The sequence below is a fragment of the Lepisosteus oculatus genome, chromosome 15 (assembly GCF_040954835.1).
Source record: "Lepisosteus oculatus isolate fLepOcu1 chromosome 15, fLepOcu1.hap2, whole genome shotgun sequence".
In the NCBI taxonomy this organism is placed as follows: domain Eukaryota; kingdom Metazoa; phylum Chordata; class Actinopteri; order Semionotiformes; family Lepisosteidae; genus Lepisosteus; species Lepisosteus oculatus.
The window spans coordinates 11,511,951-11,656,129 of record NC_090710.1 but is presented as its reverse complement, the minus strand read 5'-3'; the positions used below and the strand labels follow the sequence as shown (position 1 = coordinate 11,656,129).

The window sequence follows — 144,179 nt, the reverse complement described above, 5'->3', positions numbered from 1 at the left end:
ATTACTGATGTTTCTCTTTAATGTTAGCAGAGTAGTTGCTTTTGATTTGTTCTTCTTACACATAACTTATAGCTTTTCATTCCTCCTAAAAAATGTAAATTTTACATAAAAAGTTTTACAAATATTTTCATGGTCTTGAATCTTGTATTTTGAGCTTTCACACCTTCCATGCATTTATCTGTAGTGGCCTCTGTAGCATTCATCTAATGGGACAAGCAAGAGCAAGTTTTTAAAATGCTAAACAGAGCAAGGACATCAAAAGAAGATCTAAATATTGCCAATGGAAGCAGCATGCATGTTTCCAATCGATCTCTTTGATTTCAAGCTTTAATGATGATCAATAAAAGCCATCAAACACGACAGCTTTTCAATCTTAAGACATTCTTTTTATGGTTTGGTTCTGACTCTATTCTTATACCTACAAATGTTTGTACCCTCCCAGATGCAAACTTGCCACTATGTTATGTTGAAATACCACATTCTGCTATAAGTCATTATTTTCCATTAACTTTCTGTGTAAGGTGGCATTCTCAACATGAAAGGTTTCAGTCTTTACTTATGCCGGTCTCACATCTGACTTATAGTATTTAAGCAAGTGCATCTGTTACCTTATTTCATATATTGTACATTTAGGTTACACTAAGCCTTAATTTCAAAGATTTTTTTCATTTCATTGGTACAGGCAGCCAAACTTTGGAATAGTTAAAGAATATAAAAGAAGTTTGTTCAGATTGGGTTTTGTGGTTTATAGTAGATAGTATATCTAAAATGGCATTTATAAGACTGATATTTTAATACTTTAACCTTTAAACTGTTATTCATTGAAACTGTATTTAGACAGAATAAATTACCCTTTTTGCTGACACTTGAAACTTGAGAAAACAAGAAATTCCTATTTTCCCTAAGATAATAATTCCAACTCATGGTGAACTTCTCAACAGCCCCATTGGTTAAACAAAGTTAAAAAACAAGAATGTTGTTCAGATGTTATGTATTATTTTGATGTGCAATATGGGATATTTTATAATTTAATAAGCATCATACAATTCTTACTAATTTCCTCATGCATCAGTTTGTGCACTGAAAGCTTTGAAATACAGTAATTGTCTGTGTTTAATAAATTGATTTCAGAGTAGCTGAAAAAAATGGAAAGCACTTGTAAATAACCTTCAAGTCCTATTCTTTACAGAAATGAAGGGAGAAAATGTAAATTCAGGAAATTTTTAAGACATTTTAATTTATTTGGAAATACATGAACCACAGCTGTGAATACATGTATTTAACATATGATTACCTTCTCTATATATGGTTATACCATTTTATACAATTTCTTTCTGCTGAATGAACTAAATAAATGTTTTTCCCAGTGGTGTGATATAGTTTTTGTTTTCACCTTTTTTAAATTGCTATCATATGGTTATTTAATTTTTATTGTTATTTTTTTAATAAATGTATATTCTTCAATGTTTTGTAACATATTAATGAATTTAATATACTGTTAAATCAACTGATATTTTTTTTATTTTGCTGAATATTTTAATTTGAATAGGCATCCTTTAGTCCAACAGCTTGCGTCCTAGGAGTGTTAGTTTAAATAAAATGGAAATAGAATTTTTTAACATACTGTTCAACATCAATGCCTCTTTTTGCTTTATTTTAACTTCTAATTTTTAGACCTTTTCTGAGTGAGGCCTAAAGCTCTATTAAGATTTTAAAAAGCTGACCACTGGCAAATTCTATTAGAACAAGCAAATGGCAAACAAAAAGCTAGAGGTGTTGTTTGCAAATTGTGGGAGGGCTGAACTGTTTATTTAATTTAGCCTTAAGCTACAGTAAGTAGATGCAATATATTCAGTCATTATGACCAGTACTTTACATTAAAAGCAAAAGGCACTGCAATTATATTGAATTAAATCTAAACAATTAAAACACTCATTTAAAAGCAGTTATAAACCAGGAAACATAATCTAAAATATCTATTAAAAAGGTACAGTTATTACCTTTAAGAAACTATTTTTTTAATTAGTCAGTGGTAGCACAGACAGTAGTTAGTCTTACACTTATTTCAGCACCACAGGGCAAAATAACTGAGGTTCTTCCTGTCCTCATTTTCCACATTTAGTATTTTTAGTGTAAAAATGAATGAGATCTAATGGAATATTATGTACAGGCAGTAACACAGGGAAAGAATCTTTCCTAAATTGGAAAAACATATTAGCCCCATCCATAACATGCAGATGGTGTATAGAAGTGATTAGTATGCTTTGTAAGAGTTGTAATATGCATTAAATGTGTATATTATTGAAAAATAAGTGATACTTTCTACTATTATGCAATGGTCAATATACTATACACATAGTAAACTATACTGACATTTATATTTGCTATATACGGTACAGTATTGTATGCACTTTAAAATAATGACATAATATTTCCCTATGGGATTAATAAAGTATTATCTATCTATCTAATAGTTAAGGCGCAATATGAGTATCTTTCTGTCCATCTATCTGTCTATTAATCTGTCTTTTTATATTTAGAGAAACATTTTTAGAAGGAAATATAAAATGTTGTTCTTAAACAAGTTAGGTATAGATCTAGGGAGGGTGTGTGTGTGAAGGTATGGCTTGACATTGTTGGTGAATTAATTATGAGTCTGTAACAATTCCTTTGGCTGGAAGTTGGTAAATGGAGTAGGTTTGGGGGTTAGTCTTATGTTTTTTTTTAGGATTTACTCTGTCATACTTTCATCTCTGATTGTTTTTAATGAATGTTTGATTGATAATTTCAATAATGCAAGTTTCTTTGCATTAAAACTTTGTTTATGAGCATTTATTTTGTTATAAAATAAGTCATAAATGGGGAATTGATAGGAGATGGGTAGGAAGAGGATTGTGGTATAAAAAATGAAGGTGTCTACAAAATTATAAATGTGCCTGTTACACTAAGACAAAATCCATATGTAGTTTTATTCAATCTGAACAATTAATAAATTTAATTTGCAGCGAATAGGCTGACTAATTTGAAAAAAAAATAGATATGGGCTTTGAGGCATGGTTCTCTTCAATTTACTACTTATAAAAGCTATTATGTGACCATTCAGTTTCTTACAAATGGTTTACAAGAAAGGTTCCATTTTCCCCAACTTGTTAAGTGGCTAATTACAAAGGCTCACAAAACATTTCACACAAGAGAGAAGATGACTGTTCTGCTACTTGCTGTCCCATGAGGCTTGTACAAGTGTCACTGCACACAAATTAAGAAGCAGTGGTAATAAGGTGTTAAAATTCACCTCATAATGAAAGATACTTCCTGTAATTTCAATAGATGGACAAGATAGAGTGGTTTTATGTGCATCCTATAACAAAACCATCAAATACTCAGCTTTCAATTAAATTTAGATGTCGCTTTTGGAATTCAGAGGTGGATATTGTATTGTTTGGGAGAAATAACAGTCAGAATGATCTATTCTGGAATTCTACATCCTAGGTTTTATATTTATTTTTTTTATTTTCGGATGTGATAAAGATATATTATTTTTCATATTTTTCCCCATACAATGAAAATTACTATAAATTAAGTATTTACATATTCAAACAAATTGCAAAGCTGCTAATAGCCAATATGTCATATCAAAATTTAACATTGAAACTTACCATTCAGAAAATGAGGTTTTCACTCTAATGGAGAAAGCATTATATGACTGTCTTACATTTTCAGCTCCATGGGTTTGAAGGATAAGTGAGGGCATTGACTTAAGAAGTTCTATAATGCAGGAGATAGCTCAACAATTTCCTGACATTATCAGTATCACCAAACGTTATCTTTTTGTACACAAATATACTCTATACATTAAAAATACCTCCAAACGTTTGTGTGTTTTTAAAATAAATTAACCCCCTATATGTGCTATCAATTGCTATACAACAAGAGACCAAAATCCTGTGAAAAGCATTTGAATAAAACATAACTGAAAAACATTTTATAATCTATTTGCACTCTAGCCCAAAGAAATCTGCTAGTATTGTAAATTTAAAGTTTGCTAGTGAAAAGAATCAAGTCAGCCCCTCTTTTCATGACAAAGTTGTGTAATTAGAAAAGGGGCAAATTTAATGGGGAATCAGGCAGAAATATTCAAACCATGATAAATGACTTTAATAATGGTGCTTGTAACCCTTTAACAGAGACAAATTTTCCTTACAAAAACCTCTCTTCTTCATGCCTGGAAGATAAAACTGTCCAGGCAGTCTTTTGTACTCTCTTTGTGTAAGCTATTCTATCTTAGAAATATACAATACACAAATGTATACAAATTGTTTGTCAATGTTGTGAAATATTCCTTTATAGAAACAATAATAACTAGTATTGGTTCAATTAAGTTTGTGTTAAATGCAGGAGATTTGGAGGAGAACAGAAAAACATTGCATTGGAAGCAGATTTGACTGCACAAAATCTGGTATATTTAAGATTTAGTCACTTAAATATGCTCTAACCTTATTTGTGACACAAACATAATAGGTGCAAATTAAGTAATGCAGATATTTGCATAGACATTCGAGTGTTTTGAACATGAAGCCGCCTAAGATAATATCTCTCAATTATTCCACAATACCTTTCCAGTATTGCATGTTTCCCAATATGTATTGTGATTTAATGCCAAATAACTAACCATATCAGCACAGAACATGATGGTTTGTGCTAGAAAAAACTCAAATGTCCTTTGGATATTACCATTTGTAAAATGAAACACACCAATGACCTTTTTGAAGCTGTTCACCATTGTGTAATGTATATTGTTGTTGAACTATGCCCGTGTTCTCTTCAGCACCCCTTTAAAAGTCATTTTAAAAGTGAATATTTAGTTTGTAAACCAAACGAAATCATTTGTAACCATATGTAAAGACCAAATCTAAATATTATCTGGGGTTTATCGTATCGTATCATTTTATGTATGCATTTTATGTATTGTATTCTAAAAATAAGATTTATGAAGAATTCTACAAAAAGAATATATTTCATTTATTACCTGCTTACTATTACAAACTAGATCACTCCAAGCCACTCCAAGTCTAGAAATAGAAAGCTAATTTCAATGTTTGTCATAAGTTTGTTAAGAACTAATGGTTTCCAGGGTTTGAAAAATGTCATTACTTCTTTCTGTGTTGGAGCCATGTAATTGGATGGTTAGGATGCTCCAAGACTAATTTAGCGGATTGCCCAATATTTTAAATGGAATTATGCAGCTTTATGGGCCCTCTCGGGATTGAGCCCAGGGCTTTTCTACAAACTGCGTTTATCAAAGCACAATATTAGCAGCTCTCACCTAGTTTTTATCTTCATTAAAGTACAGCTCCTCCAATAGAGGGTCACATCTGAGGCTTATATTGATAATTTGTCATTATTGTGTGGTCATATTAGGGCATAAACAATGTAGTTTATGTGGACTGTACACAACCTGCTAATAAGCTTTAAATAGCAGTCTAACAGACTTTATATAGGGCTTTCTATTAATCTGTATCATTTAAAAAAACAGTGAGACAATGGAATTGAAATATAACTATCAGAGAACACATATACACAAAACAATGGCAATGAATAAATATACAGTAGGTTCTGTAATGTGTGGGTAGCTTTTTGACTGAAATCTTTCTGTTGTTAAATGTCAATTATATGACCTTACAAGGTTATCTTGGTACTATCTATGGCATTTAAATGATAATCCACTATGGCTGATTTGATCAAATGCTAGAGAATAATTGTGATTTGTGGATGTACACACTGTTTAATTTATTGGATTATTGAGGTTGTTCAAAACCATTGAATATCTTGAGAGGTTATGTTAAATAATTTTCTTGCATGAAGGCTCATGTCAGCATAATGTATTTAACACTCAGTTTAAGTTACTGATAAAACTAGCAGGACAAATTTTTACTACATTTCTAACTTTAAGCGTTCTGAGTTTTTTCTTCCTAGCAAAATTGAAACTTATGTAATTTTACAACAGTGCTTTACAATTAAAATACAAAAAGAAGTACATAAATGTTTATATAGAGTTTTAAAAAAATCTGTGAACTATGTGAAACAAAATTCATTTGTTTCTGTTTAATACATTTTCTGACATAACATACTTCAAAAAAAGTTCATTTTAAATGTTGCTGGTTTAAAATTGAAAGAAATGACAGCCACAAATTATTATTATTATTATTATTATTATTATTATTATTATTATTATTATTATTATTATTATTAGCAAAAAATGCATTGATTTATACTTTTAATTGCACAGACTAAAGGCTTTCTGGAAGTGATGGTACAGTATAAAGATCACTTAAGAAGTTCATTACACAAAAAGATAGAAATACTTATTCTCCTGTAAAAGATTCTGCACAGATATTCAGAGGGGTTAGGGGTAAACATGATCAAAGTGATGACCTTTCAATCCCAGGTCCAATGTTAACCCAAACCAAAGTGACATCAGAAATGACAGCTTCCCCATGTGGGGCATATTGGTGTGTGTGCTGAAATCTTATTTTGCATTTGAACAAAGAAAGTCTAAATTAAATAAGCATGAGCGCCTAATTAGTCTTTCACCTCTGCTACCTGTAGGTGGGTCCAAGTCTTTCAATTGCATTCCAACAATTCTGGAAAGAATTTAACTTAATGTAGTTATATACTTTCTGCAAGTATAAACTTAAAGAATAATATATACAATTAAGTTAATATACCCAATTTATAACCCTATCCCTAACATAACCTGTTACCTGTTGTTGTTTTGCACATTATCTGTTGTTGTTCTGCACATTGCCTGATGTCTTGTTTTCTTGCATTATTGCATTGTTAATTGCACTACTTATCATCTGAGAGCTAGCTAAATAGCATTTTGTTATACCATATACCTGTGTATGAGTATAATGACAATAAACTTGAGCTTTTAAAATAATACTACAGGTTACAAATAACTTTTTCTAGACTGTTTTCACATATGTATACAGAATATTTATGTTCTAAAACTAGATTAAGAGGTAACGTCATACTCCCATTTGCTTTCCACATGATTATGTGGCAAATGAAAGGGACAACATTTCAAAACCAATAAAAATCTGTTTATTGGGATTAAGATGTTGTAATATTAATATTATTTTTTTCTGCTATGTAATGAAGTTGTTATTTAAAAGTCTGAACATATCCTGCACCCATACATAAAAGACAGATGATGTGCGGCCACTTCTTCAGTACTCGATGATGATTTGAAAGTTACTATTTGAAGTCGATGTGAAAAAGAAAATCTTTCAGGCAGAATTATTAAGCCATCAGTAAGAAGCTATAACAATGATGTCATCATGCCAGACAGGCAGACATACAGCCAGCCTCTTGAAAATCTGGATAGGATCCAGTCCCTGCAGTAGATTTATGTTGTTAATTTTGTCCCCTGGCTACCTTCAGATGAGCACTACTGCTCAAACTACACGAAGCAAATTGCTGCATTATAGCTCTGTTAATGGTAATCAGCATGCTAATGAGAGCCAGAAAGGCATTACAGAAAAGAATGGCAAAAGGATATATGTCCTAAAGAAAAAAGCAGCAACTCCATTGGGAGTGCAAGAATCTTGTTTGTGGAGCTTGTATTATTTGATTTGGTTTCTACCACATTGCCAACTGAATTCAAAAAGCCAAAACATTTCTAACAAAGTATTTTCTTGAGTAGCTCCTCATGTCATCTCCCCATGTTTTGAATATATTTTTGTTAATTGTCTTTTAAATTTTTAAATGTTTAAATTTAAGGGGCTTTCACTGAATAGCAGTTTGACTCTTTTTACGAGTAGTAATTAAACTTTTTTTGGTGTCTGCGATATATTCTCCCATGTGACTAATACAGTCACACCATTGTGATTAGTTCAAAGGACTGCTTTAATTGAAGCTTCCTGATGTGAGACTTTCCAATACTTGAAATCTATATAAGGGAAACCAACTTTATTTTATCATTTTTAATTGTTATTTTATTACAAGTACTGAATATAAACGTTCGGTGTCTCATTTTGACTATCCACATACACGTAAACAATGCAGACAGTTTTGATGTCTATTTTGATTCAGTTAAATTGATTCAGCAGATAAAATAACTATTTTTCAGTGTTTTGTTTGTACTGCTATGGTTTTCTTTTCATTTCAGATTATGATGATGATGTCTGACATCGTGTTTTGGTATCAGTAATCCAATTACAATAAGCTAATGTTGAATTAAAAAAAAGAAATGTATTTAATTTGTCATACTTTTCCCTTAAATATACCCTTAAAATGAGGAAACATGTAACTCATTGATATGTCTTTTGCTAGACTATAATAATTACACTTGTGCTCTAAGGTTGGATGTTTAAATTAATATGGTTTTGTTATTTAGGACGGAAATATTTCACCGCAACACATAAGATGAAATATTGCCTTCAACATAATTTTTATTCGGAAACAGCTTGCTAAGAGGTATTATTTAAATTACTTCTCCTTGGGCTAAATATTCAGAAATATCTCACTGAATATGATTTATAACAAAATTATATTGAGAGAATGAAAGATAGGTGGATTTTATTAGGAGCAAAAAAGTCTATGTTCTGCAAAATGAGTTATGTTACATACAAAAAGATAGTAGACATTATTAAAATTACCCACAGAATCTGAAATGAGAAATGACATGTCCCTGGAAACTGTTTAAAAAGATCATTGTAACTTCTCTATAGGTAGGTTTGATAAAATATTCAGATTTGCAGTGATTTTAATTGGCAGATTTAAAAATATTATCCACCTTTACTTCAGTGTGTTACTGACAAACAATCATTAGACTCTTTGTAATGAGGTAAGAATTGTAATGAAAGTCCCATACACAGTCCCTTAATTGTCTTTAACAAAAAGCCTACATAAAACAGTCTAATTTCAGAGACAAATAGGGTCATAACTTTCAACCTCATAACAAGCCCTGAATGTAAAGAATATTTTCCCATTAATAATGCCAAGGGCAATAGCTTTCTTTCACATCTTTGTGGCTATATGTTGCTTTACTATTGTTACATATGCGCTCAGTGGTAAACTGCTAAATGAGCCATGATCATACAATAAAATATGTATAGTGTTTGGAAATTATCATAAATGTTAAAGCACTCTTTTTTGGATACAACAAAGCTTTGCTTGTTCAAATGATGTATATATTTTTATTAATTACATGGGTGGAATATATATATATACAGTACCTAATTGCTTGAATTGTACTACTGTACATTGTAAATAACAGATACGTTTAAAACTTGGTAAGTTTGTGTTATACTTCGCGTGGTCTGGAAGTTCCTTAACAAAGCACTTATATACATGTTTCCCTGCAACTGAGAATATTGCTTCGAGTTATATATTATGACCTCAACATTCCAATACAAACTTTACATCCTGTTAACAACCATATGCTCAACTATTTGATTCAGGTAATCCTCTCTATTAAAAGTGAATTAATTAACATTTATGTAAAAAATAAGACAATTCTGCACTTCTCAAATGCAAATACCAAACTTCATGTTAGCATTAAAAAAGGCAATGTTGGCTGTTTCAATAATAAAGTGAACTGTGAAATTGTCAAACTAAAATGGGTGGGTATTTTTTTCCCTACACAGCTGTTCTGTTTTATCGAGTTTGCATATGGTTTGCCTAGATTAAAACCAAACTTGTATCCTTGGTATAAACATTTGATGACTAGAGAAGAATAAAAGAGATTATTATTTACAGATTCATCACAAGTAACGAGAAATTAACAGCAACAAACCATATACAAATTGTTGAAAAAAGAAGATGTGAAGTTTGAAATGCACAGCACATAGTTTGTCTTTCAAGGCTTACATAAGAGCACAAAGTCTGTTGAATGTCAAAATTGTTTAAAATGTATGGATCAAATTCTCACTTTATATAAAAAAGTTATATTAAATTATTATAAACAGATTGAAATGTGTAAAGCCTACCTGAAAAAGTAAAACAAATAAACATAGACCCTAGCCGTAACATATGCACCACTTGGGAGAATGAGTGAGTTCCATCCATCCATGTTTTAGATAAAGTGTATAACACCTAGCAGTGTAAACATTACCAGCTTCAAAGCAGAGCAGTTGCTTGCTGAGGTGTAGGGTCTCTACTGATCAAAAACAATTACATAGTTTACCTTGGTTTGCCTAGTTAATTAAGTTGTGGGCAAATTATTGTGAAGGAGAAGTCCAGAAACACACCATACAAGATCACATTAAGACCACAAAGAGGAAAGGCAGAGAGGAAGAGGGAATGAGAGAGAGCAGCAGAAGGAGAAGAAGAGAGGAAAAGAGGAGAAAGAAGGTCAGACCACAAGAGAGGAGTCAGAGGAGTTGGAACTTGAAGCTTGTACCACACAAGAGCCCCTGATTGGAGCTAAATATCTGAACTTTGCTAGAGAGAGTTTGCTATTCTGAGTTTTTAGGGAATCTGGGTTTCCTTAATAAAAGATACCTTGGTTAGAGACCGAGTAACAGGAGAGCATCCAGGTTTTCAGAGAGAGAGATTTAGCTACAGGTTGTTTTGCATTTATTTAGAAGGCATCCTATATCTTATTTTGGCATCTGTAGATGTTTTTTAAGAGTTCAATACTTTAAAGCAGTCTGGTGTTTTCTGGGAGTTTAGGATGTTAGGCCTTGAAATTCCTTCTCTGTACATACTGTAAATACAGTAACTTGTATGTTTTGTTGTGTGTAGCGTATTATTTTATTGTCATTGATAATAAATATTTGCTTAACCTCGTGTGCCCAGATTTTTACTCTCTGTTCACCAAAGCTGTGCCAGAGAACAAAGAATTCACGTGCCTCTAATTATACTAGCCATTTGGGTATATTCTGGAGAAACCACTTACAAGTTGGTGGCTATGAATAATTATTTTACATATTGACTAAACCACTTGGTCAATTAAGGAAATTCACCATTTTCATAACCTCCCCATTTGTATGAATATTCTTATTTTCTCCAAGGATTGGGATATTCTTTGCTGTGTTCTTACTTTCCTTTCTTAAGACTTATCATTGCACAGGAAGACATTTTTATCTGAACCTTATGTGACCTCAGTTATTTACTCTTTTTCTATGTTGATTATTTCATTCTACCCTCTTTTATTATTCTGATCCTGTTTAAATATATACACGGCTTATTCTTATAATATTTTGTGCATTCTTTTCTAGGATTTTGAAAGCAAAATATCACATTTATTATTTTATTAATTTTAATAGGTGCCATTTTTGCCCAGCTGTTTGCTCTGACTATTGTAAGATTTTTATAAGTCAGGGTTAGAAAGATTCAGCATTAATGAGTGCATTTCAAACCACAATAAAAGTAAAATGTGTACAGTTACTTTGAAAAACTTCGATTTCCATGACAAAATAGACTAAATTTCCAGGTAGGCACAATGCCATATTCTGTGATTCAAAACGGGGCAACAATACTTATGGTGAGGTGATGTGGCCCTATTACTGTACATTGTAAACAAACAGGCTTATAAATATGTCTCTTTTAATCCAATAGAAATATTTCTCTCGATTTCAAGATTATATTGCTGACAAACACTGCGTACTTGTTAACTGTGCATACAGATTACATTGGAACATTCCTGCAGTGAAATGTCTGCTGCGCAACCTGTGCTTATTTGCTTGTACATTGTATTACATTCATCATTACGGTGACTAGCAAGCAAGAAGGGCCACATCATGTCAGATTTCTCTCACTTAGATGCTTCTGTGTTTACTTACTTGATTCACAGCACTATATATTCCTCTTTGACAATGTAGTGTTTGTACTCTGATATTCATGACTACTGATTCCATTTTGCCTTTAAATACGTATGTGTTAAATTCTCCCATATGTATTTTGCTACCAAATAGGATAGTATTAGCTAACCAAACATGCTAGTTAATTAGATTGTAAGACACGGGAGGATCTTTTGAAGCAAGACAATTCTATACTTAATAATAAATATTACTATACTGTAACCTGTTCTCCAGTGAGAAAAACAAAGGGTGTTTTAATTATATTACAGACTTTTTTGAATATCTGAAGTAGGATAAATTGGTAATGAACTGCATATACTGGTGTATCTGAAATTGATATTGAAGGTAAACAAAATCATTTATTTGTTTCTGCTCCTACAAAGTTCAAAACAGATTTTCACATTTCCTGGCCATATCCATGCTGGATCTTACTGTTTAATGTGATTCTGGGTACAGATTTCAATGCGGTCATATAGATTATATTCTATTTGGCAGATTGAAATCACAGGATATGGCACAGACATTTTGTCATGGACAGCACTGAATAATTATATAATATATCTGATCTGGGTGTGGTAAGGATTTGTACTGAATGAATTTCCAGTACAGATTTATACTTACTGGTAAATTCCCACATGATTTCTACTTGTGTTCTAATACACTGATACAAAAGGATACATTTCAGATACATTTTCAAGTCAAATTGGTATTTTTTATTTTAGCTGAGTTTTTTTGACCAACCTGCATTGAGTAGTTAAAGGCAACATCTCACTTTTTCTGATCATTCTGTCCTAGGTAGATTATTACTTTAATTGCAAGAGACTCTATTAGCTAGGCATTAGCTTTGAGAATCCAGAGCTGTGATTGTTTTGCAGATATTTCTGCTATCAAATCTACACTAGAGGTGTTACTGTCAGATAGCATGTAGATAAACCCAACATTTCACTACTTTGAATCTTAGTTATATAATTCAGACATTCAATTTAATTGTGAAAACTGCATGAGGTTTCTCCTGTCTTTTCATTGACTTTCTTCAGAAGTGGGTGCATTTGAGACACTTATATCCCTGTCTGTGCTAAAAGAGGAGGTTCAGGACATGATAAAGGTAATACTGTATCTAGCATTGATGGGATCCCTCCTGAGTTGTATCTGGCCTTTTGGTTTTTGTAGGAATGCTGGGGAGATAATCAGTATGGGCTGGGTTCATTTGCATAAACCAGGACATAATCTTATGATTATGGATCCTGACACCTCCAGTGCAAGTACTGTGTGTGATGAGTTCCCAATTATAGCTTGCCTACAACAGTACAATACAGTTAGACATTTTTGAAGAAATATTCAGTATAGCTGCTACAACATATGGGTAAGCAGGTATTTTATGTTTTTTTTTCCCGATTTAATTCTCAACACTTGGCTAGATTTGCAAGTTTGGAGTTTTCATGTGCATTCCAGTTAAAATTATGTCAGTGTGAAGTTTAGAATGGAATCCTTTTAATCTGAGAAACCATCTTCAGCTCGAAGCTAAGTAGAGGTGTTTTCTCTCTTCTATTGTGCCAGCCAGACATCATCTGCCCCAGAACCAGGATTTCCTTTGACACAGAGCCAGTGAGGAAGAACTGGACACAGCATCTCTCCCTAATCTCATCAGAAGAGCTTGGCAAAATTTTCTGATTTGGATGAGTATACAGTACATTCAATATTCACATTATAACCCTGAAGAATTATACTATTATTCTAAATTAGTATTACATAAATATCATAAAATTAATTGAAAGGAATCAATTAAAAGATAAAATATTTACTTTTCTTTCTTATTTAAGAAATATAGATTCATATATTTCCACATTTTATTATTGCATTAATAAAATTGTATATTGTATCTTTTGAATTCATGTGTTATACAGTATATCACAATTATTCTGAATGATATATTCCTAGCAGTCATAACATACTCCTAAAATATTTAGTTTTCTGACCAATTTCTAATTTGTTCAGAAAATTCAAACTATCACATACCACAAGTGCTTATGAAAAGTTCATAATCCAGACAAATCTGACAACATTCTGTGTTCCAGTCTTGTCTGACCCAATTAATCCATTAATTTTATTGATTCACACTTTTTTTTTGTTGCTGCAAAAATGTGTCTCAAAGGTAAAAGTCACAAAGCTGAAGAAGTAAATCCACAATGAACTTGAATTTGAGCTTTATTCCCATATGTAACCGGTACTGGTATAATGAAATTTGTACTTAAAGAAAGGAAGTCTCTCGGTTGTTAAAAAAAGTGTAAAAACACAAAGTGCAGGCAGTGCATCACAACAATATACAAGCAAACAGTAGACAATGTATAAGTAAACAAGTAAACAGTTTGAATGTAAACAATGCAAACATGTAAACAATGACTGCAGATGTGCAATAAATAAGAAATTATAATGAGGTAGATGGTGTAGATATTGTCTGAGGTGCATGGCCAAATGTGTTTGCCAATTGCACTGCTTGTGGGTAGAAGCTATTGAAGAATCTAGTGGTTAGTGTCCATATGCTCTTGTATCTCTTGCCTGAGGCCAGTGGGATGAAGAGCTCATGCCCGGGGTGGTGACTGTCCTCTGTGATGGCCAGAATTCTACCACAGCAGCGGTCCTCATAGAGCTGTTTAATCTCTGAGACCACGGCCGATGATCTGGGCCATATTCACCATTCTCTAGTGCCTTTCTCTCTCGAGGTGAAATGTTGCTATACCACACAGTGATCCCGTTGGTGAGGACGCCCTCAATGGTGCAGCAGTAGAAGTTCACCAACACAGGAACTAGCATCCCCCATCGCTTGAGGCACCTCAGGAAATAGAGGCGCTTCTAAGCCTTCTTCAAGATAGAGTCCATGTTCACAGTCCAGTTTAGATCATTAGAAATGTGAATACCCAAAAACCTAAAGCTGGTGACTGTTTCCACTTCCGTTCCATCAATACTGAGTGGGCTATGAGTGTGCGGCCTTTGTCTCTGAAAGTCCACTATTAGCTCTTTTGTTTTATTCACGTTAAAGTCCAGGTTATTGCTATGACACCACCTCAGCAGCTGTATGACTTCATCCCTGTAAGTAGACTCATCATCATCTCTGATCAGCCCTATTATAGTAGTGTCATCCGCAAATTTAATGATGCGGTTGCTGCTGTGCAGTCGTGAGTGAACAGGGAGTACAACCTTGGACTCAAACAGCATTCTTGTGGGGTGCCAGTGCTCAGGGTGAGTGGTGTTGATGTTTTATTACCTATCCGCAGCACCTGTGGTCTCTCGATTAGGAAGTCCAGCAGCCAGTTGCAGACAGAGTTGCACAGTCCTAGTCTCCTAAGCTTTGTCACCAGTTGGCTGGGTATGATGAAATTGAATGCTGAACTGTAGTCCACAAACAGCATTCTCACATATGAGTTCTTAGTGCCCAGGTGTTCCAAAGCTGTATGTAGAGCTAGGGAGACATTATCGTCCATTTATCTGTTGTTTTGGTAGGCTCTGCAAGGGGTCCAGGGACTGTGATGGAGGAGTTGATGTGTGACAACACCAGCTTCTCCAGGTGTTTCATCACCACAGATGTTAATGCAACTGGACGGTAATCATTCAGTCACATCACTTATGCCTTTTTGGGGAGTGGAACAATGGTGGTTTTTTGAAGCAGGTGGAGATAATGTACTGTGACAGGGAGGAGTTAAAGATGTCCATAAACACTGTGGTCAACTGGGCTGCACATGTCCTAGGGACGTGGGGTGGTATCCACGATTTTCACCCTACTCATAGTCTTCTGCACGTCCTGCTCTGAGAGTTTCAGAACAAACATGCCCTGTAAACTTGAGGTCTTCTCAGCAGTGTCCATGTTCAGAGCATCAAACTGGGCATAGAAATGGTTCAGCTCATCAGGCAGGGATGTATTGTTCGTGACAATCTCCTGGCTACAGCCCTTGTAGCCTGTGATTGACTGTTATCACTGCCACAGCCCTCGAGTGTCAGCGCAATGTGTTTCAAGCCGCACTCTGTAGCGCCATTTAATGTGTTTTATGGCTTTCTCTAATGCATACCTTGATTCCCTGTATAACTCTTTTTCCCCCGATTTAAATGCAGTGGATCTATCTTCTATTTTATTGCGAATGTCATTGTTGAACCATGGTTTCTGATTGGGAAATGTCCTGATTTTCTTTTCTCGTACACAAATGTCAGTGTGATATTTAATATAGCTGGTGACCACGTCCGAACTCTCATTTAAATCTGTGTTGGGAGCTCTGAATGCGTCTATACAATCAAAGCAGTCTAATAATCTGCTTTGCGGCTCCTCAGACCAATAGCACACTGACCTGTTCCCAATGGGGGGGGGTCTTCAGCTTCTGTTTGCAGTCTAGAAGCAACAGGAGAACGATGTGGTCCGACTTGCCAAAACTTGGTTTGGGAAGCGCTTTGTAAGCTAGTTTTATTGTTGTGTAGCAGTGGTCCAAAATATTGCCTCCTCTTGTTGGTACAGTGACATGCTGAATGTATTTTTGCAGTACTTTCTTCAGATTGCAGTGGTTGAAGTACCTGACTACAATTGAGATGTCTTCCGGGTGGGAGTTTTCGTGCTTGCTGATAATGTTGTGGAGTTTGCTGTGTGCTGCTTCCACACAGGCTTGAGGTTGAATGTAAACCGCCGTAATAGTGTTCGCGGAAAACCTTGGCAACCTTGGCAAGACCTTGGAAAGGTCCAATAATAGACATATCATCTATAATATGTTCCTTGTGTTAGGGTAAACAGAGTACATTATATCTTTCTAATGCTGAAGACCAGACAGAATTCATACAGAGTTATTTAAAACACAAGACCGACAAGACAAGAAGAAATTATAATCCATTGTCCAAAATTTACAATATTTTTTAATGATTTAGAAAAGAGATCAAAGTACTGATTTACTTTGTAATGTACCTTGTCCTAGTACAGTGGGTGAGGCATGAGAAAAATAAGCATTAGTTGAAACTGGAATGGGGGTGCTTTAGACAGAGAATAATCAAGTAAAAGAATGGAAATGCAGAAGCAATAGCAGAGGGTGAAACAGTGGTAGGGTAGGAGCTCAGGGTTTGAAGGAATGCTAAGCTAAAAGGACATGGGTACTCTATCACTGGTCGAGTCATTTTTTGAACACTTGCCATCTCTGTGCCCTGAGAGCTGTGCATCTGTATTGAGACAAGCAGGGCTGGCCTAGCTTTGTGGGAGCCCTTGGCAAGACCTTGGAAAGGGGCCCCTCCAGATCATGATTTGTACATACACAAGTAATACCAGCTTCCTTGTATAAACAAGAACATGAGGCACGTATTTTGCAAAGATAAAGTATTTTAACATTGAAAGTCATAAAAAGGAGCATTAATAACAATCAATAACGTTAAACAGGATCTCTATTACTTCATAATTTTAGCCAATCATAACTAATAGTACTGCACTGAAACCTTTGTAGAAAGGAATTGCAGAAATAAAAAATAAATTAAGGAAGAAAAAAACAAATGCACTCAATAACAATGGAGGTGAGATCAGTAAAGCTGAGAAGATGGGACAGTTATATAAAAAACGTTCTTCGACTTCAGATATGTTTTAATCACCTTGAGCTTCGAAAGGCTCCTCTGTGCTCCTGCAGCTGTCACTGGGAGAGGCAACCCAAAAGTTTGGTTTAAAAAAAGACTTTATATTATACATTATACCTTAATTATAATCACTTAGCAGTCTTTTGTACTGTATTTTTGCTTTCATGCTTTTGTTTTTTGGGGCAGCACCACAGCATGTGTACAACTGTGAGAAACATGAATTGGTTAGCTTCTGGTAAAACACCTCTAGTAGTCTATGTCTATAGCTCGAAAATGTGTCTTGTCTTGGTTAGTTACATAATAATTAATAATTAATAATTAATAATAATTGCTTACACTTATATAGTGCTTTTCTGGACATTCCACTCAAAGCGCTTTACAGGTAATGGGGACTCCCCTCCACTACCACCAATGTGCAGCATCCACCTGGATGATGCGACAGCACCCATAGTGCACCAGAACACTCACCACACATCAGCTATTCGTGGGGAGGAGAGCACAGTAATGAAGCCAATTCATAGATGGGGATAATTAGGAGGCCATGATTGCTAAGGGCCAATGGGAAATTTTAATGTTGCACAGTGAAGGGACCCCCTGGCGGCCTCAGGGCCCTAGGCAGTCACCTAGGTCTTCCTGGGCAGGAGCCAATAATGGGACAGAATTTGAGGGGCACAAATTAGAGGAGGTAAGGAATTGTCTCTATGTTACTACAGTATGAAAATCAATCAGAAGATGTGAAAGCTAAGACGGGGCATCTGCAGTTCGATTTCAGAACTAGAAAGGTCCTGACTAAAAGATAAAACTAGTGCTGGAGATTTTACTGTAGCTGTGGGTTTGCTGTATTTGAACTAGAATAAACTGTGCTTGAGCATTTTGGACAACCTAAGACGGTTGAAGAAGGCTAAGATATGTCCCCAGATCCTCATTAACTTTTACAGATGCACACTGACAGGTTGCATCACAGTGTGGTATGGCAAGTGCAGTATTGCTGACCGCAAAGCCCTACAGCGGGTGGTGAAAACTGCCCAGTACATCACTGGGGTTGCCCTCTCATCTATACAGGACATTTATGACAGACGGTGTTTGAGGAAAGCTCTAAGCATCATCAAAGACCCCACACATCCCAGCTATGACCGTCTACCATCTGGAAAATGGTACAGGTGCATTCAGGCCCAGACTACCAGACTAAGAGACAGTTTTTACCACCCGCACTATCAATCTATTAAACTCCCAGCCTCTCTCACTCTCACCTCACCTCTCACCTATGATCTGAACCTCACAGTGCCTTCTTTCTTACCAAAAACTCACACATTGAAATCTACCTCTACCTTACATGTCAAAAAGCTCACTCCCCATAATTTCTATCCTTTTATTTCATTCTGTTGATGCATGTTTTTGCACATCTGATGTTGTTTTTGCACATTACCTGTTACCTTTTTTTTGTTTTGCACATTGCCTGTTGTCTCTGTCTTTCTTTTATTATACAATTGTATTGTTGTTGGGTTTTTTTTTTGTACTACGTATCGTCTGAGAGCTAGCTAAATAGCATTTCGTTATACCATATACCTGTATATGAGTATGTTACGTCCCAGTGTGTGTTCTGTGTGTGTTTTTTTCTATCTTCCACACTGCTGACCCTTGATTGTTCTCCCTTCCCCATTGGCCAACCATCACACCACTGTTTCAATCTGATGTCATCATCAATCAGCCTTCAGCCAATCAGAACACATTTTATTCACTATATAACATGGAGGTTTTCAGGAAGTAGAGGCCTTTTGTTTGACTTCGGTCCCGTTCGGTTTTCGCTTTGCGTTATTGCTTCGGCTTCGTTTGTTGGTTTGTTTTGCTTTGTGTGTGTTTATTTTCGTATAGCTTCGGCTTTGTTGTTTTGTTGTTTTTTTGTTAGTTTCTTTGTACTTTCGTTTGTTTGTCTGTGCATCCTTGTTTTGTCATTACCTTGCCCAAGTGTTACATGTTCAACTTTTGTGTTCTTTTGTACCCTGCTCCTGTTTATTACTCTTGTTTTCCCTTATTTGTCTTCCTGGTTCCCTTGTTTTTGTGTGACCTTTTGTATATAAGGTTCGTTTAGGTTGTTGGGTACACTTTACACACTTAGTTGATTTTGTATTAGTACACTAGTTTAGTACGGGTGAGTGCCGTTTGTCTTGTATGGTTTTGGGTAATCAGTGCAGGTTAGCTAGGGTGTTGAAGACGCCGAAGACCGTGTGTTTCGGGTTTTCTTTTGTTGTCAGATTAGCTTTCCCTCACTGTCCTAGCCAGCTCCATTTTTGTTTGTTATTTTCTTTCCTTTGGCACCACTCTAGTTCCTTACCCTTATCACGCTTCCTAGTCCCTCACCAAAACCCCCCTGCTTCCAAAAGAATTATCCTAAATTTTACACCCCTTTTCCCCTAGACACTTGGGGTCGTAACAGAGTATAATGACAATGAACTTGAACAATGGTGAGGACAGAAAGGGAACAGGACTGGTAAATAGGATATAGCTGGGGCTGTAGATATAGAAGATGGGATGGAAATAATTCTGTTAGAAACCAAAGATGAAGAAAGGGGAGACATATAAGACATGTTGTTGTTTGGCTGGACTCAGAAGTGAAAGAGAAGATGGCTTTTTGGAGGTTCTTGAAGATTGACAGAATGCTTGGTTATGAACCTTGATTTGACTTTGATCATTGCTGGTTTTATCATCACATTGTTTTTTGACAAGGAAATGGAAAAGGATTTTTTTATATATTTTACTTTAAAATACATTTTTGCAGGCAGATCAAGAATAAGTAATCCATTGTCTTATCCTTTATATTAGGATGTGAAAGTAAACACTATTCAGATGCTCTAACAAAGAAGACTATGAATGAGTCGGGTATGGAAATAATTTCATTTTCCATGTTTTACTCTAGCTAAGAATTTAAAGGAATCCCAGTTTATCTTAGTCATATTTTAGACAAAAAACATGAAGGAGATGTAGGCAGATGCAGAGCATTAGGACCTGAGGTGGCATTGACTTTTTGATATAATTTGTCATCTAAGTTGACAGTGACCAAGGGACCTATAGGAGAATGTAAATTGGACCAATTAGGAGAAAAATCTATGCATGGAGCAAATGATGTTTCTGGTAGGGGAGGAGTTATTGCAGATGGCAAATGAGAGGGTTCTTGCTTGGAAGCTTGTATTTCATTGGAAAAATGAAAAAAAAGATTTGAGGAAGGAAAGAAAAAGCAACTGCAATAGAAGTCAAAGGCAAACAACTGACTGATACAAGTGTAAGCAATATTAATTTGATAACACAGTGCTATAGAACAATGGTTCTCAAACCTGATCCTGAGGTATATTATTGTTCTGCTGGTTCTCATTCAAGCTAACTAAATCATTCTAACTGATGCTGCTTGATACACTGAATTAATCTGCTTGTTTTGATTTCTTCTGCATTCTCTCCTTGCTTTCAAAACTATCCTAGGTACAATTACTACAACATCAGCATGCAGAATTTAATGCAGTCACTCCACAATGTGCTATTTCATTTTCTCACTTTTTCTAACTAAATAGCTCTTTATTGGTCATCAGGTTATGATGAATAGACACACGTTAAAATGGATTTTGGTTAGCTGGTTTGACAGAAGATATTTCTGCCTTTAGAGCTTGCATATTCCCTTCCCTGGCATCTTTTGATCATGGCCATCTTGAAATTATTTATATGGAGCTCAGATTCTATGTGTGGGTGATTTGATGGTGGGGACTTGTAGCGCTGCTGAGGATGCAATCAAATCCTTATTGTGCTGTACTTCTATGGCAGCTGTCTAATTAAATCTTAAGATGTCCTTAGGTAGGAAACACAAGGTGGATACCACTGATTGGGTGAACTGTACTACTTTGCTTTTATTTGTTATGTTTTTTAAAATCAAATTTATAAGTTGGTACATAATTTCAAAATCAAAACCACTGACAGCATGTGAGTAAAAAACAATATCCATGTCTGAGATGTGGAGAAGAATTGAAGTATACTGTACATACTGTAGCTCTCAGCCAAAGTTACTTATTGACAACTGTAGCAATCTACCAAAATTGCAAACAGTTTGGTGGTGCAATACCATTTTTGGACCACTGCACTGTTTTGTGGAAGAGTGTTCTATAGAATTGCAAATAAGCTTTGGTCTCGGGTACCAGGGGTATCTTCATGCATCACCACCTGTAACCACTAAATTCAATATTAACACATAATAGTTTTAATGCCCCCAAATGAAATGTCAATCTGTTGCATTGCATCACTGTAAAATAATGGGGGACTGTTTCTCCTAACGTGCTTGCTTCTGCGACAACATGGTGACCATAAAATGCTTTCACAAATTTCACAATTTTGTAAATTGTTTCCTATCCACTTTATAGAGAGAATGTAGACCTGTGAAGGATATCTATTTGTTAGGTCACAGGTTCCCACTTTTCCCTTTTAATCATGTTTTGTGTTTCTGTTTAAAAGTTATAGGGAAAAAATATATTTTCTATGTCTGTTGAAGACAGGACCCTGGTACTTGTATTTACATAGAATTGTAAATATCTATATTTATTTCTATGTCAATGATGCACTATATAACTTAATTGTCCCATTTAATTATGTCACCTATTTATTACTCTGCTATGGAGCTGTGTGGTGAATAAAGAAACCACATACTGTGATACAATTTACTGGCTGTAGGGGGTAACATTATTTATTTAATTATTAATTTTTAGAATTTGCTTACATAACAAGTTGATGTCAAGAACTTGTATCAAGAGATTTGTAGCAGTAGACTAGGTTTATAATTTCTTGCACAAAAATCTGATTGCACATTGCTCAGATTTTGGGAAGTCCATTATTTGATAACTATGGAAAGCACACTACAGCGTTATTCATCCATAATTGTTGATGTAAACATGAAATTAGGCATGAACTATGAGTTCATGTGCAGCCGTTAATACTGAAGTTATTACGTATATATACTGTCTTTCCTATATTTATTAACCCTATATTCTACTTTCATTTTACAATTTTAGGTCCAGAAATAAATGTATTTGAATAAATTCAGATTTCAATACATATGAATTTGTGTATAGGCTTGCAAATGTTAGAATTGCTTTTTCAGGGAAACCTCCAATTCAATCAATTAACTCACCTGTCTGTCACTCCTCATTAAATTTTACCCCTTTCAAATCACGGTGAACATTTGCTTAATAAATGTTCTCAAGACCAACAGTGCAAGACTGAAAATCCTGATCGGCAGTAAATTATTAACTCAGTCACAGGGGGAGTGCCATATCTGACTTTTCAGAATGAATTACGGTGTGGATCATCATGTAATTATGAATCTTTCAAACCCTGAAAGAAGAAAATTGAATATTTAATATTTTATACATATATCCCATACTGGAGACATCTTTAAAATTTTATGCTAATTTGTGGAGTGGACAGAGGTCAGAATGGAAGTTACAAACTAATTGGAATGTGGGACATTTGTTGTTGTCATTCTAAATTGTTTTTATGCATAATTAAATATAAATGGCAACACATATAATGATAATGATGATAAATCTACTCCACAAAAATAAAATTTAAAAAAGCAATTGTACAAATAATAGATGCTCAGTTTAAAGTAAATTAAATTGAGAAAGCAATAGCAATAGCAATAATGTTTAAAAATAGCTTAATCTATATCTTGTATTGCCAAAATGGCTGTATAATGTCTTTAGGTTATTTGTATCTCTAAAGTAATTATCCTGAACACTTTAATATTCAAAAGATGTGCATCAGAAGTTAAAATGGGCTGGTAAAAAAAGTCTGTCATATCACTAGTGTTATACTTTTCTAGATTTTAATCATAAAATTAATTTAGGTGGGTAGCTGTGTCAGCATGCATAGGCTGCAAAGGAACAAGTAATAGGTTTATTCCATGCTGAAAAAAAGAAGAAAGAAAACACAACATTTCGGCCGTGGAGCCTTCTTCAGGTGTGAGCTGAAGAAGGCTCACACCTGAAGAAGGCTCCACGATCAAAACGTTGTGTTCTCTTTCTTCTTTTTTTCAGCATGGAATAAACCTATTACTTTTTCTTTATAAAATTAATTTAGTTTATTCTCAGACTTACACAAGCATGTTCAAGCAAAAATCACTGTATTAAGCTAACATTAATAATAGTAGCCATATAATTTAAAATCAAATTAGAAATTTGTCTTGGCAACTCAGAAATTTATTGAAACTACCTTTTACCTGTGTGAAACACAGAACACTTCTTTCAGAAAGGCAGAAAACTGCTAGCATTCAAAATGCTTTTGAAGCAAATATTAATGTTTATGTGTGAATTTCTTACATTCTGTAGAACTTGAATATTTTTGTCTGCACAACTGGCGAATAACATTATCTTTTTTATTTCAGGTTTGGTCTACAGTTCATTAAAATTACTATATCCAATTTTGTAAATGAGATTTGTCCCCAAGGTAGTTTTCAAATAGCTGACATGAGGTCGATTTGCCCCAAGACAGATCATATTCAATAAACAGTAAATGGAGACTGAACGATGACAGATAAAGAAACCCTACAAATCTGAAAAGACAGGTGGATTTCACCCCAACAAGGATGGGGCTACACACCGTCAAAACAATCTATTAGAATTGCAATATTTGATCATGCTCATTTAAACACATAAAAAGCCAAACAGATTTGTTAAATATCACTTATTTCTGATGCTTGCTGTGTCGAATTCATTGACACAGGATAAAAAATAAACACATACTTTTTAAAAACTAAAGACTATTAATCCCATATACTGTAGCTGATTTGGTTTCTAGTAACCTAAGTAATTGATTTGAGGCTCTCATCTTGTCATTAGGGAAGCCAAGGTATCACTGTCAACAACATAGCTTGTTACACTTTGTGTGAGATAAATTTGCATATTCTATAAAAAGGCCTAAAAATAGGACTACAAAACATTGAATGTTTATGAATAAATCTATGATAATAGAGAAGAGAAGATTAAATCAGCCATGTGATATCAACATAAAGAAAAGGCATGAAGTTAATTTTAATACTGATTTTTGTCCTTAATGCAGTGAATATATAATCGACATATTATGTGTTATGTACTTTATACAGTAGGTATATGCATATTCAGTGGCCACTTTATTAGGTACAGTTACTTGTTAACTGTAATCATGCACCAAATCATGTGGCTGCAACTCAATATATACTGTAAAACATGCAGACATGGTCAAGAGGTTTAGTTGTTGTTCGATCAAACATTAGAATGGCGAAGACATGTGATCTAAGCGACTTTGACACGGTATGATTGTTGGTACCAGACATGGTGGTTCCAGAGTCTCAGAAACAGCTGACCTCCTGAGATTTTCTAGAGTCTCTAGAGTTTACAGAGAATGGTGCAATAAACAAAAAAACATCAAGTGAGTGGTAGTTCGGTAGGCGAAAACACCTTGTTAATGAGGGAGGTCAGAGGAGAATGGCCAGACTTGTTCAAGCTGAAAGAAAGGCTACAAATACTCAGATAACAACTCTTTACAACAGTGGTGTGCAGAAGGGCATTTCTGAATGCACAACTTGTTGAAACCTGAAGCGGATGGGCTAAAGCAGCAGAAGACCATGCCGGGTACCACTCCTGTCCGCTAAGACTAGGAAGATGTTGCTACATTGGTCACGTGATCACCAAAACTGGACGATTGAAGATTAGAAAAATGTCCCCTGTTCTGACTAAACTCGATTTCTGCTGCGACATGCAGGTGGTGGGGTCAGAATTTGGTGTAAACAGCATGAATCCAGGCATGAATCCAGGCTGGTGGTGGTGGTGGTGTAATGGTGTGGTTAATTTTCTAGGCAAACATTAGGCCCCTTAATACCAATTGAGCATCATTTGAATGTCACAGCATACTTTAGCATTGTTGCTGACCACGTGCATTCCTTTATGGCCACAGTATACCTGTTTTCAAATGAATACTTCCAGCAGAATAATGCGCCATGTCACAAAGCACGGATCATCTCAAACTGGTTCCACAAACATGACAGGGACTTTAGTTTCCTCAACGGCCTGCACCGTCCCCAGATCTCAATCCAATAGAGCACCTTCGGGATGAGGTGAAACAGGAGATTAGCAGCAGAAATGTGTGGCCGAAAAATCTGCAGGAACTCTGTGATGCTATCAAGTCAGCATGGACCAGAATCCCTAAGGAATGTTTCCAGCACCTTGTTGAATCCATGCAACAAAGAATTCAGGCTGTTCTAGAGGCAAAAGGGGGTCCTACCCAGTACTAGATAAGTGTACCTAATAAAGTGGCCACTGAGTGTATATTACATACACTAAACATAAAATCTTACTCTATGTATGTATTTTTGTCACATTTATATTTCTTTTTTACGTAGAACACAAAAATCGCAACAATAACAACAATTTTAGTATGAATGTAAATAAAGTATATTAATTTTAGGTATTGGTTAAATGCTTTGTGGGTCATTTTGATTAATTGATCATTCATTACTAAGTGATTTTGACAGTTGTTATAAACACTAAATTACCTCATTTGTGAGAAAGGTGATTGGGCACAAACGACAAGGTTCTTAAACTGTTTAGTATCAAGTTAGATGAAAAACAAGAAAAAACACAGATAGGAATAAAAACCTGCTTATCAAAAGCAAAACATCTTTGTTCCATCGGTATGCCACTTGGTAACAGCACTTTCACTCATCATCTCTGGTGATCACAGCCAGCAGTTTCCTAAATGGCAAAACATTACAGCTAAAGATGGTTCGGCAATGTCAAACTATAGTCCAGGTGGCCACGAGTCACAACGCATCAAGGTGTGGTGAGGTGCAAGTGTGACGGTCTGGGTGCTGCAGAACTCCACTTGTAGTGGTAGATGGCAACCTACTACATAGCGCAATTTAGACCTCCATTGTTGTCCTTTCTGACACGACAGCAGTAAAAGATGTAACCTCATGCTGCTCATCTAACCACAGCTTTCTTGAAAAGTAAGAATGTGACAACTACTACTCACCAGCAATACTCACCACTTATGCCCTATTGAACATATCTGAGTATTAGTAATTAGTCAAAATCACACAGCATCACATACAGTAGTATCTATAACCTGATACAAAGTATGTGTTGCAATTATAGAGCTTGTATAGCTTCCGGCAGTGGCCACACTACTTTCCTGTGACTTTGACAGTAGAATTCAAGTTGAACCAGCCTGTTGACGACAGATCAGCATAATGGATTTAAGTATGTCATGTCTGTTCAATAAAATGTCAGCCTACCTTCTACAAAATTACTTGGTTATTTTCCGTCAAATATAGCAAATTTGTAGCAGTTTTTATATTTAGTAGAAATAGTTGTATCGTCAAGTTGTATTTTTTGTGCATATGAGAATTTTTCCTATCTAGCTTTCCAGGTAAATAGTTTAAACAAATTATTTTATCTGAAAAAGGTGAGACAATATTACACAGAAGAAAAAAAATGTAAGACTTTGCAATGTTGATAAATGTTGTTTCTAAACAGTACCAAACATTGCCACAGATCAATTTTGCCTTATAGGTTCCTTCATGGGTGAGACAGCAAATAAAAGAACAATATTTTTAAAATTGATGTAAACCTAAATTGTAGAACATTAGAAATCCAAAGGAGTGGTTACATTTTATGTTCTCAGAAGAAACTGAGGTAGAATGCTAACATGATAAACATTTGAAAACGAAGAAGAAAAATGATGTCATTGAAAGTTAAGACAAGAAAAAGTGCAGAAAATAAAGAGAATACTGTTGCAGATTCTGGTGGTAGTTTTCCCTAAAGAACAATGGAAAAGTTAAATGGGACCAAAACAAATTACACAACTAATGTTTGTATATACTGTATACAGTAAAGCTGTAGTTAAAATCATTCATGTGGCCTAAAATATAGACATCTAAAAATCTCAATATGTTTAATTTAAGAATGCTATTACAATTATGCAGATAATAACAGACTAAAAAATAAATCAATTTCTGTTCAATATTTTCTGTGTGCTTCTGTTGCATTTTCTACTGCTTGCAGAAAGATTGTAGTACTTTCCAACCACCTTTAGGTATTGTTATGCAAAGTTTCTGCACATTGTGTACAGTTCCTTAAAGACCATCAAAATAAGGGTTGATGCTTCAATTCTGTTTATTTTAGGTTATTCCATAACATATCAATGAGATTAGAAGCCAATCCTGCATTTCTTCATTTATGCAACTGTTGGAGACAGGCCACATTTGACAAGGTAGGGGGCAACCACATATCTGGACCATCCAGGTTTCTGTATTTCTGTAACCTTTAGTTTATGACAGTAGAAAAAGTACAGGAAATTCCATGAAAAAATAATTTGTGTTTCAGCAGAATAACAACATGCATACAGGGATTATGCATTAAAATGAAATATTTTGGTGGATAGATATCACAATTGTCATCATTTGTGAGCCATACAGCATCCAAAGTGCCAAAAAAGAGAATTATGAAGTGTTTCACTCACATTTAATGGATATTGTCGTGCCAATGATAGCACTTTTGGAAAATGTGTTTGGAGTAACTGTAGCAATTGTTTACTAACTGTTTCACTGCCCACACCAGTCATTGAGGTAGAGGACATGTCATAATTTGGCATATTTTATTTGACACAAGAGCATACCACTGACACTCTTCATTTCCAGAAATCTAGCAGAGTTCATACAAAATTCTGAAGTACCATATTTTTGTTTCATTCAGATAGTACGTCGTTGTTTCTTATGGAAAAATTCATATATTCAATAAATGTGTGAAATGTCTAACACATGTAAATGCTTTTCAAACCTGATTTTGATGGAACATATGTTGAATAAATCTGGTAAAATTAAATAATATGTGGTGCTGTTCTTTTATTGCGTCGAGTTTTGTATATAAGTTTTATATATACATGAGTTTTGTGTATACAATGTAGATGTACAGTATATGCATTAAGAAAAAGTAACACTTTTAACATATGAAATAAAGAACAAATGAAAGACCTTTTAGTGATAAAGCTGTGGATTATTTTTTTTTCCATGTGTATGTATGGTTACGTGTGTTTTATTAAAGATTCTAACATGATATGAGCTCCAAAGGCTTACACAAGCCATCTAATCTAAAATACATTAAGCAATAATTCAGTTAATTCAGTATTCCAGGATGCATAAGATAGAGAAAAACATGAATATATATACATACAAATCATCCATAATATGCTGACATAATACCAACTTCATTATTTAGTCAATGGTGGCAAGCAGTCTGGGTCTTAATTCAATTCAATTCAACTTTATTGTCATTAAACTTATACAGGTGCATAGTATAATGAAAAGTGTTTCTCATTAGTCACTCAGGTGCATTATATAAATAGGACAGAAGATAAGACAATAGACAGTAACACAACAGTAAAGCCCTGAAAAAATTCCATTCCAAATTCCAAATTTCAATAATTCCAGACAGCAAAAAAAAAAAAACCCCAAGCATGATACTTCCAAAACCATGCTTGATAGCTTGATGGCTGGAAATGGGGGTTCTTCTTTTGGAAGGTATTATTTGGTTTTCACCAAATGTGTAGATACTTTACAGTGCCATATTTGCGAAAGGGCCCCTCAATAATCTTCAGGATTAGTGAAAGAATATTCTCTGGATATACCAGCCAAATTACTGAGAAATATTTTGTGTGATGAAATTCAAACAGTGACTTACAGCAGAAGAACCCATCCCAACTCAATCATGAACCATAATGGTGGGAGTATCAGGTTCTGGAGCTGCTTTGCTGCTATAGGACCTGGTTAGTTTACCATCATTGAGGAAACCATTAATTCAGCATTGTATCAACAAATTCTGGAAGACCATTCATTTGTCAGATGAAGATGAGATAAATTGGGTGATGCAGCAAGACAATGACCCAAAACATACCAGCATATATATACAGTACAATGGAACGGTTGAATAAGAATAACATTTGCAATTTGGATTGGCCATGTCAAAATCTGGACCTAAACTTCATTGTAATGTTGTGGCTGAAGCAAGCTGTTCATGCAAGAAAACTCTCAAATGTCTCTGACTTTATCTTTAAGCAGTTCTGTGAGAACAGGCCAAAATTCAGAATGGCCAATGGGAGAGAAGGATAACTATATGAAATGCCTAGTCAAATTCATTGGTGCCGAAGAAGGTGCCACCAGATACTGAATCTAAGGTTACATATTCACGTAAGAATATTACTGTTAGATGATTTTGTCAATTAAGTAAACCAAATATATCTTATATTTTTGTTTTTTACCTTTAATCAGATTATCTTTTAATTTTATGGATGTTTTAATGGATTTTGTTCAATAATTAATTTTAAGTGTAAAATACACAAGGCACTGCATGGTATTTTGGTGGTACACAAACCTTTTTAAGGTGCACAGATCTAATCCGCCCAACACAAGTTTGCTTGGGAATTCAGATTTGATTGTTGTTTTTGTTCTCATATTTACAGTATCTTTAAAATTGTTTTTCTATTCAGCTTTGAAGGAGGACAAGCCAGAATATTTTGATGCCATCATTGTTTCCTGTGTAAGTCTGGTAACTTGACTGTTCAATGAAGAAGAACTCTATAATTCTAATAAAATTCAAACTAAAAAATTCACTACAGATTCGGTAATCCTAGACTAACAACGAACATTTTGAAATGTCACCAAAAATTACTTTTGAAGATATGAGTAATAAACGATGAATTGTTTTGTTTTTTCTTCTAAACCTGTTAAGAACCAATTTAAAGTATATTGAAAGTAAGAAAGGCATGCTTTTTTATTTATTTACCATTGGTTTGTACAAATTAATTAGAATTCTGAGAGCATTTCTTCAGTTTAAATTGAATTAACAGTATTTTTAAAACCATCTACACATGTTAACAAAAAACATTCATTTATGTTCATTCTTTAGTCTCTTTGTGTTTGTGTCTGTGCAAGTGGGTTGAGGGGAGGGAGTGAGAGTTGTTGCCAATACTCTGAGGAGACCAAAGATGAAACAACTGGAGCAGGAACAAGGTAGAGATTTGAATTTTACATGATGTGGAATGTCAAGTTTATAAATAAATAACATCAGAATAAAGCCTCCCATGGTTCTTTTTCCTGAGTATTTGTACCTACTATAAAAAAATAAGCATGGTGTGCACGGGAGCTGAAGACCTGAGTGGTTTTAGAACACTAAGAAAAGGTAGGTAGGTTGTTGAAGGTAAGCAACACTATACAGAGTAGATGGGAAAGGTATTGTAGTGGTCCTTAGTGATTTGTGGCTTGAAGCTCACAATAATACATTCCTTCTGTTCTGGGGGTTGTCAGGTAAAGACAAAGAAACACAAAAATTGTGTTTATACCAGTATTAAAGGTACTAAAAGTTAGATTGCCACTTTTAAATGGTCTCTGCTGTTCCATTTGTGGCAACAAAGTGTTACATTATATGCTGTGGAGGACATAGTACATTTATCTTAAGTTGAATTTTTAAGGAAGACTAAAAAGTGTTTTGTTATCAAGTCTTCAAACAGTAAAGAAAACATGATATCTCTGTTATCATGTATTGACATCTGATGCATTTAACCGTTCAGATTTAAAACTTTAATCAGTCTGAGTTCAATACGAAGTTCAAAGACAATGGTCTTTATACAGTGGGGTTATATACCCAGTGATGTTTCTTATAAAATAGACTCTGATACCACAATGGACTGCATAAATGAACAAAATGCAGCACTTCAGACATATTCATTATAGTGTGCATTTACATAAAGTACTTGTTGCATAAAAATAAAATTTTAACATCCAAAAATTAATTAATCATCTAACAGAGAATACCGTTTATATAGAATAAAGTTCACAATTCTGTGTTCTTACAAACCCAATCTTTTGTATTGCTGTTGATTAAATTTACCCAACATTGTATGGATATTGAGTAGAAACTGGAATAAAATACCAAAATACCACTGAAATATAGTGCTGAACATTTTACCTTTATAACATGAAAGAGTAATATAGGGGTTAAAGTATGTTAAACAGTATTTCCTTTTGTAATGTGTATGGTATGAAATGTCATCAAATGTCAAGTTATGACATTTGAATCATAACATTTTTAAGCACTACAAACAAATGGATACCTAAAGAAGAGCACAAGATGGGTAAACAATAAACTCATTAATTCATTACAAATCCAAATCCATGCATTATTATCCAGGATACATTAACTATTATGACATTGCTAAGGTATTTTAACTGAAACAAATCCAGTAACTCACATTGAAAAAGTTAAGGAGAGGAAAGCCTGAACAAATAACAATAACAAAAATAATAAATAACAAAACACATTTTAAAAATTGCATATTAGAAAGACAAGAGGTAATGGATGAATGAATGTACTGTACATTAAAGGTGAAATCAAGAGAAAACTGAAACAAAATATAGGATAAAGAGTCAAAGCTTTCTAATGTGTCACATCATCCTATTCTGCTGCAGGTATATTTCTATCCTTTGGACAATATACACAACCTTGCTAACCAAAGCAGATGATATGTTTGATGATCTTCTTCAATGCAAGTGCACAGAAAAGATCCCCTTAAGGATTTTTTTCACAAAGTCCCAAAAGGAAATAAAATCAGTGGTCAATGTAGATACAGGAAAACTAATCATACCTGTATGAAGATAGCCTGAAGAGTAATGCTTGAGTAATCCAGGCTGTTATATGTGTAATGTACTGTAACACCATTAGAGAAACTGCAGAGAAACACAATTATTGTAACTTATCTGGAATCACTGAACACAAGAGCATGGAAATCATGATGATCTATATATATATAGGTTGAATACTTCTTTTATAATGAAGTCTTATTTTTCTGTAAATATGCTTAAGTTCTTTATTTTATTTTATTTTGTAGTATCTACAGAGCCATTCTCTTTATTTAACACTTTAAAAATAATTACAGTTTTACACAAATAAACCTAAATCAAATATTTGGAAGCAAAGTATATACAATAGTATATACTATTTATGTTATTGGGTAAAAGACTATATATTAGCAAAAGTATAATACTATAAATCAGCTTATTCATGGCAGATCATAAACCTAACTGATAGTACAATGAAGAAATTATGGATAAATATATTAAATTTATGAAAAAACAGCTAAAACAGTGTGTAAATCGATAATTCAGACTAGCTTGACAACTTGCAGAAAATTGTAGACAAATAATTTAAAGAAAACTTTATGTACTGTACTGTACAGATAATAGGGGATGATACAAACTCTTCAGATAGAATGTAGGCATTTTGCATCTTTCAGTTGAAATGTTTCTCTGTATTTCTAAACCACAATCAAACTGAAACAGACACTGGCTCTCCATGCCTACTTTGTACTGTTTTCTGTATGCAAATCAGACAGAAACAAATGTTCTGTCCCAGCTGGGCTAGTCATGCTACTTAGCATTCTTTTTTCCTCTTTGTTCTTTGATGTTCTTTAAATGAGCTTTCGAACTCCACTCTTCCCACAATTCAATTTTACAAGCCCATTATCTAAGATATAATGTGGAGGTTAAATATATCAGGGCAGCTATTATGTGAAAATAATTAACAGTAATGAATAATGCACTAATTCTGCTGATGAGAGATGGTTATTCATGTAATGAAGTGTTAGGGCTGCCCTGACAAATGAAATTAAAATATTTAAACACTGTTTTATGATATTACCATGCTCATAATTTCCTTTACCTAAAATGAGCCACTCTGGTTATCACCATTATCATGACAGCTCTAGAACATGAAATAATGTGGGTTAATGTGACAGCAATTAGTCAATGTGGAAATCCATCACACAAAAGAAAAGTATGGCAATATAAAGACAAGAACTCTTATATGACACAATCGTTTCAAAAAGAACTGGTCTGTTGAATGGCAAACCTCTGACAACAATGTTTTATTTTCTTTCTTTGTTTTAAGGACATTTTACACAAATATACAAATATTTATTTGTATTTATGGTAGTTTTGGAGTGTGAAATATATCAATGTAGAACAGAAATATAAACAGTATTATCAAATACATTTCATTGCAATTGTACATATTACAAATAAACTGAACTGATACAGAAAATTACAAAAATTAAGAATTTGGAAATTTGAATATCTCAATTACATTATTTTTAGCTTTAATCGATATATTAACTATTTACACACACACACATGTACTACATATAGTCTATATAAACTTTAATTCATATTGATAATTGCTGTTCTATTGAGTGCTATGTTTTAGCTTTGCATTGTTAACTAATGCAAACAGAAGCAGTTTTACCTTTTCTATTGTGATCATTAATAATACAGATACTTCACTACATTTGAAGCAGTGCAGTGCTGTTGATACTGCTGAATCTCACCATTGAATATATGAAACATATCTACGGTATATATATAGATAATTGTTATCAGGAACATTAATAATGAGTATGTTCATTTAACTTGGAAAAGTCATGAGCTGATTTATACAAAATATCGCTTAAGAGTCTATATTCAAATTAAAATAATCAAATATATACATGTAAAATATATGTATAGTGCATTATCTGTACATGTCTTACTTCAAGTACGTCCCGAAAAAGAAAAGCATGTTTAATGTTGTATGCAAGGTTAAATAATTGTAAAACTATTAAAAATATTTTAATCATTTAAGCCTTTATATATATATAAAAATCTTTTTATTTTTCAATAATTTGACCACTGCAATTCCACTTACTTCACATACACATCTACCTTGACATAAATACATTGTTCAGAGTTTTAGAAGTTAAAAAAAGAAATCTATTAAAACAATAGACGTTAAATTGTTAAAAGAATTACTGTATGAAGTGCATAAAGTCATCAATATGATGGTAGCACCTCAAGGAGGTTGGCAAAAATAATAAAACAGAAATTACTTATTGTCTTTCACTGAAATCAGTAAGTGGCTCTTCCTGTCGGTCTTACAATGATTTAATTCAGCTTGTTAAAATCACATTTTAGATCTATTATATAACAATGAAGTGGTTCTGTAATAAATCTCCTGTTTAAAAATCATTTCACAGCAAATTGCTTTGATAAAATCAATAGGGTCAGCCCAACCAATAGAAACAGATAAATTACATTCTATTGATAGCCTGGGAGGCTTCTGGTGTTAGATGTCAAGGTATAGAATTGGATTTTTCAAAATGGGAAGAAAAGTACAAAAAACTTTTGGATATTGGAAGTGATGGCGTACAAGGAATATGTATTCCAATTTGTTATATGATATTGCCAAAAAAAATATGTTTTATTTTGACTTTCTTGTCATAAACATCTGCTGAAACACTTTTGTAAAAGTTCTGTTTACATTATTATCAGGAGATATTAATGGTAAAACTAGCTTATTGGATTTAAAGTTTTTCTTGTATCTTAACTTTGTGTATACATTTTAATTAAGGTCACAGAGCAATTTGAATTACATTTTGTACTGTTTTTGTCCACTTTTTTACACTTCACACAAATATATTTTGTAATGCTTCTATATTTTACAGGGAAAATCATGTCAATAGAATTTAACTGGGTATAGGACTATATAGAATATAATAAGCAAATCTTATCCATGTGGGCAGGTTTTATTAAACCTATATTTTGGAGCTGTCAGAATGAGTACATTTGACTTGTAAAACAGAACTAATTAAGGGACCAAAATATGCAATCAACATCTCAAATAGGAAGGTACTATAACAGTGTAGTTTTAGTCTATCTTCCAGTACATTGATTATGGTGACAACATTAAAAGGAAATTACTGTGAAACTATGAAACAATTTACACTTAATGTACCAGTCATATCAGTGAAAATATGACTTAAATATAGTTGTATTAATAATACATATTTTAATTAAACGGCTGGAGGTGCATCTAGCAGAAAAGATTGAATCTCCACAAGATTTCACATAGTGCTATGATTCATGGGCAGTAAATATGCAAAGCTTCATGCCCATAAGGCAATCAGAGAACAAAGCTGATATGCATGTTGTTATCTAGGGAATAAAATTCATTCAAGGACCAAAAATAATAATAAAAAAATGGAAGGACAGGAAGACAATGAAAGAAATTGTTTTCAAGAAGTCTTTCTACTTGCACAAAGGTTATTCAGTGTAGCGCTGGGTTACAATGGAAATAATCCTTTAAACTCTGCATCGATTGCCATCATTAGAAAAAAAATGTGTTTTTCAAAATTATAATTTTTGCATAGAAATTTAAAATCACATTTATTTTTAGTACTTAAATACATTCATTCAGTAGGCAAAAAAATAGTCCAAAATGTTCCATCAATTAACCTTAAAGAACATTTAATACAAACAGCTATGTGAGTGGGTTTCAAGTTAAGGTCCTCCTACAATCTATATAGCCGAATAACTCCTCTTAGTTTCTTTTTGTTTATTTGGAGTACTTCATTTGTATTAACATACATTTACATGTAGTACATACTGTGCACAGTTTTACACATTTTAGTATTTTTATTTTAGTTTTTAAAATTGTAAGCAGTATACTTCTAATGTTTAAATCAGAACTACCAGATGGATATATATATAATGGTTAGTCTCATTGTCTGCTAAGGACTGAATTTTTAAGAAAACAAAAAAATGGAAATTAAGTTAATTTCATTGGTCAAGTAAAAATTAATGCCATAATATTTGCTATAAGACTTTAATAAATGTTTTTTTTTAATTACAATATTGAAAATAGAGCATATTAATAAGACATATTATTGAAATCATACTTGGTTAAAATCATATTTGGTTAAAAAATATAGTTTCTTGCACTTTGTTTTAGATCTGGCAGATGGATACATTACATGACATCCAAATTAATTGTTGTTGTTTTTCTAGAGTAATTGTCAATATTAATTCATTTTACAGTAGATATCTAATGTAACACTTTCACAGTTATTTTTCAGACTGTCACGTTTTTGGTATTGTTTTTCATTCAGTCAGTGAAGAACTGCATGCAGATTTTTTCTGTCAAAGTCCCTGAAGGATATCCCCTTGATGATTTCTATAGCCATATCTTCTTGTTTTCAAGTGACCTTTTGGTTTAATCATTATTTCCTTGTTGTAGACATCATAATCCCTTAGGATTCTGTACCATTATTATGTACCTCACTGACATCTGACCACAAAACTCTTGCTGCTGTCATGCAAAGTATAAAGCTCTTTCCTCTGCAGGAATTTAAGGGAACAGAATAGTAATCTGTTACAAAGTAAGTTAAAACTAAGCATTAGATTCAAGAAAAATATCTGATGATACTAAAAGTGATTTTTATATTAAATTCAATAATCACCCTCTGTTTTTGTTGTCACTGCAAAAAATATCTCAGTAAATGTCATAATGTTGTGAATAGGCAATTATATATATAGTTTTAGGTGATTAGTCCCTGGGATCTTATTGGGTGCAGAACTGTACTCTATATATACAGTAGCTTTTGTTTTACAATTCACTTACACTGAGTAAACTTTTCTTCCTCCTTTTCATGTTGTTAGTGTTGGTAAATAAACACCCTGGTACATATTGAAGAGTAATAAATTGTGTTGAACATTGATAAACTAATGCAATTACCAGCAGGGTCAGAGAGTCAGCTAATTTAGAAATATCAGTACGGAGCTCTTGAGTAGGCCTCAGGAGGACTTCAGTCACTTTATTACAGCAGGAGGGTCAGGAGGAAACGGTACATTAGGATTGATCTTTTGATCTAATTGTGGGGCTTTGCCATTCCTTTTGGCTAAAAGTGCTTAGTAAGCATGAGGAAGGACCAGTGCAAACTAATTGAACAGTATGTCCCCATAAAGCAAATGGATTGTGGGTATTAACACAGAAAATACTTTGCATCAACAAGTATTATAGAAATGGGCAGATGTTGACAGAGCAACATCAAGTTACCTTTTTAGATTTTAAGGCAGTATTAGAAGTCTTACAGTCATCAAATACAGAAATTCTATTAAATATCAGAGATGCATAGAATAATCCAATAAGAACAATACATAATTCTAGTATTACTTTACTTACAAATATCCTGTGCAAAGAATTAAAATACACTGAAATAGTTTTTCTCAAACAGAAACATTTGGATTTATTTTGAGTATTAAATAATTTCCACAGAAAAAAAAAACAAGTACTGTATTCAATTAAAAAATAACATATACAATACACTGATCATATGTACCTAAAATGTACTGCTTATAATTTCATTCAAAAGTTTGCACTTCCTTTCTGAATGCTGAGATAAACAATATATTATAAATACTAATAATAACTCAAAGATGAAATACAAAAATGGCATTGTAAACTAACTGTAAAAACAACTCTATTAATGCTTATTCTATCAGTATACTAGTCCGTTTCTTAAATTGCCGATAGTTGCATTTTATTTTTCTAAAGTTTGTTTTCAAGGTTCATTAGCACTGTGACAATTAACCACAAATTAGCCAAGTAATTGTCATTTAATTAAAAGGTGACAAATATCTCCATTTGTAATCAATTGACAGATGAGTGTAAGCCAACACAAATTACTTTCACACTAGACAACAAAGCAAAACAGTTATATAAAAGTGGCAGTATCATTTAATATTCTTAAAAGTACAGGATAATCAATTATTGATAATAAAGGAACATGAAAGAAACTAGCTTATCCAAAGCCTATAAAACTATCTGATGAATATACAATTATGTTTGAATCTGCCTATATGCACATGGAAGAAAAGTTCTAGAGCATGTTCTATTCCTGCACTGCTGCATTTTCAAGCTTTTTAGGTTTCTAGCACCAACATATTAAGAGTCGGAAGTTGTTAAATTGGTTCAGTCAAACCAATAATCACCTGCTCATATATATAGCATAGATCAAAGTTGGATTCTAAACCTAAAGATGCTGTTGTCCTCCAGGAAAAGGATTGGACAACATTAGCTCGTACATCATGTTTGCGGCACAAATATGCAACAGAGAGAGGTAAGTGATATATAATTATTCATATATTGGAGTGCTGCTTAGACACTGGAAATTAACATCAATTTTTAACTGGACACCTGGCACTCATATGAAAATGTTCATGAGCTAATTTTATGGCGGTCATGTGACCATGTATGGAAAGTATCTATCACAAAACTTCAAATTGGATGCCTGTTAGCTTTCAGCCTGCGGATTTGGGATAGACAGCTTCATCATACTATTTCAATTAATAAACATATAAGGTGCTATAAAATATTAGCCTGTGATAATTATACTAATGATTGGCACCCTGCCAATGACCTAAGAAAAATAATAGCAGTAAAATAAATTACACATCCAAACAAAGGGCATTTTCAACTCACAGCTTTAATATACTATTTTAACATTGTGCTTTGAACAAGATGTCAATTAACAATCATGGATAAACTGGTGAGATTCTCTTGAGTCTACAGTATATACTGTATGTGCATGGAAACCACATATTTCTGACTTCTAAGAGAAAACAGCTAGAGACATCTATGATTGTCTTATCAACCTCTCTTTTCCCTAGTTTGCATGATATCTAATATCATATAATATCAGGCCACCTAAACCCAAATTGGAAATGGAAACCTGAATGGGCACATGGACAGTTTTAGTTTGACAGGTGGGAAAATATCTTGATTAAAATTAGAATAAACATGGCATCTCCTGTATTGATAAATTCACAATACATGCCAAACACGATGACATTTCCAAGATGGTGTACTGTAGGTCAGTTTTTTGTTTCAGAGTAAAAATCTTTTGCTTGATAGGATTAAGATGAAATGGATAGAAGTTCCATATAAAAAGACAGGCACCATTATAGTTTACAACATAATTACACCTTCATTTATAAGATGTTTATCCAAATACAAATTCCTGGCCTTGAAACAAAAGACAACTCTCTCTCATGAAAAAACAATGAATCACAAAAAATAAATACAGTATTTCAATTATATAAACTCAAAACCTCAAAGTGTGTGTATATAGCTGCAACTATTTAAATTGCGTGTTCAGATGTTATCTAGTGTATTTTAGGATTACAATGCTAAAACAAACAAACTGTTCTACTGATGTTAGGGCAAATCTAATATTAAAAAGATAGTCCCCTTGAGAGATTTTAGAATATTTCCCTTGGAGATTTAAGGGAAATCAATGGAAAAATATTTAGAATGTGTAAACAGTTATGCTGTGTTGTGTGTAATTCTGTTAACTGTTAGAAATATTGAATTGATGACAAAATTAAAATCATATTTAAAGATTACCTCAATGTGTTTATATAAATTATTGACATACAATGCTAAATTTCTACCACCTAAGGAGTTTGTAACACTAGTAAAATAAGTAAATATTGTTATAAAAAGCAAAGAAAATTGTGCCTTTTATCTTAAATGCTGTTATATCTGATGAACAAAGATCTTTAATTTCAGAAATACCAAATGAAAGTAACTCTATAATAGCCATTTGCTCCATTTTTGAGTCTGTAGTATTTTTTCAAACTTACATTTCACAATTTAATACATTTCACACAAACGGTGTGAAAATGCAAAGTACAAATTCAAGGTTGCACGGAAGGCACATTTTAATTATAGTCATCACAGATCAGGTAAAGATGAAGATGGAAGAAAGTGCATGATAAATTAAATATGATTATAAGTGAAAAGGAAGACTTCCATTTATGAAATCTGTTTTTTACAAATACTGACTGAGAGGTGATTTAAAAGTGATTTTAAGAGAGATTTTATTTAGAAAGATCATCAGGAAGTTGCTAGCCCAAAACAAAATCAAACACAAATCATGGATTACCCAGGTCACCTAGAGTGGTGTCACAGAAAGGAAATTGACATTATCTCTTCATGGTAGGGAAATATGTATTACCATTAGCCAAGCACACAGTTAATAAATTAAAGTAGATAACATCTAAACCAAATTTGTCCAGCATTTCAGAGAACACCCCCCTTAGGACTCTAGGTTTTAATTTTTATCAGTCTGATGTTGCTACCTGGCACCCTCTAGTGAAATATAAAGCAAACACCACAAAATGAACACTACAATATATACTTGACCTCCACAAGACGGAATAAAAGCAAAGAATAAATTAATGAATAGTGCTATGTAACAATGTAGATATTTTCATTCAACCAAGGAACTGATGTTCTGAAGGTTTTGATGCTGAATGTTTGTGGTTTATATTCCCAGCTGGTGACAGCACTATGGTACAACGATCTCTTCTGGCCTGCTAAACGTACAGGATAAAAAACTTTCAAAATAGGGTCCATTATCAACATTTGATTTAGAAAACAACAATCTACCATTTAGTTTAATTCATCATGACACAGGCTTAGGAGCAAGAGTTGTCAATTGGATATTTACAAAATCTGAATTCTCATGAAAAAGGCACATGAGCAAAATACAGAACCATGCCACATTTCCTACAAATGTGTAGTTTAATGATTCTAATGATAGAGCACTTTATTATAGTCACAAATTATTGTACGTTCAATGAATTGTTTTATTTAGTATATAGGTTGACTTTTCTTTGTAAAGTTATTCTTTGCAAGAAAAGACATTTTCTCCTGTTTTAAATTGTCCTATTAGATATTAGCTTTATTATACCTGTTTAAATCTGTTCATAATCCATGACAGAGACAAGATATTTTAAACTATAAATGATAAATTAACTAATATTTAATATTATTTTTATATAGTTTTGAATTAAAAAGTCAGGTTTATGCCATCATAAAATTATAATAAAAGTCCAATAAAGTCCATAAATTAAATAGATTTCCAGTGCCTTAAAATAGGAATTATATAATGACCAAACTAGCATGATGACCCTGGTTATGACATAAGGATTACAAAGCAAAATTTAAAGTCTCTTACATTATAAAATGATTTTGTGGCCATTACAAGTTAAAGTATATTCACTAAAATCTACTTAAAATTAAAATGTTAATAGTTTGATTACACGGCTGTGATCAACACTTCACATAAATGTAATTTAGTATGGGTTAAAATATAATATAAAAATGTTTTGTAAAGTTCAATTCAGAAGGCATGTGTTAAGTGGTATCATGAGTAATACAATAGCTATAAACTATGATTTATGGAGAAAAATCCAGCAGAGATGAAAGGAGCAAAGGCCTAACCTGATTTATGGTTCTAATTTTGTTTAGTCGCTGAGTTACACAGGATTTGTGATACAGTAGAGGGCAGTTGTATGCAACACAAAGCATAATAAAGTTAAAACAGTCAGAATCGCTGTCAATTACGTATTAAGATAAAAAGTTTATAATTAGACAACAGATGATACGGCACAATTATCACCTGCTTTATGTTGCATTTTATAAAGTTATTAGCATTAATTAATGAAAATAATTTAATTGTGATTTTAACATTTGTAAAACGGGCATAATTCTAAAGTAGAGATCCTTGGCAAAATTGAAATTACTTATTGCAAATTAAGTAGCAAATGGAAATAACCTTTATTTTTTCTAAGTATTTTTCTCAGATTGCTTGAAAAAGTGAAAATCAGAGTAACAAAGGTAAAGCACAATTCAAAGCGTAGCTATTTTTGTAATGGCTTTCATATCATACATTAAAATAACTGGAATTTCCATTTATGATATTTTGTATATCCTTACATTTTAAAAATCCTATCTTGAGCAATGGGTAAAACCTGAAAATGTCCGTATGCAATTCATGACTTTGGATTGCAGTTTAAGCTCAAGTGCGTGTGGAAGTGAAAAAGGAATTTAGTTAAAAGATGCCAAGGAGAGAGATGTTAAATTAATAATGGTTTTGCTGAAGTTGCTCTGGACTGAAATTTGCTTATGGATGTCCACGACCATATCAAATATTAAAGAGATTCCTTGGAACTGGCAGGAGGTTATGGCACAGAAAGCAAAGGAGAGTAGTGTGTTTCATGGAACATGGAAAATGCATAAACAAAGAGCATTCTGTTACATGCAATGGCTGAGAACATTTTAAATGTTATGTCTCTTATTTTGCCAAATAACTATGCTGACGCATTTCCCATTTTGTTAAAAGAATAGTACACTGTTTCCAGTGTATCCTTTTATAACAGTAGCTTTGTACTAGACAATGTGAGAAAGAGTAAATGGAAACATTTGGAAGAAAAATCAACATTCTATTATTAATACAATAGGCATGAAAGGAGCACACTTCTATTTTAGCCCAAGATATTTATTTTCTGTAAAATAATAAATTGCATACTTTCTGGTGTTTTACAAATAGTATTATTTAGAAAATCTCAAATTTCAAAACACTTCTGAAAAACACTAATGTATGTAAAACAGAAGGATTGAGGATAAAGAAAACTTTCAGGAAAAAAAAGTCAGCTATTGAATGGAACACTTTTCTTAACATTTTCAAGACCTGTAAATTTATTCTTAAATAAGTTTTAAATATTGACTTTTAAAAACTGTAAGATTAATAAATTAAGTAGAGTATTATGTAGGAAAATAAGTTCCTTTGTCTTTAGATCAGAGTTCATTTAAATTTCATAACCTTTCCGGGCAGAAAAAAAAAAACATGATCTGCAAAACACTTAATGGCCACACAGCAGTAACATTCTGCAGTAAATTAATTTAATAAGCATAGCTTTTACAGTATTTAATTATATAACCCTTAAAACCATTTTAATATATAGAATGTAAGAATGTAATATAGTGTTTATTAACTGTATATATTCTGTAATAGACAGCCAAAAGAACAAAAAGTAAATAAACCAACATTATTAATTATTTTAAAGGTAAAGTTCATTAATAGCTTGTATCTGAAAAACTCTGAAAAAACTCTCCTCACTGGTGCTGAAAGAACACCCTGATGGCAAAAGAAATTGACAGACTGGTTTTGAAACTAGTGCATATCTTGTTCTTGATACGATCTTTAGGTCTTTGTGTAATTTTAGAAAGTGTATTAAGTCAACTGACTGGGTCAGGGTCATATTTTTGGAGGGGAAATTCCACCTCACTATAGTTATTCAAAGTGGATAACATTAGCATACCTAGAATTATATACTCCCAAGAGTTAGTCATTATATACTGACTTATTGTTTGTCATTACTGATCCCCAACTGTCTACCATATGGTTGGACAAAAAAGAATTCTGTAAAACTAAAAAATAGCCATAAACAGGAAGCACACAATTTTAGTTTTATAAATTGCATTATACTGCAACAACAGTGCTGAAATAAAGAATTACAAACTTTTAAGAGGAACATTGGTTTACAACTCATTTTTATCCCTACAAAATTATTCAAGATGTAAAATATGAAGGAGGTAGAGAAGTATATCTTTTTGGCAGGGGGGATTCGTGCACAATACTTCACTTGATATTTTGCAATGCAAATTTCTTCACTACCCCTCTTACTCAATCATTTCAGTAGCTTTTGTTGGTATAGTTAAAACGGAATATGGCCAAATTAAAAATTACAAAGGAAAACAAAGAAAGTATACAATTAAAAAAGGAAAAACTATTGAAATTACTAAGAAAAAGCTACATGCTGGTAAATCTAAAATAATAAAGTATGTTAGGTCAACTATAAAAGATATTCAAACATAACATGCAAGTTTATAGATGTTTTCCTAAGTAATACACAGCAAATAACTTGGAACCAAGATGCTAGTAAAAAAATAAAAATGCTTTCCCATCCATCAGTATTAATCTCACATATTACAAAAGATGTGTTCATTTATCTTGTCGACACAAATTAGAAATTCAAGAGTTTTAACAAATGAGCCTGCAAATGTAAACTTATTAGCCCATATATTTTTACTACACACTGAGCTGGGGCCTCTCCAAACCTGTCCCTTCAGTGTATTTTCTTATTTTGTGTTATTGATGGAAGCTAACTAATCACATTTTTAATGTTGTCTTTAGGGAACACTTCTTGAGTGAGCATAAGAAAGAAAGTACAACAAAATAAATCCACCCCATTAAATGTCTGAGATTACACCTCTTTTACTATAAAGAAAGAATGTGAGATTGATTTGTCACACTCTCATCGAAGGCAAGAAAACCAGTAAACAATGTATTAATTAAAATAATGCCAAAATCAGAAAAGTGTTAGAATAGGGTTTTCAGGAAAGAAAAAAAAACAGAACTATAAAACTCAATTTCTTCATAAAAGACATGTATACACACAAAACTTTCACATACCTTTATATGGTATACAAACTAATATTTGTTTTCACCATTTCACAGTTATCATAATTCATAGGGAATGCTTGTTTTTAAAACATACCAATACTCTGACAGGTATTCTTTGTAAGACATACATACATAGTATACAACAATCAATTTAAAAAGTAACAAGAATCAATCAAAATATAAAATGAACAAGGATGATGCTTAACCAGACATCTCTCAAGGTTATTGACAAGTTAAGGTTTTTGACATCAATCTTAAATAAAGTTACAGCTTGATTCCAATAAGAAACCGTCATTGCATCTCAAAGAAAAGTTTTTGTCATATGTTTGCTGCCTGTACTATCTTTTGCTTATGAAATACACATTCTTTGTAATAGACATACAAAAAAATGTGAGTTATCACAAACCAGAGTTGATAATATCATAGAGAAAATATATTAAAGTGACAATGAGAGGAAAACATTGGTGAAATGGGTCATTAGCCTATAAAAAAGGTGCTTATACCAAGAGGTAAGAAGCCAAGAAGATAACACACACCTGCAAGAAATTTGTGATGAAACCAAGATCAGTTCTGAAACAATTAGAATGAGCTAGAGTGAGACATGATGACAGCTAACTAGTTTAGTTCTAAGGATGATCTATATTGTAACAGTACCCCAGTGCATTCAATCTGTTTCTAGAAATGGTTGGTCTTGCTTAGTTTTAGGAATAAGCAACAACAGTAATTGACACCTAGAGCACACAATGGTGTATTACATTTTCAGAAGTCTGATAAAGTTCCTTAAAATAATTAATAAACTGTAAGCACCAGGCATTTAACATTATTGCACGTGCTCCGAAATGAGAAATGGTTGATAGACAACTCCAGATAAGGGCTGAATCCTCCAGCTGGTGGTGTAATTAATTGAGCAAATCAGTGATCAGTATTAGGTCAATCTACAAATAAATAAAAAATGGAAATACCTATTTCAAATCAATTAACGGGGAGTTCGGCTACCATGTGTGGGCAGTAAGGCCTGTATGGGCCATTGCATAAAGTATAAGCCTTCAGAGTCTTCAATAACAAAGTCAATTTTTTTTCATTAACTTGGATTCGCAAATAACTAAATGCTGGCTTAAGGTATGAAAAATACTTCTACTTCTGCTTTTATAGGCCTTGTACCTTGTAAAAGTCATTTCTGTTAACGTGTTAGCAGAATGGCGATAATATTAAGGAACATTTTTTCTATAATGCAGGCGCTTGTTGGTTGTAATGTTACCCGGGTATAACGGAACTAGTCACACGTGTAAAGAAAAAATGGTTTCACGGCAGCATCAGTGCTGCACCACACGTTTGGGATGCTGATGTATTCTCTCATGCATTGGCATCGGTCTTTGTCCAACCTGCACAGCTGTGTAAGCGTGCACAGCTACTATGTTTTCATTTTTTGGAAACAGTGATTTGAATATTGCTGTTACAAAGCGGCAAGAATATGAAGTGTTCTGCTGGTGCATGTGGTGGAGGAAAGCTGTTACTCTGGTACAAAACCTTGATGCTATAAAGCAATATGAGAGAAAAAAATATTTACACATCTGGGCTTAGTGTGCTAAAAACAGTTTGAGAAATCAGTTCTCCACTGCAGAATTTTTCATTGTACAGTAATGTAAATACTGATGCATACTGTCATATCTATTTTTTAAGTTTTCTATTTTATATTATCACAAAAACATTAAACACAAGTAAAACATTCAAACTTATAACAGAATACTAAAGAAAAAAATACCTTTGTTATTGTGGATCCAAGCTCTCTACTCTTTAATTCCCACTGAACCAATGGTTTCTATAAAATGATTTTCCAGACTGTCATGTTATAGCCTAAATACATGTACTTAAAATGATAATTCTGTTACTCATTATTAAGTAAAACTGTCCTTCTCCAAGTATTTAGATTCTCACTTCAAAGACAGAACGTTGGAAATGACAACTTTCATTTGCACTGCTCTGACATTCTCTAAAATAGTGCTTTTTCAAAATGAAGGACAGTGAATGAAACACTTTAGTCCAATTTTTATTTTCTAAACATGCACATGGCTGATAAACACTAATTGTACAAGAGTCCAGAAGGCACTCAGTTACATTATTCTAATTTAATACCTTTGGTAAACATTCAGTAAAATTCATAAACAATTCAGAAGTGATTCAGAGCTCTTCAGCTAGGGAAAAAAATACAACTAATACATATTACATTAAAAGGATTTCATCAATGGGTTTCTTGAAAGATAATTTGTTTAAACTTTTGTTTGGGCTTATGATTTTACCTGCAAACTGCATTGTCCCTTTCATTTTCTTAATTGTGTATTTGCTTGCAGTGTAAGCCTAATTTAACCAAGTAGATGAACCAACATTAAAAGCTGGTGGGCTGGGTAAGTAATCCCAAGGGAGGACCAATGGTACTTTGTGTTTAAAAGCCACATGCAGAGAAGTATCAGTTAAGGCAAATTTGGGAGGGAACCTTAACGATAAACAATAAAAAGCAAGCAAATCAAATTTTTCACAATTAGTTGAACAACAACTGTGACAGGCTTGGTGCTGAGCATTTTCATTTCTGAGCTCTGATTTGGTTATCTGTCCTGTTTTATGCAAATGTGATGTGATGGGAGATGCTGGGAGCACTCATGCAGGCCGATCAGTCACAACAGGAGCTGTAGTCGGCACAGCTGAGGAGCCCAGATTAAATGGAGTGAACACTGATGGATAAATATGAACACTGCTGTAAAGCTCATAAACAGATCTGAGATCTCAACCTTACCTTCCCCCTACAACTACCTGTCAAAAGTAAACATAACAGCCACAACCCACAGTTGTGAGCTGTAGTTTTATAAGCCAATGAGCTGATTTTGACTTTTCTCTTAAAAATTGTGAAATTGGGCCCAGGAAGATTAATGTTTAAATTTCTAATGTTCACTAAAGCACTTACTGTAACAGGAAAATTACCTAAGCTAGTTGTCAAAAATGATTGTGATGTCTTTTTAAGGGCAAAGCCACAATTTTGAAAAGGGAAATTAATGTAAAAAAAAATTGCATTAATGGAGTCTCAGTATGAAGATATGATTGTCAAAGACTGATACTATTACATCTGAATAATGTGGTATTAAAACAAAATAAAACAAGTTACCCAAACTTAACTAAAACAAGTAGTTTAAAAGCACAGCACTAGTCAAAGCAATAGTCATGAATATTTCTAAAACAGCCTTCATTAGAGCTCAGAATATAAACTGTAAAATATATAACATTACCAAGCAGTACAGTTCTATATAAAAAGGTGAGACTACTTGACCATTTCACTAATGGTACTAGGAGCATGAATATTCCTGCAACCTGAGTAACCGTTTGTCTTTAAAAAAATAAAGTCTTCAAAAAGCTGTCTCATCTAAGTTTATAAAATATTTATAATTCATGCATTTTTTCCTTCATCAAGAGTTGTCTTTGTATGGCCGGGCATATTTGGATCCAAGTACTGATGTCCTGGAATGATAAAAAATAATTAATGCAGTTACTTAGAAATGTTTTTATATCCTTTTGAAACTTTGCTCATAAACGTCAGTATTACACATCTCAAAACCTTCATTCTCATAATTGTGCACCATTATATCGGATGTAACTGATTATGTTTTAAAACGTTACCATACTTAAGATCTTATACTTTTCATGAAAATTTTATTTTTTAATCAAAGCCGAAGTTAGTCTTGAGTTATCTGGCTATCATGCTATAATTAGTGCATCGTTTTTTCTTGACTAAATGACCACGAGTACTCCTAAACAGTAGTTTGTTTATGCATGTTGTACGGAAGCTATACAAATTATACCAAATAATTGGGAAATTATTGGGAAACAGTACCATGTAGCCAATGCAGGCCAGAAAGGCACACAGATTGATCGTATAACAGATGCACAGCACAGACAGGACAATAAACAGACTGTTTACTGTGAATCCTTCAGTGAAGCTGCTGGAAACTCTATACTTCAACCCGTATCAATTGAAAAAAAGGAACACAATTCAATCAACTAGTATGCATATAGGTAGTATGGTGGCACAGTGGTTAGGATTGCTCTCCTCGCAGTGCTAATGTGAAGTTCCAGACTTGGGGTGCTAAATGCATGGAGTTTGTATACTCTCCCTGTGCTCATGCAGCTTTCCTCTGGGTGTTCCCGTTTCCTTACGATGTCCAAAAACCTAGCGGTAGGATAACTGGCTTCTGGAAAAATTGACCTTTGTGTGAGTGTGTGCATGTTTATGTGTCTATGTGCCTTGGGATGGACTGGCATCACATCCAGGGTGTATCCTGCTTTGCACCCATTGCTTGTTGGGAAATGGTCTGGCTCCCCTCCAACTCTGAATTGGAATAAGTGGTTAGAATAGGGATGAATGAATAGATCACATTTTTCTCTGGGCAGTCAAAGAGGCGATCAGCTTGGAGTCTGATGACCATCCATTAAGATAATATAGTTATCACAATGAAAGTAATATTTATTTGTATGCACAGGTTTTCACACAGTAACATTAATCCATTAATGAAAGGGTAATGCAGCTACCAAAAACTAAAGTTAACAGCAAAATAACATGCTGAACACTTGCACTGAACTGCCCCACACCTTTGTGAAGTGCTTTTTGTTATAGTTTTTAATAGCTATTGCCCTCATTTTCCAATTTTCATCTCCTTAAAACAACTGTTGACATTGTATTCTACAGGTTTCTGATAATCCTTTTAATTTATTGTTGAATTGGCTACAATAATGAATAAAATAGTTGCATGTTTAAGTCAACATTAACATCATCACTTACATGATTACATATGTAAGTTAATTAAGTGATAATGAGATAATCAGGGCATAGTAATAGGATTGTTTACTAAGTGGTTTTAGAAGAAACTATACTGACCTCTCAGGTCTGAAAGACAAATACAAATTAAAAGATTACTCAACAAAAACACCAGGCTCCTTTTAATACAATTTCAAAACAAGTAATTTTCATTTTAACCTGTTCTTTATTGCCGATTTATTTTGCATATGAAAACGATTAGTTGGCAAGCTATCCAATTCAGGGCACGGGGGAGCCAGGACCTATGCCCGGAAAAAGCAATGGACTCAAGGCAGAATACATCCTGAATGGGATGCCAGTTAATCGAAAAGGCACACCCCAGACACAGATATGCAGAATCCAATTAATGTCTTTGGACTGTGTGAGGCAACAGGAGAACCCAGAGGAAACCCACACAAAGGGAGGACATGCGGACAGCATGAGTTGATACCAGGGCCTCAGCACTCAGCAATGCTAATCACTGTGCCACCATGCCACCCTAGTAGGCAACCTAATTTGGTGCAAATATTAAAAAGAAAAGGAAGGATTCTGTTGAGTTGAAGTCAAAGCCTGAAGTTAGACATCACCAGACAGACCCCACATAAAGCATTTTAATCATGGTATTTTAACTTGAAAAAATAAATTGTATATTCATTATTAATCATTAATTAATTAATCAATAAGATGATGAATCCAACACTTTCATAAAACCTTTAAGTTATATTCAAATTGGATACCATTGCAATAAGGTCTAAATTCAACTGTAAATGAATGCTGGTATTTATTTTATTTCATGACTAATAAATGCTATAGGCTGTAACATAACTTTCATTTTCTTTGTAAAACGGAAACTAATCAAACTGGGAATATCACCTGATGTTCATCATAGAAATCTCTCACCTCTAAAAATCTTGCATCAAGGTATATTGTTCTGCGTCCAACATTTCCAAAGAACTAGACTGCTGACCTATAAACCAAAACAATAATAAGATTTAATTTTACTACAGATAAAAGAAGGAAATATGAACTTCAATCAACAATAAGTGTACCTTTTATACTCCAGAAGTTAATGCTGGTAAACTGCTACCTCTATTTAAAACTGGTACTAAAAAGTGTAACAGATCCAAAAGAATGTTCCAAAGGAGTTTAGCACTAGTTTTAAATATTTATTCACATTCACTATTAACCTTCCAATTGATTTCATTATGGAAACTATTTGAGTTACTTTCCAAGAAATACTTTAGACATAACCATAAAATGCCTATTACTATAAAAAGTTAATTCAATTTGAATAAACATTATGAAAAACAAGAAACAAGTCTATGTGAATGCTGTTTTTTGTTCTAATAAAGCTGATCTAGATATGGACAATGTTTAACATTTCCTTATATGATGCATGTTTTATTCTTGAAGATATGCTTTACAATCCTTACCTTAATAAATACGATGTCAAATTCAAACACGTTGGAGAATGGAGTTTTGCTCTTTTTAGGAGAATGGGGGGTGGGGGTTTTGAAATGGTCTTTTATTCTTTTTTCTTTTTTTGTTATTGCTTTTTTCATTTTTTTGCATTGTATTACAGACCATTTCTTTATTTTTACATAATAAAGCCAAAAAAGGATTTAAGCAAAGCAGTCATAATATTCATTAAAACCTTACATAAAATATGTACACAAAACCAACAACCAAAAGGCTAATATACATAGTATACATAGTTACATCTCATTATTTACAACTGTTTCAAACAAAACTAATAAACATGTACCTCTTAGCAGTACTTTCTTTGCAAAATTGTATTAAATGTTAATTTCTAATCAAACTTTACTAGCTTTTAAAAACTATTTCAAAGAAAACAAGAATGCCATCTGATGTAGATGAGTGTCTATGACTAATTCATCTTCGCCAAGACCGTGGTTCATTGTCATCATCCTCTTCATCATCATCTTGCAGCAATGTATCATCTACTAAGGATTCCTCCTGAAACTGAAAAACATAAGGCATACTGCTAAACATAAAAAAGCAAGCATATTTTGTGAAGTTGAATTTTTCAGTCTCATACTAAAAGTGCTCAAAAACAATGCAAAGGATTTGTGAATAACAATTGTGGATGTATGAGGAACCAGAATGCTGTGCTGCAACATGTTTAACATTAATCAATGTGAAGTGCATTCAACATATTCAAGTCACCACTGTCAATGACATAGTAACAAGGTAATTTAAAAACTTTTAAAAAGGTCATTTCAAATACAAGAATCATATGCTATCTGCTCTATTTCTGAAACAGTTCCATTCTGTTTTTGGGTCCCTAGGGTTTCAAAATTTGTATAATTTTCTATTAGTCTATTATATATATATACAGCAGCCCAAGGATAATCAGTGACAAAAACACATTTTATTTTCATAGAACCATGTTTTAAACATTTCTGGTTAAAAAAAGAAACTGATGTTTTGTCAAAACTAGTAACTCATCTGGTATTTTTTAAACTAGCAACATTATAGAAGCATATTTTAATATCCTTTGAAAATTTCACCACAATTTTCCCATTCCGATGTGAATCCCATTCAATTCTTCGTCTACAATGGAAGCATGTAAAGCACAGCAAAGTGTGAAGCTCAAGTCCAGATGCCTTTTTTAACCCAGTTATTCTATTTTATTCCATTTTGTATCAAGTCTATTTTTAAGATTGTCAAAGTGTTAATTTATTTCATAGGAGTTCTCTATCTAGGAGTTAAGATAAAATGGTTTGCATTTTTAAAATTGTAAACATGTTAAATTTATGACAAAATAATGACAAGAAGGTGGACAATTTCAAAATTGAGAGGTACTTGAGCTCTGGTAAAAACTGGCACATTAAGCACAAGGTTTACTTTTCGATAATTTTTGATAAGAAAAAATGTAAAGGGAGGTTGTGGGCATTCCTTTTCTGTTGAGTAATGACAATAGCATTTGCAAACCAGCAACAAAAGCATAAAACATATTTTAATCACTCAAAAGTACAATAGATCGACATTTGAATAAGAGTTGTAAAAACTTAACAACTTTAACACTAATTTTGAGCTAATCCTTTTTTCCTTTACATGAAATATATTGTGAATATCATAAAAAAATCAATATATACTCACTTCCTCTTCATCAGGTTCCACTTCCTCAGGTTCAGCAGTTGTAAGAACAGCAGCAGGTTTGTGCCATGCTAGTTTAAGATCCTGATTATTAAACTTAGCTCCATGAATGGCAGCCTGTAATAGAGAGTAGAACTTCAAGATTCCCTTAAGAATACCCTTAAACTGCACAGAGATTAAGAGGGTTTACTATGGAGCTTAACTTCTTTGTTCCTTTGACATGCAAACACCACTTCCCACTTTATCTCTTTTATGATACTACACCTTTGGTCACCCACAATGTTATTAGTGTCTTTGATAAAGATGAGCAAAACAGGTTGTCTGAAATAAACACAGGTATTGATTCAATTAAATCAATTACACATTCCTCAAAATTACAGATTAATTTAAAAACATTATCACAATTACTGGTACCCTTGTTTTCAGTATTTTGTGCACCCTTCTCTTGCAAGGATAACAACAGCTGTTTTCGATACTGTTTTTAGATATTGGAGAACACATTAGGAATGATCTTATACCATTCCTCCCTGCAGAACCTTTACAGATATCCTTTTGTTTGCGCTTAAGGACTACCCTCTTTAATTCAAACCACAGGTATTCAACAGGGCACAAGTTTGGAGAGATGGCCATTGCAACATTTTGATTTGGTACTCAATTAACCATTTCTTTGTTGATTCTGATGTGTAATTGGGGTCAAAGCCTTGCTGGAAGTTTAAGCCTACTGGCAGGGACAAACACCTTTTTGGCTGAAATGTCTTGGTACTTGGTCGAGTTCACTATGCTGATGACCTTAACAAGGGCCCCAGGACCAGAGGAAGCTAAACAGCCCCATATCAAAATCCATCACCATATTTTAAAGAAGGTATGATGTTCTTTTCTGCTTAGGCATACTACCTTTGATGCTAAACTCCTGTTAGCGTGTGGAGCCAAAGAGTTATTTTTGTCTCATTTGATCAAAACAACTGGTTCCAAACCAAGTCTCAATGTCTTTAAGCAAAGTCCAAGCTCTTATGTTTGCTAGTAAAGACTGTTTTGGCCTGTGCACTTTGCACTACTGGACTCACAAACACCAATTGCCAAATGTGTTGAGGAGTTTGTGCACTACATCCCAAATGTTGAATACCACTCTTTGTGAGTTCTTTGCACACCATTTGTTTTTAAACTGGCTGCTCACAACCCAAATTTGCAGTCAACTGATCTACACTTATTTTGTATGCCTTCTACTTCCAAATAACAGATATAACAATATCTTTGACGTTGCCTGGTGATGTCCTTTACTCCTGATGTCTTTCCCTCAAAGTTCCATGCTGACATTACCTTAAAGACTATTGCCTGTGAAACACTGGCAAATTTAGTAATCTTGACCACTGAACCTCTCTTTATACAGACTCTAATCATCCCTCTTTTAAAGTAATAGATATATAAATATACCTGTAAAGCGCTTTGAGTGGAGTGTCCAGAAAAAGCGCTATATAAGTGTAAGCAATTATTATTATTATTATATACAACTAGACCTGTCCAGCATTATTTGCTTAATGCATGAGCCATAAATGGGAGTAATTTGGTGATTTCAATATACTTGGTGCCACTCATTTATCCCACTGCTTTCAATTTGTCCACTGGTACATTCTAAAGTAACCACAATAATAAAGTTATATTTCAAATTGTACTTACAATTTCTGCTTCTGCTCTTGTCTTGTAGGTAATGACAGCATTAACAGATGAGTCATCAATCTGACAGTCTTCAATCTCACCAAATTGCTTTGAAAAAAGTAAAATAAAGTTTAACTTAAAACACTATAAAATGTTAGTTTTATTAAGAGGACTTAACATAAAACATTCATTACTAATGCAAATGAGGTGAAAGTAACAAATGTAAACCTTACCTTTTTAAAGAGTTACAAATTCCTGTAAAATACATTTCTACTTGCTATAATATATAAATTCAGCCCTACCTTTAACTTCCCTATTCTACCAGGAATATCCTCATCAAGGCTGGCATCCTGCACCAGAATGCAACAGCTAATTTCGAGTTATGACAGAAGAAGCTGCAAAAATTATTAAAAATGCTACATATATTTACTTGAAAGCACATTTTACTGTGCTTTTAAAAAATAAAGGAACAAAACAGAAATTATGCATACTGTGGTGCGTCAACAGTCACCTATTTAAGAAACATGCCTTAAATTCTAGCGTTATAAGAAAATAGTTAATAGCATATAAACACTAGTTAGCTGACCAGACCAACTATCAGAAAATGCTCATGTTTGACAAGTTGTGACATGAGAATGAGAAGTTTATTCTGAACTACCCTTTTTTGGCTTTAAAAGTTAAAATACATTTTGAAATCAAAGCCTACTATGTGTAGTTAGCTCCTATAATAGCTATTATGGAAAACAAAAACATTATTAAAGGCTGTATCAGACTTTTAATTCTGCTTCATTTACAAATTAAAGTTAACACCCAGGGAATAGTGTCTCCCTTATTTGGGCTCATTAAAATGACAACTTTGATCAGTAAAATACATATATATATTGGTGTGATGAAGAGTACTTTTCAGGATTTTGTGTTTTAAGAACAAGCATTCACTACAAATATGGTATATGAACATTAAATCTGGGTACAGAATTTAATACTCTTGTTTCATGCCATACAAAGTAAATATTTTCTGGTCCATCTTGACAAAATGTCACAGAAAAAAACATCTCAATACGTTCAGTGATCCTTTTAACATGATTTTCTTAAGATTCAGCTGACAAACTATCCCTGTCTCTAATTATGTCTACAGCTATTAACAAATACCTGATCTATAAAGTCTGATCTATATTTGTAGTGTTAAACCAACAGATTTAGAAGGCCAATTCCAGTACTTCAGACTTCACAATGAATTAAACATTTTTGTTCCCCAAAAATGTTTTGCAAGTATATTCTACTTTTTACATTAAGGCTATAAACTATTGATATAGCATTTTATCTTTTTTATTTTATGTTGCTTAAAGAAAAACAAGGCAACATAAATCTGCAGTATTCTTAGTAAAGAAATAGTTTTACACAGGCAGCAAAAACATTGAAATTTCAAGATTTGTAACTGTTCAAAATCACAGATATACAATAAGAACATATCCACCACAGAAAACAAAGCAATCTGGTTATCTTGCCTTTATGAAAGCAAATACTCTTACAATAGCATTTTTAATCATTAAAAATAAAATGGACCACACTGCTTCTTCAACCTTAAAAGAACCTACAACATTGTAGCACAAAAAGCTACAGAATTACTTTTAAATACAACACACTGTGAAATGTCTGTAATAGTTTTAAGCTTTCAAGCTTCAAATTACTTACTGCAAAATGTGGGAGTAAGTCTACCCTGTCAGATTCTGTAAAACCAGAAATCTCTAAAGCTCTTGGTCGGTGGTCCACTACAGCATGAATCGGTGCCCCTCTGCCCCTGCCACGAATTCCTCTGCCACGGCTCCTTAGGGCACCACGTCCTCTGGAATGGACCCCCCTTCCACGCCCCGAGGACAAAATTCCCCTTTTGGCAGCCTGATGTATAAAAAATGTCCAAGACAAATGGAACAAAAACAGACTTGAACTTAAAACTGTGCAGAGATCTTACCAGGACACACTGCAACTAAGCACAGCTAAGACCATGGCAAAGGTATTTTACATAGTTAAGTCGGTAACTTAGATTAAAATGTCAAGTTTGGCTTCAGTTAAAAAGGTTACATGCATTTCGATGTACTTAATGGTCATCAATACTTCATGATTTATAAAGTTCATTTTATGGACAAAATATTAATGAATATTAATTCAAAACACATTTTCAAAAGTATAAGATGCTAATAAGATAAGCATTAAAGGGAGCTTAGAGTTAATAAATATGCACAACTTTTAATTCCATCGAAATTTACAGGTTATATGTATAATAAATAGGATACTTATGGATGAATTTATCTAAAAGTGCTGACTTACATTTCATGAAGTACTGAGCATTCACATCAACAGTGAGCTAATGTATAAACGTTTCTTACAAAGCAAATATGCCATAATAAATGGTTTTGTTAATTTTACATACAATATTAAAATACAAAACCTGTATCCTTAAGTTAACAGTGCCACCTTGTGGTTTCACCGAGGATTATAAATATAATGCCTTCAGCCCTTTCATACCTAAAAGGTTAAACTGCAATATTTCATTCCAATTAACAAAAAACAAAATTAAAAAAATCACCTCTAGCTGAAGTTGTGTGTATTTCTTTCTTAGTGGTGCAATATCTTCTCCAGCCTGCATTTTCTTATATAAATCCAGTTCAGTATCCAGGAGCTCCTTCTGTGTCTGAAGAGATAGTTTTAAATATACATAACGCAAAGATTTGACATGTCTTTATATATACAATGTTTTACAACACTCCAAGATATTATAAAAATTGAGTGGCAGTGGGTCACAATGTTATATTTATAACTGCATTATAAAAATTAAAAATCAGACTTATGGGTCAGTACATCTGTAAAAGCAAGATGGATATTTACAGCCAAAATCTTACGTTAAACATCTTGGAGGCCTTCATTAGCACGCTGATGCACATTTATGTTAAAAATGTCAACCTACCTGAGCCTTGGTTTTTAAAGTTTTCTGAGGAACGCCACTTGAAATTGCTTTTATTTCATCATTTAGTTTAGTTATATTTTTAGTCATTGTTGCCAATGTCTCCATAATTTGAGCCTTGTCTTCAGGTTTCATGGATTTGTTCTTCTCTATTTTTGATATTAACATCTACAAATAAATGAAGCATTAAACTCATGAAGTACATTAAAAACACCAAAAATTACTTTCAGAATTACATCTGTCTCTATCACAAAACTTTACACTTCAGTTTTGCTTGGTAGGGTAGATTTGGGAGAACAAAGTAAATTGTTTATTCCCGATCTGGAATCTGTCCAGAGAAAAATGCTGTACTACTTAGAAGAGAATGAATTATGTGGGATACTTCCTATGACATCCTTAGCTTTACATTAATTTGTCATCTGTCACCACATCCAACTAGATGAGTGGTGCATCTCACTCTAACATCTCTGAAAGCATGCAAATAGCAAGTCATGGTCACAATAACGAAAATCACAAATGTAAGAACAGTATTCAATGCTTCTTAATTCTACAATTGTTTTTAAAGTCTAAAGAGCATTTTAGTTTACTTTTGGTCAAGATCAAAAAAGTCTATTGAAGCACTTAAAACAATGAAAAACTTTCTATAAATACTACAGAAAAAAACATCGTTTTTACCTTTTGTGTTTCAATGTTTTTTTCCAGTATTTCCTGCTTCTTCTTTCTAACATCTTGCTGGAGCCTTAAAGCTTCCTGTAAGATTAATTATTAAAAGTGTTTTATTAGAAAGATCTTTTGTATGACAAGACAATGTGAAATGCTGACTTGTGAATTACGTAAGCCCTGAAGCAAACCGTCAGGAAATCTTTTCTCAATACTAAACATTCTTTTCACTTAAATATCAACCTTTTTTTATCTGATCTCAATGTTACAGAATAGAATTGCCTTTAAGGGATTTTTTCAGAAGTCAAAGCATCCCAATCAACACATAACTATAACTGTGTATTTTAAAAAAGCTTTTCATATTAAAGTCAGCTGGTAGTATGTACATGTATTCATGACAAACATGTTATATAACTCATGGTAAAATCTGAATTTATTTTTGCCTGGCTATGTACAGTGCCTTTATTATTAAAAACTGCGCATTTTTGTATTTTTAATACATTTGTAAAAATTCCTAAAAACGTGTTTTCACTTTGTCATTATGGAGTATTGTGTCGATTAATGGCATAAAAGAATCAATTCAAATCAGTTTTTAAATAAAGTCTACAACACAAAGTGTGGAAAAAGTGGAGGGGTCTGAATACCTTCTGAAGGCACTGTCCATTTAAATATTTTCATGTTTCAAGAAAACAAAAATAAACTCTAGAAAACAAACTGTGATCATATCAACTGAATTTGCACACTACCTTAAAATTAAAAACTAAATTAAAACATTGAAAAGGAAAGAAAACCTACATTTGAAAGACTTATAAGTAGAACTGTAGCAATATTATGAATATGCATTAGAAGCAAAGAGGTAATGCACAAGAAAGTATTTTATATGAAAACCACAACACCCCAAAACAAATGAAAAACCTTACAAATCAGTGGTAATAAAGTTTCTATATTAAAAATCCTAATGGCAAAGAATAATGCAGACTTGAGAATTTCGAGTAACAAACACTGACAACTGATTATCATCAATCTAGTACTGGACACAGACTTCTGAAAAAATCTGAAACACCTTTAATCTGAAAAAAACCCTTACCAAATTGACTAAAACTGCATTACTGTACTGGCATACACATTTATTACTTGATTATACAAAATAAATTATAATAGCTTGGATATGCATTTTAAATATGTTGACCTGAACAAAATCTACCACTGAAAGGCTATTGTTTTGTGGTACTATTTCAACAACCAAAAGAGGTCACCAAACATTCAATGGAATTCGAATTATTCTGTAACACACCAAGTTAACAATGAGTTTTGCCATTAAAAACTCAGGAATACATTTACACTGTGCTTGCTTCAGGATGATAAATAAACTACCAATGAGATTTTCCAAACTCAAAACACACTATGGAGAAAAAAAATATCAGAACTAAATCAAGCTTTTCTGGAATTGTAACACTATTGGAATTGTTCATTACCATCTTTGACGACCCTCAGTCTCCACAAATTGCTGACAACTACGAGTGTCAATCTGTATAAGCAATCAGCATTTGCACACAGTAACGTCAAAATCCTTTCCTTGTTGATTTTACATCCTCAGATAATGTCAAGTGTTTGTGTCTCATCGACATTATACAATTGACATAATATGATGCATTCATCTTAGATTAATTTCATGAAAGTCCTATGGAATGGTTTTTAATCTCTTCAGTAGATCATCCAAACTTCCACCACAAGTTATTTAATTCACTTAATAATTATTATGAAATTATGAAATTGCCAAAGCCATCTGTCACTGCATTTTCAATTAAATTTATTTGGCCATCGAACTGGATGAAGATCACAATTCAGATGTCCTTTTTGCAGACAACCCCACCCCCACCCCCTCCCACTTCTCAGAGTCTGTCAATCAATGCCTTAGTCCGTTAAAGTGAGAATTTACTGCATTATTATATGCTCATTGCATACAATTGTGCAAATGATCCACAGTGATCAACATATCAATTTCTTCTACAAAGTAGCAAAATTTGAGAACAAAGTTGCAGTGAGATCATTTGTGTATTTAAAAAAAAATTATGAGTGTAAATTATGAGTTAACCACATGATTTTTCAACAGTTGCATGTTTGTTATGGACTATATACTGAACAATTTTATAATAAAAAAATTACTGCTGAACAGTTGGAAAGGGGTTTACAACAATTTTTTTTAGATGAAGAAATGTGCCAGGTTAAATAAGTACAGAGGTCCCCAAGATGATCTGAAAAAGTTTAAATTATGTAGGACTAGGCTACCGTACCCATTGATGAATAAACACTATTGCATTACAACTGCCTTCACTGTGCTACTATACCTGCAAAGGCTGTGGGAAATTTGGGAAGGAAAATTACATTCTTAATAGGCTTTAATACATACAATTCTAAAAAATATTTATTTCTGTACAAACTGAGCAAAATATACTCTTCCTTTAGTTAACCAAATTATTATTATATCTGCTACTGTATGATGGAAAAAGTAAATTAGGTTGAAGAAAATGAAATCTTTAGTAATCTCTTAAATGCTGCAGAGAACCAAATCTTACCTGTTTTTTCTTTACAGCTTCCTCTGTACTGATGGTGTTCACAAATGGCAACGTTTTCTGAGCAGCTTTTAGGGCAGCAGGGTTGTAAACAGTTTTTGTAAGCCCAGTAGAAGTTGATAACACCTGCAAAATTTCAATGTTTACAGATCGTCCTAATACAGATATATTACTATATAAAACAGAATCCAGAGATTTTTTTTCTGAAAGCTTTGGCCTTTAGGTACTACAATTCAGTTTATCAGGACATTTGTTTCAAACATTCAGAGACATGTAAATAAAGCACTATATTTTACAAAACAATAGACAACTAAGAAATACCCTGTGCAGTAACAATGTACAATGGAAATGCAACAGGTTAAGATTTACATCAGTAGCTCTAATGCACTGCATGACACACAAGGTGCAGATGCTACATAATGTCTGACAGTAAAATAATTGAAATGTGCTACTTACCTTTCCTGTTGTAACGGATGTTGGCTTTGAAGAAAACCCCAATCTTTCTTTCACTGACAGTTTTGTGACATTCTATAAAATATTTACACATTCAAATATTTGATTAAACGTAATATGGGAAGAAAATTGTAATTTGCAACATTGACAAAGGTAGATGCTAAAGCAGTTCTATACTTTTCTTACTCCAGGCATTACAAATATAGAACAGGGCAAGACAAAAGTTTTCTGTGGCCACTCTGAACAGCAATCTAGTTTCTAGCTCCTTGATGTGTCTTACCTAAACTCACTAACCTTACTTAATCCATATACATGTTATAAATAAGAATTCTGCTAATCTCATTATGTCTACAGTCTTCTATAAAACTCCAGTGAAAGTGCTTTCTCTTAGCATTGTTAAAAATAACAACTTGTCTCATACCGTCATTACGGAGTGTTCCACTTACTGAAATCAAGTTCCCAATAACCCTGAGACAAAATAAAGATATTAGTTATATATTAGGATATATACATTTTACACACCTGAGAAGAAACTGTACTAGGATCCTGGGTCTGTGATGGCTCTGCGTTAGTTGTTGGTATAGGACCCAGACGATCTTTAACAGACTGCTTCAAGGCTGTCACAGCAGGTAGGTGAGATGAGGACTGAAGTCCCTATTTAAATAAAAGGGAAATTATTTTCCTATTATTTCTTTATATCAAGTTATACATTTTTATATCTTAAATGATTTTCCAGTTCTGAACTATTTCATAAAGTATTATAAAGTTATAAAGTACCTGTGATGGAAGCTGTGTTTTTGTTGCAGCATCTTCTCGATGCCAGAAAACTTTGATAAAGCGATTATTAAGCACAGCTTCGGTGCTTGAAATAGCTCTTTTGGCTTCTTCATGTGTTAAAAACTGTATTAAAGCACCTTCTGGGTCATTCTGATAAGCAACCTAAAACACAGTAATAACATTTGATAGTAAACCAAAGGGAAAAGAAATCCATGTCTCTCGATTTTCACACTCCTCAAGAATGGAAATCACACAGAGCAACTTTCAAATTGTGTTATCTGACTGTCACACTGTTGCCAGATTTTTAAAATGCAAAGTTCTAAATAAATTAAAAGGAACTAAATGTTATTTAAATATTTTTCTAATAAAACGTTTACCAGTAGTACAAATTCTAAATAAGACGACACATTCACTGAATACACTGAACCAAATTTTTGACCTGTTTTAAATTCCAGATCTCTAGTAATTGTTGCCATTTAATTGTTTAATTGTAATTGTTTGCCATCTGAGACAAATACATAATTTTCTCAAACATGATACAGATTTTGTAGTCTTTGCCACCTTCACAATATTCAAATAAATTAGAATACAAATAAGCCCTTCCTATGTAGAAGAATATTAAGCTTACCTGAAGGTTAACAATGGTTCCAAATTTACTGAAGTGCTCATTAAGCTTGCTGATATTATTAAGCTCCAAGGGAATTTTTCTTACTTCCAGCTTAGCATTTTCAGACCCAAATGGTATCTTCTTTTGAAATCCTTGGTTATTACACTTATTGAAATTTTGCCTAAGTAAAAAATAAATTTGGTATTAATGTATTTTCGGACCCTAGTAAATAAAAAAATAACTTAAAATCCTAAAATAAAAAAAAAGCAATCCAAATCCATAAAAGCAATCTAAAGCATACTGTGAAAGCAAGCTGAGCATTTAAAATAGTTTAATTATAAGGCTTGCATACACAGACCCTACATACCACGAGGTACAATCAAACTTTAGGAGTTTTGTTTTTTTCGGTTTCTATGGGGACACAATTAGATATTATCATATCAGAATACCTAAAATATAAACCCATTATTAACAATCAGAACATATTGAAAACATCAGTATGTCTTAAAAAATAAGGAACACAAATTAACTGTCTAGAGTATAAACCAAATATAGATCTTTATATTTTTGATAAGTTTAACATTTTGCTAAATCAGATTTTTACACATTTGTTTGTTATAATGAAATAAAACTTATCACCCCCATCTTTTTCAACTGTTGAAAAAATTGATTTTTAGCCAGTAAAATTAAAACTATCTTATGGTACAGTTTAACTGCTTACAAGTCTAAGAAGTTTTCGGATGTATAATCCGTATTTAATATAGTGTTAAACAACAAGAAAAATTAAATTAAAACACAATTAAATTAATAGCTAGACATACTGAAAGACTAGTTTAGTAAATTAGCATAATTTGTTCTTAAACATTTTTAATCATACACATTGTTTTGAAAAGTTTATCTACTTTTGAATTGTGTACCATAATATTTAGATACAGTAAACTCAAGTTAATGGACGATGGATTTAATGGGCAAACCCTGCTAACAGAGAATTGTCTGTCAATTCAGAAATACATACACATATTGCAACATTTTGCAATAAGCAATTTGTAACGATGGGTGTCTATTTCTTATGTTTCAGCACATTTTAAAAAAATAAAAAATGTACTAAAATGACAGCAATGTGTAAAAAAGTATTGTTAATGCACATATAATGAAACAAGTTAAAAATAAATACAGAAGTACATAACTACATAAGTTTAAACTAAGGAATATCAATGTTAGGTCAAAAGATACTATAGAACACAAGGAGGACATATGAACTCAATGCAGATAGCAACCCAGGAATTAACCCAGGGCCTCAGCACTGAGGCAGCAATGCTAACCACTCTACCAACTCCCTCCCCCTCTACTAGTGCTTTAAACGGAGGGTATACTGTATTGAAACATTTTTAATTATAGCATTAGAATTCAGAAAAAAATACCCACAAAAGGTAATTCCTAAAAGGACAAAATTGACAATTTACATTTTCTAAGCAAAAACAGAGCTGCTAAGATGCATTTTCTAAATTGAATTTCAAATGTCCTAAGAACAGTTTGCAAAACTTCTATGTTAACATTTAAATTGCAACATTTTTGTGCTTAACTTACTTGTCAAACCAAGGTTTCTTTGGAGGAATGCCACCATCTAATGAAGCTGATGTTCTTTTTCTGGACTCTGATTCAACAACAATTCTCATGTTGTTACTGTTAGGTTTTTCTGTAAAAAGTTTTAAAATTTTAACTCAAACATTTTAATAATGACTTGACAAAGTTAACGTTATAAAGAGTAAGAAATATTGCTGGAAATGAAAAGCATGGGACAAAAACAGCAAGGCAGTTCTCTTGGGCATCAAGGTGAAACATATTCCAATTTAAGGATACAAATGAGATAAAAAAAGTTTAAAAGATAGATTTTGAAACTTAAAAGAAATCTAGTTAACACTTAACCCAGGTACCTCCAGGTTGGTGCATTCATCTTCCACTCTAGGTTTACTGGAATACCCCTAACCCCACCATCACATCATCTTTACATACATTATATGCATTATGTCCAGTTATGTAGAAGACCTTTTTTTTTTAATTTTCAATCAAAAATACTGATTCACAAAAGTATCATACTAACAACCAAGTGCTTTCCTGACATACAGTATCTTTGAAATTAAGAGGTTTGCACAAAAATGTTCTTCATACCTCGATGTGGAAGATCCACTTCACCCAGTGTCAGGCCTATTAAGTTTGGTCTTTGGGCATGAACTCTGTGTCTATAAACGGGTCTTGAAGTGCTGGTTATGCTTGGTGCTTCAGGATTATATACATCAGTTTCATATGTTTCTGCAAATAAAAAAAAAATGTATACACAAAGTAGGAGTACCTGATTAGACAACATCTTTATTGTGAGAAACACTCATTTGAAGACCCCTGCTTAAAATATCAGAACTGACAATTAAAGTAGTAAGATAATTATTTTACAATAGAAAACAGAAAACATCTATTTACACAAAGTTAAGGGTCTATGGAACATGCTTTCCATTCAGATGGTTGAGATTGGGATTCTGGGCTCTTTCTTAAGTAGGAGCTGGACAAAATCTGAGATTCAATTAGCTAAAAGCCCAAGATTTGAGAGCTTAGGATCCCCTGCTGACCCCCAATTGCAACACAAATTCCATAGAGCCACAGGGACTAACTCACATCCTAGAGAGGTTGTGCACATGCCACTGAGGAAAAGTGTAGGCTGAAGTTACATATAAGAAGTGTTCACACCCTACATAGTTTATGGCATTAACAAAGAAATAAGGTATTACAGAAATAACAGGCATCTCTAGGGGATGACTTGGGGAAAAATCTTAACACTTACAGGGGAACTGCAGTCATAATTTCTCAGACTGATTAATAAATCTCTTTAAGTAAATTAATTTAAGGTATTGCAAAATTGTACTAATTCCAAATTAAGCACAAAATCGTGAACTTTGTGCAAGTGCTGTATGGTCGCCATATTGCAACCGCTGGTCTTACCATGGGCAAGACTGAGAGTTTGTGAGAACTTGTGACTTAAGCCAGTCCTTCCTGCTCACTAGTTATTGTAATGAGTGAATAAGTACAGGTTGTGCATCAGACAGAAAAGTTCCAACATCATCTACATGCAAGTTAACAAGTAGTATTTGTCAGCAAAACCATTTAAAAATCAATATATTTAGATATTTCTATTGGATTAAAAGAGAATTCACAAGCTAGCTTGTTTACAATACAAAAGTGATAAAGGGTGAATTGGAGATTTTACATGTTATTGTGTACGTTTTACTTTCATTGTGGTTTGAAATGCACTCATCAATATAAAAAATAACGTTGCAGTTATTAAAAATATAAAAATAACGTTGCAGTTGCCCTTTAACATTTTTGTAAAAGATGGGAAGAAAAGAAAAGGTGCAGGGGTGAGACTACAAATCAAAAATAACCTACCAATTAGAGAACTGATGCAAAAGGCTACAGGAAGTTTGGAATCTATATGGTTAAATTCATAAATATTCTCAAGGCTTAACAGTACATGTATGCTATAGACTACCTAAAGCAGACAATCATAGTCAAAGGAATTTACTGTACGATAAGATCTGGTAGACATGCAGCAAAGAGACTTTAATGAGCAAAATCACTTTTACACAAATTGGGATATGTTGTGAAGAGGAATAAAGAAGCCAAAATTGTTGTAGTATAAATCATGGGCAAAATTCAAAGCTATAATGTAACAAAATTACAAGTGTAAACTATATCTTGCTGATATTGGAGCATATAACAGAACATTAAGCACACCTCTTTTAAAAATGGTTTTCTTCCACTTGCCAAGATTATTCTGAACTTATTTTTGAAGCAACACTACTAGTCATTTGTGAATCATTGTAGAGAGAACATTTTATTGTACCAGAAACAAAAGCTACTTATGGTAGTTGTAAAATGTATCTGTTGTCTATTTCCCATTCAAAACTTCCCTCATCGGAAATCTGAAAGGCTTGTATTTTTTTGGGTTTTGTTCCAAGACGGACCTCTGTTTAAAGTGAATAAACATAAGCCCTTGTTTTGCTAGAAGATAAGCTTTCTTTCTGCCACTGCAAAAGTTTACCACATTTCATACAATAATTTAAATTGCTTGTCCAATTAGCCATCATTAAGCGAGCTGTTTATTACTTTAACATTCTCCTTTCCTAAGTAATCCCTTCCCACTTTTGGAACTTTACCCCCCAAAAAAGAGCAAAAGCATAAACAGCACCATCTTGTGGCAATTCCAAGTAATTACATATAGGTTCCTTATTGCTTCTTAAACCAGTTAAGGCACTAACTATGAAAGACTTTTCCTCCATTATTTTTGTTAGAACCAGGATGTGAAGGATGTTTATGTTTATGGATGCGTCAATTAAAGAAACCAATATTGGGAAGGTGTGAAATAAGTACCAACACTAGATCTATTGGGGTGGATCTCCTGTTTATTGTAAAAACATTCACTTTTTCTTTTCATTAGTATTTCATCTCTGATTTTTACTAAAAAAAAACTCCAGAAACCTTAATTTGGTTAATTTACACTGCAAATGTATCAGATTTATTTGGTCTTTTAGTAGTAGTATAATCTTGTGCTGCAATGAAACTAAGAAAAACAAATCTGCTGGACCAAGCACAACAGTACATTTTGTAGGACAGATCATAACAGACAGTATGAACTGGCCAACCCTGATATTGCTTCAAGTCTACAATGCTGCTTGGAATACTTTAGCAATAGTTAAATACAATTTATAATGAGTGCAATTTACTATTATATTTCAAAATTATTGGTCTATGTGAAAGCCCTAAATTAAACAATATTGTCATCAGATGAGCAAATTGGAGTTTGCCATTTTAAAACTTAAGAAAAAAATTACCTCCATAGAATAAACAATAAAAAGTCCAATAACAAGACAAAACAGAAATAGAAAAGTAACATAAAGCTAAGTCAAATTGCTTTAATCTATTTACAATATTTTTAACTTCCATGTTTATTATGTATTATACCATAAAAACTGGCATAACACCTTATATGTGACTATATAGAATATGTAATTATATGTACGGCCATCAATGTGGTGACAAACCTTAATTCAGCAGTTCTTAATTGCTATAATCGGAGAAGAGGAAGCAGCTACATTCCAGGGCCTAACCTAGTCCTTTATGCAATTGACCTGCTGTTTTTTTTTTTGTTTCCTCAGTCGAATCCTTGGCTTTCTTGGCTGCTATGGAGTATCAAAAAAGTTACCACATTTATAAATATTACCCATTCTAAAGGCAAAGCCCCTTACTCTCTCTGAAATGTTAGAGCCAGTCTGATTGAAGCCTTACACCTGATCCCTTATGAGGCAATTATATTTGACAGAAACCAAGTGACCAGACAGGTCAAGAAACTCCTAGAAAGAATCAGACCATTCTTGGGTGGCAGTACCCCCAAACACTTTTGGGGACTTCACAGTAAAAGGGAGAGACCTCAGAACAGTATAAAGACTCTGCATCTTCTCTCTCTGATCCTCCAACAAAGAAGCTGAACAATGAGTGGGCTATCCTTGGGCTTTTCCTTTGTTTAACACAGATGTGCCAGATAATCGGAGAACTCAAGAGTGATCCTAGAATTTAACAAACTGTGGTCATATACTATACCTGTAGGCATATCACTTTCCTTTTTGAGGTATCCACAAAGCCAAAGCAATAACTTGTGTTTTGATGGACTTTTTACAGGATTAAAGGTTTATTCTTAATTAGAAAGTTATTTTTATGTTTTGCATAAGAAAAACTGTTTTAAGTTTAATTTTTTTATAGGAAAGGGGATAATTTTTCCTCTACAGTATTTGAGTCTTATTTGCAAGTTACTGCTTTTGCATGTTGGTCTTTTTTATATTTTTGGACAAAAGGATATTTGATATTAATTTCAACAATACTGATAGATAAAGGTGATCTAATTTTAAATCACATTGTGCACTCATTTGTACTATTTAAATCAACAGAAATGCAATTTCCTCATGCAGAAAAAGTTAGTACACCCGTACCTTCATCACTGCATCAAATGCCTAAAATTAGAATCAGGTGCAAATGATAAGAACATCATTAGAGAGTAACTTGGAGGGCACTGCCTTAAATAAACATCAGAAAGCTGTGGTCTGGTTTTGTCTTAGCAATTGAGGTGTGTGACTACATCATGCCAAGATCAAGAGGTTTCTGAGGCCCTCAGAAGAAAGATTGTTGATGCCTATGGGTCTGGGAAGGGTTTTAAAGCCATTTCCAGCAATATGTAGTCAATCACTCCAATGTCCAAAAGATCATCTACAAATGGAGAAAACTTCAAACCACTGACAATCTATCCAGGCCAGGTCGTCCCACCAAATTCAGCCCAAGAGCTGACCGAAAGATGCTACAGGAAGTCTCCAAGAACCCCAGGATAACAAGATAGGATTTAAAGGCAAGTCTTGCCTCAGTTAATGTCAAAGTGCAACCATCCGAAAGAGACTGCACAATTGGCGAGGTCAGGAAGGAAGAAGCCTCTGCTCTTAAAAAAGACTGAAGTTTGCCAGACAACACCTAGGTGAAGATCAGGACTATTGGAACAATGTGCTCTGGATGGATGAGACAAAGGTAGAGCTATTTGGCCACAATGCCAGACGTCCTGTTTGGTGAAAAACAAAAACAACCTTTGACCAAAAGAACCTTATACCAACTGTAAGGCACGGTGGTGGAAGCATTATGGTTTGGGGCTACTTTTCTGCCTCAGTGCCTGGGCAGCTTGCCATCATAGAGTAAACCATGAATTCCACATTGTACTTGAGGAAAAAGTGAGGCCATCTCACAAAAAGCTGAACCATAAGTGGACCTTGCTACAAGACAATGACCCAAAACACTCAAGCAAATCCACAAAAGAATGGCTCAAAAAAGAAATGGAGGGTTATCAAAAGGCCAAGTCAAATCCCAGATCTCAGCCTCATGCTGTCTGGGGACATGAAGCGGGTAGCACATGCAAGAAAACCCTCAATCATCACAGTTGAAGGAGTTCTGTAAGGAGGAGTGGACAAAAATTCCTCCACATTGATGTAGGAGACTGATAGACAATTACAAAAAAATTCAGGTGGGTAGCTGCATCAGCATGCGTAGGCTGCAAAGGAACAAGTAACAGGTTTACTCCATGCTGAAAAAAAGAAGAAAGAGAACACAACGTTTCAGCCGTGGAGCCTTCTTCAGGTGCTCGCACTTATCACACCTGAAGAAGGCTCCACGGCTGAAACATTGTGTTTTCTTTCTCCTTTTTTTTCCAGCATGGAGTAAACCTATTACTTGTTCAATTACAAGAAACACCTACAACAAGAGGTTTATGCCAAAGGGGGCAACACCAGCGATTGAAGCTAGAGAGTGTACTTAATCTTTCCCACAGCAGACAACTGAATTTCTGACTTTGGACTTTCTGAGTTGGAATCATTGCTTTAATCTATTCATATCAGTATTACCTGAAGTAAAAAGAGGAGGTTGAGTCTGAGGAGGAGGATGAATCCCCGATGTGACAATTGTAGGTACTGAACTTGTCATGGAGTTTGGTGGGGCATCCATTCCAGAAGGCTGGAGAGGTGGGAGAGGAGGTGGAGGACCTTAAGATTGGAAAACAAGTTTAAACTCAGAATATAAGCGAACATTAGACCCACTGGTAAGTGTACAAAAAGAACATCCAAAAATAAGAAAAAAAAGTGAATGAGCATTAAAAATTAAAGCATAGGAAAGCATTTGATTTATACCATTAATGATTATATTTACCTGCTACAGGTGGAAGACTGGGAGGTAAAGGACCCGGTGGGGGCACTGGTGGCCTCAAATTCACAGGTGGTGTCATGAGTGGGGGTGGAGGAGGTAGGCCAGGTGGGGGAGGACCTTCAACAACAGGAGGGGGCTGTCCTTGAAAGGGAAGAATGCCTGGCAGATTCACATCTTCTACAACAACTGGATCACTGCCATGGTCAAAAGGACACATATCGCCTCTCATGCAGAAACCCTTTTCTGGAGAGAAAAAAAATCATGAAAGACTGAAGAGTTACTCTACATTCTTTACTGCACAACCACAGCTTCATGTCTGGCAAGTAAAAAGAGTTGTGTTTGGGATGTTTTTTATCGTTGTAAATTTCAAAGATCACCAAATTACCTTCTTTTGCCCATGAGGTTCAACAAAAAAAAAATCAGGCAAGTTTACTGTACCTTGGTGCAATGCTCACTGGAAGTTGCATGTGTTGTTTTTATAAACTAGAATTTCTTTAGTAAAAACAATGGACAAATTTGCCATACCAAAAATAATCATTTTAATTGGGTATCATCTTGTGTTTTGTTTTAAAAGACATTTAAAATCCAACTTTAAATATTGTTTTTCAAAAAGTTAATAAACATATCTGATGAAACTGTAATTTACCATCATAGTCTCGACAGCGTTTTCTTTGTGGAGGTCCTCTTACATATGAACCATGATCCAGCTGATCTTCATGAAACTCTGACCAGCTTTCTGTGGTGCTGTTGCCGTGGTGAGTTGGCGCTATGACAGTAATGGTACTGCTTAGTGTCGGGACAGGGAAATGGCTAGAAGAAACATTTGACACTAAAGTTCCCGGAGTATAGTTGTTTTCTGAAGGCTCTGTTCTTTCAGTTCTGTCATGCTCATACTTCAATTTCCCAGTGTCTCTTTCTAGGTATAAATAAAACAAAAAAAAGAAAGGGAGGCCATCATAAACGACTTTCAAAAAACAAGATATTAAATAGACATTTAAAGTATTCACAACAATATAAAAACAAAGCTATAAGTGTTTTATATAGAATAGTGCACAAAGTATAACTTTAAAAAAACCTGTATATCAAGATACTTAAGATGTAGTAATGTAAATTTCCACAATTCAGAAATCTGCGATTTCAATATAAGTGCATATCTATCAATGCTCAAATATTACCATAAATGAATCTCTTTCAAGACTATAATAACTCCCTCAGTAAAAAAAATAGTTACCTATGAAATGCCAAATGGACCATTTAAATAGAGTGAAAAATTACCTCTGCTTCTTGTTCTGCTTTGGCTTCTAGATCTCGTCCTGCTTCTCTCCCTGTCTCTGTCACGGGGCCGATCCTTACTCCAGCTCCGGCTGCGGCTCCTGCTGTAGCTGCGACTGCGTCCTCGCCTCCGTGTATACCGATCCCTGTATGAATCCCGCCTTGAAGGATTTCGGTCATAATCCCTTTTGCGTGAGCGATCATCTTTTTTACGATCATCTCTGGTTCTATGTAGAAAAAAAAAGTCACCAAACCTTCAAGATACTTATACTATATACAACTTCCAGTTGCATATACTCACGGAGCTAAAAAATCAAAACAGTTCTTAAGTTATTGCACTAACAAAACTAACCTGAAGTAAAATGTCTCTAACCGTTTAGTACAAAGTTTTCCTCAAGATTTTTAAATCCTTCTATTGTTCAAGTCAGACTCTGAAAGATTCATCTTGCAAACTAAGCAATATAGCAAAAAGAACTAAAGCATTTACAATCAACTTTGAAACAATTTATTAAATTTGTTCCCTCTATAAAATGGCTAAAAAGGCATCAAGTGACTTTGTGACATGCAAGAAGGGACAACAGATGGGCATTTCTTGTGATATCAACACTCAGCTAAGCAATGAAGCAAACTAAGGGGTAGAGTGCTGCTTTTAAAAGAGAAGCAATCTCAGAGTTACATGTTTGAACAAGCTGATATGTTAATACTGCATTTAAAATAAAATAAAATGAATTTGTTGTTTTGGCAATTCAGAAACTCATTTTTATTTGGAAATTTTTCCATAAGAAACATTTTTGACCTGAAACCACACAGATGGACCTTCATCAAATTCTCCGAAATCCTCACAAAGAATTTGTTATAACGGGAAGTAATTAAACAAATTAAAAACATAAGTATCCTTGAAAGCTGGTGCAAATCCAGTGCATTGGAAATAAATGTAACTAAGACTAAAGAGCTTCTTTTCAATGCTGAAACCGATAGAGAGCAAACTTTGCAGACAATAGTACTAAATGGTAAGTCTGTAGAGATTGTGGAGTTTTAAATATCTGAGAACACATACTGATCAGAGGCTGAGTTACATGAGAATATAGACAACATCTTTAAGAAAGCAAAGCAGAGGCTGTTTTCAAATTCAAAGACTCAAGAACTTTAATGTTGTTTTTTTTCAAAATATCCTCAAGATGGCATATAAAAGCCTTGTTGAGGGCATCCTAGCATTTAACATGACAATGTGGTATGGAAACCTGGGGATGAAAAGCAAAATCAGATGGTCCAGGATTGTGAAAATGGCAGGAAAAATAATCAGCACACAGCAGGCCACTCTATTCTTAATATTCATAATACTACCATAAGGAAGACGGTATAGGATACCAAATTAAAACTAAAAAACATTTACAAAAAGGAACAAGTAATAGGTTTATTCCATGCTGAAAAAAAGAAGAACGAAAACACATTTCGGCCGTGGAGCCTTCTTCAGGTGTGAACACCTTTGCAGCCTACGCATGCTGACGCAGCTACCCACCTGAACATTTATAAAAAGTCCTTTGTCCTCTCTAAAATAAAACTACTCAATAAAGGTATGTAAATGTATTCCCCCCTGTACCTATTAATTTGTCCAACTATTTATGAATCCAATACTGTTTTGATTTAATATTATATTATGCAACTTATGTTTTGCGCTTCTGTGGGAGAAGCCAAAGAAATTTCCACAGCAGTGGACAAAGGAAGTATCTATCTATAATTCTATATAGCACAACTATGAGATATATCTGTATAAATTACACATCACTAAATCACTAAACATGTAATTTTAAGGGTAGAAACTCAGTAGCCACTGAAAATAGTCAAGATTCAAATGTATAATAATCTTCTTTGTAACTGGTTTTACATGATTTTAGTACAATCATGTACACCAATAGCAAAAGTCCTCAAACAAACTACAGTACTTTCGTATTCTGAGCACCAGGACGGACCTGAAATCTTTTTATAGTATTAATAAAGGCTGTGTTTTGAATCTCAGTAAATCGGTATACCAGGTTTACATTAAGAAGCACATTTGCAATTACATTGTGCAGTTTTGTTGTGAAGGTTTGATTCTGATCTGAACCTTTATAACAGGAAAGTATGACAAGTTTTAAAATTAATCCACGGGCAAAGATGTCCATGTTACAAAAAGGTAGAATTCACGTAAAAGGTAGAATTAGATAGATTATCTCAGTACTAAATGTGTGTTACCAACAATTTCTGGTTAACATGCAACCTGAATAATATATACAGATGCAGCCATTCAAAGTGCGCGGTACACACACGTACCGGAGGTAATTGGCTACGGTGTCGCCCATTGTGACGCACGATGACGCACGGTACCGCGGTACGTGATTGGTTGACCGACAGGGGCACTCGTGGTCCGTTGGTCTGTCATAGAAAGATTTACAGTAAACGTCTTTACTGTGCCCGTTGTAGTATTGAATATTTATATGGAATTTTACCACTGAAGGGAAATCTTAGTGCCTGAGCATAAAAAGAATAGGAGCATACTGCAACGAGTGTGATGGCTTTGACGTGCTAATGTGTTGGTTTATCAGTCCGGGTGTGGCAATGTTTTTTATTATTGTTAGAGAAACATGATCAGATTTTCCCCGGTTCAGAAAAAAAGATCTGAAGTACTGTACTGTATACTAGTTTGTCACTCTTCACATCCCCTCTTTGCTAAATGGCTTTTGAATAGAGTCACATGAAGACAGAGGTGAAACAGCCCTACACAGCCCTGTCACAGTACACGAATATAATTATATCTTATTAATTTCTTTAGATACGCGATTCTTTTAATACAGTCTTTGCTGTGCTCTAGAGGATCCTTGTGATATTTCGAGCTCTGGTTGAATGATATGTGTCGCAGTTTAATCATTTTCGTAGTTAGAAATTATGGAATGCTCTGTTAAAAGCTAGGGAGTTTTTATGTCCGTTGCAGTTTTTTTGCAACATGAATATAATTATATTGTTATTAATTTCTTGAGATACGCGATTCCATATTATATTCCCTTTTAATCAAATTCTAAAAGTATGCTTGTTGACTCCAGTATCACGTTAGTTAAAGACTTCGATGCTTAAAATGTTTAGGGAGAAATGGAATACTGGCGTGTATGTTTTCTTTAAAGTACCGAGACCAGCCATATACTGTATGTTTAAGTTCCAAAATTAATATCGTTTATAGCCTTCACACGCGTTGCAGTATGCTCCCATTCTTTTTATGCTCAGGCACTAAGATTTCCCTTCAGTGGTAAAATTCCATATAAATATTCAATACTTAAACAGGCACAGTTAAGACATTAAATATACATATACATACTGTATACAGTACAGTTTCCATACGGTAATATGTTTATGTTCCTAAATCAATCTCTTTTATGAGCATGTGAAAGGCATGGTGAATTGATTCTCAAAAATTACTGTACTTTGCATGATTGGAAACAAATGCGTGATTGCGAAATGCTGTGGTGTTACTTTTACAAAGACGGTCAATGAAAAAAAGAATGTGGACCAGGGCAATACTTTGAGTTTACACTTACAGCTTATCCAAGGTCATTCATTATTAATACTATTAGTAGTAGTAATATCTTCGTTAAAGACTTTGATGGCGACAGCTCAAACATGAGAGGTTGAGCTTTATTAGCTCCACCTTGCGGAAATTCCTTATAGGAGAATTTACGGTAACTAGCGGTATTTACCGGTAACTCGCGGTAGACTGCGTACAGCGTACCGGAAAATAATGCGGTATCGCCCGCTCATTTTGAATGGCTGCATCTGTACATTTACAAAAAAAAACATTTCCCACAGAAAACTTTTCAGATTCTTATTGGGACTGATCAATGACAACTGGTCAAATGTCAGTGGATATTGATAGATATTAAATTAAGAAAATGAACAATTAAGCAGCCTTCACTTTATTAATTAGCCTTCTGTTTAGTGAATGAAAAACTAATTTTCATTCATATTTTAAGGTTAAGTGTGGTACATTTAAATTTGTTTACAAAACACAACCTTTAACTTGTCTATCCAACATCACATCCTCCTCAATCATCACACTAAGAGGGTTTTTAATAGTTTTGTATTGTGTTTGCGTCTTTGCCTGCCAGCGCAAGATTCATAGCATCTTCATCAGACTGGTCCTTAATTTAACAAAGACTGACGTGAAAACAGAATAAGCACAATTAGCTGCTCTCACCTGTTGTCTCTGTACCGTGAGCTGGATTGCTGTGGGCTGTGATTTAATCTTCTTGAGAATTTCTTTTCTCGTTCTTCATCTTTGCTTAGCTGTCACAAAAAAAAGAATGCTTACAAGTTCCCATCAATGGACTTCTAAATGTAGGCAGAGCGAGTGGAAAATATGGACAATAAATGCTCTTTTCAGTTACTTTGGACTCTGACAAGAATTACTGTGCGATTGTTGGAACTTGCTACAACCTTTAAGTTTAAGTGTTTTGTTCACATAAAAGAAGATTTAAGTATGGGGATTTAAAACTAACATCAATGGTAAAGGCTGCTTCAACAATATAATGTGCTACCAAAATGATATGATTTAATAGCATAAAAAATCTGTTAGTGGTAGGCACTGACCAAAGATAAGAATGCCGCTATGTAGAATAAGTTAAAATATGATAAGGTCTTAATTTACATTACCAAACAAAATAACTAATATAACAGACTTGGATTTTCCATGTAAACATAATGAGGCACAGCAGAAATCCAAAGTCTGAAAAATTAAAGAATGTGCAGTAGACGGTAAGACTGAGCGAGAAACAAAAAAGGCAGCCTTTTCCAAACATTTCAGGTTGCAAAGTTTATGCCGTATGGTTGACAAAGTTATTTTCATGTTAGATCGACCCCCAAGCTGGTAGAAAAAAAAAGTGCAAAAGACAATGTATTAGATTTACTGGCTTTAGAATGTCTGTAAAACAGCTCTTGAGAAACCTGATGCCTTACACTAAGGGATCTCAAACCTGGAGGCCCACACACCTACTGGTTTCCATTCCAGCCAACGTTAACTACTCATTTTGAGTTAAGGCTTCAATTAACAAGTTGCTTGATTGGAATATAAGTTTTCTTCTACTGAAAAATGTAGAATCTCACTTATGAAATCCAATAGTTAAAAGGCAACCTCCAACATGTTCAGACAGTTCAAATTCATTCTAGTAAGTCACATAAGTGTTCAATTGTGTAACCGCTTGACTAGAACAAACAAACAGTGGGTGTGAGGGTCTCCACTATAAGGTTTTGGAACCCCTGCTTTATAGCATTCTACTTAACGATTTATCAGTGTTGACCTTTTTCACACTCAGCACTGTGAACATTCTTATTTTATTTCTTTTATTTTTTTCTTCATAACTTTGACAGGACCTCTCTACATACTAGATAAATGCTTCACTGCTAAAAATTAATTTATAGATCTTCAAAAAAAAACTTGCTTATTTTAATTTACTGCAGTTCCCTGTACCTTCCTACAATTTAAGAGGAAAAACAGGACCTTCCAAGAGAAACTATCAACTTTTAGCCCATCTAATCTCAATTTCCTGCTGCTAATGACAAAGAATTTTGGAGTGAAATGAAACGATCTATGCACCTGAGGGTGTTTTTTTGCAGTTATATTTTTTGCTTGATCCTCACATATGTTAACAGTCCAACTTTGTTATATTATGACATAAATTGTATTGTATACTCTTTCATTATTTCTCTTCTGTGCAACAATGGTGTGAAATGCATGGTCAGGTCATCATTGGTAATGAGAATTTCTTGTTAATTCACTATTCTGGTTTAATAAAGAATTATATACTTCATTAAAAGCATAGGTTTTTGTGATGTATCCTGGCTAAAGTCTATTCTAGGTTACATCTTTCATACACAAATTTCCACTTTTGTTCAACTGTTGAAGCAGTTTCTCACTTCTGCCTGATCTACTGTGGATGAATTAGGTTATGTACCCACTTACAAATAAACCACTTTGAAATCAAAGCAACATATATGTAATTATTGAATCTCCATACCTGCACTGCAATTATTTTGTAGAAGAGAAAGAAACATTGACTGTTCCTTGATTAGATAATAAACTTAAAATGTTCTTAGATCCTATTTAATTTACAGTTTACAACATTATAAAAACATTCAATTTGAAGACTAGCATTGGTTCAACTTTAAAGAAGAGGTTTCAATTAAACAATCTATTGATGTGTCTTGTTATTTTTGTTCCAGAGCTGGCTAACAATGACAACATTACACTGAACACAATATTCATGTCTTTGCTTAAAAATCCCAAATAATGCATTATAATAGCATAGTACTGTTAACAGTGTATCTAAGTCACACAAATTTTCCTTCTACAATACGTACAATACTTAATGTGGCTTATGCTTTTACAATCGTATAACAATTTTCTGAAATCATTAAAAGATAAATCACTAAAATAAATCATTAAAACCAAGTTTTATTTTTCAGTATTTGTAAAACAAAATGTAACTTGTCATAAACTACAGCCAAACTGGTCTTCAATATATCAACATATGAAATCAACCAAATTATCTGAATAAAAGACATCTCAATCACCTCTTCTTTTTTTAGGTCATCTTTTTCTGGCCGTTGATGAGCCTCTGTTCGTACAGTTGACGATGGCTGCTCATATTGAGGTAGATAACTCTTTGTATTCACAGCTTCGAAAAGTTTATCTACAAAGGTATGGGTTTCTGTAAATACAGAAAGACAAAAGTAGCAATTTTAGCTCAGAAAAGCTTAAGACTTAAGGCACATACACAGTATGTAACCAAAAGGTGCATAAAAAACATTACATACATCTAATAAAATAAGCACATTGTGTTGCAAAACGAGTTTTTAGATATATTCTTCACAGTATAATTAAGCATTTTTGCTATATTTGGCCACAAACACTCCAGGATAAAACACATTTTATTTCTGATAAATCCTTAAACCAAATCCCCAATTCTGTATCACTGAGATTATATTCATATACTGAAGCTGAGTTAAGAATCATTACAGAAGCATTCTGAACCATACCCACCTTTTTGAAGAAATACATCCAACTGGTCGATGCATAGTGCTTTCAGTTCTTTCTCCGTTTTATCCTTTTTCACTAAGGCAACAACATATTTAGCTAGGGCAGATGGATCAGCATCACATCTGAAGAGTAAAAGGCAGCAGCAGATTATAAAATAGTCATACTGCACAGAAAACTAATTTATACATTTCATGTAAAAAAAATCAAATAAGTGATAATGCTAAACAATGCTGGAGTTTATTTTGTTAGTGTCTACATTTATTGTTATTCATACGTTACACTAGCTAATACCCTTGAAGAGCGGCGTGGAGGCTTCGCCATACAGCCTAGTGTAAAGACCATGTGTAGGTAAAAAAAAATAACTCTTCAGGAGCTTGGGTTTCACAATCCTTAGCGTCCAACATATTGGGTTTTACGAAAGAAGAAGTGTATGGTAAATAGAAATATTAAAATACAGCATTCGAGATATTTTCTTAAATTACTGGTGTCAGATGCATAAACATTTAATATCTGCAGCTATCGATTAGTCTCTAAAGTAAACAGCACAGAACAAATTAACTTAGTATCCGTAGACGACCTGCGTAGACAAGAAAAAAAACCGGAGTCCCTGCATCTAAGAAATATATTATGAACATGAGTTTTACTTTCAATGTAAAAACAAAGTCTCTCTACACTCCTTCAGTAATACAAAAGTTAACAGCTACTTACATAGGTTCGAGGGTCTTTGAAAGCCAAGACTTCAGTGCATCAAGGTTTTCTATTATCATTTTAGAAACTGATCAGCTCTACAAAAACGCTTTCAGGGCAAAGCCCCTTCCGAGCGGTAAAAAAGATTAAACAAGGGAAACAAATGTGCTTTTTTCCAACAGCAACTTGCAATGTATGCCGAAAACCCCCCAAAAAGGCCCAACGGTACCTATAGAAAAGCAGGATCGTGGTTTTGGCGGATTAGAACACTATATTTCTTTTCCGTCAGTTTGCTTAAGATAGGATAAATTGGAGGCTACGTCTTGTAAGAAACTGAATTATATAAAGGTAAAATAATTCACGTTAGCTAGACTTTTTTCAGTTTCCTTCACCTCTTACTCCACGAAAATGGCGGCCGTTTACTATCATTGCAAGGCAAGAAATCGCGAGATGATCACCCTCGCCTTTTGCCTGTGTTGTTACGTCACCAATATTAAAGATTACGTCTTTAGAAAAGAGGATGAGGGCGTATTTCTATTTAGTTAATGAAATGACCATTGCATTGTTCTTAAAATAAGCCTTTAAAATAAATATCACCATACTTATTTTTAATTTTAATGATTAAGTTTAGACAAGGCACTGTGCCCTTTTCATCAGTCACATGGCGATGGCTGGATAAAGCATGATGCATCTGGCTGTGTAAGCATAGGCTGTAGTTTTACCACATTAAAAAAATACCAATAATACAGAGCATAATCCAGGAGAATGAAACGGTCCTGGTACTAGGCAGTGACCTATGCAAATCTAAATTACTATAAAATCAAACTCACCCAGCACATTTAAGGCAGCTGTGGGCCGTAATGATTAGAACTCTGGATTTATAGCTCAACTATTGTGCCCTTGAGCAAGCTGTTTTACATCAGTAAAATGCTCCACATATGTCACATATGTCTGAAAATATACAAATATACAAGATTTCACCCAGCTAAATTATATATATATATTATTCGGTGGGTGGAGGGAAATAGAGCATAGAGAGAAAATCAGAGTGAAAATACCCAGACCAATGTTGTCCATCATGCACTCTGACTCTTGTCTAGGGGTCTATAATACTGTATTCAACTGTTTTTTTTTTAAATACTGTGTGCTTAAGGAGAGTAGAAAATATAACACCAAGTAAAAATTAATGTTGTAAATACTTTTAAAAGGCACTGTAAACATGTGGCTTGTTTTAAACAGCAAGGGTAAAATAGAATGTAATTTATATGTAGAAAACAGTGGTAAATAAACCAGTTTTACTGTATTGGGCATTGTTGTTACAGATGTTACATTTGTCAGATGTCATCGAAAAATAACACGAGAAACTACAAGGTACAACTTAATTATCAAAATGGTCAGCAAAAACATCAGACATCTATTTTTTGTGTAATAATATGGTTTTGGTGATGATGAAAAAGGCAGGCCCTTTTAAAAATCTCTATTGTTTTAAATTCCATTGTTAGCAAACAGTTGTTAGGCGCTACTGAATACTAGTTGGTCGAGGTCAATGGAATCGTTTAACAAATGTACTTTTGGACTCGGGTCAGGAGTGCAGCCTTAGGCAGGTTTGCAACTCATTTCTGTTTCAGAATGCACATCGTGTAAAGTTTTTCACAGGGATTGGTTATAGATAGCCCACATCCTGAATTGTAAGAAACTCTCCGATGACTAACCCAAGTCACAAGCAATGGTTTTAATGCTTTTTCCCTAACAAAACTGAAATACGTTTCTATCCACCTATTGCTTGCAACGTGCAGCTCAGAAGGAGGGCATTTATAGTGAGACGCTTTACGCCTACACGTAGTACGTCACAAAAGAGCTTCAGGATTTTTTTCTCCTTTAATGTAGGTTTCTTTTTTCGTCGGCGTCTGTAGATGTTTTCGTTAGGCTTATTCACCTAGTTAAATTAAATGGATAACGATCATTTTTCACATTTTAATGAAACTAAAATCAAGTGACTTTTTCAAAATAGTAAATCTTACAGCAGAATCCGAATAAAATAACCGTTTGTGGTTATCGACGAGAAGCTCTAGGATCTGCCCCAGTTGCTGTTTTTTTCTTGTGTCTGTGTCAGACGAAGTCAACAAGATGGAACATCACCAGCCAGTGAGCAGATACCAAGTGGTAAGGATCCCGAACATATTTTTTTAGACACAAGATTTTCTAATCTTTTTTTTCCCTCTTAAGGTAATGTACCTTTAAGGTTGTTTGTGATCTGCTAAACTATGGTCGACGATTTTACGTATTTCAGAGGGATTGTGGTTTACTATTTTTCTTCCTGTATTTATGTGCGTATCTTGGTTACTTTTAAATATTATCCCTATCACAAGAAAACTTGTTTTACGAAAAACGAATTTTGCTATCAATCTGCGTTGCGGCCAGGAATTGCTTCACAAGACAGTCCTGTGTAGGCGCTTTAGTTTACCCCTCAGGTTATCTGGTTCGATAACAAAGTTCCTGTACACCACATGACTCGCAGAATTTAAGTTATGTGAGAAATAATAGTTTTGTGTTTGGCAAAATATCTGTGGTCGTTTTAGACAAGGCACTACCTTCCGAATGAGGCCCTGCGTACAATAAGATTTTTTTCCTTCTGAGGATTATTTAATGAGGCGAACTTTGTATACTTTAATGCCTGTTTATTCGTTAATGCTTACAAAATAAATTAAAACAGGATTCAATTGTGAATGACAAAGTCGGAAAAAAGTCGGAAAAAAGCTCAAGAGAAACAAATCTGTGAAAAAAGGTGTCTAAGCGTGGCAGTAGTTTATTACTTGTACTGGTTAGTATTGCTGCCTCGGGGTACCTGGATTCAATGCTTGACCTAGGATACAATCTGCTACCTCCCACAGTCCCAAGACATTCTTGTTAGATTAAGTGGCTGCTAGGTAAATTGGTCTTGGTGTGAGTGTGTGCGTCTGTCTGTGTCTGTGTATGCCCTGTGGTGGATTAGTGTGCTATCCAGGGCGTATTCTGCCTCGTGCCTATTGCCTATCAAGATAGGCCCCGGCACCCCCGCAACCCTGAGTTAAATCACTTTACCACTTTACCTGGTGTTTGCAGTGCTATCTTTTTATACTCGTATTCCAAATGTGAGAAAAGTGTACTTAAAATGTGGTTCCAGATGTACACTGTAGACTTTTCAGCCCCTTACACTACTTGTCCCCTAACCCATTGCCTTCACAGATATTAATTACTCTTGACCTTGAACCTCATAACCACAATACACTCTTTGCCAAGTTTGTTTACAAAACAAGAATCTCATTTGCTTTACTGAGAATTGTTATTATTGGGAAGATAACCTTAATCACCCTTGTGTAAGAGGATGCTTTTTTCATAACGTATAGATATTATAGTCAAAGAATTCAATTAATTGAGTTTCATCAGAAGTGTTGCTTATCCTTCAGCTTTGTGATCCAGAGTTTTTGGGTTTTAAAAATCACATATTAACCTAAAACAAGCTATTCATGATATTATTTGAATAGTAATAGCACAGTAGGTAGCAATGATAGCTTAACTTGTTAAGACCATGGAATGCGTGCTTTGTTGACTCTTTTTAAATTCTGGAATCTTATTGTGTAGTGTTAAATATAATTGCCTGATGCTTTTTAAAAAATATTATTTTAGTCAGAATTATTACAGCAGACTTTGCTGGAGCAATCTGGAAAACACACATTCTAAGATACAGCTGCGGTATCCCACAGGGTTCTGATTGTGATCTAGATCCATCCCATGCATACAACAAAATAAAACTGAAAAGGTAAAGGAAATCTTTTTTTTAACACCTTGAACAAACAGTCCAATTATACATACATATAAAATCAATATTTTTTAATATGTTGTGTCAGAATAGCTGTGTTTATGCTGTAATTTCTAAAAAAAAGCCTGCCTTTGTATCCTTTTAACTTAAAACAATGAAAATAAAAAAAATCGGTAACAGAGCCACACCGGTATTATATGTGTATAGAACTGTTTAGTTCGCAAAAAAAGAGAAAATTGTAATGTTGTGGAAGTTTGTGTGTTTTCTTTAATTTGTGTGAGAGAGAGGTTAAAGATTAAAAAAAAAATTGGTTAATCCTGAGATGCCCCATTTAGAGTTAAAACAAAAGGGGGTCCACTATGTAAAAATATTATTCCTATAGTAGTAGTTATGCTCCAGATTGTTTATTCCACACTACTGAAAGAACTACTGCAAAAAGGCTGCTCTACAGATAAGGACTAGCCCACACAGGTGTTAAGAGTGGACAGTTTTACATGAATGTTGAGCAACTAAACCTGGAAAAAGAATAGTATAAAATGTTTCTATTCAAAAGCCTTTGTTTAGGGCAGGATTTGGGACTGATCCAATCAGAACAATGGAGATAGTGTTGCAGATGATCCTAGTTTTGACAGTAACCTCTTATGTTTTGCATCAACAGATTGTGTAATCTGACCTTTCTAATTTGTTTCTGGGAGCCACACTTTTTAAATATATTTAAAGAGAGGCTCCTTTTTGGTGTGTTGTATTGGTTTTATCATTAATGTATGAATTATCGCTTTCAGTTTAAAATTTATGAAATAGTAACCTTAGTTAAGTGTATATTGCTCACATTTTAATGCAGTTACAGTATGTGAATAAATCCTTCTAGTTAAACTCCTTTTTTACATAGTTGTTTTCTAAAGAAATGTCTTAACCATGTTTAGTCACTAAAATGATCTAACAAGGTACTTTTTTGTTTGTGCTTTCATGGATTTTTGTGGTCACATTGTTCTGGAATTTGCTTGAATAAGAGTTTAAACTTTTCTGGGGCAGTCTGAACTCTTTGTGGAGCAGTTATGTTTTGCATTTGTAACCTGTAATGCTAAAGAAAGGAATATTTATTGAATCACATTTCACTTCCCCTGCTTTTGGATTTCTTTGACCAAAGCAAAACTTTCTATGTGAAAAATCTAGAAGATTGAATTTCAGAACTGTTCAGAAAGCTATTCACATGATGCACTATGAACATTGTGACCCATGTGATCTAAATGGGAGGCCTGCTAAATTGTATTTTACTTCTCTTAGTTTAAGTTTTTAGTTTTCATTAAAATTAAATTTTCATAAAAATGGAGACATGTCTGTTTCTTGCCCACGGCTATAGACATGTACGAAACAGTATTTGATAAAAGATTGTATAAAATAGACTGATATAACACTATTTGATGCCCCTATGAACTTTAGGTCATAAAACAACTACAGTTCTTTTTTCCTGTTTCTACATATATCATGGTTGCTATGCAACATGCACAATAATGTGGTAGCTTTACAGTTTATGTATATGAATAGATCTTTGCTACTGGGTGATTTCTATTTAGCATCATCGTTATCTTTCTGATTGTGGTCAGCCCTGTTTTCTTCCTATTCATATTTTTCTTAAGCTCCTTTCTTTTGCTGCTCCTTAGAGCATGGACATTTTTACATGTTCTCGCAGTGCTACATTTTGCTAGATTTCATCCTCACCACCATGCTTATATATATACAAGTTGTTATTTTTTTCAAATGTACACTTGAAGATGTCTTGAAAAGTAATTGCATCTAGATAGAGCAATCCACTGAGCTGAGAGACTAAGAGGAGATCTTGTATTTTTAGCATTAGTTCAAAGGTCATATTTTGATCTTGGTTTAAAATGTTTTATTTTGTTATCGAGACTTGGAAGTGAGGTTGCATCCTAATTAAAGTTAGAGCTGTAATTGAGCAACATTATGTAGGGGTATATATGTAGGAGAATTAGAATTGTGCCTTTGTAAGATAAATGAACAGCGCATAGTGTAAAAGTAGAACCTCATAGATGCATGCAAGATGTAGTAATTCCTGTTTCTTTTAATTTAACAAATTGAATTTCACTATGACGAGCATAAGCCATACAAAGCATTGATAAGATTTCTTTTCTCACGTCTGCTCAGATGAGGAATTTACATTTTTATTGTATTACATTTTTATTATAATAATGGGCACTAATAATATAACTGCTGTGCAGTACTAATTGAGCAGGAACCTTATTGTTTTCCAACATATTTTTATGTATCGGCTAATTTTATTTGGATAATTAATCCTACTTGGGTACATTATTCTTTATTACCATCCTGTGCTGTATTAAGGTGAAGTTTTTGATTTCTGGAAGGTTCCATCCATTCATTTTCTAACTGCTTCTTCCAATCCAAGTTAGTGGGGGAGCTGGGGCTTATCCCAGCAAGCAACAGGTGCAAGGCAGGGAACACCCTGGACGATATGGCAGTACATTGCAGGGGTAACACAGACACACACACTGGCACACTGCTAGTCTTGAACTGTAGGAAGAAATCCACATGGATAAAGGGAGAACATACGAACTCCCTGCAGGTAGCACCCCAGGTCTGGAATTGAGCCCAGGGCTCCAGCACTGCAAGGCAACAATGTTAACCATTGTCACATCATACCTCCCAGTTCTGGATCCAATCGGAGATTATAACATGGGGAAGTAATCGTAATTTAACAGTTTAAGGACAGATTATATTTTTCCATCCTTTCTGAAAGAAATGAGGGATGTCATTCATAGACCTTGTGTTAGATCTTTGAGGATCTTCCATTAAAAAAAGGAGTTGTACCTGGTGATTAGATAGTTGCCAGTGTTTTAACCATCAACAAAAACAAAAATGAACTTGGCAAGTGTAGTCTTTTGCATGTCATATTTAAGGTTATGGAAAGGTTAATTAGAGTGAAATTGGAAGACGTTTTATATTTTTATGGCATAAATCTCATTGAGGATAAGCAACAAGGATTTAGAAAAGACAAATTCAATTCAATTTATTTTTATATACTGCCTTTCACAACAAAGTTGCCTAAATGTGCTTAACAATGCAAGTGACTATACATGTGAATACAGAACAGAAAAGACCAGAAGACAACGGAGGGGAGGAATCAAAAACTCCTTGGTAAGGAGAGAAAAAAAAACCTCTAGGGGTCTAAAATCCAACCCCTTTGGGCATGCTAACATTATACAATTAAAAAAGAAAAAAATGAATTGGGGTATTAATCCATCCATCATGTCTTTCTTCTGTATGTCAGTACTCCATGCAGATCTCTGTAGACCAGCAAAATATGATAGCTATATCCACGATGTCCCTCTTGGATCTATGGCAGTGATGCAACATCCATCTCAGACGGTGCCCAGTATATTATTTGAGTCCAGATACGATTGAAGTTGGGCCAGAACTATTATCTCAAGAATTTTAGATAGAAATGAGATGTTTGAGACAGGCCTGTAGTTTTTAAGAACTTGTGGGTTCAAATTTGGCTTCTTAAAGAGCGGTTTAACAACCTCCTGATCCCTCCAAATATAATTCATTATTCTTCGAGTTGTGGCGCACTATTGGGTAAGGTAAGATTATTTGTTCCAGGTTTCGCAGTGAGCTTTGTGACTTTTTGTATGTTCCTCTTTTCTAATTGGTGCACCTCTGGGGTTTACTACAGCAATCTTTAATCATTTTAAATACAAAGGAATAGTTAGTTTGAAAGGTCATAGAATTAGTACTGTGGGGTCTCTGTAAAGAGTAAAATCATCTGTCTCTGTAAGTTCAGATGTTCAGTTTCAAACCACTGCCCACACAGTGGTATGATAAATCATCCATGAAACCATGGAGCTTTTTCAATAAATCAGTCTTTAAAGTGGTAGAGAGGCAGTAGGGACAGTTATTTAGCCCTTTGAGTACAGTGAAGTCTGTCATTAAAAAGTGGATTGTGCATTATCACAAGCCTTCCTAGTTTGGGCCGAACTAAGCAGCCAGGCAAGAAGGGAACTGGTTAAGGATGCCAGTGTTGAGTCTGAAAGATTTACAAAGTTCTGTGTCTGAGATGGGAGTTACTGTTCATACATCAACAATGTCCCAATCCCTTCTGGGACAAAGGTGACCTGTATGGGTGAGTGCCACGAAAGAAGCCTTTGCTGAAAAAGACCAATCTCATATGGAGTATACTGCAGGGACGGCGTAAGGTGCAATGGTCAGATGAGACCAATGCAATGTGTTAGGTCTGGTACAAGCACAACGCAGCATACTGACAGTCAGCACCATCAAGCACGGTGGTGGCAGTATCATGTTATGCAGATACTTTACGCAAGTAGAGACTGGGAAGCTTGTTAGGACCAAGAGAAAAATAAGTCTTACAAAACATGGATGGACTCAAGAATAAAGTTTACTTAAGTTACTTAGGAATCTAAAAAGTAGTTAAAAATTCAAATTCCATCTCGGCACCTGACCTGCAACACAAGGTCAAAGTTTCGCTTAGGTTGTCAAGAAAGAAGTGAATATCGGCAAGAGGCCTTGTCAATGTCATGACTTCAATCTAATGGAACATTTAAAGCGAGTCTTGAAAATTGTAGTCTATCGAAGATCCCCAATGAATGTGCCAGAACTGGAGCCATCTTTCCAGGAAAAATTAGTAGAGACACTAGCTGCAAAAGGTGCTTCTACCATGTACTGAGGGGATGAAATCATATGTAATCGGTACATTTCACTTTGGATATCTTCCTTTTTCTAGTATGCAACCACTTTCGCATATACAGTAAGTGTTTGGTTTGATCATTACAGTTTTGAAAAACATATACTTGTGATAAATCAGAATGTGATTGTTGCCAGGTAGCCTTGGAAAAATATTGATTCCCTAACCATATTGTTGAAGCCAATACCCTGGTTTCTTTTGAGAAATGGGTAGTTAAGATCCTTTTCTCACTTAACTACTGACTACTATATGGGCTAAAGGGGCCAAATTGCCTCCCTTCCTTTGTAACCATTGTTATGTTTTTAATTGTCATGAATTGATGTAAGTGAAGGGGAATCATTAGCTGCTGTTGTAATTTGAGACTGCAGTGGAACAATAGTCACTTTCTTATTCTGAAATTTGTTATTGTGGGTAGAAGCTCAAAAACATGATTGTTTTTAGAGAACACTAAGCAATATGCTCCCACAGATCATTTATGTATCCTCCACTATCAAGTATATTATGAATTGGGTCTTTGTATCTTAAATCAAATCACTTGAACATCTCGACCACTTTTTATGTGAAATAGGGGTACTATTCTATATTAACTAGAACTGTTGAACATTTTCTCAAGTAAGCTATCATCAACGTACAAATGCAATACTGATATATATATATACATTGTTGTATCATTTCAATTTGTGATGTGCTTACAGATAAGTTCTTAACTTACTGCTGCACAAGGTTCATGGGTTATAAAAAACAGTTCTGTATAGTGCATGTCATAAACATTAGTTTGAAAATGTGTGAATTGCTTTTGCAGCTTACAAGAACTAAGCAAGTTTTGCTTGCTTTCAGGAAAGCATTTGTCATCTCCTTTTTTTGCACTTATTAAAAGTACAAATTGTACATAAGCAGTGAGTAACACCTGTATTTTCTCTGGGGATTTCCTCAATATTTTATCACATTGTAATGCTCATTGCTTCTAATTGTATTGTATAATTTACATTTTAATTTAATGTAATTTAAAGTGTGTATGTCATGTATTTCAAATATGAGTCAAAGTATATCCTTCATATTTCATCTAAAAGTATTGCTTACTTTCTGGTGTGAGGAAAGTAGACTCCCCCAGCCTGACGGGCACATCTGGAGGTCAGCTGACTTTTAGACCACTCTGGATCATATTTCTGCAGTATTGAGGTTTCGTGTGTTAGCTGTTTTGTTTACAAACTTAATGTGCTCTTCAAGAATTGCTATATTGCCGTACATACATATAGTCATTTTTTGACAATCAGGACACTTAAGTGTAATTCCAGCACTCCATTTGTTTGGTTTGGTTTAATGATCATTTTAAGTTTATATTATAGAAAATCTTTATTTAAAACTGTAGCTTGATTAAAATAGTTTTACAAATTGAACTGAAGATTAAGAAGTGACTTTGATCAGTTGTTATATAATAATTCCATTAGTATTAAGCAAATTAACTTTCATCTCGGTCATTTCTACATGCATACCCTCAACAGTATATAATCAAATTCTATTCAAATTAATGTTAGAATATTCAGATAAATGCATCACAATTTCTTATCATATATAATGTTTCTTTCACTTTTCCACTTGGATCCCAGATGCATTTAACCGAAACAAAAAGCCAATTTCAATGGACATAGCCTTTATTACAGGTTAATCTTTAATGGAAAAAATACTTGAGTTATTGTAATATAAGAAAGGGCATCATTGTATGAGAATGTTGTTCATAAGTCACCAGAGTAAACAAGTGCAAAAATGTTGTGTTAGAATGTTTAGTACATGGTATTTTTTTAATTAAAATATAGACAAAGTAAAGATGTGCATTGTATACAGAGAGCTACAACAGTACAGCGCACATCTGTAAGTAGGTCTAATCAATATTTGTAGAATACTCAGAGCAGAGAGTGCTTTGCTGCAAGACAACATTTTAATAGACTAATGGGCATGTAACCACATCCATTGCTTTCTTTGAGATTTTTTTATTCTTTGTTTTTATTTAGTTGCATAATGAGGATGATCCATCTGAGCCATCTGCCAGTGAGGCGGCTTCCAGTTCTGCACAGATTGCAACTCCTTCGGAAACTGTAGTGCCACTGGAGGCCGAAGTACCTCCTCCACCTTACAGCAGTGTTGCATTAGGAGCAACTGCGGCTCCAGGTAGAGTAAAGCCACATTAAAAAACATGTCATGTTTTGTTTATATTCAAACATCTTTCTTTTCTGTGCAGATGAATGAATGCAGAAGTTTGCCTTTGCAGGGGCTAAAAGCAAGCCTAAGAGTTAACCTAAATTTTTTATAATACAACATGCATCTTTTTAAATGTATTGAAATCTGTAGGCAATCAAATGCAACAATTTATCGTGTTTGCAACATCTACCCAAAGTGCTATACTTGGCATTTGTGATTATGAATAATGCACAAGATCACTAATTGTTTCACAAGTTCATTCTAAAAAAGATTTCAAAGTATGTATTTTTAATAAATTGTTGAAAATCAATGGAAGAGTTTTATTTTTTGTTGGACCAAACTTAGAAATGAGAATCTGAATTCAGAAACTAGCTCATTTTCAATGAACTTATTTAACTTATTTTTGTATTAATAGTGTATGTTTTGTTTAATTCTCTTTTTTGTATATAGAATACCATTTTATTATACTACTTCATTTGCAAAGCAAAAATGCCATATTTGGTTTCAGATACTTTGAAAAAGTTTTAGTCAGTTCCACAAGATGAATCTTCTTGTGTGTGGGTGTTTTTCTGAGAAAACAACAGGAAGTCCGCATTAACTGAAACAACTGTTAATAAAGTTGTTTAAATACTTAATGTGCTGTCGACCGCAAATTTCATTAAGTTAATATAATGCATTTAAAATTTCAAGAGAGTGCAAAAAGTTACCTGCTTAAAATGTAAATACTATGTTTTTGGAGTTAGCTTGCTTACTGTAATAGGATGTGATAACCACACCTGATCTTGTGTTACCCAGGTAGATACTGTACTGCAGTGGGGGGTTAAATGGCTCCCTTCCAATATGTAAATTACATTTTGGGATCATGTAGATGAAAAATGCTATAGTAGTTAATATAATTATTCCTGATGCCAAATTAAATGTTAAATGTTAATGGACAGTTGTAGCACATGAAACATGGTAATTTAGGTTACAACCTGGTATAATACTAAATTTCAGAATTATTTGTTTGGAAGTGACAGTAAAAGAATGATAACAAGTGGACATGCTCCTCCGAGACCCCCCAATTGTCAATTGCCTCATCATTCTTTTCTCTTCATTTGAAATTTGCATTGTGTCTTACAACAACAAAAGTGTTTATTGGAGCAGTGTCTCTTATTGCTGGTATCACTGCACACTCATAAGGTGCCTGAAATGTCCTTGATTTTGCTGTTGCATCAAAAGTCACCTTAATCTGGCCAACCCTGATTGCAATTGACCAGTTGCGTGCCACTACTTGAGGAACCAAATTCACAGGGATTTAATTGTCAACTGACTTCATGTACATGCTGGAGAGTCTGTGAAGCATAAGCATTGTCTGACATTGGAGTCATTTGACATGAAGAAGACCTGGTTTAGTGTTTCAGGAGAAATATTTGTTTTGTCTTTTGTTGATGCTACTACATCAAAGAGTTTTAGAGTTTCGCGTACCTGTACTGTGAGAATATTGAACCACTGGCACCTACCTGTCAGACACTTGTAAGACGTGGTGGCACACAACTAGTCAATTGCAATCAGGATTGGCCGGATCAAGTTGACTTTTGATGCAACAGCAATATCAAGGACATTTCAGGCACCTTATGAGTGTGCAGTGAAATCAACAATAAGATCTCCTAAATGAATCTGACTCAGTGTATGTCTGGCAGTAACAGATTACATACGCTAAAAATATTTTCTTTTGGGTTTGACTAACAAGTCATTTTATTTTTGAATAGATTTTTTTTTAATTTCAGATTTTACCTATTAAAAGACAATTTATTAGGTTATTAATAATGGTAGAAAGTGGTAGAAAACAATCCTTTTTTTCTGTTTAAATTATGATTTTTTTTCTCTACAGAAGGTGAATTTCAAAGTGATTTCCATCCTGTGCCACCTCCATACAGTGTTGCTACCTCTTTGCCTACCTATGATGAAGCAGAAAAGGCCAAAGCTGCAGCAATGTCTGCTGCTGCAGCAGATGTGGTGCAGCGGGTAAATTCATTTTAACTTCTGCTGTATTGAACCTGCATTGTTTTTTGTGTTCACTTGCATATTTCCCTTTGCGGCAGTCACCGTGAAACAAAAAACATATGGAATGGCAGCATGTGTAAAGGATCATTAAATCATTTTATCACATAATCACACGAGTAGTACAATCCAATCAAAATAATTACTAGTTACTTAATTCATTAGTGACGGACTTCCAAATTGATTGATCCCTTCAGCTATTTTTGTAAGATGAAAAATAACTGTTGAGAATCAATTCTAGCTAAAGCAGAAAATTCTTATAAATATGAAGATTAAAGGGAAATGTAGATCCAATTTCTCAGACCAGTTATGAAATCTCAGTAACAAAATAAATTGATGGTATCACAAAATGTTAAAAATTTCTAATTTGTTCACAAAATTGTGAACTTTGTGAAAGTACTGTATGTTTGTCATGTTGTCACAAATCCCTGGTCATGCCACGTGTGAACTCTAGACCAAATGATGATGTGAAGGGGCCAAACCTGTTCACTAGTCTCTGTAATTACTAATGTAATGTGATGTATGAGTGAATAACAACAGGTTGTGCAGCAGGCATTTCACTGCAGAAATGTTCCTATGTGATTTGCATAGAAAGTTAATGTTTAAAAGTTGTTCTGAATTGCAGAATATGGAGCTGTGCATACCTGGAATTTAATCTTAATTTATTATGTAAAATGGAGGTTTTACACGTTACTGTACATTTTAATTTTATTGTGATTTGAAATGCACTCATCAGTGCTGATTCTTTCTAACATTGAAACATAAAAAGTGTTGCAGTTCCCCTTAAATCACATTCTCTGTACTTTTATAATTAATAATAATTGCTTACACTTGTATAGCGCTTTTCTGGACACTCCACGCAAAGCGCTTTACAGGTAATGGGGACTCCCCTCCACCACCACCAATGTGCAGCATCCACCTGGATGATGCGACGGCAGCCATAGTGCGCCATAACACTCACCACACATCAGCTATCAGTGGGGAGGAGAGCAGAGTAATGTAGCCAATTCATAGAGGGGGATTATTAGGAGGCCATGATTGGTGAGGGCCAATTGGAAATTTTGGCCAGGACACCGGGGTTACACCCCTACTCTTTTCGAGAAGCGCCCTGGGATTTTTAATGCCCACAGAGAGTCAGGACCTCGGTTTTACGTCTCATCCAAAGGACGGCGCCTGTTTACAGTATGGTGTCCCCGTCACTATACTGGGGCATTAGGACCCACATGGACCGCAGGGTGAGCACCCCCTGCTGGCCCCACTAACACCAGTTGTGAGTTGCAGGGTGATATGGCTGCTAATCAGGATCTGTTCTTCAGGCTATAATACCAGTTTGTTTGTGCATCCACGCCTTCTTAAATAATGTGTACTTTTTCAATGTGTATGTGAGAGGAATTTGTTCTTTTACAAAATCACTGAATAATTGCCCAAATGTAAAGTTCCTGGTGGACCCTTATAGTCAAAGAATGATTGAGAACTAGAAAAACTGCTTTGAAGAGTAAACTATACTTTCTTTTTGACCAATTTTATGTCCCCATCTCTTTACAGTACAGCTAAAGCATTTCCTCTCAACATGAGAAATGATAAAGGGATGGAATCCCAAAATGTAAAAGTTTTCCTTTGTTTTATTGATTTTCCTAACAACACTCCATACAGCCACTTTTCTCTCACTGTTGTGATTGGAAGAATGCTGACTTTGTACTTTCCAAAACCAGTTTCCATGCTTTTTGGCACTCCAGATTTGGCTATATTCCATACATTGTACGTGAATAAATGATTAGCCCATAACTGTAACTGTGGAAATCATTGAGATCCTGCAAATGTGTGGCCTCTGCTCTTATACTGCAGGTGCAGATTCACAGTAATGATTTCCGTTGTATGAATGAATATGGTAACAGTGCTGCATAACTGTACTGCTTGAAGTCATCTCTTTTGTGATAGCAGAAATGTGGTTCAATGATAACCTTCCAAAAAAGTCTTAATGAAGCACAGTAAAAGCTTAAGTATCCAGCATTCATGGGGAATGGGAGGTGTTAGTTGGTTAAATAGGGTAGTAATACAGGCTCAAATGTGTTATTGTGCTTGGGTATACCTTTACTAATTGAGACAAGTGAGGGGCCAAAGTTCACAACTCTAATTAATGCATTCCTGAAAGAGTGATTCCCAGCTATCCCCATCGATGTGGGTCTTTGAGTTTTTGAAGGAGGTATTCTACTAGCCTTTTTAGCCTTCAGTTCACTGTGGAGTATGTATTTTGGGATACATCTAAGTCTAAGTTAAGAGTATGTAGTGTTTATGATATGAGCATGATCAAATACAGTTAATGATGCATGCTTTTAATTGTTCGTCCTTCCAGAATAGTCGAGTAATGCAGTATGTGCAGCCAAGGTGGAAACATATTCTCTTTTCCTAGTAGGTATACAAAGTCCAAGGCATGCCACTGAGCAGAAATGTTCTGTTTAGACTGGCTTGATAATTTTGTCTTTTTTTATATTCAGTCATTTTGTTGGTCCATACAGATTTGCCCAGTGTGGACATAGTTGTTCTTGTTTTTCTGATGCGAGTTGATTTTGGATCAAGTGTGAGGTTGTACATTTATGTCTTGTTTGTGGAGTTTATTGAGCTTAAATTAAGTTTATTAAGTTCAAGACAAATTGAGCCCATACCAAATTATGTTAAGCTTTGTGTATTTACAATCCTTAATTATAGGAAGGAGCTTGCCATGTTGAGGGTTGAAGAATCCTAGAGATATTGTATGTTTGTATGTTCTCCGTGTTCATAGGTGTTTTCTCTAGGGGTTCTGGTTTCCTCCCATCTTCCAAAGACATGTTGGCTAGGTTAACTGGAATCTGATATGTCAGTATGTGTGCTCGTGCATTACCTTATGGTGAAATGGTGTACTCCTACCTTGTATCCTGTGTTTCTATGATAGGCTCTGGGTTTTGTGTTAACATGTATAACCTTCTGATAATTCTGATAATGATGTTATGAAATATACTGATTTGACTAAGAATATAAGTATTAAACCTATAAATGATGCATCATTTATGATTATAGTGTTTGCTGTATATCTTTCATACTGTGTAAAATGTATTTTTCAGATTTCAGATACTATTTTTTTGGAGGCTGAATAAGCTTTCTTATATATTTTGTTCATGCAGATTAATCAGTATATTATTCATTCCGTAAATACAGGAGGAAGATTTTCCACCAAGAGATGACTTCAGTGATGCTGATCAGCTAAGAGTTGGTAATGATGGGATATTCATGTTGGCGTTTTTTAGTAAGTTGTTAAATTGTATTTTAAATAAGATGTGAATAGAGCATTTTTGCACATACAGTAATTATAAAAATAAATGCATATTATTTTTTACAATACTGTGAAGCAAAGGCAGGTTGTAGGGAGTGAATGTTGTTGTATGATTTTTAGCCTAAGGATACTGCTATTGTTAGCTATGCTCCATCTGGTGGTGATACCGTGAAATGCAATTTGTTTTTTAATCAAGATCCCCCTGGTGGTTAAAGATAAATATTATGATTAAATTTATATTGTAATCGTTAAGGTAATGATTAAATCTCAGTTGCAACTAAATTTAAACTAATCTTCTAAATTAAAGTTAATATTTTTTATAAATTCAGTTATTTGTACAAAGTATTTTGTGATACACCCTAAAGTATATTTTTTAACATGCACTTTGCTCACAAATACAGTGCTTATGTACTGTTTCACACGTCATCAGTTTATTTTCCAAATTCATCATTGTATTTAAGAGATTTTTTCCTTTCTCGTTTAACTTAGTTCATTCTATAAATGTTCAGCTATCTTTAGTTATAGTGACTCTGGGGCAGTCTTTCATCAGAAAACATATATTGCCTGTCCAGCTTTCTACTTTACAAGTTTGGAAATATTTTAGTTCTCTTATTTTGTTGGAACATGCATTTTCCTAAATGTAAATTTCTATCTCCCCTTTTTAGTTTCTCTTATAGGGTATCACAACATTTTCCATTTATGTATATAAGTTCATCAATGTTCAAAGCTGCTAAACTCATCTAACATTTAGAGTTCCATTTCAGTTTTTCTGTATTTCATGATAGGCTGTAGACATTTGATTGCAATTAAATTGCATTGGGCTTCTTCATTTATAAAATGTTGTTTTAACACTATAAACTTTAGTTTGCCTCATTTTGGAAAACATTTTTCAATGTTCCAAAGTTTTCTGACATTTGTGCTACAGTGTATCCCCCATCTACCTTTGAAGTTAACCACTTTTTTGTGCTACTGTAGGACAGTTTACGCTGTATGGTATTTTCAGGTTATTACGATTCTGCTTTAACTTTCCCTTGATGAGTTTATTATTTCCAAATAAACTGTGTCAGATAACACCGATTTCATAGTTCACAGTTATAAACTTTAGTTAGTTTATTCTGTGTGTGTCTCAAGAACTGTTTTAAAACTACCTACTATTTAAAAACAGTTTAAAAACTGAAATAACCTTTTTGTTTTTTGACAGTGGCTTTTCTTTTCAACTGGATTGGCTTTTGTTTGTCTTTCTGCCTGACCAACACAATTGCTGGAAGATATGGAGCAATTTGTGGATTTGGACTTTCCCTTATAAAATGGATCCTCATTGTCAGGGTATGTTTAATAATATTTTGATGAGATAACTATTGAGATATTACGTTTATTAAATTAGTTCAGGAACGTCCTTAATTCCTGTTGCACTTGTGCATATTTAGATTTGGTCATATGCTGTTGTTTTATTATGAGAGTATATAATCTGCTGAACTGTATAAAAAGTGTCTTCTTGCCTTTTTACAAAATTTGCATCTCCGAAAATAATAGATGATGTTGTCAAAGATAAAAAAATGTACCATTAATCTTACAGCAAATATTTATTCAGTCAGTATTTCTCTGGTCTTATCATCACTGGTGCTTAACCATGACAGCTGCTTCACTGCCCTTCCATTTTATATTGAGTTTCATTTAACTGTTTTGAGCATGCTGCTGGGAAACTGAATACTGAACTAACTATGTTGTGAACAAAAAATACTTTAATAAGTTTTTCTCTATGACTTTGGATGAGATTAGGTAGGGAGATTAAGTAGGGAGAGGCTTGTGAAATTCAAAAGCAAGTGTTTTGTAAGGTTAATTGAACATCCCAATTTGATACAATTAACTTTTAGCTACTGGTGTATTAATATTTTAAGCAGCAAGATGCTCCATTCCTGTGTCAGAGGTTTCTTTGGTTGGCAGGTGTTTATCTGATAATTAATGTGAAAGACCCAGAACAGATGGATATGAAATTCACTTGAATATGGTTAAAAATGCATAGCTAGAAAGAAGGGAGCATTTATAATACCTAAAATGCTATGACTGTGCCAAACTAAACAAAAAGTAATATATCTCACCACACATTAAGCTCACAAGATTGTTATTCATAATAGTGTTACATAAGTGAATGCTGTTTATTTCATATTCACTTTTAAATAGAAAAACAACTTCTGAGTGTTTGTCTAAATTAAAACAAGTGAATATTAATTTGGAGAGCCATAGCATGACTGTCTGAATTTTAATACATTGCACTAATTGTAAAGAGCTTAATATATATATTTTTAATCTTAACTGCAATACCATGTCAAAGCTCAGGCTTAATCATGAAAAGGTTACTAGTCACTTTATTTATTTTTTTCAGTTTTCTGATTATTTTACTGGATACTTCAATGGACAGTACTGGCTGTGGTGGATATTTCTTGTCCTTGGTGAGTTATACATTTTCACTTTACAGCTGCCATAGTATTTTTTTCCCTTGGGTTTCAAATTTTCTCTTCTGATCACCCTGGATCATAAAATTCTAGCAAAAGCCAAAGTATTCAGCACAGAAATCAAGTGAGGCAACAAATACAGGTTCATAGCTGCTGTACTTCATAAGGGCCTTCATTGTGACTGTAATTATCTGCTTCTGCCACCTAGTGGCTGTTCTATTAATGGCCTTAATTTTGAATAATAGTTTATAATAATAGAGAATAATAGTTCCTAGGGAAAAACAGCAGTTATTTGCTTAATGTGATATATTTATGATAAAATAGTGATAAGTATCTGTAAAACTTAAAATGTAAAAAATCTAGTCAGAGTACAACTAGAAACTACATGGAAATCTTTTTACAACCAAAAACAGGAGGCACTTATTTTCACAAAGGGCTGTGGAAGTATGGAGCAAGCTACCTAGCCATGTTGTTGAAGCCAGTACCATCACTTCTTTCAAGAAGAAGCTGGTTGAGGTCTTGGATTTATTAACTACTAACTAATAACCAAGGGGGCTAGGTGAGCCGGATTATAAAATTATAATTTATAACCTTTATGTTCTAATTATCTTAACTAAATTACTTGAAGGTCCTAGAGATTCCAATTTTCTATCCACTAAAATGTATTTTTCATTGGATTCAATGGACAAAAGATTTTTATTTATCAGTGTTTAATAAATCTTGTCTCTTTTTGGTAACTCATTATAATTAATTTTTGAGACTTTTGTAATGTTTTTAAATGTATCCTTCATTACTGTGTTTGTAGGCACGTCTAGTAGTAATGTGATGTTCTCACACCTCACTTAGTTAATTTGGCAGTCTGAAACATACTTTAATTCCTCTTATTTGTTGCAGATACTCTTCAGGCTTGCTAAGACTTTTTTTTTCTTTTAATTATTTGAATTGATCTGATATTGTTTGTTCGTTTTTGATAGTTCTGATTGTGCAATTAAGCTGATCTACAAATAATCAATGATAGTTAGGCATCTTCAGTGAATGCTACTGTATGCTAGAGTGCTTTGCTGTCTGGATCCCATTTTTGCTGCACCTCAGTGAACAGAAGCTCTTATCCATAGGCCAAAGTCTGTTTACCAGCTCAACTTCAATTAGTTTATGTGAACTGGCTTTTGAAACCCCAAAACCACAAGGCCATTTTCCAACAGTAGCAGTCTCATTTGTTTAATAGAGAACAATCTTACCAAGAGCCAACTCTGTGGCTGAACTGCCAGTTTTAAAAATAATTTTAATCTTTATTCGTTTTAGTAGCAAGCATCCCAAATTTGTTGCAGGCAGAGCTGTTTGTATGTAATTAAAGCTAAGCTGAGTATGTTGTGTCATTACTTTTTTCAGTAAAGTATAATCAGTTCAATATTTTTTTGTTGAATGGAATTAATGGATCAAACAGGTCCACAATAGACTTTAATAAAGTTGGCATGTATTTCTCATCTAGCAAGAGTAATTGCAAGACAAGATAATAATGAGTTTCAGATATATTATATTATAGTGACTGTCCCATATAAAAATGCATGTTTTCATGAAGTGAATTGGCTACAACGAGAATAAGTCTATAATTTGGCTGGTATACCAGAAATCACATGCTTAGAGTGAAAAGGGTTGCTGCCTTAGTGCAGCAACGCATGCTTGGGATGCTGGCATATTCTCTCATGGATTGGCATCAGTTTTTGTCCAGCCTGCATATGCAACAAAGTCGTGTATCTGTGTATAGCTGCTATATTTTCATACTTAGGAAGTACAATATAAATAATGCCGTTACAATGAGTTGCAATTGTGAAGAAAAGGAAAGCTGTTAATCTGGAACAAAAGCTAACAAAAGCTTAATGCTATAAAGCAATATTAGAAAAATAAAAAAGTGATATGATTTGCACCTCTGGCTGTAGTTGTATGTATTGTTAAAAATAGTTTATGAGAAATGTTTCCACTGCAGAATCACTTTGTGTAAATACTGATGCATGTAATGCACTAAAGCTTACCACAAAAACATGTATTATGCAAAAGTAAAACATTCATACTAATATAACCAATTACTATGGAGAAAATCTTTGTTTTTGTGAATCCAAACTCTACCCCAGCCCCTTAATTCCCATTGAACCAATGGTTTTTATAATGTGGTGTTTTCCAGGAACACAACTATTGTGTTATAGCAGAAATACCTGTATTTAGTTTATATGCAATTAAATCTAGCCTTTTAATGTAATTTTAATAGGGCTAATTAGCCATGGATTATGATTGATAGAATACATGCAGCTTGAAATGTAAGATGTTCTGAATACTTTGTAAAAGTATAGGTTAAAAAAAAGTATTATGAATAGAGCAGCCATCTATTTATTATTATAAGGTTACAATTTGTTTTTCTCTGGGATATCTGCCACTTTCCTTCCCCTTTTCTGTTTAAATTTTTTATGGAATTGGTTCTCATGGATAATAGTTAGCCAGAAGTTACAGTCATGGCCAATCTAAAATGTTACATTTTGCCTTAGTCATTATACCACCATGTGTTAAATTCAACAATAAACTTTGCAATTGCCTAATCATGGACTTCCAATAACAATAACATTCTTAAACATACCTGAATTTAAATTCTTTAAATTAATTTCACAAAATATAATATTATATTGAGTAACTCAAAATCATGAATAATGCTAGGTTAGAATTTGGTTTCAATGCAACTCAGTTGAGTTAATCGACTACTGACTTAAGACTACTGACTTAACAGTCTGTAATCCTAGCAGAATGAAGAAGTGCTAAACATAGTTTTTTAACAAGAACTATAGCAATGTCTGCAATTTTCACCTGATTTGTGTCCGGAAAGGCTAGAAGTACATGTTTGAGATCTTCAAACTCACATGGGATTTATATTTAAGTAAAGTTTTCACTCCACTGGAATTTACATTGGTGATTGGTTCCTAAAATGTCAACCGAACAATGATTCTTCTTTAACCGTATTCTGCAACATGCTAGTTGCAATATGCAATAACACATGCAATAATAAATCTTTTCTTTCTTCAAGGCCTGCTTCTCTTCTTCAGAGGTTTTGTCAACTATCTGAAAGTTCGTAACATGTCGGAAAGCATGGCAGCATCTCATAGAACACGTTTTTTCTTCTTATACTAAAGGTAAAAAAAATCCCTGTTTCTCATTTAATTGGTTTAGATTATTACTGCTAAATTAATGTTAATTATTTTTACAGTTAAAATTTTGAATTTTTACTGAAAACAATTGAAAGATGAAAATGAACGCTTATGTAAACACTTTTTAATGTTCTGCTAATTGCACATTACATTTAAATGTGTTTTATAGAATGTTTAAATTCACTTTTGCAAAGATGAAAACATTATGAGTTTTAACTGTTATGGGTTTTCACTTCTGAATATAGTTCACTACATTGAATACAATGTGTATATTTTTATTTTATGTCAACATTGTTGTTCTTCACATTAACTTAACTACCTTGACAATGGGTTTTGTTTTTCCAATATTTTTCAGTATTTTCTTGTTTAGAATTATGTGAAAGGGTGGTTGTGCCACCAAAATGTGTGGGAATAATAACATGGACAGTTTTTTTTATGTACAGAGACTATAAAATAAGCTCAAGGAAATTGTACATATGAATACAGCATTAAAACTTGTCAATCACCAATCTAGTACAGTGATGTGTAATGTAAAGCAGTGTGGAAGGCCATAGGTGTTGCCCTTAGCACTTAAATTGTTACAGCAACAGAATTGACAAGCAAGTGCAAAAACTTTGGCATCCTTAAATATGGGTGATTGAAAACCATGCACACATCACAATTAGTTTTCTTTCTACCTTGATAAGCCACAGTTGGTCACCAAGGCCAACTGATTGCCCATCAGTGATCTATTGTGTTTGATTTTAACATTTCAAATGTTAAAAATATCAAAATCTTGGTAAAAGACCTGTTCAGGCTTCCGGATAGAATAGCTGCAATCCTATTGTTCTTGGAAAGTTTGGAAGGTTGTCTTTCCTTCCAACACCAAAAAAGACAAGTTCCTTGACTCTGGTACAGACATTATGAAAATGTTTTCACTGGGTCACACAGTATGGCCACTATATTCAATTTTGCTTGATTTTAGGAGATGTACAGAGCTCAGTTTCTCTGTACAATAATACAGTATAGGGTAATAGTGCAGCTGTGAACTTTCATGTGTATAAGTCTTTCATTTCTATGATTGATTCTATTTTAAGAAGTGTGTATAGGTCAAATTACATGGCTGCCATGTTGGGTTTTGAATGAAACCTGTACATGACTTCAGGAGCCCATTGGCTGACTTACATGAATCTTTGTGTATTTTAACATTTTGCTGCGTCCTCTCAGTCATATTAAAGAAATGTGGAAGAGAATTCCACATTCCACAATAAAATTGCCAAATTTAAATATGTATTGTAAACCCTTGTAAAATTATAAAAGTGTACATACCAAAATGAGACAAATAAAGCCTAATGAAGATAATATTTATATTTAAAAAGGAAAGATAGCAGTTTCAATGTTTGAATTTTTTACTCTCTCTCTCTCTCTCTCTCTCTCTCTCTAGGACTGCAGCAACCAAACATTCCTTCCTAATGTGAAATTCCCTGGTGATTTGCAACTTGCGGCTTAAACTGGATACAAGAATGCAGAACTGAAGTATTGAGAACATCTCCAAAATAATTTGACTTTTTTTCTACATCAGTGCAATCAACTAAGACATATTTTCATGTAAAGTTAATCTTATAATAGTTTCTCAAAATCTGAAGGGTACATATTAGTTGAATTTTAAAAACAAGACAGCAATATGCAAAAAATGCTCCACAAACATGGTGTCAGAAACTTGGAAATTTAAAAACAAATGCCATCCTGTTTATTTCAAAACAAAACCCACTTGGAATTGATACAGAAAATATATTTTTCCTGGTATTATACAAATTTCACTTTAGCAAGGACAGCTTTCTTGATTTATAGCTTAAAATGCATCATTTCATAAAGCTTCTGCTGATTTATATTATGTATGCACTATTAAGGAGCTTTTATTTTTTCAGCTAAAGACATGATTGTCTCATTAGCTGATAAAATTAAAACTGGAATTCATATTTAGCCCAGGCTCACACTTGCCTTTTGCACCTTTATTACATGTTTCTTATTTTTTTAATTAATATGTAAACTGTGAAGTTTTTTTTGTCAACCATTTTCTTTAATACTGAAAATTAACATTAGACAAGTTTGTTTTTCTATGAAATCTCTCAAGAAGCCTTTAATCTTACAAATAATACATGCATGATTAACCTTGAATTGGTTAAAAGACTTCTTAAAAAAATGCAAAACTAGAAACTACTGTATGTTTGGAAAACCATTCAATTTTCAGGAGACATACTTTTGAATTATGAAAATTCATTGTATGGTTGAAATTGAGCTGTCTTAAAGCATAATGCTAATAAAGTTTAAAATGATTTTTTTGTTAGATTTTCACTTTTCATCTTTGAATAAGATCATGCTTTTATTTATCAGTTTTTATGGGACTGATTTGTTTTAATCTTACTGAATTAATTTCTGGTGTTGCTCTGTTATTTTTGTGGGTTTAAACGGTTTTTCAAACTATGTGGATTTATGTATTGTGTTTGATATTATTTTTTATGTTTAATTACATTGTTTGAAATATCTAAAATAGCTGAAAGGTCTGTTTAAAGCTAGTTTTAGCAAAATGAGCTTAGAGGTCTTTATTTCAAGTACATTTACAGCTTGTTTATCCCTAATACTGTTCTTCCAGCAGTGAAGTCGTGCACGATTTTTTCCTTTTCTCAGTATTGTTTGGTCTGTTCTTTGCAAGGGTCATGGAGAATACTATAAGGGAAAACTCAGAGCCTAAGCATAAAGCTCAATAAAATCTGATTAAGGGCTACAAAATCTGCCCAGATTTAAAGGCAAATCAAGGTGCTTGAGGTGTTTGTCAGTGAATTACAATTTGCTGGTGGTAGATGACAGAAATCAGGCATTTCTGATGCATATTGAATGTTTTCCCAAAGCAGCAGAATTTAAAAATCTAAAAAGATTTTGTGATCATTACTAAGGAAGCGATGTTAATGTATTTTAATAACTTTAATTTAATCACATTTTAGCAATAGATATAGTGTTATTTCAGATGAAAAACAAGGGTAAGATCCAGGTTTCTAGAAATCCTTTGAGATTGTACTCATAAGGATTGCCCTGGGGAACTCCAGTTATCAATGGAACAGGTTGTGGAATAAATCTGCTGCAAGTTATACACTTTATACAGTTTGGTGATTATGAAACCATGCAAGGGAGTTCATTTTAAGACTTACAACTTTTTTGTATAGATTGAGTAATGTATAATATTAAAGAGTCTATAAAATGACAAATTGCTATTTCTCAGCTGAGAGCCATTATATCACTGAAGGCTTAAGGCTGCTTTAACACTTCCATGCCAGAATAAAAATCAGACTTTGAAATAACTCTGTTATAGAAAATAATCTGAAAAACCAAGAGACAAGTCAAAGTTGCAAATATTCCCCAGAATTGTCTACATTTATAACCCGAGCCAGGTAACCAATTAAAAAAACTAGACTTTTTAGAGCCAGGTAAACCTTTTGAAAGTCTAGAGTAAGATTAGCAGTGGATGAAAGCCAGTCATCAGTGAATCGACAAATAGCAACATAAATCAATGAGGCCATCTCCTATAATTTAACCTGCAAACAGAAATCATCATGTTGGGGGGAAAAACAAAGAGGCAAACAAACTAGAAAAAAAGAGCACAAACAAATTAAAGATAGGAATAGATACAAATACATTGCAAAGTGATACTATTCTAGATTTGCTGAAGTGTAACTGGCAAATCTTGAAAAGGGGCATTTTAACCAAATTTCAGCTTTATGTGTTCCACTCTCAACAGATTTAGCACCAGGATGAATAAACATTTTTGAGAAGTGTAAAACAGCTATTTGCATAAGGGCATGATAAAAGCTTGCTGTTTAACTGTAATGCAGCATGGAGTAGTGGTTGGTGTGACGGATTAAAATTCTGGATAGAGAACTGTTGTACTCTTGAACAAAGTACAGTACTTCACTCCCATTGCTTCAGTAAATGTGTTGCTGTAGCAAAAGGTACATTCTAGGAGGTCACTATTTTATTTATTTTGTTCTTAGTTGATTTACATGGTTAAATGAATCAATTAAAGTTATTGTTCTGCATTGCTGTTCACACCGTTCTGTATATATGTCCATTATTAGAAAGCTGCTTACCCTGGTGAGGTTTGTAATAAGCCGGAATCTGTACTGGAATGATAGAGCACAAGGTAAGACTTGAAAGCAAGAAAGCACGTGATCACTCTTGCCCTGGCAAGATGCCAGTGTATTTTGTAAGTTGGTGTATTTCTAATTAATACTTTATGTATTTCTCAATGATGCTGCAGTGCATGTATGTTGGTAGGGGTTTGCTCCTTTACCTGATAGTATGGGAAGTAATGAGAAGACATCACTGAGGCACTACTTGATGAAAGTGGGTGTGTGGTGCTGATCTGTTTTATTGCTGCTTGATGGAGCAACAAGTTGTATGGAGAGCTCAGGAGAACAGCAATGAGTAAATCATTCCTTTCAAGTTTCTTCTAAACTATTCTGAGCTCTTTTGTTGTTAGTTGAGTTCCAAATGCAAACATTTTACAATATAAAAAAAAAACATGTGGAAGGCACACTATAAAAAGCAAAATAATTATACAGCACATTATACATAATTTCATTTTATAGTAGAAATAAATACCAGGTCAGGCTTGAGTAGACTGCAACAAAAGCATATTAAGAATGAATAGATTATGTACAGAAAATGATTTTCTTACATTGTTTATTTTTCAATGTCTTATTTGATAGTACACAGACTAGGTTTTCCCATACTATGATAATGTTTGGGTCCCTGCCCATTCCAACATGATACACGTTTAACAGCCAAATAGCTTAATAGTGTTGCTTCATTACATACCGCCTTCCCCCTTTCCACATCTAAAACTGGGCAAAGGCAAAAGTGAAGTAGCAAAAAGCAAACTCAATAAGACGCACACAAAAAGATCTGTGCTGACAGTAGCTGTCGACAGTGTTTCTGAGCCCTGCTAGTAGTTGAAGCCAAATTAAGCACATTGTATTGATTGTGATGCATGCTGTCTGTCCCACCCTAGTGGAAGTTTTTGGCCTTAAGTAAACAACACTTACTAAGCTGGAGCTTTGGAGTTGTTTACACAAAGATAAAGCAGCATTCATAGAAATGTGCATTGAGCTGGTTTTAAGCTGGAGGTGGCTGGTATATTTAAAGCAGCCTGATCTAAAGAAACTTGTAAGTTATTAGGAAAATACAATGTCTGTGGTTTATTGAAGTGTGTTTAAACTAGAGCAAACAGCTATGGACTTTCGTAATTTTGGCATTAAGGTACTTAGATTTATATATAGTTTTGAAAATAAAAGGCATTCCCGTAAGCATGAGAAAAGTGGTTACATTTTTTTCTTAGTCAAAGAAATGGCTCTTCACAGTCCATCGAAAAAGAAACAGTGCATGCCCACTATTAGTAGAGCCAGTGCTTTTTGAATAGGGAGGAATCTGTGTGAATAAAGAAGGATTTTTACATTTAAAGAGCTAGATTTTCCAAAAGGTGATTTTTTTATGTATTGGAACAATGTGTATTTCTGAGTAAAAGAAATGGCTGTCACGTCAATCTTTTTAACTTTTTTCTTTAATCTTTATAACACTTAACACGGAGTTAAGACTTGTTTGCAATGTGTTAATTATGACTCAAAATCAACATCAACCACATTTCCTTTCATTTTAAATGGCAAAATGCTTTTTCTGAAAATTTGAAACAGACCTTCTCTTTGAATTTTAAATAGGTTCAATGCTTATCAAGACTAATTTGCCCACTTTGCCAGGTAATATGGATCAAATACATACTAATAAAGTGAATTTAAATGTTCTGCATTTAAACAAGATCGGCTGCCACCCTTTATTTAGGGAAGTCAACACTTGCACTCATTTGATGATTAATGACTCCTGTTTTTTAAGTTAAGCTCTGCTATAAACAGTACAATGCAACCTATATATATTGATTAAATGGAATGCTTGAATAACTGTTCTATCCGACTTGTGCTGGCTGATTGAATTGCAAGATCCGATAAGGCCCTAGTTCTGTAGTATGCCCACCCTTGGTATTGTTAGTCCATCCATCCATTTTCTACCCACTTTATACAATATAGGCTCGCAGGGGAGCCAGAGCCTATCCTGTCAAGCTACGGGCACAAAGCAGCATATACCCTGGACAGGATGCCAGTCCATCACAGGGCACAAACACACATATTACCAGGACCAATTTTTCCAGAAACAAGTTAACCCACCTGTATATTTTTGTATGTGGGAGGAAACTGGAGCATCCAGAGGAAGCTCATGGGAACGCATGGAGAACATGTAAACTCCACACGGACAGCAACCCAGAAATTGAACTCAGTACTGTGGGTCCATCCTAACACTGTGAGGCACCAATAATATTTATGGAAGTACAGCATGTAAACATTATTGGAAAACTATGTAATGCCCATTAATACTTGTAGTTACTGTATGTCTGATACATTCTTGTACTTATGAAATGACTCTCTTAATTGTAAATAAATTAACTAAGCAATTTAGTAGCTAATCCTAAATAAGCATGGTGGCATGCTAATAAGAAGTTAGTTGTTGAGTAAGCACCCCTACCTACTATTTCTTGGGAGCTCTTAATTCACATAACCAGTAACTAAACTACACTATTACGGTTTATTACAACTATTATTAATTATTTTGTTAGACCACCAATGTTTTAACCTCTGTCCACCACTGCTGGTATTAGTCTCTCTGCAGGCTAACTCAACACTGGGCTGTGTCTAGACAAATTAGACCAGTAGATCTAATTACAGTATATGTGTTCAGTCTCTCATCTAAATTCATTTATCACTTGAATTCATGTCAATTTAGTCTTTGCTGTGGCAAAGACTAAATTCAGTCTTTTTCTAATGTTACTTGGTTCATCTCTTGGCTGGTCGCATTTTTAGAAGTATAAAATTAGATGTATACTAATCAGATGGCATGTTTAATGCACTGAAAGAGTGTCCTGAAGGCAACCTATTTCATAAATTATTTTTTTAATGGGTAAATGCAGTTTTTATTAGAAGATGAGTAATACGATTGTGAAAGGAAAAATATAATTTATGAGGTGTAAATTAATTTACACCATATAAAGTTTCTAAAAGAACAAAAGAATGAAATTAATGCAGACAACATACACAAGAGTCTACTGTTATGACGTTATTGCTTGCAATATATTCTAACATGCAGTATATCGCAAAGTTGCTGGAAGCATATGATATAGCTCAGACTTAAATCTTAAAGACTTAAAAAAGTTTAAGTGAAAATATTTGATCAGTAAGTTTATTTAAAGTTTTAATTTTTAAGTTAAAACTTTGATGTACATAACATGATGTTAGACAGCAATGTTAAAATACAGTCATCTCTGATGAAGGTTGTATTAAAAAAATACTGGATATTTTCATGTAGTTTAATGAAATGTTAACATTTGTATAAATTAATAAGGGATAGACTAGTATATCCACTATGTATTCTGTTCTTGCACATTATACTTATTTTTGAGAGAGCAATATGTATGTGTTATGTGGAGCTTTAGCTTCTTAACACTTGTCTTAATAAATAACGTATATATTTAGTCATACAGCAAAATATGTTCCTTAATGTAATGCAAGAAACATTATTTTAATGTTTTCATTGTTAATTCTGTTATACTTCTTCTGGATAAAAATAAGCTCTGTTTTTTATATGTATGATTTCATTTTCCCTACGCCTATCAGATATATAAAAAAAGGATAAAATTAAATTACATGAAAATCCAAAAAGCTGCAGAAATTTCCCACATGCAAAAAGACATGGGTGACCTAAAATAATCCCTTGCAGCTGTTCTTCATTGTAACACTTCCTAAGGAAATATGTATATTTTGAGTAAATTTTAAGTTGTTCAACATTTGATGCACATTTTTCATTAGATATATTTATAGAGGGTTGCACAGTGGTCCAGTGTTAGGATTGCTGCCTCACTGGGGCCCTGGGTAAAATTCCAGACTTGGGGTGCTATCTGCATGCTATCCCACAGTCCAGGCCTATGAGAAAATTGGTCCTGGTGTGAATGTGTGCCCTGTGATAGACTAGCAGCTGTGTTTGCTGCCTTGTGCCCATTGCTTGCCAGGATAGGCTCCAGCTACCCATAGCCCTGAAGGCATTTGGAAAATGATTGGCTGAATACCTTTATAGATAAGCACATTCTTAATGAGATTTTTCTTCTTTTAATATTTGAAGAAGGTGAGTTCTTAAATGTTAATCCTTTAAACTAATTAGTCACTTAAGAACATATTGAAAAATTGTTCTGTGGAGAATACCAATTTATTCATCAAGGCATTTATTTGAGCAACTTGGTGAAGTACCTTGCTCAAGTATATGACCAATTTGAAAACACAGCTCTCCAGCCTGAAGTTTGGAGCCTTAACCATTCCATACTGCAGTCAAGGTGAGGAAAATAAACTTCTAAATAACTTCAGTATACTTCAAATGAATTAATCTTTGTAAGAGCAGTGTTTTCCTGTCTATACCTTTGATAGTGTTCATAAAGGGGTTGATACAGAGTCTGGCATTGTACTGCTTTCTTAATTTAAAATGGAATGTTTGTCATATGATGTGCCATAAACTAAGTTTGAATTTTTGGATAGAATTTAAAAGGCAAAATACTGAGACTGCTTTGTCTATGTAATGCTGCGGTCTGCTGTGGCTAAGTAATACTGGTTATATGTACAGTTGTACAAAGCTGGTTTTGAACTAAAGTGTTCACACACATATTTGAGCTGTTTAAATTTAGTGTAAATTGATTTTCCATGGATGTATTGAAATGACTGAATTTTTCAGGTGATCAGAAGGTTGAAAACACTACGCATTTCATAGTGCGTTGCACAGTAGTGGTCCTCAGAACAGTATAAGTCCTGTTGTTTAACTAATGAGGATAGCCATTTTAAGACTCAAATATCTGATTTTTTGTATTCTCTGGAAAATTAATTTAATATATATGAAGATAGTGCTGGTGAAGCCCATTAATTTGAATTAATGGTTATGTAGATCCAATATAAGAAAGCACTACAATATCATATTTTAGTATCTACTTACAGGATTTCATTCTTTATTTTGCCTAATTAAATAATGGATAAATTAGTTGAAAACCAATCGTGAATTTGACTTCTTATAACATCACTTAGAATAATATAGGAAACACAACTTACAAAAAATGCAATTTGTTTTAAAATTGAAATTATATCTCAATAAGTAACCAAACTGAATAAGCAGACCAAAATTTTTGAGCCCAGTTTGTGTTTGGAGTCAAATTCGATACATTGTTTTGATTCTGATATTGCACTATCAGAGAATATCTTCACTAATTAAATTAAGGAGTTCTTTAGGCTAGGACAGATTTTACAAACCCTGAGGAGAACTTAGCTCAGAAACCACACTCTTACAATCAACACAACTGGATCTTTAATTACTCAGCAGTCAATATTTCACTTTAATATCTCATGGAAATGGTTGTGTCTACTACAGCATGGTGTCCCCAATTAACATACTAGGGTCTTGTAAAATCTGGGCAAGAGGGACAAGGACAGCAATTACCTGTTTTCTCCAGGTTTCACAGCCTTTCTTAGCTTCTGAGATCTGATATAGAAGTTGCAGCACTCCTGGGTATATAGTATATACACATTCATATTGTATGTACAGCTCAGATGTTGTAATTGACTTAATGATATAAAAAACCCTGCATTTCATTTTATTGTCTGTGTTATATGTTTTGAGATAGAAACTGCAAATAATTTAAATATTCAATATTTGATATGAGCAATTTTAATGGATATCAAATTATAGTTTAAGTTATTGTAATACGTGCATACAGATACCCTTTTGACATTGTAAAAGTGAAAGGGTGTTTTGCTGTAAAAATTGATATAATCTAGAGGGAAATTTATAAATTTATCTTTCAGTGGTCTAGAAAAAGCTTTCTACAAATAATGTAGATTATATTTATTATCTTACTGAAACATTACATTACTTAAATTTATTTATCATTTAATAAATTATATATCTTATTTTGACATATGCATACAGCTCTTTCTTAAGAAGAGCGGACTTGTCAGTAACCAACCTTTGTGTGCCTTTTTTATAGGGCAGGGCACCTCCAATCCGCACCACCAATCTCATATAATTGATTGGAACACCTGACTCCAATTATCTCTTGGAGAAGTCATAAGCCTAGAAGTTCACATACTTTTTCCAACCTAGACTGTGAATGTTTAAACGATGTGTTCAGTACTGACATGAAAAGGTACAATTGTTATTCTTCTATATTCTTCTATATATTGTGTGTTATTAGTTTAAGCAGATTGTTTTTGTCTATAAATGTGACTTAGTTGAAGATCAGACCACATTTATATGAGTAATTAATGCAGAAATCCAGATAATTCCAAAGGGTTCAAAAACTTTTTCTTGCAATTGTACATGTGTATACAACCATACACATTATTAGAAAGCCACTTATTCCTGCTCAGGTTTCCCTTCAGGTGTCCCTGAAGCATAGGGTGCAAATTGGGACTAACCCATTAATGGGACATGAATCCATCACTCGGCACATACAGTAACAATCTAGAGACACCTATTAACCTAACCAGTGTGTCTATTGAAGGTGGGGTGAATCCAGATTATTAAATTTCTAAACATAGACTAAATGGTTGTAGTGAAAAACGTGATGAAAGAACCTGTTCACTGTCTCTTGGGAAATGTTCTTAAAGGGACCTCAATCCATTTAAACACAGACATACAGTACATATTGTAGCAGTTACCTCAAATAATGTACTACTACTATACCAACTATTATTATGGAGAACTAGGACCTCTGTTTTAGAGTCTGGGTTTTTCTCAATAGCGCAATGGTAGAAAATGGGCACAGCTTTCAAACTCACAAGGTTTTTTTTCAATGGTAAATGTGCTTACAAAGAAATTTGTAAAGAAAGGAAACTTACAGGTGTTCAAACGTATAGCAACATGCATCTCAATATAATTGGAAATTGGTAACAATTCACTAGTTACAATATAAACTGACAAACACACATTACTGAATTAAGATACAGACAAAATTATAACAGCCCAAATCTCAATGGAGGACAGACTAACAATATTAATAATTTAACCTTAATATAGGTTTATATCAATAAACAATTAACTAGCAAATTAAATATATGTTCCTCTTGGATCCTAGACCTTCGTAAGTGAAATGCATTAAGCAAAAGAAGCTTGCCCTAAGGAAAAAAACAACAGTTTTTGCTTTCTTGTCTGCATAGGCTGTAACAGAAAATCTCTCTGTTTGCTCTGCAGCTACTCTGCTGCTTAAGGTTCTCTTGCAAGTTTAAAAGAATCAGCACCGCAGAGAGCATCGTTATGGATCAAATAGACACTTGTCACTTACCATACAGACAGGGTTGACATGAGGGCTGTAGATTAGATCTGGAAAAGTGAAAGAAAGCAAAAGAGAAAGGCAAGAAAAGACACCACCTATGCATTTACCAAATGAAACAACAATAATATTCTTATGATTCACCATGCAATTTGCATACTTGCTTATCCTTATACTGTTACACATACATTTTTTGCCAGATGGCAATGTTTTTCACAAAAGATTGTAATATCCTGCAATATGTTTAATGAAATACTTAAACTCAAACCTACTACAAACATAATCCCAACTGGCCCTTGTTATTTACAAAAATGTTTCAGATAGACTTGATATTAAAAAAAATCAAATATTATTTTTGTTGTTACTGTATTAGAATCTAATTTGTTTGAATAAGAAAACAGGTTCTTTTACTACTATACCTCTCTGTCAGGCCCTGCATGATGTACAACCTAAGCTACCATATTTTGCTGTGCTTATCTCTATTTGTATTGTTGCTAAGTGTTATTTCTCTTATTTATCCATGTCGGGGCTGTCATTTAAATTTATCATGACTCCGTACAGCTGAATTCTACCAAAATAATAAAAACAAATTAGAATCCTCAAGAGTACATATAATATGAGAACATGAAATACAGTATACAAAAAAATGAAGAAAGGAAAATTTTCAAATCAGGAGGATTAAAATATTACCTTTCATGCACCATTATAGGTAGTGCAGTCAAATTAATGTTCCTCTTAAAGAAGCTTTCCGAATGTTTTGTTTACCACATTGTATTTCTGCCAGTCAGTGTCACAGGCACTTCCTGGTGTGCCCCCACTTGACAGGGTTAAGCTGTCCTGATGATATGCAGTTGTGCTTGGCTTCGTTTTTCATAGATTCCTTCCGATAACCGTAACATGAACTCGGGGAATATGTGCAAGAGCTTGAAACCAGACCAAGTGTTTTACATTAGAGTACTCAATTCCCACATTCAAAAAATCTCCAAGGATATTCCACAAATTTCTGGTGATTGCCAAGGGTATGAAACACATTTGTGTTTCTTTGCATTGTCATTTGATGTCAGTTGTTGAAATGAAAACTGAGTATCTGCAAATAAACACCTTCACATTAAGCTTTTGTCATTTTTTAAGGTTCTTCTCTACAGAGAAGATTTCATTGAATCTTGGCATATCAAGTTCAATAAAAATAAACATTTTAAGAGTGCTTACTTGTATAAGAATACTTTGTAATAATAGTTTAATATCATAAGATGCAAATTACCAAATTGAGAGTTAAAAAACAAAGAAAATGTCCCTTAAAATTAGCATATACTGTATAATTTTATTTTATTTACATTTGTACTTCCTATTCTTTGTGTTGTGCATTTCTCTGTGTACTCACAAAGTTCAAGATGTCTTGAACGTCTAAAGGACAAGAGACCTGAAGACCTATGAGATTTGTTTTCAGTCTGGATCATAAAAGTACGTGGTACTTTTTTCTCCTCATTACAAAAATACAGTTGTATTAAATAAATGACATTAACAAATAATGAAATCCTGAACATCATGTATAAATGCTATCTGTGTCATGCAATAATTCTAGTATCACCATTTTGCAGTTACATTTAAATTCTATATACTGTTGTTGTTGATATTAGTACATAAGATACAATTATCTATGGAAAATATATATGTTAGCCATATAATAACCCCTATAATTATATATATAGGGTTTGCACAGAATTATATGATGAACAAGTACAAGTTTATTTCATGCTGAAAAGATGGAAAAGTTCCTTTGCAACCTATGCGTGCTGACGCAGCCACCTACTTGAACTATTATGTAATGAAATTCAATAATGAAATTACTAGGTCACAAGACATAATACATGTAAATTGTATGTTCTTCAAAATAAGGAGATATTAAAAATTTTAATTTAATTTACTCAGAAGTAATCAATTTTACAGAAATGTCAAAAAACATATCTACAACAGAAGAGAAAATTATAGAAAAATGAAGTGCTGGATAGTGGACAGATATCTTCATTACAATACTATGTCATCCCCTTTTTGGAGCAGACAAGGTGTAAAAATGATTTTAAAAAATGTATGGTTAAGTAACAATTTTGTAGTTAATACTTTGGTACAGAGCAGGAAGAGAGTTCAATTTAAGATATCTGGCACACAGCCATTAAGAACAGGTTTTAGGTGAAGTAAACCAAGCCAGCTGTTGCAAAGCAGTTGCTAAGGCAACTATGACATAATATTTTTCTTATAATGTGCAAGAGATATTTGATATGGACAGTTCTATGCTTTGCATCAAGTATAATCCTTATGTTCAGCTGTCAAAACAAAATACTGGTAAATACTGTACATTCCAGGAAATAGAAAAAAACATTGTTGATTCCTTAGCTACTGAATATGAGCAAAACTGTGGAATTCCCTATTTTTTTATTTAATTGTTCTAGCATGCGACCGATCAAATGCTAGGTGATCCAGTCTTTTACAGATTGTGTTTGTATACCATGTAAAAGAATAGATGAATAATGAACCTGTTTTCCTCAGTGTTCTTTTTTATTCAGAATTTTGGGATTTAATTTTACTTATTCAATGCAGTAGTTAAAAAGAAATCTTCAACATGTTTAAGAACTGAGAACAAGCAGTTGAGTTTATTTCTATTATTAAGCTAAATAACTGAGACCTTAAATAACCTTTGTTGGAACACTAACCGGCAGGTACTGTATGTGTCCCTTTATGTATGTAATCCCTTTATAAAGGCTGTTAATCTCAGTGTTCTGGCTGAACTCGTGCCACTCTTGTGCTTGTGCAATCTGCCCTTCAATAATAATAATAGTCATCATCATCATTACTGATATCGTTGTTATAGTTATAGTTACTATTACTATTTATTCCTTACATTTATATAGCGCTGCTCTGGACAGTCCACTTAAAGCACATTACAAACAATGGTTACTTCCCTCCATCACCAATGTGTAGCCCCATCTGGATGATGCGACGGCAGTCATAGTACGCTCACCACACATCAGCTATCAGTGAGGAGGAGAACAGAGTAATGAAGCCAATTTATAGATGGGGATTATAAGGAAGTCATAACTGGTAAAAGGCAGGGGGAAACTTGGCCAGGATGCTTTTTGAAAAAACAAAAGAGTCAGGACCTCAGGTTTACATCTCATCAGAAGGATGGCAACATTTAAAGTCACTATACTGGGTCATTAGGACCCACACAGACTGCAGGGTCAGTGCTCCCTACTGGTCCAACTAACATCTCTTCCAGTAGCAACCTTAGCTTTCCCAGGATGTCTCCTCTCCAGATACTGGCCAGTATCACACCAACTTAGCTTCAGTGGGCTGCCAGTTGTGAGTTGCAGGGAGGTACAGCTGCTGGCTAATTTAATTGATGAAGCAATTTCTCACTTGGGATGATGGCACATATAGACTGCTGCACATCACTCTGGTGTGTGCTGCTCATCAGAGGTAGAAGTAGAAATGCATTGTAATCCTTATTTTTTAAAAAGTGCTACATAATATTAAGGAATCATATTCCTAATAAATTCATCATTTGCAAGTAGTAGCAGTGCTTTAGACTGACAAATAATAACTCCATGTTTAAATTATGCCTCGTGTAATAATTTCAATACAATTTCCTTTTCAATAAGTCATTCAGTTCTGTGTCACATTGCAGATGCTTGTCACGATCGTTAGTCCTCCTCTTAAGGGCGCTCCAGCCCTTCCTTGTTCTGTCCCATTGCCCACACCTGTTCCTTATTCCAGCCCCTCTTTAGTTCCACCTTTAAAGCTAGACGCAGGCGTTTGCCCAAGGCTTCTCGTTGAATCCCGTTTCTTGAGAGACCGGGATCCTGCCGCATCTGGCTCCATTATAGTTTTAGTTTCCTGTTCCTGAGTCCCTGCCCCGCCGGTCCCGACCCGGTTCTGGTTTTAATTACTTTGGATGGATCCCCTGGTCTTGGACTCTGCCTCCCGTATTGGATTTCCCTTTTGGATTTATGCTTGGATTGTTCGCCCCGGACTCACTTCCCCTGGACACCTGCTCACCTTGGGCACGCCCCCCTGTCTCCTGACCCACTCCTGCATGATATTTTTTCCTATTGTTTCTTCACCTTCCGGATTGTGTCGTCTGCATGGGGCCCGGAAAGAACTGCTCCTGACAATGCTATGTTGCTACAGTTAAATTGTGACAGTACTGGGTAGTAGATTCTTTTGGGGAAACAAAATCTTTAGGTATTTCTTCTGTTAAAGCTCAGATATGTATATGCACAGTCTTGATTAGGTTTTAATTGTTCGCATTGGTTTTCTTTTACTGATGGCTGTAGATTAAAGCGAAAAACAGAGTATTATGGTATTTTGAATTCAATTGATGACAGAATTAGTTATACAAATAGCAAGCGAATGGAGGCTATGGGAAGGAGAGGGGTTCCCCATCTTCATGTGGATATTTTTTTGTGGGTGAAGTTTCTTGTTTTTATTATTGCTTTTTTATTATTAAAATGAAAGAGTGGATGGATGGTGGTGGCAAATTAAAGGTTAATAATTTAATATTTGTTTTTCTGTCTCTCTATTTTAACTTATAAGCTCCAATGTAATTCTTAATATATGCACAATTGTATTAATTCCTGTTTAACAGTGGGTATTGCTTCTGATTTTCATGGAACACAAATGTGATGTTTTAATCCACTAGATGTGAGAGTTCTTTAGCTGAAACGCTAAAATGTGATATTGACATGATAATGGAGTCTCATTTGACACAATAAGATATTTAAAGTTTTTTGATAAATATGACTGTCTGTCAGTCTCCTGTTCTGCACAAAACAAAACCACAGAGGGTATAATTGCATTGTGAACTCAAATTTCTATATTGAAACCAGATTATATTAACTCTTGACCAAAATCCTTGCTAGACTATGCCAAGTTTGATATTATTCTGGTCTCAGATACAAAGGCTGAAATGAATCCTATACTGTGACTGATTTGCCAGAATCAAAGGGGGTGAACACCCTCTTTTTAACCCATCTGCCATATTGAGAAATTATATTGATCTGGATGTGCTAGATACATGACAAATGTCAATCCCAGAGCGAAAAAATATTTTTTTTCAGTAATTATTTTTTTTCAGTTAAATTGCACTCCAGAAATAACTATTTTAACTTAACTCTTTTTTATGTGACACTGCCCACATTGCTATCATATCACCCCCACTGGCATGTTAGTACAAGCTATCAGTTTGTCTTACTGATTTAGTGGGATAACAAGCTGTACACTAAGTCTATTATGGCAGCTGGAGATCTATATGACCAAATTTGTTCACTGTGATCAGATGGGAATTATGAATGGGTGTTTTGTGACTATATGAATAAAAGAACAACAATATTTTGCTTTGTTATATCATGTATGTCATATGAAAATAATGTATTTGCTTCACATTACACATACAACACCATCCAAAATGGATGCCAAAGGCTTCTTTACCATGGAGTCTGAGCAGTGAGTAATGTAAGGTCTGGATTGACAGGACAAAGAACGGAAAAGGAGTCCTTCAGTACTGAAGCAACTTTGGTCAGTGTGAAGGCAATTAGGAATTCCTATATCTTCCATACTCAGCAAACAGGCCCTTAACAACCAAGTCATCCACAGCAGATGAAGATGAGACATCCTGCATATCTCAGCCGCTGTTCTGGTAGATGAAACTGCATCAGAACTAGAAGAGGTCCCTTCAACATAATCTGCTCTAATAATCTTGACAGGATAACACCATCCAGATCGATTACCTTCCTGTGGTTAAAGAAACAATAATAAAGTTAAGAGTGAAGCTTATAGCATCAGTATGGACTAACCAGAGAAACAAGCCTGAATGCCACACTGAATTTGTGGCCTCAAACATCTGGTACTATGGCATCGAATTCAACGTGAGTGAAACCCAGAAACCTCGATTGTAAGCTGGAGAAGGGCAGCTCATGGTACATTGTAAGGGCTATACTTTCTTCTGGAAGGAAAAATCAGAGAAAAAATGAAATAATCGATTCATTAGTTGTCTTGGAATCAATAAGTGTCTCATGACTATTTCTATTAATTTTGCACGGAAACAAAAAGTCTACATGATTTCTCTGCCCCTACTCTAGATTCAGATGGTAGAACTAAGGTTTTTATTGCCAAGCCTGAACTAATTCTTTGCAGAAAAACAAAATCGGACAGACTTGTAATACTTGGTGACTTCAGTTGGAAGATGGATGTCTGCAGAATGGAACTAATGGTAAGTAAGAATTTGGAAATGTCCGCTTCAAATAGAACATAGGCTTTCCATCACTACTGCCCTGTCTCAACAGGAAAACAGATACAATACTTCCTTTCAACATCCATTGTTCAGACACTGGAACTGATTGACTGTGCCACTGGTATTAAATCCAGATATCCACTGTCTGTGATATTATATTTAATTGCATTCCCACAAGTGATGAAAATACTTTTTTCAGCAAATGAAAAATAATAAATTAAAATGAGATGAGTAAATTCTTGGTGAAATGTTTAATCAGATCTGGAATTAAAAGGGAATGTCAAGTGTTTTAAAGAATACCATGATTGTGACAATATTCAAATTTAGTAGTTAGGGTAAAATTCTAATGGTAAAATGAGCGGGTGAATATAAAGCAATAGCTTCCTTGTACGTGAGCATTAACTTGCCAGGCTGAGAAAATGACAGTTGTGGTCATAAATCAAGGCTGTTACATCCTCCTGAAAAGGATCCCCAAAACACCAATGCAGATTTCGAACACTGAGCTAAGAGTAAGTCATTTTTGCTGCAGTTTTGCTGGAACTGAGCAGAACATATGCAGCATAGAATAAATGGGAAGCATGCATGATAAAGGCTTAGTCTTGTTTCACATATGCAGTGCATGAGATCCACATATAATGGAGGTGACAGAGCACGAATACGTGAACAGGTGGCAGTAGCATCAATTAGTAGCACCACCAGGAGCGGTTAGCTTGAGTTTGGAACTCTGGAGGGTAGCAAAAGACATTGCGGTGATCTGGAAGAGCAGCCTGAAGCAGGAGTAGGAAGAGAGCTATTGCTTGCTGAAGTTTGCTAGATGGAATGAATGAGAAAGTATTTTGAGTGACTCCCCAAAAGAAGAGGAAATATTAGTTATATAAAAATTGGGAGGGGGAAGAATCAAGGGCTGGCACGACACCAGTTAAACCCAAACAAGGTGGGAGCATAAAGAGAGTGTATAAATGGGGGAAACTCATCATTTTTGCACCCTGTGTTGCAGGTCCAAGGACAGTGGGGTCTGTGAACAAGAAGGCCTGGATCCAGTGTACTGATGGACTGATGCCATCCACTCGCAACTTCGTAGTGGAGAGGGAGTCAGCAACCAGGGGCTCCTGCAGGGACAGCATAAAAAAGAAGTGGGAAGAGGGAGATGTAACATCTACAGTCTGGGGCTGTAGATGTGATGGGTTGGACACCTGACCAGAAATTAATTGTCTTTATCTTATATCAGGTGTCATGGACACCGGAAAGGCTGTTCGTGGAATTAACAGAAGAGCAGTAGAGACCCTATGCGTAGCGGCAAAAACAAGACAAACACAGAAGTTTGCTCAGGGGTCAGGCGATGTCGGGGATGATGTCTATGCCCTTAGGACATGGACATGGAGTGACGTTTTGCTAAGCGGGCCTTGCGACATCTGTACCCTAATGCTGAGCGAGGAACACTGGAGACACAGGGACTAAATAGGAAACGGAAACCAGACACACCAGAAGGACGTGAATAATCACATGGAACTAGGATCAGGAAAGAAGTGGAGCACCCTCTAGTGTTTGGATGTCGACCAAGAAAGTACCACACGTTGAATAAGCTGCACAGCACAGGGAGGAGGAAAAAACCTTATTTAAATGTCAGGAAACCTCCGGGGGTCCACGGCTGAGAGCTGCTTGCTTTCAGTGGATGATTGAGATCAAAGAGGCAAGAAAGTGATTCCATTCCAGGCTTGCAGAAGATGGACATAAAAATGTTGTCCCAGCAGTACCAAACGTGAAACATGTCCTGAGACAAAACAAAATGCTATGCTATGTACTAGAAAAGATATGTGCAGCACAGTGTGCTTTCAGCATGCTTAATAGCATAGAAAAGTGGGAGTGAGAGATCAGAATCTGACCTTCTAACAAATTTCAGTTTAAACAGATACCATAAAGGGGACAAATCTAACAGTAGAAATTACAGGATCTTTTTTCTGTCTGTTACAGGAAATATTTTTACTAGAAGTATTCTAGACCATCTAATTCTTCTTGCTGAAAACTTTCTCCCAGAACCCCAGCACCAATCACTTTGCTAAGCATTCTTTGATTTGACAAACTACTTTGTGAATAGTAAGGCGTTCTGGAAGACTGGAAGACTGCATTAGCTGTGCATTTTAGGTATGAAATGTTTCTGCCCTTAAGTGGGGAGCAGTTCTATGTCATGTGTTCTTCCTGTTGATCCACTCCAGCTCAGTTGTTTATTTAGTCCATTGTCATCAATGTTTATGCTGGTTACTTGTGAGCCTTCACTTTCTGTGTTTTCATTTTTTTTAGAAGCTTTCAGTTTCTCCAATACAATGTTCTTTAAAATGTCTCACCTTGCTTAGTCATCTTTGTTTCGATCTGATCTTAATGCATGAAAAAACTATGAATAAAAAGTAGTATTTTCCAAATACTTCTACAGTTTTTCTATAAATACTTTGTGTAAAAAGTAAGTCTTACTACTTTGAAGAGCTTTCAGCTCATTAAATTGAGTAGTTGCTCACTGTATATCTTGTTTTTGTACACAGACATTTTATTTTTGGGTTTCTTGCCATGAAGTCACAGCTGGATTTTGTCTGTCATGATCATTGATTGCAATCACAGCAGTGGTATGTTAGTGATGATAAATATCAAGATTCAGTCCTAATAGTTTTGACTGACATTCAGTTGCACTACACTATTTACAGTACACAGAGCCATTTATAATACCAGTTCTGTAATGTGTAATCTATAAAATAATGATGAATGACCAAAATGTGAAGCTTCATTTATCAATATTTTCATGTTATATATTTCTGAGAGCTCTGCATATAATTTGCAGTAAACTGAAACAGAACTATTTAACTGCTTTTATAAAGTCCAAAATACAATATATTTGAGAATGTTTCATTTGAAAATACTACATAATTGCTAAATGATGCTAAATAATTAATATATTTACTATTTATATCTTCATATCACTTGCATGTATTCCCCCTTATTACTCAGGGGGTAATATTACTTATTACCCCCTTATTAATTCTTTCATCTGTATGTCAACTTCTAGGTGCTTCTGGTTTGTTTACTCAAAGAATACAGATCTCAGACTTTAACTTATAACCCATTAGATGCTTAAAAGCTCTTTTTTCCTCCATCTAATTCAGAGACATCCACAGAAGTAGAAGGCACACCATGGTTTATGGGAAACAATAGCATTTGTTACGATGGATATTGGGAAACTTCTGATATGAAGGTACAGACTTTAGTTACTAGCAAGAAAGACCAAAATAATGCTCTTAATCTCTTTAATTTTTCCTCCCTAGTTTTTCCCAGGAGGCCTCCATACAGGTACAGACCAGGCTCACACTTGCTTAGCTTCAGTGGGCTGCCAGTTGTGAGTTGCAGGAATTGGTATTAGTGAGGACAGTAGGTGGCGCTCACCCTGTGGTCTGTGTAGGTCTGATGCCCCTGTATAGTGACAGGGACAATACAGTATACAGTAAAAAGGCACTGTCCTTTGGATGAGGCATCCTGACTTTCTGTGGTAATTATAAATCCCAGGGAGTTTCTTGAAAAGAGTAGGGGTGTTACCTAGCGTCCTGGCCAAATTCCCCACTGGCCCTTACAAACCGTGGCCTCCTAATAATCTCCACCTAAGAATTGGCTTCATCACTCTGTTGAATGATCACAACATTGTCACATGTCCTGCCCAAGATGCACAAAATCAGAATATTTTAAAGTTCAGCTGAAATTGAAATACAATTAAGCAGATTTTAGACTAAATTTTTAAACATATCAAAGTTATAGTGGAAAACATATATTTTTAAGTTAAACTAAGTTAAGACATTTTTTAAGTTTTTTATTACATGTGTTTTGCAGTATTTTGTGCTGTAAATGCAAAATGTATTTGCATGTCTCCCAAATCAACAAAGCACATATCAAGATACCAAAAATGTTTAGTAACCACACTAAAAAGAACACCAGGTAAGATACTGCTGTAGAAGGTTACATTAATGATATTAATCACATTTAGATTACAAGCATAATGATGTTATATTAATGCTACAAGGATAATTAAGGTAATTTGCATTTCAGAATTCAGAACATTTTATTTTTTTAATGCAGTTCAGAACAACACAGAAAAGTATCTCTTTCCAGTTCTTGTTACAGCCATATGAAATCATTTTCATGTTGGTTAAATACTGAATTTTGATAGTTCAGGTGGGTAGCTGCGTCAGCATACGTAGGCTGCAAAGGAACAATTAATAGGTTTATTCCATGCTGAAAAAAAGAAGAGAGAAAACACAACGTTTCAGCAGTGAAGCCTTCTTCAGGTGTGAGAGAGACAAGGCAGTAGGGAAAGGTAATGTGGTGGGAGAACAAAGGCTGGGAGGGAGGAGGAGTCAGAGGCGGGAGCAGGAGACAGAAAGAGAGGCCAATCAAGAGCATGGTGCCTAATGATGGCCTTACAGCCCTCAAGCACACGCTGGACGCTTGATCCAACCCCCCACACCCTGGAACGGCTAGACTACCGAAACCAAACTTATCATGCAGCTAGGATCACACATTTCCCCTTCTCTTAACGACAGACTACTTCTTTTAAATTGTCTCCATTCATTGGAAGTTTCATTTCACACCTCTCTACACCTATTCTGACTTCACACCTCTTGATTGGCCTCTTTTTCTGTCCCCTGCTCCCGCCTCTCACTCCTCCTCCCTCCCAGCCTTTGTTCTCCCGCTACATTACCTTTGCCTACTGCCTTGTCTCTCTCACACCTGAAGAAGGCTCCACGGGTGAAACGTTGTGTTTTCTCTCTTCTTTTTTTCAGCATGGAATAAACCTATTACTGAATTTTGATACTGAACTACACAGTCGATTATAGTGTACTTTGACAGAACTATTTTCAGGAAGGTACTTTTGTTAAGACCGTTCACCGATTGACTGCTTTATTAACTATTTAACAGTAAAATATAATGACGGTATTATAAATGGTGTTAATTGCTTTGTTTTTTATTATTAAACAGAATAACTAAAATGAATTATATGAAATCTAGCCGTTTCAGGTTAAAGACTGACTTGGAATACTGAAAATAAAACTAAAAAAGTTTTTACAATTGATTCTGTTTATAATAAAACACATAATATTTAATAATTTAACATTAATCTTTTTTCTTAAGTTTTCCAATCATACCATAATCTGTAGTGTTTCATTGTTTTTTTGTCATTTTGTTGAATAATGATACTCCACTACAGATTGCTGTGTGTAAATTTTTGTAATTAAAAAATCTATATGTTTAGAAAAAATAAGTGTTTCTACAGAAACTAAAACATGAATACTGTTGACTATTGGTATTGGTTAATCTATTGTAATAGGGCACATTAGGACATACAGTATTTAGGATAATCCTATGTGGGTAAACTTTGTTAACTTTGAATCTGTAGGTATTATGATTCATTCAAAACATCTCAAGTTCAGTTCAGAGAAACATGCAATCTTGATCTTCCAGTAAAACATTTATTTACAATAAATTTCAATTACTATGAAGTTCTTTCTGTATCACTGTTACATAATATACTGTAGGACCCCAGTGCAACATTTTAATGGGGGAAATTATCCATGTGTCCTTGGTTACCAAACAGTATTACATTTATGTCAAAGTTTTAGGAATTTCTGAACTGTGTGGTATGTCATCTGACCCCATATTCAGGTGACCGTTTCACCTTCATCTCTGTAAGCTAATGTCAAACCTCTCTATGCTGGAAAGGTAAATGTTGATACAGATTTTAGCACTCGTGAGAATTCAGAAATGACTTTTACTGTAAAAGGCTCATGGTACACTACTAATAAGTCTGTTCAAAATTAATAAAATGAAATTACTGAATTTTACTGTATAATGGTGGGTGAAGCAAGGTATCATATTTTCATAACAAACTTCAAAAGGTTTCCCCAGCTATATGGAAAGAAATGTATTTACACTATCTCTACATTTTATATTCTAACATGATGGACAATATGAAAAAAATATTTCTTAGACCCCCTTTCCAATTGTGAAATCAGCTTTTACTGTGTTAACCAAACAGATGCTTGTTAATAGTTAAGTCAGGGGTAGTACAATAGCATTAGTGTCCTAACTAAATAAAATAACTGCTAAGGTGATAAGGTGCACCTGCTTGCACACTACAGCCATACTCAGTTACAAGAGCATATGATTCATGCAGCTAGTGCAGCTGTCATGCTGTCATAGTGCTCCACAATTAAATACAGTTACAAACATCTGTTTTGTCTGTATCTCATGTTATCGTATTATTTAACCAATGATTGTACCTCTGAGAAACAACCACTATGAGCCAATAAAAACAGCAATTATCAGCCATTGGTTTGGCCCTAGTTAAGTTCTGACATCACAGTACAAATGTTCTTTAAAATTTTATGGGGAGACATTAAAGATGTTAATGTTGTTTGCATAGTGCTTTGGCCTACAATATTTACTGTAAAAATATATTCTTAATAAGAACAATGATAAAACAAATGATAAAGCCCAGCTAAATGTACATGAGTACATTAAATTAATCCTGAATACCACAACACCATTATGTAGGTGTTACCATATTTATGTCAGATTTCAATCTTAATTTGAAACCCATTCAAAATATAAGTCTCTTTCTCTTCTTTTATTGGGTAATTTAATGAATATGTGTACCTCCCATGGAAAATAACTGAATGTTTATGCAACTCTCTTGAAAATAATAGTAACACCTTTGTAGTATTTGTTCCCAATGAAATGAACCATGATCTGCAGGTGAAGCACTTTGTTCCTTATTCTGTGAGATTGTTTTCCTGTGTTTCCAGGTGCTTACAGACATTTCAGAACTTATACTAAATGATATCTTCAAGAAACGGTTTGCTAGAAACATTCTTGCAGTGCACCATCAAATATCATAGGATCTTTGTCTAATCCAGATATTATAATATCATGTCTTTATTCCTTTATTTGTGGCTTTTATATTATCTAGCTCCCATATTCTTTTTTGGATAGTTGTATTTTACTTATTCACCTGTCTGTTGGTCTTATCACTGAGAAACAAAGTACAATTATTTATGGTTAAGTTTCCCAAGTTGTTTTAATATTCCTCCTTGCTTATAAAAAATGTGCAATCTAAAGTATACATTTGGATGATTAATTAGTAACAATACTACAACACTAGTAATAATAATACAATAATACAACACTAATAACAATAGGTATTCAATCAAAAGGGGAACCTGATGTGTAAGGCATAACATTTAATATACTGTTATAACGTGTTCATAGTACTAAATTCTTTGTTAACATACTAAATTAAAAAAAATGATGTATGTCTGCTGTTACCTCTAAAAGATGACGAAAGTTTTAATAAAACCACATTTTAAGATTTCCTTAAAAATGACAATGACTATAATATTTTGTTAAAGATAACAATAACAATAAAGTTTTATTTATAAGTGATTAAAAAACAAACTTCTGGAGTAACATGGGGATGCAAGGAACTGTGTTGTGTATTTTAATAATGACTACAGCATGACCTTGTTGATTTGAAAGCTTTTAAACTGCTGAATAGATTCAAAAGGCATTGCTTCCTGCACCAGTGGCATTCCTTTATACATCACAGTGGTTCACCCCTTCCCAGCTGCTATATCTCATTAACAGGCATTTGACCACTGCAGCAGACTTCAGAGTGTTGACACTTGAAAGACTCAGGCAGGCGCTGGCAGGCCATCAGCTATGGCAACAGGAAATCGCCTGAAGACAACATTGAGAAAACAGCAGCTGCAGAAAAAAGAAAAAAAATCTACAGTCTGCTGTCGAAATATTATTTATGTATGGTATCTGAAAAACCTTGAATGGAAGGTGATATATTACAAGTACAAAATTTAGTACGGAATTATTCTTCGTACAGATTAAGCGATTTTCCTTTCTTTTTTATAACTTGTAGAAAAATATAACAAGTAACTATGTGTGTGCCTGGTGCAGGATGTTTTGCAATATTTGTTACATGAATCATTTAGATATGTGAGTTCTGATAGTTGGATTATATTTCAGATTGTCAGAATGCTACAATTACAATTTTTATCCATACCTTGTCCCTTTAATATACTCTGTAAAGTTCTGAAATTATTATTTTTAAATGCCTTATTGTTTATATGACTGTTTATAGTCTTTGGCCTTTGCTCTTTCAGGAAGTGCGTAAGTACATATCCAGTATGACAGCTTCAGCAATCAATTTTTCTGCTTTTCCAACAACTTTTGGTTGAATTATATTTTAATTTTTGTAATCTAGATCAACTTAATATCATATAAGGTATCACTACAGCATCTTTAAAACCCCATAAAGGTAAAAACAAGTATAGAAATGTATTGGTAAAATGATAAATATTTTTTATGGCTCTTTGTACAAAGGAAGAAAAAAAAGCTTTAGTGGGTTTTTAATACACATAATTCAAGATAAGTCTGATAAGTTTGATCAGTGCTACAGAAGACTTAATCGTATGGAAAATTGTTCAGAATTTTTTTAAGTCCATAGCTTTAATGATAATCATCAGAAAGATATTCTGTTTTTTTTTATTTAATACCATACAGTGAATCCTAAACAGTAAATACATATACTGCAATTTTTGATTATTCTGTACCTCAACTGTATTTTTATCTTTTCGTCAACGGCAAGTGGGGAATATATGCAAATCCTTGCAAACTGTGAGACTAAGTAAAACAAGTACTATATTATGTTTTTCAAGTTTTAGACATGTCACACATTTACATGTATAATATGTAACTGTATATCAGAAGAGGCACTATAGATAGCCTTTATTTCACAATGAAGGTAGTGTGGGCAGAATTTGCAAACACCCATAATTTGCAACGTAAAGTAGTCATGTCATGATAGGAATAGAAATCAATGGCCATTGAGAAAGCAATCTGATATCAGATAGCATCTCTTCTCCTTTTAAATACTATACAAAAATAATTTATGCTTAATATTACGTTAAATAAATGTGTTATATTTACAGGGGAATTACAAGGCTAAAAAATATTGCAAAATTATATGATGTAGCTTGATGCTGTGAAGGAGGTATAAACATGATTTGTGTGCAATTTGCACACCAACTAAAATGATGTGCTTTGCTGCATTTTCAGTTATTGAGTGTTGGTGTTCACAACTCCTGGAACCACTGCAGGAAAGGTATTTTAAGCATGCACTGATGTCTCTCTGTAGTAATATTCCTGAAACAATTACATTTGCATATTTAGCAGTCATCCTTAAAAGCAACATATTGTAAAATAAAGATCGAAAATGTAATTTCTTTCAATTTGTAATAATAAGTTGTAATATAAAGAGGTGATAATAAAGAGAATCCAAAACCAAATAGAATATAAATAGATCTGGATAAAAGTTTGCAGTGATAAAAGTAAAGCTGTCTGTTAGATGTGGGTCTTTAACCTTGCTAGCACTACAAGATTCCAAAAGGTGTTTATTAGTTTTATTTCTGAACTCGGAAATGAAAGTGCTGGGAATCACTTTTAGCTGACACAAAGTGATAAGCAGCTGAATATTAATTTTGGACATTGGATATTGGATGAACTTTGATGGATTGCCGGTCTTTTTTTCTTGTAATCTGGGGACAAAAAGTCAAATCAAACTGAATATTGTCAAAGCACCTAATCAAGGTCAATTGTTCTATGAGCCTTGTTTGATCAAATAAAAATTCTAAAATTCATAGAATAAAACTTTGATAACTCATTCTTTGCAATTCTAATTATAGGAGCCAAATGAAGATTAACATTAATAATTTTAAAGGAGTGGTTATTTAGTATTATTGTCCAAATAGGACACAAAAAGCAGCTGTTTATTTTATCATGCTAGGCAATTTAGAACAATACACTTCAACAAAAAACTGCACGTGAAGTTAGTCATTAACTCAAAATAGGACTAAATTCAGAATATACAGTATAATTAATTGATTTTTTGTTTAGAAACTACAAACATGCAATATTTAACATGCACAAAATAAAGTGCAGAATTTTATACATGCTTAATAGTATACAATACTTCAAACTCTATGTTCAGTTTTATTTCTTTTTGAATTTATCAGTGCAGTAAAACTTGTGATATTTCACTTTACTTAATGTTCTTGCTTTCTGTTAAAATTGCAAAATGAATGTGCATTTAAGCACACAACAAACCATGATCATGATTAAAAGAAGTTGTTATACAAGCAAAATCAGTACACAATTATTTCTGTATGTATATATATATTTATGTTTAAAATACAGACTTATGTTCAGTCCATAAAAGGTAGGTACTGTAGGTCCCTTTTCAGGCCATAAAGGCCCATGGGGAATGGAGGGCAAGGACCACCATTTTTCTCAACCATCCGACACTGGAGGTGGAGGTGATGCGGTCAGCATCACACTCCGGCCGGCTTATTACCCCCAGAATGATTCACCCCTGGTACTCATTTGGAAAGCAGGCTTTGAGAATCATTATTTTGATTTTGATTATTTTGATAGGTTTTGAGAATCATTATAATTTTTAACAGCTATATTAGTGATTTATCATGTAACTAAGGGAGACTTTAAGGGAGATCTCTATACTGCAATTGTCCTGTATAAGATTATTTTGAGAGGAACTGTGTTAGAGATTTAAAACAGGTAGGACTGTATAAGCAGTATTCCTGAAAGATTAAAAATATCAATTTGAACATTAATTTGTGTAATAATTTCATTGTTTCCTATATCAATTAAGTTCTTTAGAAAGGTTCACATCTCCGTTAAAACATTTGCAAATTGTTACTTTATTAATCAACATGGTATATCACATCCAAGTGGTTCCAAGTTTTTAACACCAGGTCACTCTATTTAGTGCTATTATTACTGGTAGTTCTTTCACACAAAAGCGTTTTTGAAACAACTATTGCCATTGTATACTGTAAGTGGAAAATAAATGATGTGCAAGATATAATGTAATTTTAATAATTGAGTTCCAATTTTACACACAATAGTAAAAGAAATAAATCGGCTAATCCCTTTAAAATTATATGGTAATAAACTGTCATTTAAATTAATAGAGAATATATATGATTATCAGTGGAGCGTATATATACAGTATATGGAGTAAGAAGTATAGCATACTGTATGTCTATACAAAAAATAATCCAATTTATCACAAAGACTTTAAAGTAATGTTTGAAATTTCTCACATTTCTTAAATTTAATAATTTCATTATTGTACTTACTTGATTATGTCAAATTTTAGTTTTGTAGCTTTTTGCGTTTTATCTGGACATTAGTATATTTTGCTCATGAATATTAATTTCACACTGTTATGTTGTTGGTGCAAACATGATCTTTATTAAACACCTTTCTTTGTAAACAACTAACAGAAATCAATAAACAAGAAATATGCATTTTTAATTTAAAAAAGTTGCAGAACTAAAAATGGTCAAATTATAGTTTGGAGTAGAAACTCCAATTTTGTATAGGTTCTGATGTCTTTGTAATTTGAATTATAATAGTACAGAGGGAAAAAATCAACAGGAAATCGAAGTAGACATCATCTCTGATTTTGCCTTTGCATGAACTTCTGCCCTTGGGTGACCAGTGCTGCTAAGAGTCCATGACAGAGGTCAAAAGGTTGACGGGTGAACCAAAATGGAGTTCTTAATCAGTAAAAGGGAAAATGAAAACTTATTTTGTTCCATGATGCTTTGTGACTATAACTATTAAAATGTAGTAGGGGGTCACTGGTGAAAGGGTACCTTTATTTATCACTTAACAGCTTAGCTTAAAAGGAAAAATGTTATAAAAAATACAGACATTGATAACTGACGTTTCTAGGAGTGAAATATTTATCCATGTTTGGGGAAAAGAAGGAAGTTTCAATCTGTAATATACAATTCTTCATAGGTTATCCAGTACCATAAATTAAATTTATAAAATATTATGATAATATTGAAGCATTCTAACTTAACCCAAAAAATAGACTGTGTAAAGGTTTATTGCATGCTGAAAAGAGAAGAAAAAAAACACAACTTTTCAGCTGTGGAACCGAAAGAAGAAGAAGGCTCCACAGCCAAAACTTTTATTTTCTTCTCTTTTCAGCATGGAATAAACGTTAAACTTGTTCCTTTGCACCCTATGCATGCTGATGCAGCTGCCTACTTGAACTGCAATAGAATATTAGTTCTATAAGCCTATAAAAGGGAGATGACAGTATGGCAATTTATCTAACCTGATTTTGCTCTATGCTCCACCACAGGAGAAAAGACAAGGAAGTTTGATATGTTCAAAGACAGGGAAATAATTTTGCATTGACCTCGTGGCCTTTGGACTCACAGGTGGTGTGTGAATACAATAAGTGCTGGAAGGGAATAATGCTCCAGGCTCTTTTCGTGAGCCAGATTGTAAACTTGTCCTTTCAGAGTAGTCCAGAAGCACTTACGCCACCTCCTGAGAAAAAGCCGAGTTCAGCACAGAACAAAGCCATTTCATAAAGATCTTCATGCCACCAACAAGAGAGGAATTGTCCATTTTATATGATCACTTCTTTTTTCGAGTGGGATTTGTTAAAAAGGCATGCAAATGCATCATTTCATATTTTTAAACTCAGGACATTATAAATGACATGCACAAACTATCAGTAAAATATTTTTAAATAAAAATCTATTTATAAATACAGTATTAGAGCTAACAGCTATAGGAATCGGCCCTATACTCAATTAGATAACACAGCCCAACATAAGATTAGGGCTGTCTTGTATATTGTTTTGAAATACAGTAAATGAATGTTGTTTGCTATTTTTGACTTCATACGAATCTATTTTTAATAAAAAAAGGAAAATGGAAAAGGTGGTACACTGGTTAGACCTGGTGTCTCACAACTCTTGGGTTCTGTGTTTAATTGTGAAATAAGGCACCTCTTGTAAAGAGTTTTTACCAAGTGCTCCTGTTTTCTTTATCCTTCCATGTGGACATTAGTTAATTAGTGTCTCTAAAATGCTTTGTGAGTTCACCTTGTGGTAGACTTGAATTCTGTCCAAGATGTAGTCCTCCCTTATTCCCTTATGCTTCCAATATTAGGTCTGAGTTGTTCTGAGGTTAACTGACGTTCAGACACTGAATGAATGGGTAAGAAGAAGTTGAAGAAATATTTTCTTAAATATTGATCAGTTTCACAAATTCAATTTTGTATTAAAATTTTGTGGTTTTCGCATCTAGGTAAAATCTACTCTTCATGACTTATTAGCATATGTCACATTACTCAGGTGGGGCCAGGAATTAGTTGTGATCATCTAGGGTCAAATGCAGGGTCTCTGTCCACACCAGTCAACAGCCTTATCCTTTAAACAATGCTCTCCCTGGAGGCTATAGAAAGAGGAACAATAAAGTGGGAAATGACTTGCAGAGCAAAGGTTATCAGACTTTTTATAGCAGGAGGTCATCTTTACTAACCAAAGATTAAGCAGCAGTTACTGCGGAAACTAGAAATGCCCACAAGGTGCTACAGGACTTTTGTAATGCAATTTAAGGGACAAACACAAAGCCCTGGAAAAATAAAATAAAACTGCTACATTTTGAAAAATTTTGGTATTAAATCTTTAATGTAAAATTAAAGTTCTTTATGCTCTTTTTTATCCCAAGGCATTGACAAAACAGTCCCCATAGGAGTTTATTTAAATTGTTGTTGATAATATAAATTAATCTGAAATAAGTATTTTTAAATGTTAGTTCACATCATAATCTTCGATACAAATTAAATACATTTTTGTTATTGTTAGCAACAAAATGATAACATTGAGGTATCTACTTTGGTTCCATCATTGAATCTTGTTCTCATATTTATAAGATAATGTTAACTTGTGTTGACATACATGAATTGTATTTTCAAACTTTTCCTTTTCTGGAAACTTCAAATTTGTGTTGCCATTTAAAAACATCTAATTTGTTATCTCCATTTCCACCTCATCTGGATTCATGGTTAGAACTTGTCTTTTTAAATACATGATGGTCCAATAAAATAATAGTTAGTTATGGTTCCTGTACTTTATAATTATTGTACAGACCATTCATTTTCCAGTGTATCTACATGATATCTTCAAAACCCCACAATCTGCTGTTTTTCCTGCTTATGCAATGGAAAGCATTCTAGATGTGCTATGATGGCTTAATGCTGAGTTTTTCAAGCATTTCTAAATCATAGCAGCAGGTCGAAAAGTGCAGGAAGTATGCTGTTAAAATGTGTTTTTGTCATCTGTTGTACTATATACTATGTTTTTAACTGGCTACTTTTTGCAAAGAGTACAGTATATCCGTATATATAAAAAATACTGTATTGTTTTGCAATATATTTATATCTGCTAAAATGTTGTTTCCAATTAATTAATCATAAGAAAACAGCATAACTTATTTAAATTCCTATCTTTAGAAATTAATTGTTGATACAACCTTTATATTTTTATTTCAGGAGACAATAAAATGTGTCAGAGTAAGCTGTGCTTTTATGGAAGTGAACAGACAAAGGGAAATTGATTGATTTATTTATTTTACTAGAATGAAAACAGTAGAATACATACATTCTACTTTCAGTATTTATTTTAAAAATCATCCAGCATTCAATATCTTTCTGTAATAAAGTAAGTGCACTATATTACTTAAGAGGGTATGTACTGTAGAATCAGGTGCACCAACACATGTGCAAATGATTAGTTGATCATAAGAAAGTGATTCGACCTGTATCTAATATCAGATCAGAATCTTTGTCAGTTTAATCAAAGACATTTTCCAAAAATATGAAGTCCATCGTTCCACAATAAGAAATCTAATCTACAAATGGAGAAAATTTAAGATCTTTGCTAATCTTCCCAGGAGGGCAGTCCTAACAATTTCTCTCCATGATCTAACCATATGAAACTCTACAGGATCCAAAGATCTATGTTGCTATGGTAAATGTCAAAGTCCACATTCATGAAAAGACTGAATAAGAATGGCTTTCATGGAAGGATAGTCAGGAGGAAGCCCTTGCTCTCCAAGAAGAACATTGCTGCATGGCTTAGGTTTGCAAAACAGTTCTTGACAGAAAAAAAGGCCTCTGGAAGAATATGCTCTGGACAGATAAGTCAGAAGTAGAGTTGTTCAGCCATAAAGTGATATGTCATATTTGGCAAAAAATACTGCCTTTAACCAGAAGATCAACACATCCACACTATAACAGAGTATAATGAAGGGAAATGTGAAATCATCTGCCCAATCTGTTCAGCTAAAGATGAACTGAAAGTGGAATTCAACAGGACAATGATCCAAAACACACAAGGAAATCTAGGACAAAATGGCTCAGAAAGAAGAAATTCAGGATTTCGCAATTGTAAAGTCAAAGGCCTAAACCCATATAAATGCTGTGGCAGAACCAAAAGAGAGCTGTGTATACATGAAAGCCCTCAATCACAGAACTGAAACTGTTCTGTAGGAAAGAGTGGGAAAGCATTCCACCAAGACAATGTGAGAGACTGACCTTCTCTTACAGCTAACATTAAATTCAATTTATTGCTGCTAAAGAGAATGCCACGAGTTTCTGAGTCAACAAGTGCAAGGGAGAATATACCATGGATGTGACACCAGTCCATAGCAAGGCACACACACAGGAGACAATTTTCCCAGAAGGAAATTAAACTACCATATGTCTTTGGACTGTGGGAGGAAACCAGAGAAACAGACGAAACGCAGACATAATAATAATAATAATTGCTTACACTTACAGTACATAGCGCTTTTCTGGACACTCCACTCAAAGCGCTTTACAGGTAATGGGGGCTCCCCTCCACCACCACCAATGTGCACCACACATCAGCTATCAGTGGGGAGGAGAGCAGAGTAATGAAGCCAATTCTTAGATGGGGATTATTAGGAGGCCATGATTGGTAAGGGCCAATGGGAAATTTGGCCAGGACACCAGGGTTACACCTCTTCTCTTTTCGAGAAACACCCTGGGATTTTTAATGACCACAGAGAGTCAGGACCTCGGTTTTACGTCTCATCCGAAGGACGGCGCCTGTTTACAGTATAGTGTCCCCGTCACTATACTGGGGCATTAGAACCCACATGGACCGCAGGGTGAGCACTCCCTGCTGGCCCCACTAACACCTCTTCCTTAGTTTTTTCCAGGAGGTCTCTCATCCAGGTACTGACCAGGCTCACCCCTGCTTAACTTCAGTGGGTTGCCAGTTGTGAGTTGCAGGGTGATATGGCTGCTGGCTTAATGATGATAACAGATAGATAACACAGATAGAACCGCTAGTCCACAATTGAACCTGGAGCCCCAGCACTGTGAGGCAGCAATGCTTACCACTATACATCCTGAGTTGAGTACTCTCAATCATTAATATAATAAAAAAACATCAGCTGAACAAGTATTGTTATAAAATATATATAATATATTATTATATATACTATGATGAATATATTAGACTCATTTTCTTTCTTTTTCCTATTGATTGCAATACAGTTATCTGTCTTATTAAAAGATTCAAAGACAGCTTTAACTTGTACAGCCATGTTATTCATGTTAGCAAGCAATGCATGGAATTATAATAAGAAAATAGTACAATAAAAAGCTTAAGCAATGATCTGATTCCCCAAATCCTTTTTTATCACTAGATTTTATTACTAGAGTAAAAGCTACTTGAAATTCTAATGTCAGTCCTTTGGATCTTGAACTTTTCAAACATCTTGAAATACATTATTAGGTTGAAATATGAAACATTTACAAACAGGGACTGCTTTTAAAACAAGATTAAAACTTTTAGAGTTGTTTTTCATGTGATTTAGTTTCTTTGGTTAAAGTTACAATAAGCATATACCTGTGCAAAAAGGATAGGAACATGAGATTTACTGAATTCTGTAAACAGAAGTAGTAATATGTAATCTAATTTTTTATAGAAGTAGTAGATTTCTTCTATAAAAAATTATAGAATTTTTTATAGAAGTTTATAGAAACTTGTGATCCAGAAGCAAAATTTCAGAACAGAAGACAGGACAGTTAAAATAATTTAACTGTGAATGACCTCAAGTTTCATTTAACTAAATGTCTTTATCAAAAAATACCCTTTTATCAGGGAATCAAAAAGGCTGTGGGTTTAGATTTAATATTGTGTGAGAAAAGAGATAGGAAAAATCTAAAATATTGTTAGAAATATTTTTAGATTTTGAAGATGCTGGTTTTTATGCTTTCAAAGAAGACCAAGTTTAAAGTTTTAGAAGTATTTCTTCTTAAATGGACTCAACCAATCCATTAAAAAGAGGTGAGTTTCTGCGCTTGTGGTGCCTGACAAAGCTTGGATTGTTCCCTCCTGTCTATTCATGTTCACAATGTGCCATTCTGTACCTCAGCAGAACTTAATTTATTCCAACTCTTTGCCCTGACCTGTAATCCCCCTCCTCTCTGCCCATCTGACCCATCTGTGCTTCATTTCCCACTCATCAGCATCCAAAGTCCTGGGCCTTGGCCCTGTTTGGAACCATTAGACAGAGCTTGGCACTGTTCCCTCTTCCTGCACCACATCCTCAGCTGAAAAAAAATGACCATCAGATTGAAGAACAGAGCTTGCTTTGTCCCCAGCAACCGAGTTCTGGAACCACTTTCAATCATTTGCACTCTATACCCACTCCACTGCATTAATGCGATCAACATCGAGCCTGTTGTGGGCATTTTTTTCCAGCAAATAGCTTGCTAACATTCCAGGCATGTACTTCCCTGAAAACAAGGCTGAGACAGGACCCTGAATACTCAATTGGAAAAGAAGCCAAGAACCAAAAGCTTAGCTTGGCACTGCTGGTGTTGATTCTTAATAAGTAACTTCCTAAAGCTGAGGCATGGGGCTCACAGCTTCAATGACTTATTTGAAACATATTTTTTAAGTACCTCATACTACTTTATTTCATGTGGTATGCGTCATATTGTGAGCTGGTCTGAGCCAGGCCAGTTGAACATGCTGACAGTTTTCCAGGATTGTGTGTTTAAAGCAGAAAAGTTGAGATCATAGCTCAAACAATGAATGCTGAATTTAATCACCTCCATGTTGCAGTCCAGTGTAGCACTGGGTACAGTGGTGAGGGAAACTCCCTGAGATTTTTTGGAAAAATGTTTGTTTAATTTTCTTTCAAGTGGGGCAGTTTGTCACTATGTGTGTTTGGTGTGTTGTCAGGTTTGTGTCTGTATTAATTTTCTCTTTTACTTCTTCAGGTGGTATAGGTGTTATTAGTTTGCTAAAGGTTTATAAGAGCTGCTGGATATGGTGGCCAAAGCCATGACTGCTATAGCTAAGTAGGTAACAAGGCATCTTTGAAGTTTTCTTTTGAAATGCATTCCTGCTGACATAGAATTAAGGTTGTGGTTTTATTCCTATAGAGACGTGTGCTGGCCATAGAGGATGTTGTAAAATGTAAAAACGTGAACCAGAATGTTTTATAAGACCACAGAAGAATTAAATGTGGGTACCCCTGAGCTTCAGTGTCCCCTAGCACCACGTTTCAGGCTGATTGAAAGCCACAAACTAGGGAATTTTTGATTGATGCTCCTATTAGATACAAAGGTTCAGGGAATGCTGTAGAGAGTAAAATATCATTATGAATATTGCACATGCTCATTTCTTAATTGTCTTAGAAATAGAAAAGTAGATTAATTGCCTAAAGAGATACTAAAATAGGCTGTGGACATTCAAGAATATTTGTTTATGGCAGATGTTATGGAGGTTTTTGTGAAGTTGTGTTTTTATGTGTGCAAAATCTCCCTCAGCTGCCTGAAGAGGCTACTGATGAGATGGACAGCCCCTTGACTTTGCAGGTGGTCTGTGATGATCTTCAGGGGCCCAGTAATGCGAAAAGATCTGGGAATGGAGGTCTCTCTGTGGAATACTACAAGGCTGTTTGGCCTGTGTGGGAAAGAATCTGCTCAAGGTCATCCAGAAAAGTGAAAGGAATGGAAACATGTATGGAACAGAGTTGTGGGAGAGCTGCCATCATACTCTTACCAAAAAGTGATATCTTTATAATATTAAAAATCTAGAGGCCAGAATCCCTTCTATAGTGAAAACTCTTGTGTAAAGTTTTGTTTTCTCGATTACTGTGTCTTTCAGTCTTTCAACTTCTCTTTAATAAAAGGTCATTGTAACTTTAAATCTAAGACTATTCATCCACATAGTTCAAGACAGATAACACATCAATTTACTTTAAAAAATCCATAGCAGAAGGTAGAGCAGGCCCTTAGATTCCACCTCCTCCTGGTTTCCATTGCATTAAATAGACATGTGATTTCCACGCCTGGATGGGATGCTGGGCCATCATATTAATTACCCCCAGCAATGCTGGTCCCCCCATAAAGCTGGGTAGACTTAAGTAACTGGGGTGAAGTGCCTCACTCAAGGGTACAAAAACTGTGTCTGCAGTAGGAACCGGCAGCCTGTCACTTTGGGAGTCCAAAGGTTTATCGTTCACAGTATGCCACCTCCAATTTACTGTATATGAAACTTATACTTGAATTTCTGTCCAGTATAATTATGATTTGATCTTTATAAAGATAAATATAGAGATATCTACAGTCTAACATTAGTAACAAAATCATTATCTTGACCATAGAAGAACTCCCCAACTCTAGGGTTATATATAGACTGTACCTTGCTCCATTTTGAATGCTTTGTAATAATAAATAAACAGTAATAAAATAAACCTTTATGTGGATATTAAAGTGAAAGTTTTCAACCTCCATCTTAAAGTATGATCATAAATATGTCTAAAACATTTTTACACTCAATTCTAGTGTTTAAATTGCTTTTAAAATGTGTTGTCAAATACTTCTGTAATTTTGTGTAACATTTTTAACAATATCACATTTTTTCAGAGTTCTACTTTAGGGTACCAAATCCAACTCTTTGTTGTTACTTTATTTCTTTCCCCTGTGACCAGTGCCTGCCAATGTCAGCCTTAGAAGAACACTGAGCTATGTACTTGGCAGCAAATAGCTTGGCAGAGATTATTTATTCCCTTCCCAAAAGGCACCAACAATCCTTGTCATTGTGAGAAGTAGCTTCCTGTCTGATTTGATCTTCTTCTTACTGTTTCAGTTGGTCCTTTCAAAGCACCACCTTAGTAGGCCTATCAGGAAGTACTGTAAAGGCTGTTAACTGGAAGATAACTGATAAGGCTGGTCTTCAATAACTGAGATAGAAAATACATAATGTAAGTATTTAGAATTAACTGACTCATTAAAATTAATTTTGGGTTTAACCCTTAGTAGCATGAAAATATTAATTTGAAATTATTTTTAAAATGTTTTTTTCAAATTGTGTTCTCAAAATAAAATAAGGAGTAAACTTTAATGCTTATAAATCAATTAATGACCATGATAACGATATCACTTAAAAGCAGTTATTGGCATAAATTATTATATTGATTATGATGGTGATATGTTCACAAAAATTACAAAAGAATAGGAACCACAGTAAGTACACATAAAAGTACTCTCTGCACAGCAGAGAACAGCAAACCACTATATGCTATAGGAAACCCCAACACCAGGAACATGAAAAAGGAGTTTAAGGATCAAATGCTAAAGGAGAAAACAGAGAACCCAGATAACAAACATAATGTCAAAGGAAGTCTAGGAACTCACAAAAGTACACATTTCTGAATAACAAGATGAGAAGCATGTGGAAAACAAATCAAGAATGGTGCTAATGATAAGTGAAGTACTGAGTTCAATGAAGGAGGATAATCAAAAACATCACAACCCCCTCACATGGTCTTAACATGGTCTCTTTTAGCTTACAGTTAAAGTAATAAGAAAAAAAACTTTATTTTATATAGTGCCTTTAAAAGTGGCGTCTCAAAGCTATTTACAAAATGACAAAAACAATACATAAAAAGAATACACAAGATAAAACACAATTACAATATACAGAAGAGACCATGGATGGTGGTACTAAGAAAAGTAGAAGCAGAGGGGTAAAGAATGGAAGCAGTTAAGTAAAGGCTCTTCTAAAGAAGAAGGTTTTGAGTCTGGATTTGAAGGAGTTTAGAGAATGTGACTCTCTGATATCCTTGGGCAGAGAGTTCCAGAGCTTGGGGGCATAAAAGGAGAAGGCTCTATCACCCATACAATGTAGATGGGTTTGGGGACAGTTAGGAGACCAGAATTAGAAGAGTGAAGGTTGCGAGGTGGGGAGTAGGGCGATAATAGTTCAGGCAGGTACTGAGGTGCCAAGCCATGCAGAACCTTATAGGTGAGCATGAGGATTTTAAAGTCCACACGGAATTTGACAGGAAGCCAGTGCAAGGACTCCAGGATAAGAGTAATGCTATCAGTTGCACTAGACCTGGTCAGAATTCTGGCTGCCGAATTTTGGACGTACTGGAATTTGTTCAAAATAGATTTAGATACCTCAGCCAGTAGAGCATTAAAGTAGTCAATTCGAGAGAACACATATGTGTTGATCAGCTTTTCAGCCACAGTTAGTGATAATACAGGGCATAGTCTAGTGATATTTCTGTGGTAAAAAAAATGTTTTAACAATATGCTGCACATGTGGGTCGAATGTTAAGCCAGAATCGAATAGCAAGGTTTTTCAATTTAGACTGAAGCTAATGTGTAAAATATTGTAATAAAAATCAAAATAGAGGAGAGATTTTTTTTTTCAAATTCTGAGTAGTGCTTTATATCAATGTGCATCGGATCATATGCTAACACTAGACTAGTACTAGAAGGTGATTTAAGTTGTACTGTGAATGAGCTGCGTGACAGGAATAGCTCAGGATCTTTACCACAGATCAGTTAGTGAGCTTGAGCTACAGTAGTGTCAATTCTGTCCATCTATGATTTAGTGGATGTATGGTGGTAAAGTAACACAAATGACAGACAATATACTAAGGCAAAAGGCAATCCTGGGAGGATCTCTTTAGCTAGGCTTAATAATTTAATTCGAACTTTATTATCCCCTAAGTGACAACTGATAAAATAGTTTAATAATTGAAGTATTGTCATTCCTACATCCATTCATCTCCTTCCCCCAGTATGTAAACTGCAGGGGATCATTTGTGTCATTTATAACGTATTGCTTCATTATTCTCGCCACACTTTTCAATGGGAGAGATTTGAGAACCATTGGCCTTTAGTTGTTAAGTTCAATTGACTGGCAAAATGTCTCAGTCTGATACATTCTATGTGTATGGTTATAAGTTGAATATATTTTCTTGGGCAATTCATTCTTCAGGTTTTTCTGATTATAGCTTGGTCATTTTAAATTAAAACATTTAGCAGTGAAAGAGGTGTTCAATTACAAAAACTACCTGTTTGAAGTACTAAAAGTTAAAAGAACAGAGGATCATGTACTTGTTGAATCACAGGTTCAAGTGACACAGGTATGCTCATGATTTCAGAGCCTTACACAGATGGATGTTCCAACAAAGTACTTTTGTTCTTGGGAAAAAAAAAGACTGCAGGAGGCCAGCTTGTCTGGGGAAGTCTGCAAGTAGGCTTTGGATTTTTACTTGTTTACAGCTAAATTTAAGAATGAAAGAGTGAAAGCCTAGTGTTTCCTTGTGGGTATACCCAAGGTTCCTGATAAGGTGAAGTAGTGACTAGTACAAAAATCTTATGAAATGATCTAACCTCTTGAGGAGATCAAGGACTACATAAAGGACATCCAACAAGAACTGGCATCCTTTTTTAAGTCTTCTTCACTCAGACTATAAGATTTTATTCAAAGCCTTAGCAAAGTGACAGAGATCTGTGTTGAAATTTACTGTGCAAACAGAGCAAACACACTGTGTGCCTGTGATCCATTTGTGATGTATTTTTTGGTTGAGGACATTTTAGCAGCTTTCAAACTATATCATTTGATCAGGAAAAAAAACTTTCAATGGGGTAGAAACGATTATGTTTTTGGTGTTTTAGGGCATTTTCAAGGAGTGCATTGAGAGGGTAATTCAACATGTTTGCCCACTTTTCAACTGGGATGTAGTACTCTTTATTTACATAAACTCATGATACATCAGCTGCATATATTGTTTACTGGCCTATCTATTCCAAATGTCCTCACAACTCCAGTTAAGGTGGTGGCTTATACTGATGCTTTATTGATGATTGTTATGAATAAAATGAATATTCATGTTCTGATTTATTGTCAGGAGGCTTTTGAGACAATGTCATCTGCCAATCAAAATGCTAATCAAAACATTGAACAGTCCTATGCAGACTACAGAGCTAAACTGTCTTGGTTATTAATAATTTCATCACCAAACAACTTAAATGTGTTTTTTTGGAAACCTACAATACAATGCAAATGTATGTCTGCCAAGTACAGAAAACATTTGTATGGTGTGCCTATATTTTATCTGAAAGTTTTTAAGTTTTTTTAAGTCCCTTGTGATTTTAATTCTCTAGGCCTGCTTTGGTTATCAGAACTATTTTGGTACATAATCCTGCCCTTTTTGAGTTGAGAAGGTTTTGCATTTTACTTTCCAAAGGTTTTCTAAAATGCTTCATTGGATTGACATGAAGGATTGTTTTTATTACAGGTTTTATTTTACAAGTGTTGTTAATCCTGAGGCAGAAGTGTTGAAGCTGCAAGTCACACCAGCTGAGACACAGAGCAGTGACATTCCTGGGAAACTATTGCATTTTGCAGGTTGGTACATTCTATAGTTTAGCACCAGAAAAAAGTAGTTATTTAGATAAAGTATATGTATAAAGAACGTTTTATGATATTCCTAAGAGTTTGCCTGACACATACCAGTGAGAATATTTAAGTGCTGAACTTTCTGGAGTGCCTGCATAGAGGCATCTGTACAATTCACTGCAGAAGACTGTGAGTGATCTACAGTGGAAAGTGCTGCATATTATCCTGGCAATTCACTCCTGATGTGCATCGTTCACTTTGGTTTGACAGATGCATGTCTATCTATCAGGATTGAGTATTACCTTTGCTTTGAGAAAAATATATGTGTAAAACAAACTTTCTCCCATATATACCTTTTGAATTTTAAGTAATTTGAAGGAACAATTATGGTGATATTCTAAAAGAGTTTACAAGCTATACATACAATGCATATGTCACAATTTAAACCTTTATGATTACCCTTATGATCTTAATTTTTCATTTTATCAGGTTACAAATGAATGCAAAATAAAGCTGTATTTTAGTCCTCAATTCTTTTAGTGAAAGAAAGAAATACAGGCTGTAACTTGTCCCTTGTTAAGGGTGAAGCCATTCATTTTTTTCTTTTGAGAAAAAAGAGCCTTCTCTGTACTTACATTGTATGTATGTGAAAAATGATACTTGTACTTTTAAATGGCTGTACATTCTTAAACATTCCTCACATCCAGGTATTTGGATGAACTTGTTTGTAGCACAAACATCATTGCGTTGCATATGAAATGTAAGTACAACTTTACACCCCTATTCGCAAAATACAGGTCTTTTGTTTCAAGTCAGGTCCTTGTTTAGAGAAAAGATGTACATATCCTACCAAATTAGATGTTAGGTCCCATTATTAGCTCCCACCCAGATCTTGGTGTATTACCTTGCATTCATTTACCTCAGGCAATGCACAAAAAGAACCATGAGGGCTTTTTTAAAGGTGAGAGAAATTTGCAGAACCTCCATTGCTTTTATGTTTTAACAGTTTTTCCCATGTAATTATATTTAAACTAATTTTAACTTCCACATAAGAAGGCTCCAACATGCAAAATAAGCTTCTGCTGACACCTACCAAATTTTACAAAATTGTACTCCTGTGTGACTATAAATGATACGGACGTTTCCAGTATTCAGAGAGAATTTATATCTTTTAATTTGTGACTCTTGAAATTGCTATGAAAAATTTAATAAATTTTATAAAGTTGAAAACTTTTATGAATTTTATAAAGTCTGTTTACAAAAACAGACTTTATTCCAGTAGATGTTCAATGGAATTAATCAACTCTATTTATTTGTAAGCTGTGATTCATCTGTGTTAAATTGCTACAATTTTTCCCGTATAGTATGAATCTATTTTAGTATAGTCTATTTTATGTATATTCTCATTTTAGCAAAACTAAATCTTAATCTTTGAGATTAAGTTTTAGGATTATTAACATAGTTCACTAGAGAAAAAAACACTTCATATAACATCTTGTTCTTTTCTTAAATAAGAGTAGTCTTTCAAAAAAATAGATTCAAACAGAATCTATTCCATATAGCATTGGAACTATTTACTACTGTACAACAGTTGAAGAAGTTATATTTATAAATGATAAATTACATTGAAATGTATGATCTGTAAATGGCATTTTTAGTTTTTAATAAAGAGAAATCATTTATTTTGTAAGTAACCACAAGATGACTTCAGTTTTGGTATTTCATACTTATCAAATAAATTCAAGGAAGTCATTGACATAAAATTAATTGCAATTAAAAACATTCTATTATATGTCCTAAAGGTTAATTAAAATTTGCAATCACATCACAGATTATTAAATAATTTTTAGCAGGGCAATGTGACTCATGGACAAGTAGTAATACATGACTTCAACGCAATATTATTTTCAAACATCAGTCGTTAGGCCTGACTACTTATTTTATTGGACATATTTCTATAACTTAATAAATACATTATTCAAAACAG

The 144,179-nt window shown here is 34.1% G+C and overlaps 2 protein-coding genes across 6 annotated transcripts; one reads left to right on the top strand and one right to left on the bottom strand.

Annotated features, from left to right (window-relative positions):
• Positions 1–44,628: 44,628 nt before the first annotated feature.
• Positions 44,629–79,521, bottom strand: rbm26 (RNA binding motif protein 26). 5 transcript variants are annotated; one of them, XM_069178762.1, is made up of 26 exons: positions 79,089–79,521; positions 78,384–78,502; positions 77,915–78,051; positions 75,543–75,631; positions 73,631–73,732; positions 71,324–71,547; positions 70,695–70,964; positions 70,052–70,291; positions 69,751–69,888; positions 64,442–64,582; positions 63,860–63,968; positions 62,294–62,453; positions 61,666–61,827; positions 61,411–61,542; positions 60,892–60,963; positions 60,439–60,561; positions 57,878–57,952; positions 57,206–57,370; positions 56,828–56,932; positions 55,936–56,139; positions 54,546–54,593; positions 54,265–54,351; positions 52,594–52,707; positions 50,904–51,453; positions 50,371–50,437; positions 44,629–48,137 (listed from the first exon to the last, which is right to left on the bottom strand). In XM_069178762.1, exons 1-24 carry the CDS (start codon positions 79,145–79,147, stop codon positions 51,364–51,366), a joined length of 3,165 nt encoding a protein of 1,054 aa, XP_069034863.1. In that variant the 5' UTR covers positions 79,148–79,521; the 3' UTR covers positions 44,629–48,137; positions 50,371–50,437; positions 50,904–51,363. The 5 variants fall into 5 exon arrangements, with proteins under 5 accessions (XP_069034863.1, XP_069034862.1, XP_069034864.1 ...); XM_069178761.1 differs by having other exon boundaries at positions 50,371–51,453; XM_069178763.1 differs by lacking the exon at positions 54,546–54,593 and having other exon boundaries at positions 50,371–51,453.
• A 1,383-nt stretch (positions 79,522–80,904) lies between these two features.
• On the top strand, positions 80,905–103,104 carry ndfip2 (Nedd4 family interacting protein 2). The gene is made up of 8 exons (XM_006638982.3): positions 80,905–81,230; positions 89,611–89,767; positions 91,671–91,804; positions 95,033–95,120; positions 96,349–96,473; positions 97,531–97,597; positions 100,668–100,773; positions 102,212–103,104. Exons 1-7 carry the CDS (start codon positions 81,195–81,197, stop codon positions 100,769–100,771), a joined length of 711 nt encoding a protein of 236 aa, XP_006639045.1. The 5' UTR covers positions 80,905–81,194; the 3' UTR covers positions 100,772–100,773; positions 102,212–103,104.
• Positions 103,105–144,179: the final 41,075 nt, after the last annotated feature.

Coding starts and splice junctions, on each gene's coding strand:
- rbm26 (XM_069178761.1), bottom strand. CDS start 79,147: ATGATAATAGAAAACCTTGATGCACTGAAGTCTTGGCTTTCAAAGACC. Junction 62,454..63,859: donor AAGAAACCTTGGTTTGACAA/GTAAGTTAAGCA, acceptor TTTTTTACTTAG/GCAAAATTTCAATAAGTGTA. Junction 56,933..57,205: donor CTTTAAAAACCAAGGCTCAG/GTAGGTTGACAT, acceptor CTATCTCTTCAG/ACACAGAAGGAGCTCCTGGA.
- ndfip2 (XM_006638982.3), top strand. CDS start 81,195: ATGGAACATCACCAGCCAGTGAGCAGATACCAAGTG. Junction 81,231..89,610: donor CAGTGAGCAGATACCAAGTG/GTAAGGATCCCG, acceptor GTTTTTATTTAG/TTGCATAATGAGGATGATCC. Junction 96,474..97,530: donor AATGGATCCTCATTGTCAGG/GTATGTTTAATA, acceptor TATTTTTTTCAG/TTTTCTGATTATTTTACTGG.